The sequence below is a fragment of the Scleropages formosus genome, chromosome 20, assembly GCF_900964775.1.
Source record: "Scleropages formosus chromosome 20, fSclFor1.1, whole genome shotgun sequence".
NCBI classification, from domain to species: Eukaryota; Metazoa; Chordata; class Actinopteri; order Osteoglossiformes; family Osteoglossidae; genus Scleropages; species Scleropages formosus.
Window position 1 is genome coordinate 14,920,567 of NC_041825.1, and position 140,430 is coordinate 15,060,996.

At 43.2% G+C, this 140,430-nt stretch overlaps 4 protein-coding genes and 2 long non-coding RNA genes across 7 annotated transcripts; 3 read left to right on the forward strand and 3 right to left on the reverse strand.

Moving 5' to 3' along the window:
* Positions 1 to 38,280: 38,280 nt before the first annotated feature.
* On the reverse strand, positions 38,281 to 42,884 carry LOC108940068 (uncharacterized). Its single transcript, XR_001966546.2, has 3 exons — positions 42,825 to 42,884; positions 41,407 to 41,476; positions 38,281 to 38,499 (listed from the first exon to the last, which is right to left on the reverse strand). It is a non-coding gene; the product is annotated as an uncharacterized LOC108940068 (long non-coding RNA).
* On the forward strand, positions 42,614 to 45,256 carry LOC108940066 (transmembrane protein 238-like). Of its 2 annotated transcripts, none has more exons than XM_018761902.2 (2): positions 42,614 to 43,292; positions 44,967 to 45,256. In XM_018761902.2, exon 1 carries the CDS (start codon positions 42,723 to 42,725, stop codon positions 43,284 to 43,286), a length of 564 nt encoding a protein of 187 aa, XP_018617418.2. In that variant the 5' UTR covers positions 42,614 to 42,722; the 3' UTR covers positions 43,287 to 43,292; positions 44,967 to 45,256. The 2 variants fall into 2 exon arrangements, with proteins under 2 accessions (XP_018617418.2, XP_018617417.2); XM_018761901.2 differs by having other exon boundaries at positions 42,614 to 43,293; positions 44,970 to 45,172.
* A 4,455-nt stretch (positions 45,257 to 49,711) lies between these two features.
* LOC108940067 (uncharacterized) lies at positions 49,712 to 51,719 on the forward strand. The gene is made up of 3 exons (XR_001966545.2): positions 49,712 to 49,880; positions 50,727 to 50,874; positions 51,020 to 51,719. It is a non-coding gene; the product is annotated as an uncharacterized LOC108940067 (long non-coding RNA).
* A 10,704-nt stretch (positions 51,720 to 62,423) lies between these two features.
* foxk2b (forkhead box K2b) lies at positions 62,424 to 79,234 on the forward strand. Its single transcript, XM_018761900.2, has 9 exons — positions 62,424 to 62,994; positions 71,990 to 72,184; positions 74,688 to 74,835; positions 76,397 to 76,543; positions 76,767 to 76,960; positions 77,357 to 77,574; positions 77,719 to 78,015; positions 78,100 to 78,309; positions 78,574 to 79,234. Exons 1-9 carry the CDS (start codon positions 62,699 to 62,701, stop codon positions 78,774 to 78,776), a joined length of 1,908 nt encoding a protein of 635 aa, XP_018617416.2. The 5' UTR covers positions 62,424 to 62,698; the 3' UTR covers positions 78,777 to 79,234.
* Positions 79,235 to 81,533: 2,299 nt separating this feature from the next.
* On the reverse strand, positions 81,534 to 94,479 carry wdr45b (WD repeat domain 45B). The gene is made up of 10 exons (XM_018761377.2): positions 93,828 to 94,479; positions 88,771 to 88,845; positions 87,850 to 87,951; positions 86,808 to 86,895; positions 86,271 to 86,365; positions 85,657 to 85,847; positions 85,404 to 85,489; positions 85,212 to 85,313; positions 84,690 to 84,811; positions 81,534 to 83,733 (listed from the first exon to the last, which is right to left on the reverse strand). Exons 1-10 carry the CDS (start codon positions 93,892 to 93,894, stop codon positions 83,627 to 83,629), a joined length of 1,035 nt encoding a protein of 344 aa, XP_018616893.1. The 5' UTR covers positions 93,895 to 94,479; the 3' UTR covers positions 81,534 to 83,626.
* A 4,323-nt stretch (positions 94,480 to 98,802) lies between these two features.
* On the reverse strand, positions 98,803 to 132,491 carry rab40b (RAB40B, member RAS oncogene family). Its single transcript, XM_018761985.2, has 6 exons — positions 132,065 to 132,491; positions 112,316 to 112,376; positions 110,349 to 110,409; positions 103,893 to 103,970; positions 100,466 to 100,688; positions 98,803 to 99,509 (listed from the first exon to the last, which is right to left on the reverse strand). The coding sequence occupies exons 1-6, from the start codon at positions 132,204 to 132,206 to the stop codon at positions 99,238 to 99,240; spliced, it is 837 nt and encodes a 278-aa protein (XP_018617501.1). The 5' UTR covers positions 132,207 to 132,491; the 3' UTR covers positions 98,803 to 99,237.
* Between the last annotated feature and the right edge of the window lie 7,939 nt (positions 132,492 to 140,430).

The window sequence follows — 140,430 nt, forward strand, 5'->3', positions numbered from 1 at the left end:
ATTGCCTACTGATCTGAAACAAAGAGCATCTTTCTATGACGCTAATGCTAAACTGTTCATTTAGATTCAATTCACATATAGTGATTTCAATAGATTCCTGAAAGATTAAGTAATATAGTTCCAAAAATGAAGCACTGGCGCTCCATCGAGGGACACGAACACCAGTAGGAACAAATTCCATCAAAGTATTTTGATTTTAAGATAAAATCCTTCCTTAAATAAAATGTTCCTTTTCTTTCTTGTGGTTAATAGTGAGAAATTTGGTAATGCCAGAGTCACTGTGATGGACAGCATAAGTGAAATGCTGCAGGCATGTGTTAGCAGAGCAGTTTTCATTCAAGAGTGAGTCACTCCACCAGTTCAGTGAGTATCTACTGAGGACTCATTTCTCTCCACATTGACAAAAACTGCATTCCAGGTAGAGCTTTTAAAACACAGACGCTCATTCTTTCTCTTTCTGTCCTATTTGCAAGGATGTGCTAGTTAAGATATGAGATTTAAGAAAGTCTTTGTCCTAACTGTTAAGTAATTCAGATATTATTCTAATTATTATAATATTATTATCTCTGTCAGACTTTCTACTCTTAGAAAATAAATGTAATTTGAAAGTACATTTTTCCTTTTTTTTCCCAGTTATTCTACTTTTTAGTGCCACACACAAGTTAATCAGTCTTTCTCATCTTTGATTCTGGGAACAGGAAGTAACAGACCTATCTGTGAAAATATAAACAAATAAATAAATACTGAGATTCAGTGGAAAACTCATTTTTTCAGCTTTCATTTTGATTCTGATATCTGGGAGCATCAGGGTTCAGCTCAGAACAAAAATATATAATACATATTGATTTTATCCTTTCCTTTCTATGTATAGATGTGTTAGTTCTTCTACCACACTGGACTGTCTAACTGGCCACGCTAAGTACAAGATATAAGGCAACGGAGTTTTCTTCACTGAGTAATAAACTGGGGGAAAAAAGATTTATTAAAGGTTTATTAATAGATGGAAAGTCACAGCCTGGAAAGCAGGGTTATTCATTTGACTTACTGCACAGTGTACATGAACAAACAGGATGTGATGTCAATATGAAAACTATGGCTCATTTAGTCTAGACCATATTAATATTAAGCACCAATCAATGCAAATATAGTGTAAAATCATAACTTAAAAACAACACAAATTTCTTTTTGTACAATGATTATAGGCACCTGTCAAGGATTAAAAAAAAAAAAATATTCTAAGTTTACTTTGCTTCATTATTTATAGGGTAATTTGTATGGGTTCTCTGCAAGGTAGTGAGCGACAGATTATATTTTCAGGAAACAAAAAAAAACTCCTGACAACTGGATGCATGTAATTTACACACACATTTTCAGAACCGCTCATCCCATACGGGGTCACGGGGAACCGGAGCCTACCCGGCAACACAGGGCGTAAGGCCAGAGGGGGAGGGGACACACCCAGGACGGGACGCCAGTCCGTCGCAAGGCACCCCAAGCGAGACTCGAACCCCAGACCCACCGGACAGCAGGACCGTGGTCCAACCCACTGCGCCACCGCACCCCCTGCATGTAATTTAACTTTTTGAAATTCATTATGACAGTCTGATATGTTGGCTTTTATACAGTATCAGTAAGAGGAAGTTAAAAGATTGAGTTTAATTAAATTGTAACAAATGATTAGAACACACACACACATTTTTAGAACTGCTTGTCCCATATGGGGTCGCAGGGCTCACCCGGTAACACAGGGCATAGGGCCAGAGGGGACATACCCAGGACGGGACACCAGTCCATCGCAAGGCACCCCAAGCGGGATTCGAACCCCACACCCACCAGAAAGCAGAACTGTGGTCGAACCCACTGCGCCACTACGCTACTAAATTTTATTTAAAACACCTAGACCAATATACACTGTGACAGAATGGCATTTTGACCAGGGTGTACCCTAACTAGCCTCGAACTCTGTGCCTTCAGGACAGTCTTGGGACTGCATACAGGATGTTATTTTACCAAATTGATTGTCATGCAGGTGGTGCAGTGGCGCAGTGGCGCAGTGGGTTGGGCCACAGTCCTGCTCTCCGGTGGGTCTGGGGTTCTAGTCCTGCTTGGGGTACCTTGCGACGGACTGGCGTCCCGTCCTGGGTGCGTCCCCCCCCCCCCGCCTCCAGCTTTATGCCCTGTGTTGCCGGGTAGGCTCCGGTTCCCTGTGACCCTGTATGGGACAAGCGGTTCTGAAAGTGTGTGTGTGTGTGTGATTGTCATGCTCAAAATAAAAGGGTGAATTAAATGTCTGTAGAAATGGCCTAAAAAATGCATGTGAAAATGTGACAGAAAGTCTGAAATTGTCTGAAGTAAAAACATACTGCAGCATTTTATTGGAATATGATAAAGAAGGTTGGATTACACTTTTATGTGGTTCTTATTTCAGCATTAGCTAGTGATTTTAGATTTTAGATTAAAGAATGGTTAACAGCTGTTCAAAAAACCATTGAATGTTTTGTGTCATTTAAAATTTAATTGCTCAGTTTTATTTAATTTAATTTAATTTCTGTTTAATTCAGCTTTTGGTGTATGCCAGTTTTCGTCTCTGTAAGTACTATATCAGACAGTAATAAAACAATTGTCTTTGTTAATTGTATTTTGCATGATTTAATTAAATCAGCCAGTGCTTTCTAAAAATGCTTTATTCCTTATAATTGAACTTCAGTGTAAAGTATAACAATAAAGTGGTTTTAGGTACGAAACAAGTGGGTGCTAAAGAAAGTATTGTATTGTTTTGAATGTATTCCAACAATACTAAATGAGTATTTGTCTGCTGTAAATTAATAAATATATGAATACTTTAGAGTTTATGGGGTTCCCAACCTGACAAATCTTGGCTCTCGACTGGTCTAAATGGATTGTTTGCTAGGTGGGTTTCATTTTGGCCCTGTTTGTCTGCTACCTGTCTCATAAGATGAGTAGTGAGCTGTAAACATGCAGACCAAAAACTATTATTTCACCTTTGGATATAGACATACTTCATCGCCTTTGGATATAAATATATTGCCTCATATCACTGGTTTGAGCAGAGCTTAACAACAATTTTTGCCATGCCATCAGAATCAATGTGTCCTTAAAAGCAGTCTGCTGCAGAACTGTGCAACTAATATTCATGGTAATATGGCTTACAGCAGTAGACTGCATGCACAGTGTCACCACTGTAGATTACAGCTAGGTTAAAAGAAGCTTGACAATGATCAGTTTTAGCAGTTTAACAGTTGTCATTTGAAGAAAAAATGTCCTTGATCTGTGCCACACCGCAACTGGAAAATACTTAGAGTTGCGATAAATGCAGCTTCCTTATGCCAAGGTAGTGACCAAATATGTCTTTTAACAATTTAAACTTTCATTGTTCTTAAAGTTTCACAGAAGGCTTTCAAAGTCTTACACCTGCCTAATATTTGTGTTTTTTCTTCTAAATAACATAGCATCATTTATATACAACCACAGTCACCTAGCTTCAATATTCCATATTTACATCTAATAAAATGAGTAAAATATGTCACTTCAATGCTGTGTGTTCAATGAATGGAACTCGGTTCAACTCAGTTTATCGTCATGTTGCACAAGATGACACAAGGCACCGTACAAGAGCGCATAAGCCATTTGCACAAAGGTGACATACGCTTTGTAGAGCGGAAAATTCTCTTTATAACACACAAGTTATATGTGTGTGACGCAGACTCAAGAGTATAGATCATGGCTGTGTCAACTGAGTGGTGTGAGAAGGAAAACATGGTGGCTGGTGATTTCAGTGGAAAGAAGACGATTCAGTTTTGAATTTTATACAATTGAGTCAATTACTGGACCTTTTTGTGTTCGTATTTGTTGTTTTCTTGTGTATGTTGGCTGGCCGACTGAACAATTTATTTTTCAGATTATTAATGTCGGTGTTTTTTATTTATTCATTCAGTACTTCTACTAAAGAAACCCAAGTTGCGTAACTTTCTCAAGGGTACAGCAGGATAACCTTATTGTTAACATGCAACATTTTTAATCACAGGCCCGGGTCACTAACAGCCCTGCTATTTTTGATCAATGCCAAACCACAGTCTAGGATATTCAGATAAAACTCAACATTCTCTAACATATGCCAAGAGCTGCATGCATGCTGTCCTTGTAAAAAAAAAAATAAATAAAAAAAAATCAGCTTCAAACTCTTTGCTATACCATCCACAACCCCTCACACAAACACACACAGACTTACGCTGATAGTACACATACTTATGAGATATGGGGTACTGGATGTACAGCGTCTCATCTGCCAGCGTTAAAAACTCGGACTTTGTGCACTGTATTTCTCTTTTATAGAGCAATGATAAATAATTCAATTTAGCCTGGGAGTTAAGATCCAAGTTAGCTCAAAGTTCAGTTGTCCTGGGGGCATATGATTCTTTCACAAAGTGAATGCCGCATTTCTTTTTCTGTACAACTAAATGTTTCAAGGGACAAAATTGCTTTTCTATCTGAATAGAACTCAAATGAGTTTTGGGATTTCTCTTCAAATAATATCTTTTAATAATGCATTTTTCGGGCAATATACAATTTTCCCAATGTTTGCAGAAGATTAATTGGTCTATTTGACATACTTCCAAAACTTCCCAGTATTCTTTAATGTGTTATGTCTTCAGAAAAAAAAATGACTTCATTCCACATGCAATAATTTAATTTCAAATACCACTGGGTAATGAAATCCACTGCTGTTTATTTCTGAAGCATCCATGTTCATCCATTTGCAGAGAGTCAGTTATGAAATTGTTGGGTTGGTTCATTATGCTATACAGCAAAGCTTGCTGAAACATCATAAAACAAAACACACGACGAAGTCAACTTGATTTTGACTGTTTGTTATCTGAAAACAGAACCTGGTGCACATTTGCTCATTAGTTTACCTGAGTCATTGTGATCATGTTCTCAGAGAACAATACACAGTTTGTGGTTATGTGGCGGCCCACTAATGGAATCGTTAAACTGCTTCAAACAGTATCATCTCAGATCAGATTAAAATCCTGGATTCCAATCTTGTAATTTCATTCCTTTCAGCAAAAGTCAGTGGATCATATTCAGCAGTGATCTTGTTCAAGAAGCATTTAAGCTGAGTTATCAGCTTCCAGTATAACTTCTACTAGTGAGTTGTGGGACCAAAGATGGATGGGGGTCTATGAACTGGTCTGGATGATGTTTACTCTGTTTAATCTGCTGCCCACAGCCTCACCAAACTTGTGACCAGTTAAAAAATCAGAAACTACAGAAGACATGACACTGATATCGTTTACATAAAATAAACTTCTCCATTGCAGTGTCTAGACTTCATTCAGGCAGCGCAGGACCGCCGAAAGCCAGGAGGATTGAAAGGTTCACTGCAGCTGCCGCTGCTCTGTGTGCAACACAGAAATCCCGCGTAGAGGTGAGTTTGTCGTCTCAAAAGCAACCGACTGCTCGACTCCCTTGCGGCTCTCGATGCAGTCCCTTAACAAGGAGACCATCTGCATTTGTGATCAGTTGGGACGGCTGTGGTTTGATCTCTCCGGGGTGCCCCTGGAGCCGTCTGTGGCACTTCCAGATTTGTTTCCAATGTGGACCCGGTGTTATGTACAATACATTTTAATATAATCCGTGACAATAAGGTATTTGCCGACACATGGAATATTCAAAGGGGAAATTAACAATGGAAAGGAAATTAACAATTGAAATTAACTGCAGGGTATTGAATGGATAGCCCCGGCTGGGGACTGAAGAGGATTGCGACTCCAGCAGAGGACATGTTGGATGCCTTCAGCTCTTTGGGATGTTGCCTGGGTGGAAAGCATCATCTCTATCTCTTTGCATCCCCACTGATCGGGTAGAAGCCCTGGCTGAAGTGTACAGGCTCCTTCCCTCCAGCAGGCCATCTTTATGAGCGAGGAAGAGTAAGAGAGAGAGCACCGGCGCTCCTGACACTTGGAACAGTTGTTGGAGCAGATGGTTGGTGCAGTTGGGGGATACAATTACAAGACAGACTAAAAAAGCACATCAGGGTGCTATAGATGACGTGACTTCAACAAAAAACAATAAGATTAAAAAACACAAATTGTCTCTTGTATTTCACTGAAAAATACTGAAAATACAATCCTCACGTATCACATACTCAGATAGCAATTTCTTGCTTGGTTTTGATTAAAGTAATGCTTAAAAGGACAAAAAAGGATTAAAAACTTTGTCGCTGCATTTAAGCGGTTGCGGACTTGCAGAATGAACTTTTTTACTCTTGTAATTGCATAAAACAGTGTAAAGTAACTGCAATTACTCATAAGAAATTAATTTTTTTTACAACGTGTGGACAATTATTAAAGATAAATCTAGAATATTGGTTTCTACCCATAATTAGCAGCATTCATTTTCAGCATCACCCACCAGAAAAGGACCACAGTTGAAATTGTTTTGCTATCTTATTGAATTATATTATTATCATTATTCGTTTGCTCCACTGGGGTGTTGGTGCTGGTGGTTATTAGATGAGAGAAAAGTCTCAGTCCCCTGCTGGTGTGTGCCCCCGACAGGTCTGACTCGGAATATAGTACGTAGGCACCTCCCAGTAGCAGACTCAATTGCCAATGACAGTTACCATGGCAGCAGCATTTGAGTTGTCTCCACGACTACTGAACTGTGTGGTAATGTAATCCTAGTATCTTGGTAAGCACATATTTGATTTCCAGTGAAAAGAGAGGATGGATCTGCATCAGGATCTCAATTAGGAAGGAATAGCCAGATTCCCACATGACCCATGAAGTCTTTATACAACAGATATTACTTGACCAATCACTGACGATGTACATAATGTCTTAGCTGGCTGGGAGGTGCCTTTACTTTAAGTTTTTTCCCCAATTCTCACACAAAAAATCCTCTTAGCTATTTTTCAATTAGCAAGATAAGACGCTGAAATTTGTGTTTCTGTTTCCTATAAAAATATGGAAATGATTCTATTTATTCTGCTTCTTCACACGTTCTATAATTTTTATGCAAATGAAATAAAATACCAATTCGGAGACAGATTCCATTTACTAAGGATTTGATTTTGTTAGTATTTTCTGTAACCTGTTAAATGCAAGCAGAATAACCAATAAATGAGGGCAACACAGTGACAACATCATGTCAACATTCTTTAAGAGTTTTGAATGTAAAGAGTGAAGGAAGAGCAACTCCTAGTTGATGCAAATTCTTTTTTTTAAAAAAAGGCATGAAAAAAATTGAATTTGTGCAACATCTATTTCACTTCAGAAGGTCTTCTTACTGAAATAGAATATTTTTTTTCTATTATGAAAAAAGGGGGTGCAGTGGCGCAGTGGGTTGGACCTGGTCCTGCTCTTCAGTGGGTCTGGGGTTCGAGTCCCGCTTGGGGTGCCTTGCGACGGACTGGCGTCCCGTCCTGGGTGTGTCCCTTCCCCCTCCGGCCTTACGCCCTGTGTTACCGGGTTAGGCTCCGGTTCCCCGTGACCCCGTATGGGACAAGCGGTTCTGAAAATGTGTGTGTGTGTGTGTGTGTGTATTATGAAAAAAAGGTCATTTGCATGTCAGTTTATTATTTCTGTGTTGCTTAGGTGATGTATTTCTCAGAGCATCATACATTATTACTTGTTTATACAGCTAACAGTTTTAATGGGGCAAAGGTACTAGAGCTTCCGAACCTGGATCTTTAACCAGTAATCCTCAGATTACAAAGATTTAACTACCTACACAACATCTGTTGCCCTCATAAAATTCAGTTTACAGCAAAATTTAACAGAGTTACAAAGCTCTGAAAATGTAAGCAATGTGACTACAAAAGATTTCATTCAGAGCATCCTGTATGTCACCCCACCTCCTTGTTGTTGTACAAATCGTAACACTCAGGGGTCTAAGAGAATGGAAAACTGAATGTGCAGAATGCCAAGACTTCTGCTTTACTTAAATCAAAGGACAAACAACGAAAGAAGGGATTTCATTTGCGCAAATACATAAATACATGTATTGATGTACACACAAAAAATTAATGTAAATATGGTAATACATTTTTTTTAAATGGAAAATTCCTGTTGCCCTCCATATTTGCCTTCTGCATTTTTTATGGTTCAGGGCACTGCAGTTTTTATGTTTCAGTGTATTTTCTTCAATACAGTCTGGGTGAAGAGAGCATATTTTGTTGAGTAAAACGCTATAGTGGCTGTCATGAAAGAAAGAAAAAAGATTAAAATTGTGAGAAGTTGACAAGCATGATGGCTCTTTCATTATTCATTAGAAAATGCTTTTTTTATTTTTCATATTTGGTAAAACAAAGTAATCTGGGCCATTCTGATTCCAGTACGAAAGTGTGAAAGGTTATTAGCTATAGTGAAAATATGTGTGAGTAGACCACACGTTCTCATTTTGCATGAATGAAATAGCATGTTATCTGAGGGTAATACTACATATATCGTGTTGAAGTACCATCAGCATTAACGTCTCACACACACATACACACACACAATATTTTATATTACTTTTAATTAATTTTTGCATTGACACACACAAGACGTGGATAGAAGCTGCATTTATAAACACTACAGCCGTTTTATTCTTTTAATACCTCTTTTTCAGAATCTAATCTTTTTATCACTTTTGAAAATGACATATTTGTGACATAATAGAAGACGAATAAGGGTGATGAGTAGAACACCTTACTTGTGTAGACTTCAGCACAATGTTTTGAACCATTGCTGAGGATCTGACCAATCTGTTATTTTAGGTCATTTATATTCCAAACATTTTCCAAAAAATCTATTATACCTAAATATTTTCAACTGCCAATCAAAAGAACCGCCGCTTGCATCTTAAGTAGCTATTTCAACTTTAAAGGCTTTGGAAAGTGGTTCCTTCCTTGACAAACTTTGAAAAGTCACTGCACCATTTCAAGAAGGTGTGGCTCATTTGCAAATGGATATTTGAAAAACCACAGATTTGTGTAATAATAATAAAAATAATAATAATAATAAAAAAATAAAAACTTGCACAAAAAGTATGGGTTATTATAAGGGTTATCAGAAACATATTCCAGATCTTTCTAGAGGTTATTCTTGAGGTGTTTTAAACATCACGTTTTGCTCTTACACTTCAGCTGCCATGAGTATTTTTTTCTAGCGGTGTGGTGTCAGCATAATATTACTTATCAATATTCATTTCTAGCTAGATGTTTTTAAAGGTGACATCACATTTAACTTTTTTTAATAGTTCTGAGCCACTGCCATGCTGAAGTAAACAACACAGCAGTATGGCTGGTTGTTGTCACAATATTACCAAATGGAAATAGCAGGTACACACACACACACGCAAGTACACACACACACACACACACACACACATTTTCAGAACCGCTTGTCCCATACGGGTCACGGGGAACCGGAGCCTACCCGGTAACACAGGGCGTAAGGCCGGAGGGGGAGGGGACACACCCAGGACGGGACGCCAGTCCGTCGCAAGGCACCCCAAGCGGGACTCGAACCCCAGACCCACCGGAGAGCAGGACTGTGGTTCAACCCACTGCGCCACCGCACCCCCGCCACACGCAAGTAGTTTAAGGTAAATAAAATACAGAAATTACACATCTTGTCAAGAGACAACTTCTGCAGAAACTGACTGATGCTGATTAAAATTAAAATCATTCATATTGTGTAATACACAAATCAGCTCTTTAACCACGGCTTTAATTGACTTTTTCCACCTAAATTATGTCCAAAATATAAGCACTGCCTGTATTCAGGGCAGGGGGCGCTGCGGGTCTGGCCGGGTGCTACTCTCTGGCGAGTCTGGGGTTCGAGTCCCGCTTGGGATGCCTTGCAACAGACTGGTATCCTGTCCTGGGTGTGTCCCCTCCCCCTCCAGCCTTGCACCCTGTGTTGCCGGGTTTGGCTCCGGTTCGCCGCGATCAGGACAGGTGGTGTTAGAAAGTGTGTGTATTCAGGGCAGATTAAAGCATACGGCAGGAGAGGTTGTGTTTTGACTATAAAGTTTAAAATACCATACATCCAGCTATGTCGGTACCCTCAACTCTGCCCTTAATACCTTGTAAAATTTGCTGTACTCCGTATAAGGCAATACTGCTACTTAAACTACAAAATAAATGTGTTCATTTTTAGGAGGAGATTTTCAGTTTGCATGTTGGTAATTATTTAAGTAAAACGGCTATAAAGTTTTTGCGGTGCAAACATTCTTCTTTATTTTATGCTTGACGGTTCCAGGCATGTTCACAAAGGAAGATGCAAAAGACTTTGTTGTAATACAAAAACAAACTGTAAGTGCTCTCTCTAACAAGACCAGTAAAATTTACTGCCTTCCTTCACCTTCTACACTTTGTAGCCTGTCAGGGCCGACAGCCCACATTAAAAACCCTGATCAGCAACGTCTACAGCTCATCAAGTTCTGCTCGCCATGCAGTAACTCACACTCCGTGTATTTTCTGTAATAGAACAGTTCCAGTAAAAAGAAAAGAAATACACACACACACACACACACACACATTTTCAGAACCGCTTGTCCCTCACGGGGTCACGGGAAACCGGAGCCTACCCGGCAACACAGGGCGTAAGGCCGGAGGGGGAGGGGACACACCCAGGACGGGACGCCAGTCCATCGCAAGGCACCCCAAGCGGGACTCGAACCCCAGACCCACTGGACAGTAGGACTGCGGTCCAACCCACTGCGCCACCGCATCCCCCAGAAAAGAAATACTTCTCGTGAAAAAATATGTCTAGGGTAAATAATAAAATTTGCTAAATGAAAGAGACTGCTACAAAGTTGAACGCAATTACTGCTTAATGAAGTATTACATGCTTAAATACAATAGAGCAGGAAAGTCTGCAAATTACACATATTTTTTACCAACTTAGCTGTGGATAGAAGTGATTATCCCAAGGTTAATTTCTAGAACTTAAAATTATTTACGCATATAGTTGTTCTGATTAAGCAGGCACATTCTGTGCACATTTCTCAAATTAAGGCCCACTAGCCATCCCAGATGATGTTATTACTCACTTTTCCCCATGACAAAGTACTCTTGCAGTAAGGTCTTCTTACCTGTCATTTGACACAATGAACTAGTGTACAATGAACAGCAATGATGAATGTTTATATTCAATATAACTTACACCAGAAATCAATAAGACCATCTAAAATGCATGAAACATTATGGAATTGAAAATTATATAGAATGCTTGGAAGTCCAACTACCCATAAAATAGGTTTCTGCGATGACTACTGAAGCCTTGGGGAGATGGATTCATTCAGCTTAATGAATGTGTGTGAAAATGCAAGGCCGGTCCATTCGGCAGATGTGTTTGCATTAAACTCATCTGATATTTATATGCATATTCGTATTAATGATGCCTAATAAATTATTCAGTCTGTTTTTTGAGCCTCTCCTGGATTATACTGAAGTTCAATTTCATATACTTGTCATAATCTGCTGTAGAAATAATTATTTCAGGCTGAGAAGCGTACTGCTACTCAACTTTGTTGACTGATAATAATTTGGTTTTCTTGCAGATTTCAATTAAGCTGCCTCTGAAAAGCACTCATGTACCTGTCAATTAATATATTTTCTATTCTGCTTCATCTCTTATTAAACCTTTTTTGACATTGAGTTAGTCATGGTACAACCATCAATCATACAGACAAACTGTCCAGTCTAATATTCTAAGGAAAAAGGCCGTTTTTGTTTTGTAACAAGGACAGAAACCATTTTCACTGGTAATACCAAGTGTCCTACTGGTGTTCAATGGCTACACAAGAGAACTGTCCTAGGAAACAAAAGAACTTGTTAGCTAATGATGCCGTGTCAACTCAATTGTGAGCCAGCAAAGTGTGCATTCACTGGTACACTTAATATGAGTGAAACGCACAGTGTTGCTTGAATAGTTCAACACTAAACAAGACACTTTCCCCAGTCTTACCAAACTATTAGGTTTTCATACTTCAGTTAATTACATCCTGTAATTGTTACCATGAACACAACAGCAGCTCGAAGGTGGAACACACCCAATAACTGACCCAAATTAACAACTCAGACACGAGTAATAGCAGGGCTGATGAGTGTTTCTTGCAAAACCCAGGGGATGCGAAAGATGTGGAAGCAGGGCCTATCATACAGGCTAATGACCGGATGTGTGAATTTAAAAAACTTTGAATAATGATGAAATTATTTGATCTTTCTCATTAAAATGTCTAAATTAATTAGTAACTTACAGCATCGGTTTAGTGCTGGAGACAAGTTGGAGAAAACTTGACAAGGCTTTGTGGGTTTACAACTTCAACATAGAAGCAGGACAGGTCTTGAATGATAAAATGAAAATAATTGTAAAAATGTGTGATTATACCTTAATTCTAGACAGATGATGGTCTTTTTCTTCTTCCTCACATGGAGCACCAATTTTCATCAACTTGTACGTAGGTGACACATTTATTCAAGGCAACTAGCAATGAGGTACAATAGACTATGTGCTAAGACACTTACAGATTCACAAGCTCCAGCTTCTTATAGTTATCTACCCATCCACACAACAGAGCAACTACACACACACACACACACACACACACACACACACACACACACACACACACACCAGCTCGCCTGAGACAAATGTCTCTGGACTGTTGAAGGAAACCCACATGAACACAGGGAGAGCACACACACCGTACACAGATGGAGACGAATTTGAACCAGAATCTGCAGAAGCCACGGCCATTATGCAGGGGAAAGGTAAACCTTTGCTGTATTAAAAAAATACATTTCAAAAATCCTTCAGTCTCATAAACAATATTCAGAGTTTTAATTAACAGCCTAATTAACATTTTTATTCTTAAAATTACGAGTAGAGGTAATAATAATAATTTACACAAATGCCAAGGTTTGAGGATATGAACAGAGTTGTTTTGAGAATGGCTTCAGTCAATAATTTAATAACTGCAGTGAGCTTGTGTGTGTGTGTGTGCGTGTGTATGCGTGTGTGTGCCTGTGTGTGCGTGTGTACAGATGCACTACAGTATTGCACTACTGAAGACAAAGAACGAGAGGGAGTGTTTGTAAAAAATTCAATATCATATTATTTAAATCAGCGCGCTGATAAGCATATTACCTGCAGTTATGCAATACTACTTTGCACATGCAGTAAATATGCTCAAAATACAGGTGTATATTCAACAGACACAATTACTCAGTTTGAAGTCAGTCTACAATGCAATTGCCCTACGTGACTATGTCCAAATATGTGGCCTGTGAGCAGTACCGTCCAGTAGCAGCCATTCTGGGACAGACTGGGACAGCCAGTCGATGGTCTCTACGACCAGCGTCTTTGGAGATTAAGTGAGGCTGAAAGTTACAAATTGCCTAGCAGTGACGTTTAATCTGGCAAACCAAGCCAAGCTTACAAACTTGATCAGATGCTTATTAAAAAACAAGGGCTAGTGTATGAGGCATCCTCTTGAGATTTCCCTCTAAATTTTCTTGCAGCCTTTGTTTGCAGGAAAGCGAGCACGAAATGGTCAGTTCTATAGTTTCTATCATCTGCTATGGAATATGAAAGTTTCCAACACATTTTAGCAGCCATATGTATATACAGACACCCCTCGACATACGCAAATAGACCGTTTTTCAACTCCTTATGTAAGTCAAAAGTTACATATGTCAGATGCCCTATCCTCCCCCACCCTTCAACATAATAACATTAATAATTTTTCCATCTCAATTACTGCACCTTGACATTTCTTTGTTATTAGTGTTATTTTCATGCTAGCTGCTCCTTTCACTTGCTCTTTCATACATGCAGCATCCTTATACATACATATATATATATACACACACACACACTTTTTCAGAACCGCTTGTCCCATACGGGGCTGCGGAGAACCAGAGCCTACCCGGTAACACAGGGCAAAGGCCGGAGACACACCCAGGACGGGACGCCAGTCCACCGCAAGGCACCCCAAGTGGGACTTGAACCCCAGACCCACCGGAGAGCAGGACCATGGTCCAACCCATCGCACCACCTAAAAAACACGCTTGTCCCATACAAGGTAGCAGGGAACCGGAGCCTACCCGGTAACACAAGGTGTAAGGCCGGAGGGGGAGGGGACACGGAGGGGACACACCCAGGACAGGACGCCAGTCCGTCACAAGGCACCCCAAGCGGGACTTGAACCCCAGACCCACCAGAGAGCAGGCCATGGCCAAACCCGCTGTGCCACCACACCCCCCGAGAATAAATAGTTAATTTAAAAAAAATTAATCTATACATAATGAAATAAAGTAACAAAAAATGATAAAAACAACACTTACAAGTTAAAGGTACACTAGAGTTAAGGTAAGAATGATTAAGCCAGTACAACGACTCTTAGTGCACCCCCTGCATCACTTCACTGAGGAGTTAACAGGCACTTGACTGGAATTATGGAGGTGGACTTATTTACATATATTAGAACGCTATAAAAGACTGCCCCTTTATTTTCACAAGCCTTTCTTTTTCAGCCGTTCCTACTAAAACTAAAATACTACGTTTGACATGTTGTTGAGCAACTTTGACATTGATAAATAACATTGAGTGTTACTCATCATATCTTAAATGCTGTTAAACCATGTTATATTGTTTTGAGTGCACGGGGTGACATAAAGGTACTATATTCAGGTTCAGTATATACTCTATAGTGCCATGATCCTTCCTGACAACAGTGTGAATATCCTGGACTCTGTAGGTCTTGAACCAATATCCCTTAGAACCACCAAGTGCAAATCTCCTAACAATTAATACTGTGGCACACGGTGTTGGATTTAGATACGGCAAAAAGAAGGACGAACAAGCAATATTCATAAGGAATGTTTTATTAGAACACCGGCACACAAGGAAATAATGCTCTCAGTCCGAGGACCCATCCCAAGCCAGCCTTCTCAGCCTGCTTAGCACCCCTGGGCTTTTCCTTGACACACTGCCATACAGCCACCCCATTATATTCCCTGAATTCCCTCCAGTGGTTGAACAATTACAATTTACCCAGAATCCACACACACACACACACACACACACACACACACACACACACACACACACACATTTTCTGAACCACCTGTCCCATGCGGGGTTGCAGAGAGCCAGAGCCTAACCTGGCAACACAGGGCGTAAGGCTGGAGGGGGAGGGGACACACCCAGGACAGGATGCCAGTCCGTCGCAAGGCACCCCAAGCAGGACTCGAACCCCCTACCCACTGGAAAGCAGGACCCGGTCCAGCCCACTGCGCCACCGCGCCCCCCACACCCAGAATCCAACTATTTACAATAGACCCATTTCCCGCCCGAACTATCGGTCATTACAATACTATTAATCTGGCTCACTCAAAAATGAGTGAAGTACCTAGCAAAGTGAAATAATCACCCTTTTATCCTATATTCAGGAGGTGACATCACCATCCAGGGAATATTTGAACCACTAGAAGGACGTCTTCAGCCTTTGTGACCCACCACTATCTTTCCATTCACAAAAAAAATTTTGCCAGTTGAGCACTGTTAAGTAGCTAGCTGATTTACACTTGCTGTGTCGTGATCAAGAATATTTCAACAGTAAAAGAACACAAATCTTTTCAGCTTATGCTACTCCAGTGTGTCTTTCTAGCTGTCTTTTTTTCAGTGCATGTGTCACAGATGATTTTAGGAGTTTTGGGTTTTTCTAAAACCCATGAGGTTTGACAAATTTGTGCAGTCATCACAGCACAATTCCTTCTTCAGTGAATCTCCAGAATCCTGTTTTGTGGACCATGATTGGATTTAGACTGGTCATCAACAGCACAGGGCCATTTCTAGAATAACACCTTGACTTGTCTAGTCCAGCCTGTTTTAGCCTTTTGCTTTGGTTTCCTCTCATCTTTGTAGCCCTGTGGTTGCTCTGGGAACACTGCAGGCTCTCCCCTGAACACCTCTTCTCTCAGACTCACCCTGCCCTTTAAAAACAGAACCTGGAAAAAAACATTTTTAGCAGTACTCTGCAGAAAGTCTTAGAACAAGAATGTGCTGCAATATTTTCCATCTTGACTGCGATGTACAATATTGTCAATGCATCAATTATTGCAATAATTGCACTAATAATACATTGTCTATCGCAAACGTGACCTTGTTTTTTCCGGAAAAATCTAAACATGGATGGGAGGAGAATGTATACATGTTATGAAGAAAATAATGTAAAGGCAATTTTTAAGAATGGGAATAAACTGTAAGAGAAAGTGGTGGAGATACTCCATTAAATTCTAATTTTTTTTTTTCTTTTTTTTTGGTGCCATCATTGCTGGCTTGTACCTTAACAGAACTCCCAAGCAAATACACAGTGTGAAAACACACAGCTGATTGCTTATGTCTTTTGAAAAACAAAAATAAAGCACTACACTCGACTTGGGGGCTGTAGAAACTCAACTTCGCAGCGTACGCGCTTATACACTCGGCTGTGCGCGAGTAAACTGGCAGCAGACGGTACAAAAATCCTACAAGGCCTGGACCAAATGGCACTTTGAAACACATTAATATTCTTGTCTCACCATGCCCTTTCATGGAGGCTGAGATGGGACTACTTCGATAACTGGAGTACATGGCATTGGAAGCAATCCCCGAATTGCCTGGAACCTGACCTGCAAGCTAAGCCCCTTATAATCTCCTTTGTAAGCAAATCAATGCCTGTAATTGTTTTGCTTTGTTTTTTTCTGTTTTTTTTTTGCCCTCCTATGTTGTTGCTTCAACTACTAACCTAATTAATTGTTGCCTTATTTACTGTCCCTGTGCCTTAAAAAGAGAGTGAGAAGAAGGGTGCTTTGCATTCAATTCATCTCCATATTTGAGAGAATTGTATCAGGTGCAGGTAAGCTCCCTGAGATGCTCTCTCTGGCAGAATTAGACCTAATGAAAGAGAGCAAGAGACAGGTGTAGTGGAAGCAAAGCAGATAATGAGAAAGAAAATTTTCACTGCAGCGTTTTCAATCAATACGCTCAATATTAACTTCTGTTTATTTGCCTTGCTGCTTTGGCACGGGTTCTGATTATTCTTTTATAACTAATAAGGTTAATATAGCAGATGACTGGTGTAATGAAGCGATTCTTCCTGTTTCGCCGTTCCTGCACGTCTGGCAGCATTAGCCTCAGCTCTGTTCATCATCATGACGGCCTGCTTCATTTTTCATTACACCCTAATTCAATTTAGTGATACCCCGAAAAGGTGTGATGTCCTCTCTGCAAACAAAAGGGCCTTAAACATGTTAATACAGTATGTATAAATACTGTACGCACATGTATACATATACAGACAGCTGGAAATGCTGGAGTAAATCACTGTTTAGGCAAACAGGATTTGCAGTCCCCCCACTCGACGTTACTTCACAATTAACACTGGGGCCGCAAATCCATCCTGCACTCAGAATTAAATCTGCTTCCATGCAGCACACGTTACAAAAATTGCAGCGTGTCAGTCAAACAATGTGAGGCTGCTGCTGCTTCCAGTACCCAAAGGTGGATAAATCAGTGCTGGGAAATTAGTAAGTGGAATAGTCACTCAGTGAGACAGCACCTTCCTGCGATCGGTGATGTATCACTAAGCCTTCTCTTTTATTGTGATTTTATAACCGTAAAGGTGATGAGAACTAAACAAAGATGCTGGCAGATGACGGAAGCAGAGGAAGGCGAGATGGTGGTATCGTTTCTATCCCCACAGCCCGGAGATTTATTACCCGAAACGGCACGGCTCATAAATGCCCCAGATACGTTTATTGAGTGTTAAAAGTGAGCTCGAAAAACACGCCTTTGTGAATGAAACGGCACGCCGTGCGGCCTGGCCCTGCCGGAGCAGCCCGCTCCTCCCGAGGCTGATAGTTCGGACAGCGAAGTGAGGGAAGAAATCGATGCACGTTCACCCAGCATACCTATTCATCAGCCAAAGTGTGCGATACATAATATCTGTCAGATACAGAATGCACCTGGCCCGTTCTGTAATTAGGAAAGTCTACAAAGGCTGTGTGCAGGAAGGAACATATTTCTTATTCTGACCTTCATATCGATATCGTTCACGCTCCGGTGGGTCCAGCAAACAATGGTGTCAGACGCAGTATGTGTGGGTTTTATAGAGCCCTTCTGGAAGTCTTGTTGCACTAAACATTTGCTCTGTTTTGTTTTTTGTACCTTTTGCAATTTTGGTTGTGTGTTGTTTTGGGGCGGGGGGGGGGGGAATAGATGCATCGTAACTTAGGTGATGCAGCATTTGAAATTCAGAGCCAGCGGGAAGTGCTGTGGTGAATAAAGGGCATACATTTACCTTAGTCCATTTCTATTCATGGAGAGTGCTGACAGCCAATGCAGAACCGGTCCACCGTACCCGCAGTGACACATCTGTGCTTCCGCATGTGCGTACGCACACCCACATACAAAGAAGGTAAAGGAAAATATGCTAATGGGGAACAAAGTCAGTTGCATTTAATGCATGTGGTAATTTATCACAATCAAGAGAGGCATACGAAACCCCCAAATATGCTGACGACACAGCAGCCAGGCTCTATTGAAGCCCAGTGGCAGCTCATGCAATAATAACAGCGGGGGACCGTAGGCTGGAGCACAGGAAACCTTTGGTGTGGATCCTGTATCCTCCAGAGCTTTGATCTCCATCCCTCCTTCCCACAGCAGCAACGACGGGAAGCGGGCTGGCTGAAAGAGGCCGAGAGACGCGCCGCTGCTGCGGGCCGCGTCGACCGGGGAGCGGCCGTAAACAAACGGACTGCGGGACAGCAGCTCTGCCGCTTCCTTCGTGGACAGAACGGTGGATGTCGTAGCCGGCGGAGCTGAGCTATTGAGTAGAAATGCATTTTCAATAGAACCAAGAAAAAAAATCCTTGGAATAAAGCATGGGCTAAAGAGTGTAAATGAAGGGTTATCATCTGCGAAAGCTTTTGTGCTACCGACTTAAAGAAGTAGAATCGAACGCCTTATCCAAGGCGAGCAGAGTACTTTATGACTGAGGTAACTGCACCATGCTAACGCAACAGAATTCTGTTTAGAACTGATTAACTGCGCTCCCTCCTCCTAGGTGAGCGTGCGTCCGTGTGGTCGTCAGGTTGGGCTCCCTCAACTCCACGGATAATGAACAGTGCCCCCTAGTGGCGAGCACCTCCTACGCAAGGCGGCTTAATGAAAGCGCCGTGTAACATTTAGCGGGGCCGAGACACTAATTGCACTGAAAGCTAAATGTCAGGGCACGCGTCCCGCGCCGGGGCCAGCGAAACGATCCTGAAAAGACCGCTCTTTTTCCAAAGAGAGGAATTTCCGGGGCGCTCGCGGATTTTAACCCCGGTGCTTTCGGCCGCGTGTCAGAGCCGCGCCTCGGACCCGGGAGGGTCGGGTGTCAGCGCTCCCGTCCGCATTCGTATTCATATTCACAGACGCTCACTGTCCTTCAATTAGTGTTTTCACAGTTGCCGCTGTTTTAATTTCGACTGATTCAGCTCTATCAGTGTAAAATGCCAGGAAATGGACTCAGGCAATCAAGTGGACAATTAACATCCCATGGCGCTGAACTATTAAGCAAAAGTTAGGCAGAGTCACTCTTAAAATGATTAAATGCAGCAAACTGTGGATCCCAGCAGAGGCAGTGTTATTAATTGCTTCTCAAGGCCCTGTACTGAAGCCTTGCATGATTTGCTCTGAGATTTTTCCTTTATTCAGTCGAGTTGTTTGGGGGTAAAGCATTTTACCCCCCGCACCGTAGTTTTATTGTACTTTTTTAGCCCTTATTGCAAAATACTCCATATTCCAGTACATGTGCCATCGTGTGGCTCTCCGTCGTTGAAGACGTACCACCTTACTCACGTCATGTTCATCCGGACAGCCGTGCAAAGCGTTGAACGGTATTGCAGAGGATCTGTTTCTCCAAAACAATAATGTTCAGACTGAGGATCAAACAAAACTGTCACGAAAATATCCTTAAATTTAACAGAAAGAGTCCGAATAAATAAAAGGTCAAAGATTTAAATTCTTTGTGTTTGCTCAGTTCCAACTTCTTGATCTTGCAGCTCAATTTTTCAGCCAAGTTATTTAATGTCTCTGCCACCACTGTGTTTTTCTCTTCTTTTTTCTTTCCTCAGTCTGTGCCTCTCTAAGTAAGCAGCGCGATGTGACAGTTTGTTTTCCTGGAGGTATTCAGCGGAGTTGGCAGGGGGCAGCCGAGCAGAGGGAGAGTGGGTGGGGGATCGACCGAGGCCTGCTGTTTGCCAATAGAAGCCGCACAAGCAGATTACCAGGTGAATTTGACCGAACTCGTCCATATTTTACCCTGACAGCGGGACGCTTGCCTGTATTGCCAACAGCACTCGATGGGTCATCTTAATATTCAGGGAAGCTTTGGGTGGCGCACAAAAAAATGACTACCTCAGGGAAAAGCAATTTATTCGTGGGTTTACTATTTTGTCTCTTTTTTAAACTTTTTCCCTATTTATTTTTTTATTTATGTAAATTCCTTTTCCGGTCCTGGAGTACTAAGGATGTCAACGCGTCTGGAAGCCGTACGTCCTTACGAAGGAAATTAGAATCGTGAAGTTCCTGCACTTACTGTCCATTTAACAAAGGCCCAGAAATAAGAGGAAAGCCCTTCGCTGCAGTGTAGAGCAAACTATTTCATCTCCAGAATTTCACGTCTGAAAGCCCAGCATGATTTTCTGAGTCGCTTAGTTGTCGGTCCAAAGCCGGAAAGTCGCCAGCACAGCTCTCAGTCTGAGTGGGACTCCTGGACATTTTAAGGAAACAAGTCACATCAAGGAGACTTGTCAAAGGTAAAGGAAGAGGATCCTTCCCAGGACCTGATCTACCAAGAGTTTAATGTTCTCTCTTTCACTGCCTGGAGGATTTCTTCCCACACTTGCTTTTCACTGCATATCCCTGCTATTCCTAATGCTCCTTATTGCATTTCATTCTCTATTTTGCATTTTACAGCCTTATATGAAGAGCTCTGAGACAACATGTTGACAAGGGGGCTATAAAAATATTAATGAATTTAACTTGAACAGTCATTTCTGTCTCTTCAGTGTTTGGTGAGCACCTTGTCTTGTAGAGACGTAATGTCCTCATTACGCTAAATTATCTGTACACTACTTTTAACTACCTTGCTGTACGTAATGTATCAACAGGCCTATGTACATACTTTGCTAGGTTTTGCAAATAGGGTTTTTGTATGTTTAGCGATTTTTTTTTTAGTGATACCCACTCAGACCGCTTTTTCTCTGCTCTGCAGTTATATCGGTAGATTATTTTAATGCAAACATGATCGATTATTATATGGTCAAGTTAAAAGTAACCCTGTCCGCCATTATTTATCAGAAAAGAATTTCAAAGCCTTTCCAAGCATAATTATTAGGGCTCCCTCCTGAGTACCCCGACAAAGCATTAACACTCGGAAATTTACTGTGTGTGAAACTATAAATGAACTAGGAACAAAAAGCAGTAACTGCTGCTTAAGGTTTAAAATGTAAATGTCAGTGACATAGGTGTGTGTTTTTATTTTTGCTTGACATTAATAAATGTGCAAACTCTCAACAGAAGAAACGCACACTGTCTTTCTTGGAATCCTATAAGGCATGGAAATGAACTTTCCAGATGGCTGTCACCCAAGGGGACTGCACATGCTTGCATAATTCCCCTTCTGCTGAAATCCTAGGGGTCACGCCCGTCTCCCGTCTCCTCGTCCTTCTCTCTCCTTCCCCTGGCTCCTTATGTTCCTCCTTATGATATAATATTCATGGAAACGGCTCTGTTTTAATGAGATTCTAAACAGCCCCATCCAGGGTTTGATGACCACTCATCTTGATTACTAACATCACTTTTTTGTGGGCCTCCTCTCCGTGCATCACACCCTGGTTCCAGCGCTTCGGTCGTTCACCTTGTTTCTTCTCCCCTTCGCTCCTTCGCTTCCCTTTGCCCGTTTCACCCTGGTGCCACTTCCATTAACTTCAAAACCCTTGTTCCTGATTACGACTGAGGTAACCGTTCTATTCCTCTTTATCTTTAATCTATCATCTCTTCCCTCATTCGCCCTTGTCCCCCGAGATGATCTGCTGGCAGACAATTTCCTCCAGCTCTTCATTCTTACATTTAGGAATCTGCAAGTATCCCTTCCTCATCTCCTCCTGAATGGAATAAACTGCCCGTCACCATAAGAACTGCACGCTCTCATTACCTCTTGTCACCTTACACAGATATGCCTCTTTAGACACTGTCTCCTTCACTGTGTACAACATCTGTAAGTCTTACCTATCCCATACATTTATATCACTCAACTCCAGTCTCTACTGTATCCTGACTTCTGGAATGCTCGATGGCTATCATCCAATGCATACCTCACAACTTCAAAGCTCCTAATCATTCTTCTGTTATTTTTCAGCTGACTTAATAAATTGTATTATGGAGTTTTTTTCTCCCCCATTATATAAATGAGTGCTTACACTCAAATTATTTTCTACATCAACCGGTAGGAGTAGCCGCTCTGGGTCTTATATGGTGGTCGAGATTAAATGGTCCACTTATACATAATTCAAAGTATTTGACATTGTGTATAAATTATTTAGTTTTCATTCTTTGAATGTTATATAAAGAATGGCAGTGTACCTCAGTGTAAAAAATGTTAAATGTCAGCCCAACTCAGCTTTGCTATTAAGGTGTGTTAGAGACAATATTGCATGTTATTACTTACGAATGTGTGCTTTTCAGATCTTTTATGCCTTTTGCCTTTACATCAACTTCATTATAAGGTATTGTAAGCGGTATACAACCACCAAAGACTGAAACTAAAATATGCTTGTCCATGTCAAGTTCACAGCCGTGCAGAGCATATTCCGGAAACAGGGGGCACAGGGCCGAGTAGGGACACCATTCCATTTCAGAGTAACCACACCCACACACACACACACACACACACAATACAGGCAAATTAAAGTCACCAGTTCACCTAAAACACATATCCTTGGACTGCGGGAAGAAACCAGAGCACCCTGAGGAAAGCCACAAAGACATGGAGAAAACATATAAACTTCCACACAAACTGAGCGAATTCAAACCCAGGCTTGAGCAGCCCAGGCTCTGTGAAGCAGCAGCACTACCCGCTGTGCCACCCTTAATATATTATACAGGATATAATAAATGCATAATAGAAATAGGCTACATGGTAATTATTTGACATTTTGAGGTTTTATGGGGAGGTAATTTGGGATTTCAAAGCAAAGCTCAACCAAGGTATGCCATACAAGTTGCTGCCAGCCAAATGTGAATTAAACTAATGATGCTGAGTAAATTCAAAAAAATAATTTATCAAACAATTCATGGAATATTCAATGCAATTAAACAGACACACACACACACATTTTCAGAACCGCTTGTCCCATACGGGGGTCACAGGGAACCGGAGCCTAACCCGGCAACACAGGGCGTAAGGCCGGAGGGGGAGGGGACACACCCAGGACGGGACGCCAGTCCGTCACAAGGCACCCCAAGCGGGACTCGAACCCCAGACCCACCGGAGAGCAGGACTGTGGTTCAACCCACTGCGCCACTGCACCCCCCTACTGCAATTAAACAGTTCATGGAAAAGAAAAAACATATAACTGGTTGAAATGTTAACTATGGATCTGAAAAACTCCCAAAATACACATACACACTGTCTGAACCGCTTGTCCCATATGGGATCACGGGGAACCGGAGCCTACCTGGCAACAGAGGGCATAAGGCCGGAGAGGATACACCCAGGACGGGATGCCAGTCCGTCGCAAGGCACCCCAAGCGGGACTCGAACCCCAGACCCACTGGAGAGTAGGACCCGATCTAACCCACTGCCCCACCGCACCCCCAATACTCCCAAAACATTTACCCCATATTAATGTATGTAGTGAGTGATGACAGTTTTTGGATGAGATGCTCATCATTTCCATTGGAAGTGGAATTTTATGACTTAGAATGTTTTTAATTACTACACAGGGTTTAATTTTGTAAGTGGAGTTCCAGCTTTCTGAAGCAGAGTAACTGATCATGTTAAAGGCATGAGACTTTACTTTATTTTTATTGAATTTATTCTGTCAAGGAAGGATTAAACCTGTGAAATGTGAAATGCTCTCCCTTTGAAAATATTAATGACTCCCAATTTCTTTGATAATTACATGACTTATGATGGTTACTTTAGTCTTCTTATTTCCACACTGCACCTGAAGAAAAATCATGAGTGCTTGTCTAGGACTTCCAAAGCAAGAGGAATAATTTATGACTCCCATTTAAAAATGGTGCAAATGAAATTGGACTGTGCCTTGCAACCAGTTAATTATTTTTTCATTACCTAGGTGCATTTTTTTTCGGATTCTCTGAAAAATATTTAAGTAGTTTCTCAAATGCTCAAAGGATGAGTAATTCAGGGAGGTCTTCTGGTAAGTTCAGTCCTGTTCTTTCCCTAATGGTTAACACTAAGACCTCAATGTGAAGGAGATGTGTTTCTCTCAAGAGGCTATAAGAGGCAGTGAGTAATAGATCTGGGCCTTGGCTGTAAGTATCTGAATTTGTGTGTGTCTGTGTATGTTTTGTAATTTTTCATTTGCAGGACTCCTGATTTAACCTGCATTATGATCTGTCAGACAAATTTTTTTTTTTTTTTTTCACATATCAAAACAGAATATTTTTGGGCTCCACTAATTCTCAAAATGTCCTTCACCATCAACATGTTACTGTTGAAGTTCTGCTGTCAAAGGATTGAAAATGATCTGAAAGGTCACACAAGTCCTGATTGTTGAAGAATGAACATTTATGAGACTTAAGGAGGTGTTCCTACTGACACCTTGACACATGACACGGGCAGTTGCGTCACAAGCTTCCTTAACCACATTACACCTTTCCGATACTAACAGATTTGCAGTAATAATGGTATTGCTTGCTATGCAAATTGACTGACCAATTTTCTGTCTAAGCAACTGAAGGTAAGTACCTTCCTCTACAGTAGGGAGTGGGATTTAAAATAGTCTTGTGATTGCCAGCTGATAGCTACTGAGAATACATACTAGGAATGTACTTTGAATTCTCAAAATACAATGTTGTGTTTAATACCTTTTTAATACCAGTTCTTTAAGTTTTATTTTAAGTTTTATTTATATTCCCAACTGCCTGCAGAAGTCCCTCCAGCCTCCTCGCCCTGTCAGCTGCTTTCCACACTGCCTGCCTTGCAGTTTTAATTAGTTCAAGATTAAATTTACATTGGGTAATATGCTGCATTCCCCTATTTTTCCAGTCATCACAGTCTAACTACCTGCACAAAGCATCAACCAAGTACATTTTATACTTTTACTTTTGAGATATTACGCATTTTACATCTTATATACTGTAGAAATACACTGTATTTTACGCTGCCCTTTGCAATACAGTCATTTCTAATGCAAACTGGGTAACGTTTCAGAGTCTTACCCTTGTCTGTTGCATTATTAGAGATGTTAAAGTGTGCTGTGTTTCAAAGCAATTAAATACCTTGGTAAAAATGTTAAGAGGGCTGAAGAGGTGTGACCTAGTAAGATTTCTTGATAGTTTGGTCAAGAGCAGAAATTGGTTTGGTTCTAGATTGTTTCAACAGAACTGTAACCTTTACAATTAAGCCTCAAAAGTAGCAGGCTTACTGCACCTTCAATTTATGGACCAGCTCAAATGGTCAAAGGTTGATTTGTAATCCTACACGATCTCAGTGATGTTTCGTAAGCCATAAAACCAGCTTTTTATTGTCGCACAGAAGAGAGGATTGAAGCATTTGTTGTTTTCGCACCAATAAGAGAGCATGATAAAAGAAAGCCGCACAACTTATGACCATTAGTACTCTGAGAAAGAACAATGTTATCAAAATGCTTGGTTTATACTTTGGGAGATGGTGATCAATGAATAAAATCCAAAGGAAACACAAAATATAGTACATAGATATATAGGGCAGTACTGACGCCATTTGAATCTTCCATCAATTAAATGGAAAATGAAGGGGAAACTCATTGAAGCTGGACAGCAGTGCGGAAGGACAGTCCTCTCAAAAATATTCAGAACATGAATTTGTTTTTCAAAACAAATACATCAGCTCCACACACAAAGTGTACAAGGCCCAATGACAACTAGTTTTAAAAGGTAACCTTAAAACCCACTTTCATTTATGGAGGCTCATACAGTCTTAGATTTTGAATTGAGTTTTGCTTTTCATAGGCCTTTTTTCCACATTGTAAACGCAAAAATAAAAACTGCAAAATAAAAACTGTAAAACCTAATCCAAGCCCAGAAAAGCCCCCTACAACAAAACAACATGCTGAAGAACACAGAAAATTCCAGTAACGATGATAAAGCCAAGCGCTCGCAGTCCAGCTTCTTTCCAGTTGCTTGCACTGACTCCCTGCAGGGCTCGTTATCGCATGTGTTATGTGGAGATCGTTGAGTGTGTGCAAGTTAACACTGCGATATCACCCTCTGGAGTCAAGGTGAGAGCTGGAGTAGTTGCCAGGGCAGGGAACTCTGGATCTTTAGCTCAACAAGCTCATTGCCTCCTTCTTCAGGAAGCCTGTGCAGATGCTGGTTCATGCTTACAAGTGTTTCATTTTTTAATTTATCATTTCTTTTCTTTCATTTACTTTCATTATTGTTCCATTTGGCCTTATCTCTCTCTCTCTCTCTCTCTCTCTCTCTCTCTCTCTCTCTGCATTTTGTGAGATGCAAAGGGTGTGATGCATTTGCAAGCTATGTAAATATTACACCATACCCAACATATTTGAATAAGCCTTTATATTTGAATGAGGCACGGCCATTTCAGACCATGACAACCACCTGTAACAGCTTGACGTTTTCCATTGTTCGTCGCATCGTTGGTGTTAACCAGCTCTTTTTTCACAAGCAGCTAATGTGGAGCAGCTCAAGCTCCAGTCTCAATCCCTCTCATTTAACAGTGAGATAACAACATAAGTCAAAGCCAATTAAAATAGATAGACTGCATACAGGTACGCATAAAACATGCACACACACACACATCAAAGGCAGTGTGTGGCATGTATCTGAGAGTGGGAACGAGTAGGCTGAAAACTCCCATTAAGCCGAGTTCCACTCAGTTAAATCTTCTCATCCAGTAAATTGCATCAACTCACCCAACACGCCATGTCCGATTTTGTGGCGTTGACCTTGAGAATGATATATTGGATGTGAGACTTCTCTTTCTGCCTTGCCTTTGTCCAACCTTACTGAACCGGAAGAGAGTGGACAGCAGTAGGAGTGCAATTACAATTTCTCCAGTGCTCTTGACCTCTTTTCAGCAGTACGTGGTAAAGTACTGAGACATCAGTGGCATTTACTGAAAGTTAGTGACCTTGGGGTAAGACTTCTGACAAATGCTGGGGCTCTCTTTGGAAGAGTGGACATTAACCTTGTGCCCTTTTGGACACAGACCAAGAAGCCTGCTGGCTTGTTCACAGGCTGAGAATTTATTTCTCTCTTTGGAACCAACTAACACGTCATACCTAGACTGTTAACTGTCAGAAATACCTGACCGAGAAGCAGAGCGCTGGTGAAGTCATGCTACTGCATGTTGTGCCATTACTTAAATCTGAACTCGGAAATCCTTCCCGCAGAACACGGGTAGGAGGATGAAGTAGGGAAAGCAAAGTAAGTGTGTGATAACAGGGTAACGTGGTGCCTGCTGAAATGTTTGGAGAAGCTCATGCGTGTCAAGACTACAGACCCACTGGGAAATCAAGGCCGAGGAATCAGACAGCTGTAGTCGTAGGGCTGAGTTCTGTGCATCCAAGTCTGACGTCTCCAAGTGTGGCGTGTCGGACCACCTGCTGTAGTCCAGCTCCGTTTAGACAGGTATGAAGTACCTCCCAGGTTCCTGGTCAGAAGCTGCATGTCCAGCGCAGCAGTTCAGTCTTCTTGTTACTTGAAATGACTTGTAGGTATCGCTCATTAACATGACAAACTATTTTCTATGGACTAATACAAGAATTACTTCAGTTTTCCGGTAGTTAGTTGAAGACGTGATCACACTAGACGCAGAATGCTCTTGACAACGGCATCTTTAAAATCTTCTTTACCAGAACGTGCTTCAAACTCACCCGCAGACACACACTTCTCTCTCGTTGGCTGTGTGTCGCAGACTGTGTAAGGCACCCCGAGGCCCCGGATGAAAGGGACAGAACGTTTGGTACAGCGTGTGCAGAATTTCTGCACGGCCACCTAGGAGGGCAGCATTAACACCCCTTCATCTCGATACTTTTACAAAAGACGTAACAGTGCCATGCATTTTCTCCCTATTAATTTTCATCTTTAAGCCTGAAATACTGTACCTGCAGAGTGAAACTCAGGGGGGAGAGTAAGGTTCTGAGATCCTTTGCAAGAAGAAAATGCCCACATTCATTCTGTTTGAGAAATTTCAATGGAACAGCGGCGGAGATGGTTAGAGTTCAATCCACTTGCTGCTCCTTCAGACATGGCCCCAGAAAGCTATACTGTAAAGTCAGTTGTAAACAGATGATAGTTATGCAGATTTTCCCACAACAGGAAGGAATTATGTACATCATAAAATCACTCTGAAGCTTGCCTGAAAATATCTTTGCACTGAGCCCCACAGGGTGCTTGAGAATTATTTTCTTATCCATTTTGCACCACTCCAATATGACATTTATCCCGACATGGGTCTTTTTATTTGGATTCTTATTTTTACTCCAGAGAATTCTTTACAAAAGCCTCATCTCCATTAATACAAGGGCAGCTGAATCACAGTCAAAGAGAATTACCCTCTCTGTTTTACTTCTAAGAAGTCTTTTTTTCCCTCCCTACATCCTCTGCCTCCGGTTTTTTTCCGATGGATTATATGATTTTAGCACAGCATGTAATCCAAAAAGCAAAAATGAATTAAAAAAATTAAGCGGCTAAAAGGAAAATAATTTCAGGAAGGTCGTCCATTTACATTGAAAAATGTTCTTTTATTGCACCGTACAATTAAATATGTATAGCATGGTTTTAGATTCATGCGTAGCACAATGTTTTGCAAGAAAGCTTCACTGCATGCTAGGATGAGCAAAGGTCATGACAGGGCCTCATTGTAACCTTCTTCTCCTAGAAACTGAGATGTCAACGTACCCTCCAGAGTCCTTGCACACAATTTAAGGAAGGCAGAGAAACGGTGGACAAGAAAAAATACGCTTTCCTACCCAGCGCACATTGTGAAATTGCAGTGTTTGGTAGTGTTTTAAACGTCCAGTAGACGCTTATCCTCTGTGAACATCACGGTAGTCGTAGTTTCAGAGCCAGAGAGCATATTATAAACTTATTACATCCCAGTCTTATGCTTTCAAATCTAGACATAAATTTCAGTGGTAAGCTGATAAAAAATGGTTAAAAAAGTATATACTGTATGTGTTGATTCCAAATATTTACCAAACAAATGCATGGAGTCGCTATGGAAACGGGCCAGTTTTTGGACTTTTCTGACTGAAGGTGCACTCGTCCGATTTTAATAGACAAACAATAAACTAAGCGAACAAGTCAAACTGAAATTTTAAGCTAAGGTTCGGGAAAGTTCTTTCACAACTCCAATGCAATCATCTAAGCCAGATAAACTCCTGGCGTGCCGGTGGCTCTTGGCATTTCAGCCTGTGACGGTAATAAGGCTCCAAGATAAAGAAAATGCACTTACGTACCTATGTTTGCACCAGGCAGCCTTCAAGATCCATAGCATTGTCGGAAAACTTGCATCTACGGAATATTGTTTGCCAACAGACCCTGACGACCTTGGCACACCATTCCAGTGTCGCTGTTTGTGTGTGTGTTTGTTGAAACCACATTGAAGTTGCTTGAAAAAGCTTTAACTCATATTCATGGTGAACACGTTTTAACTGCATATTCTGTTTAGTCTGAAAGAACTGATGGTGCCCACATTAATTAAAGGCCTAAAAATAATCTGGCCATCTTACCTTGGTCCTTGGGTGTGAAAAACATGACAAGTTGAAATGCTACATGAAGTATCTGTGGATAGCTCCAGTTATTATAATCACAAATGCGAAAGCAAGCTCAGCAAGTTTGAGCACCTAATGAATAAAGAAGTGTGTGTGTTAAAAAAGGCTTAGCAAAATAGCTTAGAAAACATCCATTCATCGATACATTTTTCTGGCAAGAATTACTATTCAAATCAATTTCCTCAACATTTTGGAAGTAATTAAGCTGTATCATAATATAAGAAGAATTGTGTGAATATACTGTTGTTGTTTTTTTTTTCCTGCATTTATTGCACGTCAGATATAAAGCCCATTGTACCATAATAACACGTAATATGGTGTTCATTTAGTAAAAATCCGGACAGAATGTGCCCGACTTTACATGGACATCTGGCTGCAGTGAGGATCTGATCTTTCCCAGTGATTTACAGGGCAGCGCAGGATGTCGGCTGCTTGCCCTTCATGCTATAACATGATCTCTGAAAGGTTGTCTGTCTCCAGTGCATCTCTTGGGGACGGACATTGGCACAGCCTGCCCCAGAGGACATCTGTCCCGCAGGTTAAAAAAGCAATCGCTTTTAAACGTACATATGGAACACAGTGACAGCTCTCACTTGGCCACATTCCCCTCTTGAACTTCCATAGGGTTAAAATGTGTGCGCCGTGTATACGAACCCCAGCAGAATAACAATGTTGCTTTAGCCAAACACTGGCAACACACTGAGGTAATTTATACGTTTTAAACCATTAAATCCATCCTCTGCAAGATCCGACAAATTCTAATATTCAGAACACCAACACGCTCTGAGGAGACCAACAGCATCCCGTCACGCTTCCTGATGCAACAGTTTTTTTGTCATAAATTTTAATGTGTGGGGAGAAAGAAAAAAAAAAGACATTTTTCCAGCTCTTTGTTCACGCGGTGTTTTATGTGACGGTGTTCCACTATAGGTGGCTCGGCTGGGCACGGAAGCCCAACTACCACAGACCCGCAGTGATTCATGGATCCTCAGAGGCCCCTGCTGAGGACGGAGACGCCTGGGCCTCTCTTAAGATTCCAAACACACCAGTCGGTTCCAATTAAAAGCAGCACAACAGTCAATTTCTCTAATCCCAAGTAGGAAGTAGTTTATGCAAATCTGAAACCTTGTCGTACTAGCACATCAGAAATGCTTTTCCTTATCTCTTAATGGTGTGTCATGTGCGGTTTGCATTGAAGTTCGGGATGTTCTCGGCAAGAATAGCAACTTTGTTTATGCGCAGGGTGAAAGGAGCCGCTGTCCTGTTTCATTCTTACTGGATTTTCACCCAGAATATTAAGTCGCCACTGGGCAGCGGTCCCAGGGACAAGGGGCCGACTCCCACCCAAACCTTCTGCATACTAATACTCTGTGGGTCTGGCGCAACCGGTTTAACAGACGCCGTACTTTTTTTCTTCTTTTGCCTCTACATTACCGTAGAGTGTATGGACTCTAGCTCTCTATGGAACGAGTAAAATATTTATTGTCTTTCTTCTTTCTGAAGGCCTTAGGCTGTCCCTGATGCATAATGGGAAAGTTAAAGGCCTAATGTTGAACGACTTGTCGGCAGCTGACACGCAGAGCCGCTAAGAAGCCGCCAGGGATGAGCGCGTGTCAGCGGCTGGCGGCGTGTCCAGGTGAGCGGCTCCACGCTGTCATACATGGCAGTCTGCAAGTTCCCACCTTCCGACATCAATCAGCTGTCTGAACGCAGGTCCCCTGCTAATAAGACGCACTCTGATTCTCACTTAGACAAACTGGGCAAGGAAATGTTAAAATGACAGACGCACTAATGCCCAGCACTGCTGGTATTACAAGCAGCCTGTCTGATTTTAGTGCAAGGCAGACTCTGAGGCTGATAATATCTGGTGGAGAACAGACCAGTCTGACTCAGACAGAGGGTTCTGGATTCCTGAGTAAATGTGCGAGAAGAAAAAGTGGCAGCGTTTTTTTCTTGCCGCGAAAGTGGGAGGTCGCAAATGGAAACAGTAAGCGGGCATCCGTCTCGCTCCGGCATGCCTCGAGAGCCGATTTGCCACCCCTGCGCTTCCCACGGGCCAGGCAACCCCTGCTGACCTCGCGGCGTTATGTGACAACCCACGGATCACAATAACCTTACAGCTTATGCTTCGCCGTCTGTATGTCACTTCTCTGCACTTCACTGACGGGAAGTCACCGCACCAGCAAAGCAGAGTATTCCTCGCGCCCCTTCGTTTCCTCACTCAACCCCTCATTCGTTCATCCAATCACCTTCCCACCGCATCAGCCTGACTCTAAATGTACTTGACGGTTTGGGGAGCACGGATTTTGAATGTCGCACCATACCCTGGATACCTAAGACCAAATCCATGAGAAACAAATTAAGAATTAAAAAAGACAAACTGACCAACCACAAATGTCTTCTTTAAACTACTGATTGAGGCTGCTGTATGCGTGTCGAAATATGACTACGGTATCATTATATGCAGACTCTGTTTCTGGCCCCCCCTTTATGAATCGTAAGCCTAAAGAACTTTTAGGGGAGATCATTTTTAAGAGAGGGGCATTCAAGCGATGGCTTATCGGATTATAGCTGTTTGAAATTAGAATATTGGAGCTTTTTTTCAAGGACCCTGTAGGACTAAGTGGCAAAACTTAATGGATAACCATAAAAGGATATTCTTACTTTTAGGATGGAAGAGGACTTGATGCCTAATCAGTATTTCAAAATAGACACCATGCTAGCAGTCTGCCTCATGCCTGTGTCACTTGACATTGTGATACTGATACAATGATATTGTTTCATATTTACAGTTTGCTATAAAAAGTTTTGGATATGTTATTACATATTTCATTAAAGAAAGTAAACTTTTCTTTAAATTGACTATATTAATTAGCCACGATCTTCAGTCAGCAAAGTCCGGAACAGGGTGCTCATTTTTTGTCCAATGTGTTTAAATGAATATTCACAATGTATTAATACATTTGCTGAGATTTCTGAGTTTTGTACTGTTTCCATTCATGTGTTAATTTGTATTTGGGAAACACCTTCTACTATATGTGAGTAGTTACCAGAGTCTTTGAGAACATTGGTCCAGAAGGTATTAGGAACCAAACCTTCGAAATGTTTATAAAATGGAAAATTAGTCATGAGGAGTAAGCACTAGCTGTCTTCCCTGTGGTCCAGCTAAATCCCATTTCTTAAAGCATAATGCAGGCCGTCACATTGAGTAAGAAAGAAAAACATTGTTTGTCCTGAAACAATAGGGCAGAGTGTTATAATTACGTGTTCTGGTTATATAAACAACTTTTTTCAGATTCACTTATCATCATCATGCTAGTCATCTGCTGCTGAGTCTATCAGACATTATAGCTGCCCACAAGTATGAAAGGGCTTTGGTGAATTGTACCAAAGGAGCACGCATGTTTTCCTTAAAGGCTTTCATATTTGTGTGTGTGTGTCTTTTTTTTCTCTTCAAAAATAAAATGATGAAATGGATGCTATTTGTTATTCCTTTTCATCCCTCTGAAACAGTCAACGCTGATACAGCCTGCAGAGCTGCGTTGGGGGATATTCTTTACTTTATCGGACCGCACTGGTAAAGTGCCCCTCGAGGGCCTAACCCACATCCTCAAATAATTGCAGTGGAAGAAAGAAGAAAACAGGCGAGCTGGGGACAGAATGAATGTGCAAAAGCTTTAAATGGAAAGTGTTGTGTTAATAAAAGGTTTTGAAATCCTTGGGAGACAGCGTTTCTGTGAGTTTCAGACAAAGGTTCTCCTTTCCTCAAGAGCAAATGTCTCTGTATAAGGTGACCTCACACATCTCGTCTTGTCTCGTTTTTTGTAGCGACAAGCAGGCCTGAGGTTTGAATGGAAGTCAGTTGGGGACATTGTGGGGGGTTGGGGGGGTTGTTGCTGATACACCTCTGAGTACAATTAAAGAATGCTCAGGTTTGTACGGCATGGTCATCATCATTATAGCCTTGGTGAAAATAGAACCTGGCATAGTATAAAGTTTGCCTTCGCTTAAAGTTCCCTCGTCTTAATATGGGAGCCCACAAGGTTCCACCTATTTTATTCAAATAGGGAGTGGAGCAGCCGGCGTATTGTTTAGCGCTCGCACCTTCCACTCAGAAGACCCAGGTTTGAAGACCTTGCTCTTTTTGCATTAAGATTATTCTGATGTATAAATGGGTAAATCATGGTCGGGTAGGACATTGCAAACATCTTTGTAGAAACACGTTGGCTAAACAAATAACAACGGTTTTATTTCTCACAGTGGCATGGTTTCTGGAAGAAACAACTTTAATCTCCAAACAAATTTCTTGGTGATCTATGTCAGAGGTGCCATTGAGAACATTCGTCCAAAGTCATAACAGGCTAATAAAACATCAGCCATTTTACATTACAGGATGGGGGGTGTTGTTAATTGTGAGAAGAGCGTGTTTGTGCTCATTTGAGGGGAGAGATAATTACAGCGGTGAATGTCTGGGTTATTATCCCGCCCTCTGAGTCTCCCCATCTGTTTGCCCTAGAACAGCACATGAACGGTCTTCAACATCAACTATCGGTTACACGGGTCGGGTTGGAGGAGCACAACGGTCTAATGAAGGCCTTTTGAAAAGCCTGAGCTGGAGCAGAAATAGTTGGCATTATTACCAGTCCCTCAGGAAACAATTATGGTGGATAGATTCATAATGCAATATCGCATTTGCTTGGCCTGGTCACAATTTCTGCCTCTCGGGTCTTCATTCATCACCCTTCCGACATGAGCTCATTTTATAGCGTATGGCTCCCCGCTGTGGATGATTAGGAGCAATACTCTTCACCGGAATTCATGTGGTTTGGAGTTTAGAAAAACAAAAATAAAAGTGCAAAACACCGTCCTCTGCGAATATGTGACATTCGTTATTATTGACTGTTTTGAGAAAAGGACATTTATACGTGTAACCAGTATATAAAACACATTTCAAAGATTATTTTATCAGCTACTTCACAAGCATGACAAATTGACAAGATTTTCCTGCTTTTATTTTCTGTGAATCCAGTTAGGTGGACTTACACCAACAAGTGTAAGATGTGCGCTACAGTCTCGCTCACAGACTCACATTGAGCCCCCTAAACAGAAATAAGTTTAGTCTGGTGACATGGGGAATCGTCTTTGAGATGGTAAAACGCAGTAACATCTTAATTCCCGAGACCTCAATGAGAACATGTAGCCATACAGGTGTACGCCATACATCTAATCTAGTTTTGTGAAATTTATTGTATTCTACTGTCCATTAGTTTTATCTAGTTTCTATATACATCCAGTGTCGTGTCATGCAATGACGTTAGCTGTTTTTTAAAGATTTTTTTTAAAAAAGAGACAGAGTGAGAAGGACAAATCGAAACAAGGTCACCTCAGCAGGCCTTCATAGCCTCCGCTGTAAAGAGATGTTGTGGTACGGAGGGCTCTGCCAGCTGGCCGTAGCTGAGTTTATTGCAGAAGACTTGGCTCATCATGGGGCTGGTCAGACTGCGGGTTGCTATGGATTCAGACATTCCCACAAAGAAGCAAATACTTATTCGTACATGAGTGTTTTCCCCACTGAGATAACGGCTGCAATGCAACCTGACCCACTGCAGCCTACGGTTATTTATCTATTTATTGTTTGTTTGTTTGTTTGTTGGTTCTTTTCCAGTGCTACAATCAAAGATCCTACTTTAATATTATGTCTCCATCTATTTCTGTCAGTGCAAATAAAACATTTATTGCTGCTAAATAAACACAACCAAACGTTTTTGAACTTATTGCGGAAAACGTGGCGCGCCATCGGGCTGCTCAGACTGGGGGCTGATATGGACTCAAGCATTGCCACAGAAAAGGGACTTGCTCTTCCAGAAGTTTCGTTCACTGTGAAAACAAGAGTCGTGCAACATGCTTGTTTCGCTCGTTCGTTCATTCTTCCTTTATATATTTATCTTCAGAGCTGAACCTAAGGATTTTGGTGTTTTCGCATGACCAATTTCATTGCTAGAACTAAGATTAGCTAACTACGCGCACACACACACACACACACACCTTCACGACCACGGTAGAAGATCTCTCTCACACATTGGCCTTCGGATTAAACTGGCCATACTGTTTTTTTGGCATTCCAGATTCACAAAGCAGAAGCACGATAGCGAATAGCTCCAGCAGCCCTCGCATACTGCTCAGTGGAGCTGACGTGCAAGTTAATCATTTCGCGCAACCCCACTAAACCCCTCTCAGGCTCCTTCTCCTTTCGTACATTTCACAATGGACAAGAACACATCTTGCAATAACGTCTCCGTTTCCAAAGGGAAACTCGCCCACCTATATAAGAAACCTCTGGCTTGCTCCTGGGGGGGTAGACATTATTAAGTTCTTCTCACCTGCTCATATTGTCTGACTGACAGTATGTTGAGGAAAATTAAAACTTATATGTGAGGAATAAAATATATAAACGAGGAGATGAAATTAAACTTGAGGAATAAACACGCTTTTTGCTCACCTATGACACCTTAAGTAGCGTATAATTTTATAGCTCACGTACAGCCCTTTTGGCCTTTTTCTCGTTTATTACATGCACTCATTATTCAGTGATCGTTATTAACTGTGTAATACTGTAGAAGCTACAGAAGTTTTACCGGAATATGAACAGGCAATACCTGGGTGGGGCCTGCACAATGAAGAAAGTGCTTCTGCAGTCCAGTCCTGGAAGCCCACCTGTGTCCGTAGAGGGTCACAGCAGAGCGAGAGCCCAGGGAGCTGTCCACATAGTCGAGCCCGCAAAACACACAGCAAAGCCACGGGAAAGCCAGCCGCACTGTCGGAGCAGAACGCAACACCATCGATGTTATTCTAGGACTTCAAGCAGGCAGCTGGGGGGGTGTGTGAGGGCATGCAAGTGAGACAAAGCAGGCGCACCCTGGCTCTTCAGGGACAGTATGAAGGCAAGCACACACAACTGACTAACCAGCACATGTCCTTGGAGGGAGTACGTAGGGAGCAAAGAATCACTCTTCCCACGGACCAGCAACCATCCAAATGAGCGCGATCCATTCCGTTTTGGCCTGACTTATTTGTTCAGTGTCTGTGGTGGGAAAAGGGCCCTGTTGTGCAATTATTCGGTTTCCACTTCTTCAGCAGCGGCACAGTTATCGCTTACATAATTCTGGTGTTTAATTGTTTGACTTATGTCTGCTGTCATCTGATTAGTGCCTGCATTTGCTCTATACAAGGATTTTTTATGAAATGTAGCTCTGAGGCTATGAGGTTGGGGCTCTTTGTTTGCCCTGGTGTATGTTATTAGCTTGTGTGACGACATGAGGATGAGAAGACATGAAGATGATGCAGAAGTTGAACGTGGTGAGCGAAGTCCACAGACGGTAGGCTGAGATGGACAGTCTGTTTTAGTGGCTAAATCAGATGACTGCACAGAAGGCCGGCTTTGCCTGTGAAGATGTGGAGCAGTCAAGACAATTCCAGCAAATACAGGCTTCCCTCATGCAGGGGCAGTAGGTGGGGTAATGGTTACAGCTGGCTGCCTTTGGACTCGACAGACCCATGCTTTAATCCCACCTCCTTCTACGGTGCCTATGAGCAAGGTACTTACCCTGAACTGTTGCAGTTAAAATGACCCTGCTATATAAAGGGGTAAATAATTGTAAGAAGCTTAGCTTTCTAAGTAGCTTTGGAGGAAAGCATCAGCTAAAATGCGTAAATATATTACAAAGCCTCTTTTCGTGAAAATTCCATGTTACAAGCAAATAATTTGTAAGTGAAAATTTTCGTAACGTGGTATCAGTTCTGACGAGAAATACCTTATGAGAATAGACAAGTCAATTCAAAATATTTGTCTTGGTGACATGAAGCAACACGCAAGGCAAGCAGAACATCCTCTATACAGGACATACATGGCTTCTCCTGCACATGTCAATTGTCACATATCTTATCCCTATTAGCAAACATATTGCAAACCTGGTGACTGTACCATCTATGATAGTGAGCCGTAAAGCAAAAAAATTTTAAAGAAAGTGATAAAAGTCGAAATGGCAAACGGTATATCCCGGTACATGGGACACCAGTCCATCACAGTGCAATCGCACACATTCATTTGCTCACACATAAACACAAAGGGCAGTTTAAAAATCACTAATTCACCTGAAACATGTGTGTAAGAAAGAAGCGCCGGCACAGTCACAAGGGTCGCTAGAGAGGGGGGGGGTTTATTCAACATTCTGAGGGTCAGCAGACAAAAGGGAAGAGGGAAACGGGGCCACAGGGAACTGGTATCTCGTGGGGGTACTCGGGGGGTTGTGATCGGGGTTGTGCTCGCTCGCTCTCGCGCTCTCTCTCTCTCTCTCTCTCTCTCTCTCTGACATCTCGGGGTCGTCTCCGGCGTCAGCTCCTCAGAAGCTCTCTCTCCCTCACTGGTCAAGGCGGGGAAAGAAATAGAGGCATTGATTAAGTTCAGCTGCTGTCGTTCCATCCCCGGCTCCGCCCCCCCCCCTTCAGACCGCCCCGGCGTGCTACAATACGTTTTTGGACTGTGAGAGGAAACCAGAGCATCCAGCGGAAAGTCATACAGCCTCGTCACAAACCGAGCTGGATTTGAACCCATGTTCGGACCAACAACTGTGAGCAAGTCAGGCACCTGCTGTGCGAGAACAACAGAATAAAATACCAAAGTAAAAAGATCAACTAATAGTAAGGTAAAAGTTATGAGGGAACAGGGGAAAGGCGTTAGAAGAGGGATCTTGCAGTTGTGTTAACATTAAGCAATTCTAAATACAAGGCTGTAACCATGGAGTTAAAGATATCTAAAGCAGTTCTGGCAATTCTGGACTTAGTTTTGCTTTTAAAGTTTCTCCATGTTTAAAAGACAAGACAGGAAATTCTCATGTTGGCTGAAAAAATTGGCTAACCTTTTGTGACTCTGGAACACATTATCTATTTTTCTCCACTAAAATTAATGGTAATTCTTACACAAATTCGCTTAGGAGCAAACAGCACTCGGTGTGTGAGAGAAGCCTGTAAATGAACTACATGTGAACAATGTAATAACAGTGTACAGGCAGTAGAGGGAAACAGTGAAACTATGTTGACTGAAAAGGCTCAACACTGAGGACCCGAAGACAAAATTACCTCCCTTTAAACGGGAGAAACATCTGGAAAGTGCCGTCTCTCGGCTCTGAGACATCTGGCCAGAGATCAGCAGAGCAGACCACAGCTGTGCAATAAGGGTACTCGCCAACTTCCTTCGGAAGCTTCTAGAATGAGCGGAGGTTGCAACGGCCCTGCGTTTCAGCAGGAAAATCTTTCCACAATTCTCTACCGCGCATGGGTTTTGATTGTACAATGTCAGAAAACCAAAGCTGGTAACAGCTTGAGCTCTTATTCGGTTTCGTCATCTCTCTTCTTTAATTTGTGTTCTGTCACCTATGCCACGAATGAACCTTGCCCTATATGACCATAACATGTGCCCTATTTCATAATTTATTTACATGATACAGTCATTCATCATTGCTTAAGATATAATTGCCATATGCTTTGCCTGTGTATGAATATGCAAAATATACAACTGAATTACATACTACATTTTAAACATACCCTTACACTTGTAGAGACCTAACATTTTCAGGTGCTTTGGACCAAGGTATTACCCAAATTAAAAATAACAGTATTTGAGGGAAACTTAACTTGTATATTTATTTTGCTGAGCCTTTTCTCCAAAGTGACTTATAATGTTAAGCTAAGTCCAACTATGTATCCATTTATACAGGCAGGTCACTTTTACTGTACTAGTTCAGGGTAAGTATACCATGCTCAAGTGTAGTTTTTTCTGACATTAAGCATACTTACACAAAAGATAATACAAATTAAAATATTGTTCTTCTCCTTCTTAATCAGTGCCCTGACAGTTCATGTCTATATACCTTTGCATTTGCACAACTTAACTTGGAAGCTCTGTTTCTGCACAAATGAAGTGTACCGGAAGGTGACAGACAAGAAGAAAGGAAAAAAGTGAACATGTAACTTTTGAAATTTCCCTGGACCAGAAACACTGTGTACAAAAACTAAAAACTGAAAATGGTTACGCCCTTCAGAAACACAAGACGTAACCTTACGCAGAAACACGTTATTTGTACCTGCTTTTTTCACAACAAATTTCATGTTTTTAGTATTATTAACTTTCATTTTGCTCATGTTCTTGTGCAAGGTGACTCACAATGCTGGATAAACAGCATTATTGGTTTTTACCCATTTATACAGCAAAGTATTATTATTGGATGAATTCAAGGTAAGTACTCCTTGCTCAAGGGCGCTGCAGTGCCAGTAGAGATTTAAAATAATATATTTTGATTTCCTTTGAGAAGAGACCCAGTATTTTAGTATTATTTAACTATCATGAGGGGGTGCGCGGTGGCGCAGGGGATTGGCCGGGTCCTGCTCTCTGGTGGGTCTGGGGCTCGAGTCCCACTTGGGGTGCCCTGCAACGGACTGGCGCCCCGTCCTGGGTGTGTCCCCTCCCCCTCCAGCCTTGCACCCTGCGTTGCCGGGTTAAGCTCTGGTTTGCCGCGACCCTGCTTGAGACAAGCAGTTTCGGTCAATGTGTGCGTATTACTGTCATAATATTACATCAAGAAAAAAAAAATGAACAGCAAGAAACCCTATGAATGAATTATATATATTGTGTATCCCTATATGTACACGTTAGAAACTTTCAGAAATGCTACAGCATTTTTTCCAAGTTCCTGTGTGATGCACACTTATTTATATTACACAGAATATGAAATGGGCTTGAAGTGGATTATTGATCATCTGCTTATCATGAGCAATGGAATTAACAATGCACATGGTTCCTTGTACATGGCACAACAAATTTGCTTTGCGTTATACTCAAAAAAAAAAAAAAAACGTACAAATTACAGGACTGGTTAATTTCCACACAGCCAAAGAAAGATTTAAAACAGGCAAAAACCAGAAAGAGAAGCAGTATTCAAACAAGCATTCATATGAGCAAGTTTTTGCACAAAATGCAAAATGGGGTCATGTTCACCTTTAGAAACCCGGATTAAAGACTGCCTGCACAAGCCTTGTGTCAATACATACAGCCGAGAGGCAGGAACACACCATGACTGCTGTTTCGCAACGCGTTCCTGTATGAGCAACAATTCTGCTCTTACTAACAGCGTCCTCGGGAGCAGAGCATTACTGGTATCTGCGTATGGTGAAATTCAGAATAAAAGTAAGAATCTACCAGAGGAAAAAAGACATGATGGAAAACTCAGAAGAAGGTGTGTGGAGTTGAAAGACAGTGATAGATACACCTTTACCTTGTGTGGCTTGTAAACTCCTACGGTTTTGAGCTCAGCTGTTTCAGCAAATTTCCAGATGGTTGTTTATCTGTAAATGAACACAATAAAAAATTTTGGAAACATATCACATTAAGCAGATATTGTAAATGCATCAAAGCTGGATTCAAACCCTCTGTACCCAGTATCATACACAGAACCTATCCATCTGAACGCACTGTAGTGACAGAAATAATGAGACAATAATGCCATTATGAAATTATTCCCTATCTAGAGTAATGTAGACTTTGAATATATTTGTGTTGCTTTTAACAACAAACAAGTCATTTTGTATCATCTTTTGCGTTTTCTTTTTTGGAAACCACTGTATATTTTCCCATAAAACGGCAAGATTAGCCATTAATATTTAAAAAAAAAAAAAAAAAAAAAGAAATTCTTCCATTAATGCATCCATTTACAGTCGGATGACTTCAAATTCTTGATGGCATAAACTAAGTCATGACCTAGTATCATTGAAGAATTAACCTTTCGGTCCTCCAGCATTTAACTTTGTACAATGCAGCGACTGTATGTCCACACTGACAAACAGAAAGATTAGGGTAAAATATTAGAACTTGTTTCCTATTAGATTTGCATGCACGCAGTTGATGTTATGTAATAGAATTTACATTTCAAGAACGGGTTCTTCAGTTGTACCTCTGATCTACATTTACAACTCCGAGACAAGAAGGTACTTCTACAATACAGATGCACACAAAAGGTATGCGTTTCACAGCTTTTACTGCTCAAACTAAATTATGTCTGGGACGACATCTTAATGCTACTGAAGATATTACAAACCTTTATTATTCAGCTCACTCTTGTATCCCAGCCAGTGTGCTCTAAATATTCGTCAGTTTTTCCAGTTATGATCTACCCATCTTACAGTATCAATTCAGGGTAAGTACCTCGATCAAGGGCACTAGACTAGAGCAGGAATGGGATTCAAAGCGCAAACTACGAGATGGTCAGGCCAGGGCAAGGCCCTTACTAGCAGCACTGGTCAGTGTGAGAGCAGATGCCACACTAATCGTGCCGCTACAGAATGGCATGAGTGAGAGCCGAACCAGCCCCGCCGTGAAAACCTTCTCCTGAACGTCAATTGACCTGCCGCCAGGTGTGTACAGACCAGGTGGGGTTCTTTAAATATTTAAATACGCGCTGACGTCAGAGTAAGGTGCTTCCCGAGGGCAGGTGTGCGCTGTAGCTGTGAACAGACATGAGGACTCTCAGAAGCGGGGCGAACTTTCCACACACACTCCCGTTATTTCAAACGCTGAGCGTCTCCCAGCTGAACTATGGCCCTTAAGTGCGTGGGCAGGTGCGTGGTGCTGTTTTGTCTCGCGGTGTGCTTCGACGTCATCGGACTCGTGGTGCTTCTAATCGGTATCTTCGCCAACCTGCAGCTGGACGGCCGCTTCTACGGGGACTTTCTCATCTACACGGGCTCCATCGTCGTGTTCCTCAGTCTTATCTGGTGGATTCTGTGGTACGCGGGAAACGTGCAGCTGGTGCTCGAGGACCCGCACGCGCTCAAGGCGGACCGCTTCGCGCGCTGGGCGCGAGAGCTCTCCACGCGGCTCTCCAGAGGCGGGCTGAAGACGCTGGAAGTGAAGGAGAGGTACCTCGGCGGGAGGGAGCCCGCAGCAGGGACGCTGCCGGTTGCGGTTTCCGCGCACGCCCCCACGCGTCTCACGTGGGAGAGCAACGCCGGGTGCTCCGGGTTAGAAAATTGGGGCTACGACGCCGACCTGGACGAGCCGGCGCGAACGGAGAAAACGTTGGAGCTGGGGGTCCTGAAGAAGAACGCGGGGGTGATGCAACCGAGCATTGCGGTGAACAAGGTGGAGAGACTGCTCTGACACACAGGTAACTGTGTGTGTGTGTGTGTGTGTGTGTGTGTGTGTGTGTGTGTGTGTGTGTGTGTTTTTTTAAAAACCTCTATGGTGTCTCAACTCACTTTCATGAATCTGCTACATCAGCAGGGAAAACTATCCATGCGACTGGACACTCACTGTTAGCTAATGATCGAGTTCTGTTATAGTGAATCTCCCATGATTATTTTTCTTCCTACTGCAAGAAGTGAAACTGCTTCATTTAAGGTGCTGAATGGGACTTAGTCTTTACTAGCAGGGTTGACTTCTCATTCGTTTTCTTTACATGACATGATGATTTGCAAATGTTATATTATTGCGCGTTGAGCTATAACCCAGGCTTAGTTTTTCGGAGCTTGTTCTTCCAGTAAAGTAGTCACCGCAGCTGGAGTTGCATAAGAAGTTTGCTTATAGTGTAACATTTCCAAAAGGCAGCCCTTGGCTTGACCACACCTGTCCTTTCTTCTTATAGCCATTTGCTTTAGATGGACAGATAAAAACGTTTTTAGGTTTAATATGGTTACGGTTAGTATTTACGATTCAGTTTTAGTATGAGATTGTACTTATTCAAAGCTAAAAAAATAGTTGTATAAATCAAATACTTTCTATTCCAGAAACACATTACATACTGTACATTTTAAAACATGACATTATACTTAATACATATAAGTATGTGCAGAAATTTGGTTGAAAACAAGCAGTAGCTCAGTTCAGTTTTTAAATGGTAATCATTTAATTTAAAATTGTTCAGCTGCATCACTTTTTGGTGTTACAAAAACAATGCATCTTTGACAATGTAATGAAAGGTTTTCCCTACTACTGGTACATCTACAGATAACCAGGACCTGGGGTGGAGGCATATCAAGTATAAAGAATCCCTGAATACAGAAAGCCTGTGTTACGGGTTCTTTGTTCTTCCTTTAAGTGAAACTAAGACATCAGTCGCTGTGAGGGAATCCACTCCCCCTTAGAACCTGCATTTCTCCTGCTTTAGCTGCCCATGTTGTAACCTACACTAGTGGCCAGTTATCTTTTTAACATGCTAGTTTCCATCTCCTTTAGGGTTGCCTAATGTGTGGTAGGTGCTCCTTTTTTTTTAAAATGCAGCCAACTCTCAGGTTCTGGGGGGAAGATTAAATTAGCATCTGAATTACAACTGAAACCCTGGGTGAAGTTTAAAAACTATCCAAAGAATTACTTCAGTAGGGCAATTAAAAGCAAAACCAGCATGTCCAGCACCCCTGGAGGATCAGGCCAGGCTGAATTTAAACCAGATATCACTGACACACTGGTGTCTTTCAAAGTTGAATGGAATGAAATCTTCAAAATGCAAGATCATACATGGATTCACTGTTTTCATGAAGGGAATGAATATAAAATATATATATTATACACACACACATATGTACACGTCTCTGCTGAGATGTACGTCACTTTGGACAAAAGCATCTGCTAAATGAATAAATGTCAATGTGAATACTGACATCTTTTGTGTTTTGGAAGTAAATTAGTGCATGTCGTCTACTTTTGATTTGAATTATGAGCACATTACTTAATATTTCTTATGGAGAAGATGTCATAACTTGACCTTCCTCCCTGTCTTTGTACAAACTTTTGTAAAACAGTGATAGGTGCTATAGATGGCTAACTGATTATGTTCTTGTTTTCCAGCTTTTTGTTGTCAAGAAACTCCAGGAGCAACTCAGGTTGAGATTTCTGCTGCTGGGTATTAATCATTAACTATTTAAAGATGACTGAAGATGGCACAATACTTCGAAAAAGACTGTGCAAAGTCAGTACTTCTCGCTCAGGGACAGCAGTCACTGGAATTCAACATGAAGGAAGGGACAGGGTGATAGAATGTTTTTGGTTGTACATGCTGCATATCATGTAAACTGTACAGAAGTTTTAAATATTTAATCTATGTACAGAATGTATGTTTGAAATAAAGTCTTATTCTTACATCAGTTGTCACTGCTGTCATGGAAATGCCATAATATGTAAATATAATTGGCCTTTACCACTCTACAGTAGAAGTATGTGGTGTAGTTTCAGACTATCTTCAATAACCACCTTACAGGAGCAGGAAGATGTTCTGAATACCCTTAATTATTTATCATAGCTTGGCATGAGATATTGCCGTTGTTACTTTGTGTAACAATCTCAGGCTTGTGAAGTTCAACAAAATGGAAGAATGCGTTTAAAAAAAAAAAAAGTTTGTTGTGCAATGTTTAGCTGCTAGTTATGCGGATAAGGTGTTTAGCCTTATAATTAAAACATTATTTCACTTGGAGCATGTAACTCAATGTTTGACAGGACAATGGGCAAGATTATGTTGCTGAGAAGGATGTCTGTTGCTTGGTTAATCCCTATCTCTCCTGGAAACAGTGTTCATCTCCCAAATACCACCTCCCTTCAGTGAATAGTCAAGGTTTTATGTCAGTTGCAGGGGTTTAAATTGAATTTCCCCTCTCATTACCAGCCATGCGTATTTGCATTTGCCTCACCTCCCAGCAACTGTATCTAGTTGTGTCCACAGTGGCAATTTACAGCCATCCATCCATTTTTAGAATGCCTTATCTTGGTAAGGGTGGTGACCACAGTTTTAGAAAGGCAGACCACACCTGCTTTCCATGGCCAGTCTCCAGCACCTCAAGGGAAGATTCCCAGGCATTGTCTAGGTAAATGAGATGTTATCTGTTCAGCATGCACTGCATGTGCCATGGGGTCTCCTTCCAGTGGTCAGTGCTAGGGGAAATCCTAACTAGACTCCCAAACCACCTCAACTGCTTCTTCATTTAAAGGAGCAGCAGCTGATCTTGGAGGTCTTCTTGCCTTACCATGTCCCGGAGTGTGATCCTTTCAGGTAAATAAGTTAATTTCCACAATGAGCCCATAATCATCTTTATGCTACTACACTAAGCTTCAGACCCTAACTGATGAAATGTGGATGTAGACCAAGATTCTACTTGCCAATAAATTCCTGTACAGAATTCACAATACTGCAACTGCTGCACTGGTCAATCTCTCAGTCCTCTTGCATCACTGGTGAAATGGAATGCAAAGTGCTTTTAACTCATCACTTGATTTCCCCCCCCCACCAACTCCAGAAAACATCCTACCTTTTTCCTGGAAAGAATCATTACCTCAGATGTGGAGGTGCAGTGTCGTACTCCGCCCAAAAACTCTCGCACGTGTTTGAGATCGTAGTCAAATTATGCTAACAAGATCACGTGATCTGAAAATGATGGCAGTACAACACTGTTTGCACGAACTGGACAACCACCCAATCCCAACACGCACTTTGCTGAATCTGACTCACAAACTCTGTTTAACTTAGTGCTGAAATTACAGACAGACCTTGCTTCACACATACATGCACAACTGACATGCAGAAGTGGCCATAGCACCTACCACAAAATACCCCAAGGCAGACAACTGTAGGCCTTCCTGAGGTCCACAAAGCTAATGTAGGCTGAGACTGCACATTCCCCACCCCCCAACAGTGTCCCCGGCCAGATCGGAAATCAAATTGTTCGTCAGTCCTCGTTGGCAGCTTAGATTTCTCTGGGAAGGCTGGGGAGTATGATCTTGCCTGAGTAAGAATGCACCGCCTGGTTTGCCTTTTCTAAGGTAGGAACCTCCATCCCCTGTTACTTAAAGTAACCCCAGCCAAAGAGGTGGACACCGGCCCTCCAGAAGCTTACAGCTCTGCCTTACAGATTCAGCATTTGCTTGCCAGGTTCAGCGGTTCCTCAAAGTCCTTTTTTAGATGTCAAAATACTCCTTTCCCTTGCTCAGAACTGTCTGACTGATATTTCTTTGTTTCCAGCATTATCAAGGATGTTCAAAAGTTTGAAACTTATTAGGACTTGGTGCCTTTATTTCCTTTAGCTTTTTCAAGTTTTTAATTCAGCAGTAATACTTTGTACTTGTGGTCTATATCTAAATGCCAACAGTATGTGGATGGCTCAAGGGATTAATTTTCAAGCAGAAAAAGTACATCTCTATCATTATTTCTGTAGTACTGTGCAAAAGTCTTAGGCACTTAGATGTTTCACAAAAATATTTGTTTTAGACAGTTATTTAATGTCTTCTGCATTAGTGTCAATGGGAAAGAGCATATTTTAGATTTCCAAGCATTCCTTTTGCAAAAAGCTACAGTATTACAGTAAGGGTTTTGTATGTCATTAAAGAAAGTACACACACACAGTCTGAGACCGCTTGTCCCGAGCGGAGTCCAGGCAAACCAGAGCGTAACCTAGCAACACAGGGCGCAAGGCTGGAGGGGGAGGGGGCATACCCAGGACGGGACGCCAGTTCATCGCAACGCACCCCAAGTAGGATTTGAACCCCATACCTGCCGCAACCCCTCTCGGAACAAGTGGTTGTTGACGATGGATGGTTACTAAGCTTTGTAGGAAATGTATTAATTAAGAGCATTATTTTTAGAAACATTCTCACTTTACAGCTTTTTCCCCAACCAAGTGTCTAAAACTTTTGCAGAGTCCTGTACAAACGTGGAACTCCTCTTCGAATAGTGGTCTTTATAGACAATGTCTGCTGATCAGATCTTGCATTAAAAAATTACTTGAATCAGTCTGTCAAAATAATATTGCTGAGGATGTTTTTTCTCACTTACTTGACTGTGTTGCTATAGCTGTGTAGGGCAGGGGCCACTGAGGTGAATTCAGGAAACACTTGTTTGGTTTTAATGGTAAGGGAGGGTACAGAAGCGGTACCGTTGCCTCTTTGGGCTGCAGACACAGGGGAAAATATGCAACTAGTGTTCGAGAGGATTTAAACCTCACCTGAACCAGTAGCTCGAGCTGTGGGGCACCAACATTGCCCACTGTATCCCCATGCAGCTTCTATAGGCTGTGTACATGAAACATTATACCAGTGAGATAAGTTTAAAACTCTTACAATAACTAAGGCTGCAGTGTACTCAAAATAAAAAGGATTAAAAGATGAAGCTATAGACCTTATGAATGTGTTTCTGTCCTAAAAGTCTGTCAAAACACCTATTATATCATTAAAACGGCTGTATTTTGACTGGTCTAGTTGTCTTGGTATAATACAGACTGGTATTTAAATAATTTAAATGCTTAGTTTTCCTGTTGAGCCAAAGATTTCACACTCGACGGATCGCCGTGACCACTCTGACCCGACAGTGGTTTTTTCCATGCCGAATGCAATGCAGAACGTTGGCCAATGCCAGTGATGTTATAGGAGCCACAATCCGTCTGATATAAAGAAAGATAAACTTCATCATGCCTGATATTCCTACTATGTATTTAACTAGAAGGCCTGACAAGGTACACCTTTCAGGCATTCCACTATAGTTACCTTGCCTATGTGTGTTCTTTTTTTCCAAATATGGAAAACCATTAGGCAGGTTTTATTTTTAAAAATGAGTCAAACATGCAAAAACAATGTAATTCTTCATTCACTGTGTGCAGCATGGCAACAGTGTGCACTATAACTGTGTATTTTAACCATGGCACACAATAATTAAGCAAAAAGGCCAGTTTGCTATTAAACAAAAGTCTGTAGGAATTTCAGGGAAAAATCATTACAGCAACTTTCATAATGTTACATTTTGCTTTTTAGAAGTATTTTGCAATGCACTTACGTAACCAAATAAATATGGATTTACTTACACAGCTTTTTACATTAACAGCTTTTATTTTTGTAGTCAGGCAAGAGAATTTGAATAAAAACATTACTGGATGGTACACACACACACACACATTTTCAGAACCGCTTGTCCCATACGGGGTCACGGGGAACCGGAGCCTACCCGGTAACACAGGGCGTAAGGCCAGAGGGGGAAGGGACACACCCAGGACGGGACGCCAGTCCATCACAAGGCACCCCAAGCGGTATTCGAACCCCAGACCCACTGAAGAGCAGGACCGGGTCCAACCCACTGCGCCACTGCACCCCCCTCTACTGGATGGTACATTTTATGGAAATAGAAACCGAAATGAAGAAAAGTTTGCAATAAACTGGAAGCATTTTTTTTTGTCTGCGATGTATTCATAGCATCGCTATGATAAAAATGTAAGGTGTGTCAAGATTAGGAGAATGCGCTATTGGCTGCCTTTAGAAATTTCCAGATACCTGTTGCTGATTGTCATTCTTGCTCTGAACTGTCGGCAGCACCTGACACATCTCCATGACATGGATTGTTCCAAGTGTTCTGGACGGTGTTTTCACTTCTTCTTCCTGGCGGTGATATTCGATGTTGCTGGCCTGATCATCTTCTTCCTTGGGATTTTTGCTCACTTCAGCTTCTCTGACTTCTTTGTGCAATCCGGGCCAATAATCATCTTCCTCAGCCTTGTCTTCTGGATATTCTGGTACTTAGGGAACATCTCTGTGTCTGATGAGGAGCTCCTTCTGCCAAAATAGATGAAATGTCTATATTGAACTTACTGAACTCAAGATGGATTACTGTGAGAGAATCAAGTCATGGGTCACCTCCTATAGCTGATGGTATTACCATATTAAGCCAAATTTCTCCGTGGAAACAACAGGACAAACTGTCATAACAGACTGATGATGCCTTACAATCAGGTAATGACTCTTTTACTGCAATATTTGAAACAAGTAATCCACAGCCAGTGGAAGTCTCAGATTTGAGTTAAAAATCCTGTTTCCTGTGATATGACTATGAATTGCTCAAGCTTACTAAGCAAAACTGCTTCTAAGTCAGCTCTTGCAGCATTTAATTGTATGTAGGTCAACACAGACAGTATCTAGTTTACACATGATGAATCTACTTCTCCTTGGACTATCCACTTGTTCAGGATGAGCAAACACTTCCAACGTGCCACGCAACAGGGGTAGCAAAGAGCTGAGATGTTGTAGAAAAATTCAACTGAAACCAATCACCTTTTTTGTACTTTGGTTTTCACGGAGCAGAATGCTGGAATACATAAAACCAACTCTAAAGCAAAGTAGATTGGACCTAGAAACATGTGACACAATCTTAAACTTCAATCATAAAGCACATAGCAATAAAGTGTTATTTAAAAATGCGAAAGTTTACAATAGTTTTATTCTAATTCCAGTAATACTCTGGTGAAGTGATCATATTCTTATTCACAAGCATGCGTATGCAGCTCCGTTACCTTTTCCTACATAACTCTAGAATTGGTTTAACATTTTTGCTGTCATGGAAACATTGTTTTAAATCAAATTCATGAGAAAATTTAGAATTTATAAATAGTGTCCACAATGAAAATATTAAAAATACCAGTTGCTCCTTAATAAGAAATATATGTACGGTCAAAAGAAGAGAACATTTAGATTGTTTTACTCATTGGGTAAGCTGTATTTACACCCTGAGAATTAAAGGCATCAGCTACATAATAAATAATAAAATGCTTTACTGAAAATGCTATGCTTTTGTCTTTTTAGGAAAGAACATGCTTGAAATATTACTCCGAAAAGCAAACGCACCCGCTTCTTTGGACCTGTGTTCAGATGTTTGATCAAAGCACTCTGATTTTTACACTGAGCATTCTGGGACCATGTACCACATTGCAGCTATCAGGCTGAGAAATACGTAAGTGTACTTCACTTACTTTTTAAATGGTAATTACAAGTAAACTAAGAAGAACTGTGACAAAGCAATCTTCAAAACTGGTATTTTTCAGCATAAGAGGTCTTTTTTTTTTTTTTAATGTACATGTTATTTCTGCACCTCATAGAAAAGAAAACCAGCCGGTTTGACCTGGATGTTCCACACCTGAGGCTCTTGCGAAGTCTGACCTCCCACATCAACACCTTTGTGTTGCAGAAAGAAAAACATATTGAATTCACGGACATGCTTCAACGACTAGACATTTTTAGTCATTTAGTCACTTAGACATTTTTTCCAGTTCAGAACAGAAAATGTGCACTTAGATTTAGTATGAGAGAATTGTACTCCTTTGTTCAACCTCTTCTGTCTATCATTCCCATAAGCCTCTAATGAGAACTTGGTAAACATCGACAGGTAACCTGTAATACGACCACATTTTTTGTCACTCTTTAAGCTGACACACCCTGTTACTTTTGCAGTTGCAATTCACCTCTGCTTTTCAGTATTTCTGACGCAAAAAGAAAATCAGCAACAACTGACAAACCCTTCAGAACCCGCTCAGTGAATGTGGAAAGTAATTTGCTTTTCATTTTACATACTTTTTTGTTGCCCACCTTAAAGGTTCAGTGGGTTATTTTGTCACGAGTCTCATTTGTATTAAGAGTATCTGAAAAAGCATGACTCGGGTTAAGAGTTTCATCAAAGTACAAAAACAACAAGCGTGAAGGGCTTACACGGCTAGTATTTCTAACTAAATTATATATAACCTTTGTGTAATATTTTTGGTTCCCAAAATGTGAAAAAAAAACATATTTTACACACACACACACACACACACACACACACATTTTATATATATATATGTGTGTGTGTGTGTGTTTCCTTTCACTGAAGGTCAAATGGGCCTTAATATCTGCACTTTGATCCCTTGCTTTTCCCCAAGCCGGAACGCAATGAAAGAATAGACACTTGTTTATACATGATACTTCCGTGTGAACCAGCACAACAGCTGACTCACAATGACAAATAAGGCTTTTTTGTTGTGACAGAAGTGGAAAAACAGGAGGCCGTTGTGGTAGTTAGTCCCTCTTCCTGCTCTTAGCGCGAGTCTGTCTAACAGCTTCCAGCTCCCGACACACATGGAGCAGCGTCTGGGGTGTGAAAACGTATTAATGCCCTGGGCCTGCCTTTCTTTTTTAACTTTCTCGGTAGGCGGCCTTGGTGCAACGAGATGCGCAGTATACCCGGAACCCTGCTCACCTGAGGGTGATGAAGTCCCGTGTCTAAACAGAGATCAGCAGTATCTCCATGTCGCTCAGGCACTGAGTGCCAACACCTCACCAGGCCTCAAGACTGAATGTGGCCAAACATGACACCTCGCTGGTAACAGAACACCAGCATGCTGCTCCACCTTGTATGTTTTCTTACACTGTTTTTGACTCGCTCAGTTTTATGAAGGATCTATTCAATAAAATCTCCAGCCTTCCAGAACATCCATCGGTTTGACTCTTTCTGGAAATTACTCAGCTCACTCTTCATTCACTATGAAAGAGTTCATTTTAAGGTATAAATGCAAAGCCTGCAGCTTAAAATCTCCCATGATCATTTCAGACAAGCGATGTAAGAACAGATGAACAAAAGAACCGATGAACTGGGGGGGGTGGGGGGATGGGGGGCTCGTTTCTTGGGTTGGGACTAGATTGCAGTGTAGCAGCTATTGTTTGGCCTCCGAGACTGTATGGTGATTTGTAATTGATATATCCTACCTTTATGCATTGCTCTCCGGTGTCTTACGTAGCGATAATCCAAAACAAACAAATCTCACAGGTGGTGCCAGGTTAAGCATTCAATGTTTAATAAGCGGAACAAAACTGAGACTTTCCACTATAATGAAACTGCACGAAACTTATTCTAACCGGACAGTGACAGAGCTTAAACATTTGAACTTGTAACATGAAGGGTGCCGGCTCACAGCCAAGGAAAGGTCCTGCTGTACAGCCATTGAGAGAGGCGGTTAATCGCAATACCTCCCTGTATCACTGGGTAACGCTTTAAGTGTTTCTCTTTCCTTTGGGGAAAAAAGTGTTGGCAACGAACAATAATAATAACTTATGTTAAGAAAAGATGTTGAAAAGATTTTTTCCTTTGGTTTGTAGATAATTATCTCTAATATGTATATCTATTTCATAGGTATAAGGGTGGTTATGCAACATTCTTTATAGCCCAATTGGTCCACCTTAATATTTATGTAAAATTCCACCGAGTGCTATGGTTAATACTTTTTTGTTCCACTAATACCTCGTTATCTCACCGACTCCTCCTAGAGTAAATATGAGTACGTTTCACCTCCAAAATGTTAATATTATCTGAACACCTTCTCCCCTTTTGCTGGCGTAATGCATTTTTTTGTATGGTTCTCGGAGATGTGCGTCACTTTGGAGAAAAGAGTCTGCTAAATGAATAAATGTACATTTAAATGTAACACTGTAGATTTTCAACATGCTTACTTTGTCAAAGCCAGCTGTTCACCAGGTGTACAAAATATTATTGTGAAGAGCTGTATGCTGGTGTTTTGTTCTGACTCTTTAAGACTACAAAACTCCACAGTGCTGCTCCAGCCATCCCTCAGGACACCCACAACATGAAGGAGTATAAAGCTCTGCAGGCCTTGTTTCTACGCCCCTTGACCTTCCTTCCCACGCTCATGCACAGCTGACCTCTTCCTGTTGTACCAGCATGGAAATGGGAGCAAATGCTGATAATAGAAATTCTACCTTCTCTGAGAGCCTTGTGGTCTGGGGACTAGGGGCTCCGCAGCCTTTCAGAGTCTCAGCAGCATTCGTCTTGAAAATCCAACATCAGATTTCTCGAGCTGCCAGTCTTTCACATCTTGGTGGACCTTCAATGTGATTTCACGAAACCTCGGATAGTCTAATTCTAGGGACTGCTTGTAAATGCCAAATGTTACTGAATTTCATATTTGGTTTGAATTGCATTGCACTGATTTTTTTTTTTTTTTTACCGTTGCTGTGGATATGATAACATAAATCAATAATTCTTGAACTGCTTCCAAGTGCAACAGAAGTAATTTCTGAGTTTGCCCTGCAGTTTTTGACTTTGTTAGAAATTAATTCAAATTCATTCTATGAACTCATGTGCAAATTACTTCACAATATGAAAACTCGCAAAATACTGCATATAATGAACCATTTATATTAATGTACTTAATATTTAACTAATGATGACCAAGCCAAGACATTCAATCCATTTTGTACTATAAATTTGTACAAATGATAATTCACTGACTTGTGGCATCAGGAACACAACACAAAGTGGTTTCGAGAAAATATGAATAATGATTTATTTTTTTAAAAAATGTAAACACTGCTTAAGGAGAATAAATCTTTCAATTTTGTTCATAGGCAGGTAGAAGGTGTAGCTGCAATACCTGCCCAAAGTTTATTTTCAGAAAAGCTTCTGACTATGATAAAGCAACTGGAGTTGATTCACACACACACACACACATTTTCAGAACCGCTTGTCCCATACAGGGTCACGGGGAACCAGAGCCTACCCGGCAACACAGGGCGTAAGGCCAGAGGGGGAGGGGACACACCCAGGACGGGACGCCAGTCCATCGCAAGGTACCCCAAGCGGGACTCGAACCCCAGACCCACCGGAAAGCAGGACCGTGGTCCAACCCACTGCGCCACCGCACCCCCTTGCGGAGTTGATTCAATGGCTATTAATGTATCTCTGTCCAGAGAGAAAAGAGGACACATTATTTAGTCCACAAATTAGCCCAGAAATGACCAGTGAAAGAATGAGAGCACACGGAAGTGTTCACACTCTTGTGCTCTTTCTCACCCCCCGAAACCAGAGCAAGGAGTATTGCATTACAGTTTCACAGCAAAGCACTCTCTGGCCTGCTTCCTCTCATTTTACATTTTAATCTCAGTACGATGCGGCATTGATGTAAAAACCATAAGGTCTGTACAACGCATTGAATTCAGCTGGACCCGTTGGTAAAGTGTGAGAATTTGTGTTCACGTAGCATGATAGTTCCATCATTGAGTTCTGTGGAGAAGTATGCCAAAATATTTAAATCAGCGCTTTCTCATTACCCTGCCGGGAGATTGGTGTTAACTTACAGTTTTGTTTACGGGAAATTTGATTTTCACGTGACTTTACTAGGTGACGGCATATTTCTGTGCTGTACAGTGTGCTTTGTTTATTGAACACACTCAGAATTTTCAGTTTGGTAAAAAACCTACAGATATGTATTCAGGAATTGCAAAATAATAAATATTTGGCAGGTCCCTCAACAGAGAACAGTTCGGTGAATGCCAAATGGTGTCAAATTTGTGTTGAACACATACACCTTGTATTTTATTTTCTGTGAAAACTAAGACGAGAATAAGCTACATTTTACTGTTCAACCCTGAGTGTCTCCATGGAAAAAATAACTGAATGCATCTGTAACTAAGAAAACGTATTACAGGAAAACACCTCTCCTGCTTCGACTATGCCATTTGGAGTGCTCAAAAACTTTGTGATAAATATTTATTCATTTAGCAGATGCTTTTCTCCAAAGTAACTTCCAACAAACTCTGTGTAGTGTTACCAGCCCACACCTTATTCACCAAGGTGACTTACACTGCTACTACTGTACACTACTTATAATGGGTCACTCATCTACACATCAGTGAAACACACTCTCTGTCACTCATGCACTATGGATGACTTTCAGAGTTATCGATCTACCTCCATGGCATGTCTTTGGGCTGTGGAAGGAAACCAACGCTGACACTGGGAGAAGATGCAAACTCCACACAGACTGACCAGGGATTGAACCCATGTCCTCTTGAACCACCCAGGTGCTGTGAGACAGCAGCACTACTCACTGCACCACTGTGCTGATGTAAACAATGTCACATTCGTTATTTACAGCAGCAGATAGTGTCATGATTAGACTGTTGGACTGCTATTGTAATGTGAAGTGCCACAAGTTAAGCCCCAGTCCTGCTACAGTACCTTTATTTATTTTATTTACCGTACGATCAAAGACAGATCTTCAGCAACATAGGGCAAGCTTTAGGCTGTAAAATTGGCCTCGTAAGCAGAGTTTAACGTCTGTGTCATCGATGTTCGTCCAATCTACTGGCGTGGGTGTGTACGTGCGGCAGTAAGCCAGCAGATGTTCTGCAGTTTGTTGCTGCCGTCTGCATGGGCATCCAGGGCTGTCTGCTAGTCCCATTTTGTACATGTGTGCCCTGAATCGGCCGTGCCCGGTGCGTAGTCGGTTTAGGCGCTCCCAGCAGGGTCGGTGTAGCTGGCTTCCAGGTGGTTTAGAGGACAGGACTGGGATAAATCTGTGTAGCCAAGAGCCGCTGTCCTTTGTCCATTGGTTTTTGCCACTCAGCTTCCGCCCAGGCCTTCGGTGACATGCCACTGCTGCTGTCAAGCGGCTGCACCACACATCGATGGAATGGCCCTCAAGATTTCAGGCAGAGTTGCTTTTGTTGGCCAGAGGTAATAGCAGTTAGGTGATTGTAAAGCAATGAGCTTTTATCATTTAAGGAGTGTTTTGCCAGTGCTATGCACTGTGCATTTCTCTTGATATCAGGAGGAGGTATGCCGCTTACAACAGGTAGGTAGTTTGTTGGTGTGGAGCGGATGCAGCCAGATACAAACGGCACCTTTAATAAAAGGAAACACCCTAAAATTATAAAATATCCTTTGTATAAATAGAAAAAAATACTGTAAATAATAATGAATAGAGACTGCCATTACAAATATAACTATGGAAGGAGAAATGTCATTTTACTTATACATTAAACGGTGTTTGGATATTTGGTTCTTTTGCATAATGTCACAATTTTTTTTCCCCTCAGGCCATCATCGTCATGAACAGTTACACTCCCCTATAGGTCTCATATCAGTACAATATATCCCATCACTTTTGTAATTTACTTTGTATTTATTCTTTTTACTCTGCAAATATGCTATTTATTTATTCTGTCTGTGTCAGCCATCTGTCTTCTCTAGTGTCTGTAATACTGAAAGCACCAAGCACCCAAGCAAATGCGGCAAATAAAACCTCATTCTGATTCTGAAATTAACCAGTCATCACTTGAAATTATTAAGAAATTAATTTAGACCTCTATCGCCACCTACAGGTGAAACAGAAAGAAAACTGAGTTGCCATCTCATTGTGTTTGCATTTGGAATAAAACTATTATTATTATTGTTATTATTATTGCCCATTTAATTCCTTTTTTGGTTTTAAAGTTCATTTATTTTTCAAAAGGGATTTTTCCACTAGGTGGCGCTAAAAATATTGTTCACAAAATGATATGAAGAACCTGGGTTGTATTTAACATGTCATTTCCAACTACAGTACAGTACATTCAAGCATTGTTGTGAACTTGTCCTCCAAGCACCGCACCTATAAAAATCTGAGTAAGTGACACACTGAATCTTAAATGAGTGCATTTACAAATTATTTCATTGTATTTTATTTTGGTGTTGCCTCTCACTATGACTTATGTGACTGAAAAGTCTTTCTAGCATTTATGGTTAGTATATATTAATAAAATTGCAATTGTTCTTGCAGGCCACATGTAGGCCTCAGCTCCCATGCTGGACACCCAGTTTAGGCCAAACTGTGCATTTTTTCTGCATTATGTTAAGACAGTACAGTAAACCACACGCTTCGTTAACTGTTCACATTACATTTAATCGTTGATCAGACACTTTTCTTCACAGCAACACACATCTCCAAGAACAGTACACAAAAGCACATTAGACCAACAGAAGGAGTGATTTGCATGCAGGCACGTGATTCTGGAGTACAGTCAATTTTTCAAACAAGCATGAATTTTGAATCATGAAGTACTTCATTTACTGTTACACTGAGACTTTGCTATGAGGTCATATGAGTTATTGAAGCAATGAGCGAAATTATGCATTTGCTGCCTGTATGCTGTGATTCTGTGGACTGAGAAAGAATATTTATGTCGTCTGCGCACAAACATCTGTGGTACAAGGTACACTGCGAGCCAACGGAGACTGGGCTGCGGGGAGGATGAATGCTGAAGCTGTTCAACGGCTGCTGACTAATCGTCCTCTTTTCTCTGGCACAGGTGGCAGACATGAAGGGCACCACACAGCTTGAAATTAGCATTCGAAAGGGGTACAAGTCTGGCATCAAAGAGCCATCCCCAGGGCCTTCGTCCTGCCCCCTCTCCCTCTCTGTTCAACCACAGCAAGCACAAGTAGCCAGCATGATGAAAGCCTCTCCTCCCAGCAAAAGAAAGAGGCTTCTGTGTCGTTATTTTGGCATGTCAGACTAATACACAGACTCTTGTTATATGTTAAAAAAAGAACTTGTTTAATGCCATGTAAGATTCATTGTCAATTAAAGTATGCAGGAACAAATGCTCCACCATCAAGGTCATTGAAGTGCAGCTGAATTTCAGGCCTCCTAATATGAACTGATCTCAATATACATGACCTGGTGGTGCTGTTTTGTTGTAGAATAAACTCAAACAGACTTGAAGAGGTTTATTAAAGGGTAACTTTGATGTAAGAATATCTATAAACAGGTGAGCATCTGAGATAACAAATAATGAACACAACCCTTTTTATGATCATTAACACAGTTAAGTTCATCACTGCTCTTTAGTCAGTTTGCAGTATAATGATGTACAATAACTAACTTTATGCAAAACAATAGTCTTGTCCGGTCTAGAGGACATATGTTTTAACCGTATGTCACAAAGTGTGCAGGATGCGGAGGTGCAGTGGCGTAATGGGTTGGACCAGGTCCTGCTCTCCAGTGGGTCTGGGGTTCGAGTCCTGCTTGGGGTGCCTTGCGATGGACTGGCGTCCTGTCCTGGGTGTGTCCCCTCCCCCTCCGGCCTTACACCCTGTGTTGCCGGGTAGGCTCCGGTTCCCCGTGACCCCGTATGGGACAAGCGGTTCAGAGAGAGTGTGTGTGTGTGTATGCCCCAAACTCGGGGGGCGTGGAGGCGAAGTGGGTTGGACTGGGTCCTGCTCTCCAGTGGGTCTTGGGTTTGAGTCCCGCTTGGGGTGCCTTGTGACGGACTGGTGTCCTATCCTGGGTGTGCCCCCTCCAGCCGCATGCCCTGTGTTACCGGGTTAGGCTCTGGCACCCCGCGACCCCGTATGGGACTAGTGGTTCAGACGATGTGTCACAAACTGTATATGCTACAATACTGAGTCATAATTGAACTCAGAGAGGAAATTCTGTGCTTTTAAACAATACACTACATGTTTGGAGATGAGGCTTGGAGATTCCTAGAAATTGTACAAATACATCCAAAAACCTTCTTGCTGGGTCTTGGGGAGGATATTATTAGACACGTACAAAAACAATGAAAACCCAAAGCAACCAGCATACTGTTTATTTCAACAATTACCTAAATCAGAATGGTCATCTGCATTATTTGAAACAAGCTCACCACTGTGGTCAGCTGTTGGTACCAATATCTTAGACCCTCTACAACCTTACACCTATTTGTTGACAACCTCAGCACTAGTTTCAGTGCTGGGTTATAGCAATCAAGGCCCAAAACTAGCAGATGCCAAGTATTGGTTCTGTCTTGGGGGGTGCGGTGGCGCAGTGGGTTGAACCACAGTCCTGCTCTCCGGTGGGTCTGGGGTTCGAGTCCCGCTTGGGGTGCCTTGCGGCGGACTGGCGTCCCGTCCTGGGTGCGTCCCCTTCCCCCTCCGGCCTTACGCCCTGTGTTGCCGGGTTGGCTCCGGTTCCCCGTGACCCCGTAAGGGACAAGCGGTTCTGAAAATGTGTGTGTGTGTGTGTGTGGTTCTGTCTTCCTGTTGATGTAATGTCTCATTGTATTTTTACAGTTATTTAGCTGATGCTTTTCTCCAAAGCAATTTACACTGTTAAGGTTACAATTAATAGCTTCAAGCTTACAATTACTCATTTATACAGGTGGGTAATTTTACAGCACCAATTTAGGGTAAGTACCTTGTTTAAGGGTACTACAGCTGGAGGGGGATTGAACCTACAACCTTTGAAGCCAAAGGCAGTAACTTTAACCACCACACTACCAGCTCTCCCCAGAAAAATGTATGTAATTAACACAATGTGAATTGTGTCAATGTCAACTGTCCTACTCTGCACTACAGTGGCACTCCTGCTTATCCACAATATTGTTGCTGGGCTGGTTTTCAATAAAACCAATAATGTTTGCCAGGTCACCTGCACTTAAGATACTTTATTAATACAGCAGGTGGCACAGTGGCTGGAGCTTCCACCTCCCATTTTGTAAATGCAGAATTTTAATCTGCACTGTAGTAACCCTGATAAGCACTGATACATGAATTTGAGGGAGGCTGGTACCATAGTGGTTAGAACTGCTGCCTTTTGATCTAAAGGGTGCAGGTTTGAATCCCACCTCCAGAACAAGGTACTGTAAAAGATTTAATTTTTGGATGCGGCGACACTAGGAGACTGTTCAGTAGTGGTGCATATGCCTGTATGGCGAGTCTTTCCTCCCCTCGGGGCTTGCCATAGGCGGGACTTTTGTACATGCGCACTGGAGTTCATCAGCCAGTCTTCTGTAAGTTTCCCACATACTGTATCAAATAAAAGCTTTGAAGGTATTTGAAACCAACCTGGACGGGTATCGTTTGTTATTTTCTGGAGCCCTAAGTGTCTAGGCGAACCCTACAAGAACACTAGGTTACATTGGTGGCAGAGGTGGGATACTTCCAGAAGACTGGCTGATGCACTCCAGTGCGCATGTACAAAAGTCCCGCCAATGGCAAGCCCCGAGGGGAGAAAAGACTCGCCGTACTATGCACCACTACTGAACAGTCTCCTAGGGTCATCACATCCAAAAATTAAATCTTTCACAGCACTTAGCTTACCATAAATTGCCCCAGTAAAATGACCCAGCTGTATAAACGGGTAAATAATTGTAAGTACCTTAAGGTTGTAAGTGGATTTGGAGAAAAAGCATCAGCTAAACAAAAGAAATGTGACTGAATTAGTACAATGAATGAGAACACACTGCAGAGTATCACTGGGAAAGAGACAGCTAAATAGTTATTCTTCATCTAGCAAACAAATAAAAACAATCCATCCAGTTCCTTTGCGTTTCTGGAAATACCCAGTGGTAAAGAAAAGGAGGTGGTAACGCTGGTACACTGACTGAAAATACACGCAGCTCCCAACCCACGTGTGCACGGCGACAGCCATCGGTCGGAAGGACTGAGGAGAGCTCTTTCAAAACTCTTCCTAGTGCTTGGAGATAAATATATCAGAACGTACCCACCAAAAACACCGCTAACTGCTTTAAAAATGGAGATGAGGGCTGGCTGGGTTTGCTTCCATTTCCAATCAGCCCTGCCTGCTGCGAACAGCGAGCCCACCCATCCCTGGGCACTATAACATGGCACGCGTGCATGTCAGCACTATTCCGTCTCGAACCTGAGCTCGCGCTCGTCTCTTATCATGTCCATATTTGGCGTTCGCCGCGCGCCCCACCCTCAGCCGCTCAGAGCGCACTGTTTACAAACACTCCTTCCCCACTCAGGTCACTTCCACGCCTCGCCGGTGACGTCATCGCGAAAGAAGCACATGTCTGCACGCCACATGTACCCCTCTTTTACAAACGTGTTCAGTTTGCGACAAAATGCACTGCCAAACCACTTAAGCTGCTCTGACGGCAGCGTGAATTTATTTTTTAAAATAGATGCGTGTGCGCAAACGACGTTATGGCTTTATTTGGAGATATTTTAACATCTATTCCACCGACCATGACCTCCATAACAGAGAGAGTCGCCCAAAGCATTGTGGGTAGCACGGTTTATAAACGCTGGGCTGCCGCAGACGTGGGCTGTGCGCAAAACCTGGCACGGATCGCCTTATGGATGGATTTCACTCCAAACTGGGCGGATGTGAGAGGTTTCAAAAAACGTGCACTGCACTTCACCAGACATTGCCTTACAATAACTGTATTGTGTCTGTGTTTATATCTCTGTTTCGGTTTAACTCTTATAAAATATGGCATATGTTGTTCGTAGCTATCAAAGAAGCATCCTGTGTTGTTTTTTTTTTTCTGTTTTTGAACTACATACACTGTGCTCTGTCTGTGTATGTGTTACTAATGTGCGACTTTTGGGGGAAACTAATAGGTCAAAAATGTGTTTAACGTTGAAACCCCCGGGGATGGTGGAAAAAAAATAGCCTCATATAACAGACCCTTCGGGGAAGTACAAATATTCTTGTAGAATATATTATTGAGCGTAACACATGGTGCGCGGTGTACATGTGTACTCCGACAAAAAAATTAGATCACTGAATTATTGCAAGGCAACAAAACAGGCTTGTCCGCCACTGTCAAACATCCACGCAATCTTTTACTACCTACCGCTTAATTCGAGCATTTCGCTACAGTGCAACTAAGCTAGCGTCTAATAAACTGCTGTGCCGTTTCTCCCATTGGTGCTTTCCGCATACTTGTGCGCGATGTGGTCGTTTTCATTGGTTTCTCCACCTGCCAAGCATCCCGAAAACGCCCCTATGTCTGTTTGGTTGTCTCTTTCTCCTTCTCTTTCTCTCCGAGTCGCGGCGGTGGGTCGGAGCCGCTGTCCCCCCGATTAGGCACGTTCCCTCTTAAAAAAAATTCCACTTAAAATTCGGATTCCCTTTTTCCAAAACTCCCCTCCAAATTGCAACTTTCTTCAAACACCCACGTTCAATTCGGGCACCCCTTTACGTTAAATCTGTGAGCAGACCCCCCCCAAAAAGATGGCGGTGGTGAGCGGGGTGTCGGGGCCGGCGGTCGCCCGGCTCGAGGGCCGAGAATTCGAATACCTGATGAAGAAGCGCTCGGTGACCATCGGGCGGAACTCGTCGCAGGGCTCCGTGGACGTGAGCATGGGCCATTCGAGCTTCATCTCCCGCCGACACCTGGAGATTTTCACCGCCGGCGAGGACGGCGCCGGCGGCGGAGACTTTTATTTGCGGTGCCTGGGCAAAAACGGAGTGTTTGTGGACGGCGTGTTCCAGAGGCGGGGGGCTCCTCCTCTGCAGCTCCCGCGAGTGTAAGTGGACCGCGTGCCCGGCCGCAGCACGTGCTGCGAGGCTCCCGCTCCCTCCGTCCGTCCGTGTTTCCTTCGCCTCGGCGCGGCGCAGTTTGCGGGATCGTGGTAATAGTAATCCCACCGTGACCCTCCGTGGTGTCACCTTTGTGTCCATTTCTTATTCGTACCTCTCAAAATAAATGCGCCGCATGTAGGAAAACAAGACTTTTATATTTGTACCTCGTTGGCCGGCGCGGGACATGTTTTGCATCATGGCATGGTGGTTATGATCGCGGATATATCCGCGTTGTTTTTTTTTCCGTTGTTGCTTGTCGCCCTTCCACTTGAATTCCGTGTTGTAGTCTCCAGTGTTTATGGGAACTTTTGTTTTTTTTTTTTTTTTTTTTTAAAAATGTGTGCAACGTCTAACGTTGCAATTCGTGTGAGGTGGGGGGGGAAAACCGTTTTTCCACAGTCACTGACTAATGAGGAACGCGGGGCGCGTGTAAACAAAGACTATTTTAAGGAACAAGACTCACAACTTCTCGATTGGTGGCGCATTCTCTACCGGAAGGCTCTCTGTTTACGTCGTGGTGCGGAATATATGTGATTAAAAGCAAGGATTGCCGTTTTACATGTCATATTTCAAGTGACATTCTCCTCACTGACGTAAGCGGAGACGGAGGCAGAAATGACGTGATGTCGGTCAAACTGGAGTCCAGTCGCATCCAGGGGACCGCCGTCTTCCGCGCATGTCTCCCTCTCGCACAAACACGCACACACACGTGCCACCTGCGCGTGCATTGGTGTGCTCCGAGGCTCATCGCGTGCATCCTTGCCACGCGTGGCATGTGGGCTCTGATTTGCTTTGTGTGCAGGAGACGCGGGCACCGGCATCCACGGCTCAGGTGCCTGACAGTCTGAGCTCACCAGCCTTCGCTGGAAACTCAAACTGTCCAGCTGCAGGACGACTTACATGATTTGTTGTTAAATGTGTTCGTTCACTACGTCAGCACTTTCCAGCGTGAATGTAAAGATGCCTGCTGCTTGTGTTGACTTGATGAGAGAGAGGTACTTGCCATACCGCTGCCGGGAACGTAACTGACGGGTCGGTCCTATTAAAGGATGCCGTTACGAAGGTATCGTCTCCAGATTGTTCTCTCAAAATCCAAGTTACTTCGTGGAATGTGTGATGAGTTTTCGCACGTGACGTAGGCCGTGCGCATGCTCCTTTCTAACTTCCCCGCACTTCTGTGAAAAGCACTGTGATTATGCCCCGTTTATACGTGGGAACTGCACTGTTGTTGTGTACTACGTGTGTCGCCTCTCCATATTTACGGTGCCAAGTAGAAAACCCATTGGCAGAATTTGGCATCTGAACGTTTGAACGCAATGTATGTTCTTTTTTTTTTTTTTTTTGCCAGAGAAGCCCTGGCTGGTGTATGATGGCACTGAGCACAACTTGGTTGTTTTGTTACGTGGCAAAAAAAAGTTCAGCCTCCTTTATTTCCGTAAGCTACGGACAGGTGTAAACTGTCGCATGCTGAGCTCGGGAAATAGAAAATCGGTGTAAATAGGTAAAAGTAAAATTCATAAGTGGGTGTGACTTGGGGGGGAAAAAAATGCAGGAATCGAGCAGAGTCTCGGCTGCATGCAGTCAGAATAATAATCATGTGCGCTTGGCCTATTGCTTTCCAACGTGAAATGTTTTTGTGCAGTTCTTAACAGAACTTTGAGGTTTTTTTCTGAACTGATTTATACAGTTCCTCGAATGAGTTGCGTGTCAACGTGTGCGGTACGTTTTATTTATAAAGCACAGATATTACAAACGTTAGTGCAGTTAGACCATATCGCTCTGGTTGCTGGTACTATGTGGCGGTATGATTAGCATCATACAGCTAATTCCGCTACTACAGATGACATTATCGGCTAAAATTAGGGCGGCCTCGGCAGAGTTGGAAGGGCGTTAGAGATGTCGACAAGGATCTCGCTGGGGGAACGGTACAGGCCGAACCATTCATCATCGCGACCAAAAAAAAGTCAGCCTGGTTTTTGAAAACGCGCTCGAGGAGTAACGCAGCCAGAGGAAAGACCTCTGAAAGTGCTGCCGTGGTCAGGGTCACTTGAATGTGAAATATAGGTACTGTTAGAGCAGTCCAGGACGATCTTTGCGTTTCGTGCCTGTACGCTTTCCCTATTTCGTCGCATCACCGTGCGTGTACGTTCCGCTACGTTTCTTCCAGCTTTAACGTGACGCCGTAAACTCGGTGAAGGAACATAAGCACAGTATCTAAAACGTCATCCATCTTTCGCTGCCTCACAAGTGCTGTAATTTCCCCCCTTTTTTTTAGTGCTGAACTGGATCCGGTCCAAGAAGAAGTAGACATTTCAGTTAAAATTCAACTTCTATGTTTTTTTTTTGCTGGTTTACCTTGTGTTCTGTGCTAGGTTTTCATTACTTATTCATTAACTTTTCTTGCTTCGCAGTCTGTCGGCTTTGGCACATCAGGCAAACTAACAATGAACATTGAATACTCTGTATTCCATTTCTTCTCTTTTCCTCGCTTTTACTTAACCACTTGTCCTAATGAAAGATGCAGTGATCTAGAGTCTATCCTGGAAGTATAGGGTGTGGGGCACTGTACACCCTGGGTGGGATACCAGGCAGCAGGGAATTTGTCATCCGTGTTGCCTTAATTTAATCAGGAAATCGCCTCTGTCTTGTTAGCATATTGTTTTCATTGCTACATAGAATATTATCACGTCAGCCTTTGGCAAGGCCTCTCGGCTCCATGCGAAAGCCACCTTCTAAAAGGTATAAAAAATGCCCAGAGGAGAACGCAAAATAGCTCACTAAGGAAGAGCTCCTGCAGAGGGTTCAAAAATGATAGTAAAAAAAAAGCTTTATTTGCAAAATTTTTGTTTTCTTATTGTACCAGCCTTTGCTAGTGCCTTTTTTCTTTGTGACATTTCAGATTGAAGCACAGCATCCATCTTCTTTTGTTCTCTTTTAGTGTGACATTAGAACTCACGGGGCCGGAGTTCATCAACCTGTGTTCTTGGGTTGCTTGATGGATTCTCTATTCCCCTTTAAAATTCTGAACTTGTACTAAGCTTTCCTGTAGATTTTTAATGCGATAACAGAATTGATTTTACTTTTGTATCTGTGTAATGTATTTCCTACAGCTGTCAAACTAGTGACACAATACAATAATTGCAGGGTTGTGTTGCAGGAATGTACAGTTTCTTACAGCCACTTGCATGAGCAACTGAAGGTCACTTTTGAATATCTAACTTGAGCTAGGTAGCTACTGCACGAGTAAACGCTGTATAATGTCTTTATCCCTTTTTTTAACAGTGGTTCTTAGGCGTTGTTTCGTTTTCATATTAACTAGTTGGACTGTTAAATCTTCAAGCCCCGTTCAGAAGGAAATAATGCAGGTAATATCATCCTTTATTTAGTTGATCTTTCTCTGAAGTGAATTAATGTTAGGGTTCTGTTCTAACCAACATACAGTGACTTGCCCATTCATACAGTAGGGTGTTCTTACTATATTAAGTCAGGGTAAGTACCTTCAGTGGGGTGAAACTACTTGCAGTCCCCCATACAGTCGGTGTATGACTTAGGAACTTGTCAGGCTTTTATTCCTCATTACTCTTGTAGTTCATATTGATGAACTTTGTATGATATGTGGAGTAAAGGAAGAGGTGGCAGAGCTGATGTCGAGCACCGTCACCATTTCCTGGTTCTTTATTGAGCTCTCTTTATTTACACTGTGTCGTATATACTCCTGCCAACACAGTCGGAACACCGAGGCAAGTCCATGGGATGCCTTGGCTCACCAGATGGAATAACTTGTGTTCCCCCTTGCCGTCTGCAATCAGTGCTCAAGTCGGAGTACACAAAAGTGCATTTTAACCACAAAGAAAGAAATGCAGATGCAGACATGCAGTTCTTTAGTCACACACACACACACACACACACACATTTTCAGAACCGCTTGTCCCATACAGGGTCACGGGGAACCGGAGCCTAACCCGGTAACACAGGGCGTAAGGCCGGAGGGGGAGGGGACACACCCAGGACGGGACGCCAGTCCGTCGCAAGGCACCCCAAGCGAGACTCGAACCCCAGACCCACCGGAGAGCAGGACTGCGGTCCAACCCACTGCGCCACCGCACCCCCCGTTCTTTAGTCACTTAGTCCAATACCACCGTATTTGCAGCGCACATTACACAAGTAGTGATGATGATCTCACCAGCTCCGTGTTACTATGTGCTAAAAACTTGTCAAGTAGCGAACATACATACTGGCCCCAGTTAAGTTTATATGTCAGAGAGCCACTGATTTGATACGTTGGTTCACCTTTCATTTTAAGCAGGAGACACCTTGGAAACCTCGTCTGTTCAGTTTTAAATTTTGTAAGCACCCATCCTGAAAATATGCAGGGCAGGTTTGACTGGTTGTCTTGGCATCTTGTCAACATTTCGACTGTTTTCATTTTTGCCATTTCACCGTCTTTGGGGTGGGTATGGAAAAATTGTGCTCTTCATGCCTAAGAACATACATTGTACACCAATATAACATTTTAGAAATTCTTATAAATTCCCTTTTCCAGTTCAGAGGCAGAGCAGCTGAGACTATGGGGTTTCTCCTGACATGAAAAAATATAGGAAATTAAGAAGAACTGCAAGACTCCCTATATTGTCCAAGTATACGTACTGGAAAAAATAACTTTTCAGGCTGTGTGAGACTATAGAACATAAACAGCTAATTCCTCATTGTGCTTTAGTTTTTTTTTTAATGATCATATTAGATCTGTAGGCCTTATTTGTTCAGTTACTATCCTCAAAGTGACTTTCTTCAGAAATCAGAGTACAACAAATGGTAATTGTAAGAGTAATTGTTGGCACGTTTGAATCTAGAACTATGTTCTCTAGAAGCTACTGGAATTTAAATGATAAATTGCTAAAATTAGCCCTGTGGTTTGGACATGGTATATTGTCAAAGCATTCTTGTCTGGATTATGTCAAGTGAATCTTGCATAGTGAAGTAAGTGGCTGTGTTTATGTATGTGTTTGTCAGGCAGATGTATTGAAAAACATGTAAACACAAGTTGTAAGCATATGCATTTACACCAGAACCACCAAATAAGTAATAATCAATAAATAAACTGGATTAGATGTCAAATTTGTCTCAGGGTCAATAGTGATATCTCATTGTTGTTCCTGCATTTTGCCTGGATTTTGTGGGCTGCAACTGCATTGAAGGTAAAATAGTTATTTTTCAAATTCATAACAGTTGAAAAGCTGTTGTCTGCTGCACAGCTATTGTACAACATTGTTTAGTCAAATTCAAAGCAGTTGACAAACGATGGATCCCTCGTTGTGCTTTAAACCATAGTCATCGAAACGGGTAACGCAGGGTTCTCGGGACCTTCTGCAAGGCTTTGGAGACCTGAATGGGCTGAAGGTCATCTGTGTCCTTTGTAAAGGGAGGTGGAGGAACTAAGTCCTACGCGCGGTTTGCATTAATCCCAATTTACACCTGGGCAGCCCAGAGTCGTTCAGGCGGAACTTCCGTGTTGTGACGCGGGGCGAACGGCAGCGGACCCGCTGCACCCGGGACTGCTCTTACTCGCTCCCGTTTCTACCGACTGCGAGTCCTGCAGACTGAAAGAGGAACTAGAGAGCTGGAAGGCATTCAGCGAGGGGAGTGGGCCATGACGCCGAGCAGCATCTCCTTATGAATATCTGGTAAATTCACAGCCAGCTGCGTTTTGCATGTCGGCAAGTTCTCGAGTAAAAATATCAAAAGTTTCATATGAGGAATTTGCTTAATCACTTGTTTAGTCTATCCTTCAGTAATTTACATTAAATATTTCAGTTCTTTGATGCAGTGAATTTCCCAGTATAACGGAAGTGTGAAATGTGTATTTATATCATTCAATTTCCAGGCCATTTGCATATTCATGTTTCAGTTATGCAAATGAGATCATTAGTTTTCATTGTGTTGTAAGGGGGTATCTAAAAGTGGTTAGATGCGGAATTGCAGTGTGAACGTTTCCAGCTGAAGTCCCAGCAGGATCTCTGCCGTAACGCGTTTAAGCACGGCGCTGAAGCCGAGTTGCCGCACAGCAGTGCTCGCGACGAAAAGGAAAGTTCGCACGCTGTTCCCTTAAGGCGGCGTTTTCCGAGTCGTCCTCTTGCTCCTAAGGCTTTGTGACTTTGTCATCAGCGTTAGATGGGCCCACATTATTTGGCGGTTCGGTTTCTGTTGCTTTACGGGTATTAATCGCCAAGAAGCGCACTGTCGCTGTACCGCGGTGTACCCCTTAAGTGGTACACACTTAATATGCAGGCTCTCGGCACACTTCTGTTGGAGCTTTTTGTCACAGTTTTGTTTGCTCGTGTTTTGAATGCTGCTATTTTTGCTTTGCCTTTTTTTTTTCTTTTCTTTTTTGTTATGTGCCCTGAGGCAAAACCTCAGGAAGTTGTGGTTGCGAGTAGGAAGCTAGTTGTATCTGCGAAAAAATGAGGGAAATGTGCCATTTCTGAAGAGCAGCAAAAGAAGGCTGAACGGCTGCAGCCTCGTTTTTAGTTCTCCAGCTGCAGAAGTAGTTTGAAAGCTTATTGGTGCCAAATTTTTCTCTGCTATTGTAAAAGAACATTTACTCCTCCAGAAAGGAAGAAAGAGGGGGGAAAAAAAAAATCCCCCTGCTCCCAATGGCATGAATTCAGTGAAGCATATTTTCCCTCTCAGCGCTCTTTAATATGTGAAAGGGAAATATTCTCTCAAGAGTGTTGGGGTCATGCCCGGTTTTGGAGGGTGGGGCCTTATGCCAACAGTTTCCCTCAAAAGTTTCAGTACATTTGGTCATTTCAGAATGCCAAGTATGTCCAAGGTGTTTTATGCTTTCCAGAAGATCTGAAATGGTAATAGGCCCAGCACGTTTCGCTAGCGGACTTCTTGTACGTAGTCAAGTCGCGTCACTGCAGGGGCAGGTTTACCAGCGGGTGTCGGTCAGTGCGGCGACCAAGTGAACAAAATCTATAAATTATGGCTGATGCCATAACCATAGTTTTATCACCGATATGTGAGACTATGCAAAAGCCATCCATTTCAGTACCGTCTTTTATTACTGATGTTAATGATGAGCGTTAGCGGCTTGTACGCAGTAGGGCGCCAGTAACGAACCCCTCTCGTCTCTGGTTTTACAGCACCCTGTCAGACGCTAGCGGCAGGATGCTGACGTTGTCGGGCTTTAGGTAGAACCGCACGCGATGAGCTGATCGGGTTGGTACCGACCTGGACGCGGAACCCTCTCCGTTTCCGTGCGCTCGTCTGGGATCGTCAAAAAATGCTGCTCGGAGTTTCGATCGTTGTAAAGACTGAGGTAGAGTAATGTTTCACTTCAACAGTATCTAGACCGGTAACCTTCAGGCTAGAGATTTGTTAGAATATTTACATCGCAAGCGTACAACTGCAGAAGAGAAAATTGCACCTACAGCCAACCATCTTCTGCCATGACAGCGGTCAAAGCCGTTAACGACGGTAAACACCCTAAAACGATTGAAAAAAGAACAATTATATAGCAGTGACATTGTATAATAGCATCCTGTTTCTTTTCACTGTAACGGAATAAACAACCGTGCGACAAAAATGGTAATGCAGGAATTGTCCTGTCTGACACCTGGTGTTAGTACATTTCTCGAAACGGCCGGTTTGTTCACTTTGCTTTGCTTTCGGTTCGCTACTATAAAAACATTTTCTGCGTAGCCGATGGCTTTTTTTTTTTTTTTTAAGGAGCAGTCAAGGTTAATTACCGTGCTCAGTAGTGCTAGCGAAATGTGTGTTGAAGCAGTAACCTTTAGTTTACATGTCCATGTCCTTAACTGCTGTCCTACTTATTTTCCCACCGGTGAGATTGTACAGTATAGGTGTGTCAGTGATGCTGGAGTGCTCTATGTCTGAGGTAGCCAATGAACTTGGGTGTGACTATCCCAATATAATTTTTAGTAAAAAACTGAAAAATACAGTATATATATATATATATTATTCTAGTTGATATAGATTGAGAAGTACTAAAAGCTTTGTAGTACAGATTTTTAAAAAAGTATTAGCGTTATAATTCAGTTCATCATAGCTAAGCAGTATTTTCCCAGACAAAAAATTAACTAATTTTAACACTCCCCCCCCCCACAATCAATTAATTTCATGTCCAAGCCTGTTAAGTTCCACACGGTGATTGTAAGCTGATGTTCAAGGCTGTGATCGTCACAAACTTCTACTGTGGTATCTTGAGAAATGTTAAATTGTGCCATATCGCCCAAGCAAAGATCTTTGTAGCGATGTTGCCTGTTTTGACTACAACGCAGCGGAGTGCAGGTAAGACTCACTAACAAGATTGTGTGAATTAGCTGAACCTTGTTCTTCTGTCCAGGCTCTCTCCCTTACCAACACGGGACCGGAAGTGCGCTTGGAGTTTATTTTGTAACTCCAAAGTTGCATAACACTAAGTTAGTCTGTACAAGTTTAATAAGACGTCCCTTGTGAATATTAAAAATGTCTCCTTAAAGTCCTGTTCAATGCCGGTGGAAGGAGAACAGCATTCCTGATATTGATCACCAGCGCTAAAACTCCAGACACAAGCTGTAAACACTCTGGAAGTGACTTGAATTACAGCAGTCCAACGCTCGTACTCTGTTTTACTGTGCTTTACTGATAACTAATGGCAGCAGGCGGAAAAGTAGTTGGCATATGTTCGCATCAGCAACAAATTTTAGATAATGGCACCGTGACTCTGATTGATATAAAATGAAAGGATGGGTTCATAAGTGAAGAAAACTAAAGATAAATGGAAAATGTATATTGAGAATTCGTAACTCGGCCACTCGTTACACTAGAAGATTATTTTGAGTGTTAATTTTTGAAATCAGATTTTAATAGCGTTACAAGGCATTTGTGAAGAAGTGTGCGCTGGGATTTGAAATGCAAGTTGCTGTTTTGTTGCAGGTGCACATTTAGGTTTCCCAGCACAAACATCAAGATCACGTTCACGGCTCTATCGAGCGACAAGAAGGAGAGACGAGAAGCTCCCGAGTCGCCGGTGAAGCCGGTCCAGCCCCAGATATCGCCCCTAACCATAAACATTCCAGACAACATCGCCCACTTGATGAGCCCCCTTCCGTCTCCCACCGGAACCATCAGGTAAACCTCATCGAGCAGCTGGTCGATGTAGTTCAGCCATGTAGTTCGGCAGAGCCTTCTCGTGCTTCAGCGGCCTCGGTGCTTTTTTGTGGCATAGATGGGGCTCGGGCTCGGGCTCCGACCGCCTCCGGGACGTCATAAACGGGCTCTTTCAAACCGGAGTCTAGAGCAGAGCTGCAAAGTCGGCACAAAGAGGACTTTGCGGAGCGCGGCGCTAAAGTGAGACCACCTGAACTGCGTTCTGAATACGCAAACGTGCGAAGCGAGGTATTCTGACTTGGGCTAAAAACAGGAAGTTCTCCAAGTTCCACGTGGAAGCAGTTCCCCTGGACGTCGTACTCGGGTCCTGACCGACGCAGGGACTGCGGAATTGTTTAGAAGCGAAGTAACAGAAAACACTTGAGCACGGGTTACTCGACTTGACCGTTTGCCCCGCAGATCGTATAGAGCAGCGCTGCTCGGCCAATACTAGGGGACAGCCGTAAGTCATCCGTACAACGGCTCATCCCTCCGCCGAGCAACGCCACAGAAGACGCAGATTCACGTAGACTGGCTGCGTGCAGTTTTTCCAGCGGTACAACGTAACGACGCGTGCTGTGCTGCGTATCTGTGCGACGAACACTCGCCGGCACGAACGTGCCCTTCATACTAGCTTCTCTGTCCTGTTAGGAGAGAGATTTGAACGAAGGGGCTCTTGAAATGGGTCAAGCTTCTTTGAAAGCAAGAAAGGACAATGGGCGAAATTGTCCGCAGGCCTCTTTTGTCGGAATGAGGCGTGGGAGTTTTTAATAGATCCAACATCAACGGTTACGTTTATTCCTTTAGGAGGCGCTTCTCTGCAAAGCGGCGCACGTCTCGGGGAAACGATCCGGCAGCGCGCTGCACCCGCACGCGTGGAGGTGTAGACGGACGTGTTGGCGCGGAGTTTATACTGGAGAATTAAGAGGTTTCGAGATTTGATAGAAGTTACGTTATCAGCGTGTCTGGTGTGGCTTTACTGAATGTTTTCCTAAAGACCCTTGTATTTTATTTATCAAGTTAAGTAACAGGTAAGTGTGAATGGAAGTGTGTTGCGTCTCTCCTGTCTGTTATGTTTTTTTGCGGTACAATTACAGTCCATTTTACCTGGGGCTTTGCGTTGACGTCCACAATCATCGGTAACGGAAAGCGGTGTTTCTGGCCTCTCTGGAAACAGCGGAGTTCCCCAAAATCACCGACGTGCACATTTTTTCTGTGCCGATACGTTACAGGTGTTAAGTCCTGGTGTGTGCAGAGCAGAAGCTTTTAAAGTGTGTGTGTGTGTGTGTGTGTGTGTGTGTGTGTGTGTGTGTGTGTGTGTGTGTGTGTGTTGATTTTCTGCTCACTAAATGTCGCAATGGATTGAAGTTTCACATTTGTGTGTCTCTGGGAGTGTTTTTTTGTTTTCCCTCTTAAGCGAGCATTATATTGCTATTGCACACCGGCACGTATATCGTTCCTTCCAGTCGGGCCCTCGCCGACAGGGTGCGTTTATCGGGCCCGGTCCTTCAATCGTATTGCGAGTTATTACGGAACGCACTAGTTCGCCTTGTAATTTGTACCGTGTGCTCGATGCGGCCAAGAAGGACGTGTGGACTTGAAGCGCCGCTCGGTTGTCCCGTGTCCGTGTTGCGCTTCGTCTCGCCTTGTTTCGCTGACACCAGCCAACTTTTAGTGTATTCGTTTCCACAAAACGAAACGGAGCCCTGGAAAATCTGGTCATCAGCAATCGTCTGCTCGTTCGGACAACTTCTGTTTTTCGTATTGATGAAGGTGAAACTTTCCATAACACTTTTTCAGCACCAACTATCGTTTCGCTGCAGAAATGAAGGCTTTGCTCTAATTTGACACTAATAGTTTTGCCAAGTTTAATGTTTTGGTAACATTCTTGAAAACTGTAGTGCTTCAAGTTTAATTTGTACGTACGTGTCCTTTAACTGCTTCAGCCCCTTTGAACCAGTATTGTTTCCTGATGTCAAAAATGATTCTTTGACTTGTCTGCTGTAATGTTCGCTTATTAACAAGTTTAAATTTCTTCGCTTAACGACACGTTGCCGGACGTTTCTAAGTATGTGTGAGATGTTTGCTTTGATACTGTTACAGCAGTGCTGCAGTACCATTTTTAAGGAAATATGGCATGAAGAACCTGCAGAGAGAGACACTGATGCAGCAGTAACTTCGGTTCATACATGCTGTTCTTAACAGGGCCATTTGTAGCCCGGAAAGGACCGATGCTGTTCGTGCTGGGATCCTCCTTTCCATCGCTTCGGCCGTGTTTTTTGCGTTTTTTACAGGCATTCTTGCGAAAAATGTCCTGGCTCTTAATATAATTTACGAACCTTTGGAACATCTGTAAGAAAGATGCTGTGATTGGTTTTTCTGGGGGCGATTGTTATAATGGGTTGAAATCTCGAGATGCGGTTATGAAAATGAATCTCTGAGTCTGATCTACTCCAAAACGTCTCACGGTTCGAACTCTTCCCAGTGCTGCCAATTCCTGCCCATCCAGTCCTCGGGGAGCGGGGTCTTCCGGCTACAGGGTGGGCCGCGTGCTAAGCTCCGACCTGCCGCTCATTGGGGACAACTCCCAGTCGGAGAATGACAAGGAAGCATCGGGCGGGGACAGTCCCAAGGTGAGTGCCGTCGTCCGCCCCGCCTGCGTTCGTGTCTCGCGGCAGGGTTCGATATCGGCGCCGGTTCACCTCGGATGCAGAGAACACGTGTAGTTTCGTTAATCTACTCCAAATGCAGCTCTCTTTAGGAGAGATGTTGGACTGCTTGGTTTCCTGTGACGGGGATTGAAGTTGTGTGCTGAGAGCGCTGGGCCATCTGGCCGAGGTCCCGGCATTGTAAAGCCAACAATGAGTGGAACGGGTTTTGCTTTGAAGGAAAGGCAGTCGTTCGCTGTGTTGCGGAGCCGCAGCGCTTAGGGTCACAAGTTTTAAGCTCATCGGGGTCTTTAGATTGGACTGTCAGTACAGCAGATTCATGGCATTTATCCACTGGGGTGAATTGGAAAAAGGAGGAAGTAATAAATCACTGCTCTGGCATTTATTCATTTAGTAGACACTTTCCTCCAAAGCAACGTGCATCTCGGAGAACGATACAAGAAGTGCGTTACATCAACAGAGAGAAAGGTTTGGATGCAGACACATGATTCTTGAGTACAGTTTGTCACACACCACAGCATACAGAAACCAGTATACATTCCCCAGGTAGCTCTGTGTGTGTGTGTATATATATATTATATATATTTTTTTTAATAAACAGGTAAGTTTATTGAGCACGTAGCAGATGAGAGGAGGAGTGAGTCCAAAAAAGGGGACTTTTAAAACCCTTCCTAACTATAGAAAAAGATTCAGCAGTTCTGAGTAAGAGGGGGAAGTCATTCCACCACAGCGGAGCCACAACTGGAAACCTTTGTGCTTTCGATTTTGGACTTTTTGTGCATGGGACCAGCAAGGTGGGCGGAGTTGGAGGAGCGTAGCAGTCTGCTGGGGGTGTCGCAGATGATCGGGTCTTGTAGATATCAGGGAGCAGATCCACTGATGGTTTTGTAGGCTGTACCCGGAGTCGTGGCTGCAGGCATCTATAGGAGCCAGTGGAGAGAGGTGGATGTGGGGTGAAGTGGGTTCTGTTTATCTGATGACCATATATTCCTGACACCAGGTCAGATAATGTGTCCAACTTCCTGCAGAGGCCTCTCTGTACCGCACAGTGTATGGTTGGCAACCACGTGATTTACTTGATGTGGGCCTTTTCATATTCATGTTTCCATTGTCAAAATCCTTGATTTTAGCTAATTTAGTTTCCAGATCAGAAGGTTATCGTGGTCTCTTGGTCAGGCATGTTCTCAAAGGAAGGTCGCGTGCTGTTGATGGTGCCCATTCTGCCTGATGCCGCTCACGCGTTTGTGTGATATGTTTGTAACTCTTGGAATTTTTCGACCATCCTTTAGAAGAGTAAGTCTCATGGATATTTTGTTGCTCTGTTACTTTTAATTTGGTTTTATTATATTTTGTAATTTTTGTTGTCTCATTCTTTTTTTTGATGTGGGGAGGGCTGCCCAGTACCAAAGAGGACAACTCCATACAAATGACATGAGCCTGAAGGGTTGGATGTGTGAGTGCTGTTGTCGGTGACGTGCTGATGAGGTGTTCTTCCATCTTCTTCCCCCGTGTTTGTCTGGAACAGGATGACTCCAAACCACCGTACTCGTACGCACAGTTAATAGTACAAGCTATAACCATGGCCCAAGACAAACAGCTCACACTGAATGGAATATACACCCACATCACCAAAAACTACCCCTACTATAGGACAGCGGACAAGGGCTGGCAGGTGGGTGGCACGTTCAGTGTGCTTCCGTGTCGCTTGTTGACCTTTCACTGGAACCTGGGACAGTTTGTGTGTGTGTGTGTGTGTGTGTTGTAATGATGAGGCTGAATTGAATAAGTAACCTTTAGGAGCTGGGACGGTTTGAGTTTACACTCTAAGGAGGTGTAGCTGTTTACCGTGTGTTCGGGCTGTTCGTGTCATCGCTGACGCTTGCTTTCTGTTTCAGAACTCGATCCGCCACAATCTGTCACTGAACCGCTACTTTATTAAAGTGCCCCGATCCCAGGAGGAACCGGGCAAGGGCTCCTTTTGGAGGATAGACCCGGCCTCGGAGAGCAAGCTCATAGAGCAAGCCTTCCGCAAGCGCAGGCCCCGGGGCGTCCCCTGTTTCCGAACCCCCCTCGGGCCGCTGTCCTCCAGGTAACCCCGCCAGCCGCTGACGCAGTCGTCCGGGGAGCTGACGAGCGCAGGCGCACGGATGCGCTGGCCGCTGCATTTCCTGTACTTTTGTTTGGCTTTGTTTGCCGCTCTGTGTTGTTTCTCCCCACGAGGGAGACGCAGGTGCTTCCACCTGGTGGTGGTGATGGTGATGGTGGTGGCGATGATTCGAACGTGCTGTTAGAGCGGAGAGCGCAGCAGCACCGCCTCCATCTATCTACCGCCCACCTTTCGTCGGCTTAACTGCAAGTGCCGTGGGCCTCAGGGAAATGAAATGGAGGAAAACGTTTAATTTGTACGTCCGTAGCCGCAGAAGTGTCCCTGATAGACCGAAGTGTGAATGATGGATATTGGAATATGTGGATGTTTTCCCCCCAGGAGTGCTCCAGCCTCCCCCAACCACTCCGGGGTGCTCTCTGCACACTCCAGTGGGGTGCAGACCCCGGACAGTCTGTCTCGGGAGGGCTCCCCTGTCCCTGTAGAGGCAGAGACTCCCCCCGCCCCCGCCCCAACCCCCACCACCACAGCCACCAGCACAGCTGTCCAGCCCAAGCTGGCTGTGATACAGGAGGCCCGCTTTGCCCAGAGTGCGCCTGGTAAGGCCCAGAAGTGTTACCAGCGTCACCGCGAGCCGCCGGTCGAATTTAAACTGTTCCCAAGCGTTTGTCCATTAATGGGCTCCTCTTCAGCTTGTAGCAACAGGGTCATTTGTGCTTGTTCTTTTTTCTCTTTACATCCAGGTTCACCGCTGAACAGCCAGCCAGTTCTTATTACAGTCCAGCGGCAGTTACCCCAGACCATCAAGCCAGTGACCTACGCGGTGGCCGCACCCGTGACCACCTCGACCTCCCAGCAGCCCGTCATGCAGACGGTTCATGTTGTCCACCAGATCCCGGCCGTGTCGGTCACCACCGTGGCGGAGCTCACAGCTGCCAGCACCTACACCGTCGCCGGCCAGGCCATTGTCACCCAGGCCGCCGTGGTGAGCCCACCCAAAGCGGAACCGGAAGAAAATGGCGAGCATAAAGAAGTGAAAGGTACCGTTAAAGCGCTAGTTGTGCGTAGCGGTCGGCGTGAGAAGCGCGCTTGTCCGACTCCTCTTGTGCCTCCTGTGTTCGCAGTGAAAGTAGAACCTGTTCCCGCAATCAGCCACGCTTCGATAGGGGCGGCCGGCCGCATCATCCAGAGCTCGCAGGCCGCCCCTCTACAGACTGTTACCATTGTGCAGCAGGCCCCCCTGGGTCAGCACCAGCTGCCCGTGAAGACCATCACACAGAACGGCACTCACGTAGTGCCCATCACCACTGCCATCCAAGGACAGGTCAACGCAGGTGGGTTCCTGCCGGAGCGGCGCGGCACCCTTTCGAACGTGACGCCGGGCCGTTTTCGTGTTAGTTTGAACCGCACGTTTCCTGCCCGGAATGAACTTCCCCCCACATTCGGGAGGATACGTATCGGTGTGTGTACGCGTGTGTGTATGCGCGAAACGCCCGTAGTGCAGTTCGCATGTTGAAACGCTCCTTCGGATCTCGGCAGAGACGGTGAGCTGAAGGTGCCGAAGAAGTGCGGCGCTAACCCGTTCTCCTCTCCCGCAGCTGTTGCGAGTCCGCTGCACATGCTGGCCACCCACGCATCCGCCTCCGCCTCGCTTCCCACGAAGAGGCAGAACGGCGACCAGGCCGAGCAGCCGGAGCTGAAGCGGCTCAAGAGCGAGGAGGGAGAAAGCATAGTGATCGCGGTGAACACAGACAGGCCAGCGGCTGCAGCGACGGTTAGCGAACAGGCCAGTCAGAACTAGAGCCCCGTCCTGCCCTTACTTTTACTTTTTTCCCTTTTTTTTTTTCTTTTTTTTCCCCACCCCTTCCTTTTTCTTTTTTCCTTTTTTTTTTTTTCTCTCTTCCATGTACTCCAAGGTGCCAAAAGGAGAAGAATGCAAGTTAACCCATCTCTGAACTTTGGAATGTGTTACTGCCCAAGGGGTTTAAAAGAAGAAAAAAATCCACACATATATAAATTGAAGAAAAGAAATCATTTGGCCCTGGGGGGGGGGAGACTACAACTAAAAATAGAACATGGCAGGAAGCCTTTTCTTTAAAAGGAAGGAAAAAAAAAAAAAAAAACAAAATCCATCTCGACTCCAGAAGAAACCAGGTGTGCGGACTGAGGCCCACGTCTCCAGGCTGTGCTGCAGCTCTGCTACATCTACCTCGGTGCAGGCTGGGACCGGGGGCAGCGGGAGGGGCAGCGGGAGGGGCAGCAGGGGCGAAAAAAACGCTCGGTGAGAATGCGGATTGGACACACCGGTGTACTCCACTCCACTCCACGTAAGGGAACTGACGCATGGAGCCATTTCCTGTATCTCGGCAGCTAGCCTTCATGTCGACCTACCTAATGCAGTTGTAGATATGCAGTATTTTGTTGTTCATGTGGAACTTTTTTGGGTGTACCTTCATTTCCCTAGGCACAAAATGACAAATCCAGCAAAAAAGAGAAAAGAAAAAACACATAGTGGGGTCTTACATTTCAAATCACTCCACCCGTACTTTGGAATCACAAACCTTTTTTTGTATTTGGACTTTTCATGTTCAGTGAAAATGAATGTAGCTTTTCTTTTCCTCTTTTTTTTTTTTTTTCCTCTTTCTTTCTTTTAAATTGCTCAATGGAGTGGTTTGGTTTTTGTCCATTCTGTCAAATTGAAATGAGTTTATTACATCTACAAATATTCATATTTTAACAGATAAATAAGATATACAAATATTTCCATATGTAGTTAATCCAATGTTTCAAGCTTGCATGTAACTAATTAGAGAAGATGTACCTGAGCCGTTAACTGAAAATGGAACTGAAGAAAAAAAGACCTACTTAAGAATCTGACCAGAGCTGCACTTAATGTTTCTTAAATATTGTCTTTTTCCTTTTCTTCCTCCTTGTTTTCCTCACGTTCTTTGCCAGTGTTTACGTTGTTGGAGTTGGCAGTCTCTTGCTTCGTTATTTTATTGTTTTTTGGCAACCGAAAAAGTCTCTTCAGATTGTATTTGTTCAAAGAGGAAAAAAGTGATGTTTGTTCTTGCTTCAGTGGGTAAAATGCTTTTTTCCTTTTTTTTTTTTTTTTTTTTTTATAAATTAATTTAAAAACCTTACATAGTGTATCTATCCTCCATGTTTTCACACTGACTCCAAAGCATGACGAGAACATCTGTGAAGACTGATCATTGCCAGCAGGTTAGGAATTGGAAAAATGAAAAGGACCAAATTTACCAAGTTACTTGCCTATACATTCTGAAATAAAAAAAAACTACCCACATTAAGGAACTACAGGACCAGTTAATTTTTATTCCCCCCCCCCCCCCCCCACTGCAGCTGCACGAAGATCACTTTTCCATGCAGACCTGTTTCCTGGCATTTATGTAATTATGACGTGACAGACTTTACAATAACCCTTAATGAAAATTAGTCCCATTAGGCAGACGATGGTACGTGAGCTGGCGACTTACCTGTTGTGTAGTAAACATACGTTTACCTAGGTATCGGGGCCCATCAATGCGTTTGGTTGGTGCAAACCATACTTGTTAACCGTGAGAGGTTCAGAACCCTGCTCGCAGCAGCTGGCAAAGTAACAGGAATGCCAAATAAAAGGTTTTCTGATTTTGAACTAGAGTACAACTGGAAATGTATAAATGTTTTACAAAGGGCCACAGTGGTCAGAGACAGATGTTTCAGCACCAGGCTTCATCAGCGGCACACGTGGGCCGGTTGAGTTGAACGTGTACTGTATGAGGACCAGCGGTCGATAATAGTTGGCACTGGTTACATGTCACTCTGGAAAACCTGCACGCAAGGTGGAGCAGGGACATGCTGTCAAACATGAGCGCATGCAAAGGGGGGAAATATTGTAGATGGATTGACACCAACATAGGCGTAAAAGACACATGGGCCTCCGGCTGTCAGTAAAAGGTGTTGTGAAGCTGGTGGCCATCGGCAACGTGCCTCTATCCAAAGGCAGCCTGTGGAGCTGCAGTGGGTGTAGGCTCCTGCTGGGAGTCCCTGGCTCTACCGGCCAAGAGTATGAGCACTTTAGGTGAGTAGGTTCCCCGTCCCATGGTGTAAACACTCCTTCCTCACAGTGTTCCCAGGCTGCTTGACCGAAGACTCGTTTGAGGAACAGTAGGGTGCAAGTCCTGAAAAACATCCTCCGCCGTCTCCCTACTCACCAGACCCAAATGTCCCAGGAACTTCGAGAGCTCCAGTTTCATTCCTCAGTGACCTAGAGGCTCTCTTTAAAGAACCCAATGTGCACTAGAAAGCAGCAGGAACCTCCAAGAAGGACTGAAGGCAAACGGTGACCTTGCGCTGTATTACATGCTTAGTTCATAAAATTTTTGTTTCGGGTATCTTGTCAAATATTATGCTTACCTGGCTGATGACCCAGTCCAAGGAGATAAAGGTGGCAAATTTAAAATTATTATAAAGTAAGGGTTTCAAGGAGATTCACTCTGTCACCCATAGACATATTTGTGGAAACTCTGTACCCTTGAAAATTACTTAGCTGACAATGAACCAACAAAAATTCAAATTTTATTGAAACAATTAAACTTTGTTACCTTACTGAGGTCACTCCTGGGCCACAAACCATCTTACAAGAAATGCAAATCTTATCAATTGAGGAAAAACCTTGACTGCGCATCAAGTGAGGTCAAAATAATGGACATTGTACAGATGTACCGATGACAACGTAAACTAGACTGCAGACTGAACTGGTCTGAAAGTTACTCTTAAACAGCTGGCCCTCATTCAAAGTTTAGATGATAATGGCACGAGTGAAAAATACAATTTGTCAAACAGAACACTGCCTCCAGCAAGCCAGATAACATGGATATAAAAACTGGATTAACAAACAGATTTTAATTTTAACAAAGCATCAAAATTGTACAATGTCACAGCAACATTCCTAATTTTGCCCTCGTTTGCAGAATTCACGACTGATGTGAACCTACTGGAAGCTGACTGTTCCTCAACATTTACAACTGGCCCTGTATCTCAGAAGGTCACACTGATTTACTATGAAAACATTAAATATGCAACAAAAAGGGTTAAACAGGCAGACATACCATATACACACACACAGCTGAACAATGTGAGTGTTACAAGATGATGGAATTATTTTGATGCATACTGTAATCAAGATGTATGAAAAAGGTATAATTATTCTCCAAGCTTAGCGCTGATCTACAGGTATTTCAGGAGGTCGCCAGCTGATTACATGGCACAGAACCGTAAACAATAGAAAAACAACTGTCATACATGACCAGTCTCAGGTCAAACCCCACTGCTTCACTGCCAGGATGAATATGAAGTCCAAGAAGGTTCGTGACCAAAACCGGTAAGTACACCTCGACCCAGCGGCACCGTGCGGACCGTGGAGCTGCACTGCTGGAGGCACGGCCAAACCCAGATTCACACGGCGAAGTGGAAACGGCGGAGCTGGCCTGCTGAGAGCCTGTTATTATAGACAAAAATAGCCGAGCGCATTCTAGAGACCCTACCGCTGCACAGTTTGCTGCTTTAAAGCTGCGTAAAATCCAAAGGTCGCCACTCTGTTTACCTTCCATTTTTTTAATCTGCAAGAATCACAGTAAGTCTGCAATAGAAATAAAACAAGTGTCCTGTTTCTCGCTGTACAGTTAGAGTATTAACAAGGTATGCTCTCATTATGGTAAACCTATGGAATTAATGCTTTTGGTGACAAAATTAGTGCCTTTTTTTCTCTCCTCACAGTCAGGTGAGGAAACTTCAGATTAATTTGTTACCAGTGGCATGCTGTAGACAAGGTGGCTCTTTATGCTGCACTGAAAGTTGGCAGCATAACACTGCTGAAAAAGGAATGCAAAAAATATATGAGCATTGCACATACAGGCGAGTAACACGAAATGAAGAACCACATTCTTCAACATAAAATGTTTTCTCTTCTATACATGTCTACAATTACAGAGGTTCCATATGGCATATTATTTTATACAGTGAGTAAAATCAATTCTAGTGCTAACAGGTTTTTTGTATATATGTGTAACTCTTCTTCAAATAAGCATAGAGGCACTCCCTACACTTGGTTAGGTGGTGTTACTCAACAAAGTTTATACCTACTGATCTAGGAGAATGGATTCTATCTTTTACAAATCAGACCAAATACTATAGAATACATTCTTTAGTGTGATACCACAACAGGACCTCTTCAAAGTATGTGGCTAGTGTAGATCACTCTGAAAAGCCATAAAAAATTGTCCATCAAGGGAAAAATGTCTGAGGACACCTGATTCAACGCTGCTCTGCCATTGGTCAGGATAGTCTTTCGGCCACCAGCTGACCACCAACGTGAACGTTTTCAGTTCTGACCAAGGAAGTAAAAATTCCACAGAGCACATGGTAAAGTGTACTAATGCCCCCTCCGCCAACGTCTCGTTTGACTACTGTGCTGTGACAGTACCCACCCCCACCTCTCACTGACTGATGTGCTGTTAGTGTCCGTCTTCAGCAGAAAGGTGTGAAATGAGGCAGCTGCCCCTTAAAAAAAAATAAAAAAAATAAAAAAAAAAAACAGAAAAGAAAAAAGCACACACACAAAAAACAAAACAGGGGTGGTGTCAGTGGGGCTCAGATCTTCTCATCTGTCATTTCCAGAAACTGTGCATAGACATCCCTGGAGCACTCCCCTTTTTGGTTGAACAGGAACTTGTAGTAGCTGCCGTCAGCACATATGGCTGGGTGGGAGAAACAGAAAAGAAGCTATTAAGCGATGTTTTTGTTTACTCAGAAAACACTAGTCCTTATTATATATATATATATATATACTTGGTTTGAAGGTTCTCTGTAAATTTGTTAAATAATTTCATATACAAGATACGTCCACTGGGTGGCAGTGTAGCCACTTGTGCGTAAGGGACTCGTACACACACACACACACACACACACACACACAGATCCAGTTGTTCTTTTTCCAAGTGCCTCTTGTTCCATGGCCAGCCATTCCAAAAAATGATTCACCCAGATTTAGTGTGTGCGCCTTGCAAAACCTGCACTTTAGAACTGATGAAAGAAGAAGCAGATCCTGTGGAAGTGTTTTAACAAAACTCAATCGGTATGATGTAAAATGCGCAAACAAGACTAGAATTTGCAAAAGGTTTTCAATGACTTTATCTTGTTTTTTTGCAAAACTCACAGAAACTTCCCTGTTCACGTCACGACGGTAAAACCAGGGTTGAGGCTGCAGCATAAGAGAGCTGACAGAGCGCAGCACAGGAGGCGATTTCTCACCGACATGTGGCTTAAGGTCAGCACGCCCTTGTCCAGTCCCACCCTCAGCTATTACAAATTCGGTAATCTAGGACGCTAAGGGATGCTTTGGCTGAGTGTTGTCCTTAACCTCGTGTTACACAAAGTACCTTCTGCCCAACTACAGGCGGCCCCAACCCCCACACCCCAAAAGTTCTGCTGCATTAGCTCATCGGCAGGCTGTAACCCAAGCTTCGCCGAGAAAACAGCCCATAGGAAAACGCTGACATCCCTGCCGAGCAGCAGCCAAGTGATCCGAGTCCCCTTCCTGCTTGGTTTCCGCCCAATCCCGTATTTGCTCATTCGGAATTCAGCCGTGAAAAGAGGGTGCAAAGCGACTCTGGTCGCTGCCCTGCTACCCAGTCGCCCCACACCCACCGCATACCTATGACCGCGTTGGGCTCCGTTCCAAAGGCACAGACACAGGGGGAGCCGGATGGGACCTGGAACTTGGAAAAGCTCCACTTGGAACTGAAGTATTTGGGAAGGAAGCTTGCAGAAGCCAAACTGAAAAACAAAAACCGATCAATGAAGCAGCTATATCTTAAAGGCATCGTTTAACATTCAGGGTGCAAAAGTACAGATGGCCACGGTCTTACGCCGGGGTACGGCCAGCATTGCGCTGGCGACTTGTGAGGAGACACCTGTCACAGTGGCGATCGTTCACAAAAGGCAACAACAGGTCCAATAAAGTCAGCAGGTAACAAAAGGAACCACAAAGCAGCAGGTTTAAGGTCTAGAAGTGAGCCCAGTTTTGTACCCTTGAACGACATACTTAAACTTCATTAAGAAACAGCCCATCTGTACAAATGGATCAAGTGTTCAATTTGAAGGTGGAGAAAAGCTCCTCGAAACTATTATATTAGTTAATATCTCAGCTGCTCACACTGTACAGACACACACACACCTGGACTGTTTGTTCCTTTTAGGATCCTCGGCAGCAAATATGTGTACGGTGCCGTGGTCACTGGACACACAGATGAGTGAGGCATCCTGGTTGAAGTTAATGCTGGAAAAGAACAGGCGGGGTGAGACGTCTGCTATCAAGGCGGTGGCTGCGTGACTTGTTCGGCATCTCGGAAGCGCGGCATCGCCTCACCAGTAAATGTTGGCTGCTTGCGAACCTCTCCTCAGCTCCTGGATCAGGTGTCCAGAAGAGGTGTCGAATATCCTGATCAGGGTCCCCTGCGATAAGAAAAGGATATAAATGAAGCGATAAATGCACATCGGCGTGTACGCCCTTTGCGCCTTGTACTCGGCGATTCGCCATCGAAGAGCGGAAAGCACGTCACCGGAAGGACCCGGACAACGCCGATAACCATCGTCCCAGGACCCACAAGGCCCCGGCATACTTTTTCTGAGGCTGTGGCTATCCGTGTTCCCTGCAGATTGAGAGCGATGCAGCAGAGCGCCCCCTCATGAGCAGGGATGTCCACTGGTGGTTTCTCCGTGTTGGCGAGATCCACTATCTGCACGTGGCCAGAATGTGTGCCGGGGAAGGCCAACAGCGAGTTGTTACTGTTGGGGCACAAGACGCAGAGGCCTGCAGAGGAAGACCGCAGCACGGCCCGATTCAAGTCAAACTGCAACATGTTCAAACAGAGGAGCTTCCTGTAATATGAGACATGAGAGCAGGTAACCATAAAAGCGCTAAGAACTCCTGGCTTTGCCCCTGCACAACCCCCGTGCAGTTTATTACACTTAGAAGAGGCGAAGTAAATCTGAGCAATACAGATATCTAAAGGGTCCAGCTGTCTCATGTTACCAAAAGATGGTTACACTCCTCGGGAGGGGAAGTTCAGGCCCAAACTTGGACATACCGATCCATAAATGGCTTATCCCAAGAGACTTACCGAGCTATATTAAACAAAGCGTTAAAAACTCGTTTTACCATCTTTTACAGTAACTGACTGAAATCAGTACAACCGCCCAATTCCGAGAAAGGCGGGGCAGTAGAAGCACTTACCTTTGGGGTTGTAGCAGGTTTCAAACACATGCAGTTGGTGGGGGTTGTGGGTAAAGGTGAACACTTTGATCATGGAGTCCAGAACTACGACGATCCTGAAAGCAGACGGACGTTATCCGAGCGGAGCGAAGGACGCTGCCGAATTAATGCATTATGGCACGGAACACCTGGCAGCAAAGCGCAGGGAACCACTTAACATTCGGCTAATCTGTGGATGCCGCAGACAGGCGGAGGGAGCAGCTCCAAGCTAAACCACCGGTGGCTAAATATGTCTAAGCCCGAGAGCTGACGGCATATTCAACATCAGTCCTCTTTCCCCATGCAGAAGCGGAGCGGAACGGAGAGCGCTGCAGCTCATCTTAAAAATCCCCTTCCGAGCTTCAGACAACGCCTCCGAAGGTTTTAGAAATGGATCCGCAGGAGGGTTCCGGCCGCTTACAAGTTCAGTAAGCGCAAAGTGTGCCGTCTGAATGTTACAAACACTTCAAGGGCAAAGGAATGAAGAGCTTAGAAACGTGGACATTTAACTGTAACTACCTGTCCCTCCGAAGCTTCACTGCTTTCACTTCTGTGGAGAACTCGATTTCTATCACCGTTTTCTTCTTCAGGTCATCCCAGATCATGACTAGGAAGGGCACATTAATGAGCACATATGATGTAGTTCTTCACAATGATCGTAAATAAAACTTGAATATATTTACGTACACTTGTCAGAAAATGTCTCTTCTGATCCATTTTAGAAGGCTTTTGCCAGCCCTCGGTCAATATGGTCATCTGTTATGGTCGCAATACGCCAATACTCCATACGCTCATAATACAGACGTTCGCTTATTAAATTTGTGTTTTGATACTTTTCAATCTCACTGGAAAAGTGTCACAAAAATTGCACATGAAATATCAATGGCACACTAATACACACAATAACAGTAACACCTTATAAAACATGACAGTTTGATAAGGACTATTTTAAATTATCATTATTATTGTGTTACTAATGGTTATTTAGTATGATTATTTGTTTTGGGTGATTTCTAAGGAAACTTCTGCAAGTCCAGGAACAATTTAGAATTTTGCCTATTAGAAATACTGGGAATATGTAATTTAGTATTTTCATACCTGGCTTATAAAACCAGTTAGGTTCAAACCTCTGGACACAGACATACACAGTCTGAAACCGCTTGTCCCCAAGTGGTGTCGTGGCGAACCAGAGCCCGACCCGGCAACACAGGGCGTAAGGCTGGAGGGAGAGGGGACGCACCCAGGACGGGACGCCAGTCCATCGCAAGGCACCCCAAGCGGGACTCAAAGCCCTGACCCACCAGAGAGAGGGAATCTAGCCAAGCCCGCTGTGCCACCGCACCCCCTCTGGACAGGTTTATTTAATTTCCCCAAAACATTAACCAAAACACCAAAAAAATCTATTTTAGGTGAGGAGAGGTAATACAATCATACACTGCCATTGCCAAAGTCAGTGAGCCAGCCAATTTGCTTCCACTTCCTTCCGCAGTGCATTGCTAAAATTTCTGGAACAATCCTTCTACTGACATGACTTACTGTATAGACAAAGATGCAGATGTACCTTTATTTGGCGGATATTTAGGTTTCTTTCCTCCTCCGACAAGTGCAAGGTAATTACATCGGAACAGCATCTCCACATGACCCACACCACCCTCAAGGAATTCTGAAAAATATACAGAAGCATCCAGCGTGCCCTTTAGCCTTCACTCGGGGAAGTGTGCGAACAAGAGGCAGACACACATTACAAGTTGGAATTGCATTTTGCAAACATACATAAGCAAGAATCCCAGGAGCTTTGGCACAATCATTTTATATTTAAACAGAAAGTGCTTCCACGTTAATGACGCTTTATTGAAGAGTCGAGTCTTGGAACGTATGACGGAACTTCATTTACTGTGAATTTATGCCATGACAGCGAGGAGACACACATGAAATAACAGGTCACAAGAGAGAAATCCCACCTCCCTTTGTGCCCAACAGTAAAACAAGAACGTCACTTAAATTCTGAACTGGTCTTGTGATACGAGTCAAATGTGCAACGCGTTTTATTTTTAAAAAAAATTTGAAAGAAAAAAAAAAAAAGATATTAACTTACAACATTTAGAACTAAAATATTTGTTTGATTCAAGCTACATTCATGTCAGAGATACATCAATAACACTGACAGAAATGTATCCTTCCACTCCAAAACGATGTAGAATAAAGTCAGACATCAATCTCAGGCTTTGAGGTCTCATTATTAATGAATAATGAAACAAATGCATCATGACTGCATCTATTTCATTTAATCAATGCAGACCCAGACCTCTTCAGGTAAAATCTGAGCAGAAATGTTTTTAGCAGAAGCACAGCAGTCACAGGAAAGTGAAATGGTATGTTTCGTTCATTGTTGCCATCCATCACAGCCAGTTCACTTTTTCTAAAACTATAAAGGATCTGCAATATTTTCTACTTCAGCTAGATATCAACTAGGCGTCCATACCTTGCTTTTCTTTTTCTTTCAGTGGATCTGTGTTGTATACTCGGAATCCATTCTCCATTCCACATGCAAAGCAACCTAGAAGAGATGAAAAAACTGTTTAAACAGTTCAACATTACTAAACGTCTCCCTTTCGTCCCAAAAATGTTCCCAATTCAGTTATTTTGTCTTTGACCAACACTTTTACACACAAAGACTTGCCCATTTATACCCATTTAGTTTTGCCCATTATATAGCTTGAAATTATGAAACTGGAACAACTGGGATTCAATATTTTGCAAGAAGATATTCCAGCAGGGCTCCTACTGGAATTTGAACGAGTAACCTTCAGGACACAGGTTTGGGGACTATGTTACTTGTATTTTGAGCAGTTTTGTATTTCTAGGTTTGAATAAAAGCCTATATATATATATATATATATATATATATATATATATATAACTCTAATGTACATTACTCCAAATTCATCAGAAACTCAGGCATAAATACCTCACCAGTCAAGACAATCTGTCCATTTGGCTTCAAATGACTGCCAAAGGAAGAGCTGGACAAGTACAAGTGTCCGATACCAACGTTCACATGTAAGGTACTGTTAATTACTGAAAACATGAGCTGTAAAAGAAAGTCACATACATTCAGTTGAAGTAAAAAACCATGACAAAGTAAAAACTAACAAAACTACACTTTGTAATGTACACACAACTCAGGTCCAGATTGACAGGAGAAGAAAGAGGGGAAAAAAAAAAAATCTACCACAGATTTTCTTCATCTCTGGTTATTATTCAGCAACGTTGAGATTGACAATACATTTGTACACATTCATAAATATGCACATTAACGGAATATAAATAAATTAAACGGATAATATGAACACAATTACAATCATTCACAGCCTGTGTGCTTGATCACCACACATCTAGACAATGAACGATGGTTTAAGGCAGCATTAAAATTTAGTTACGCTGTTCTGACATCAGAAGACAAGAGAAATTAACGCACACGGCACGGATTTCGAAATACAAATCCCGAGGAAAAAAGAAGATCAGGTCACGCTGGACAGAGATTCTTTTAGTAAAAGACTACAACTGCTCATCTTTCTTCGAAATGACATTCAGTTTAATAAGTACTAAAAAAACCAAAGAGACACAGTACATAGAAAATGAGAAGACAACTGCCCCTATTCAGTGAATGTTCAGAGAAACTGATGGAATGCCTGGACGGTTATCTCGCACTATTAATTACCGGACCACTGGTTTTCAGCACAATTTCGGCACAATTTTATCCAGCTAGTTAGCGGCAAGTAGGCCCATCGCCCATAGCACTTCCTGTCTCGAATGGAGGAGTACGAACTTCTCTGTTGCAGCGAAATGACTCAGACACCGGCAACCTTGTGCCAGTCACATGTTTTCCTACAGTTTACCACGGAATCAAGGTATCGCCATGCAGCTGTCACATTAAAAAAACCTTCAAAACTGGCAAAAAAAGCAAAGGGCTTCAGAAGTAATCACTGTTTTATTGTGCACATTCAGCTGAGAACAAAAGAAAATGGGAAATGGTTCGGTACCATATGATGGAACTGTCACTAAAATAAATACCAGAACTTTATAGAAACAATACAACGGCGCAGCACTATTCTTACAAAACCAACGATAATTACTACTCCTATGATACTTCTTGACAATGATAATAATTACACGCTGAAGGAAACTTTGATGTGCATCACTCAAGGAACAGCACTTTTTCACTTCTACTGTCTCTCTTCATTCTTCATCACTTTATTCCATTATTTCACAGATGCTTCTACCAAACAACCTTTTTGCCACTTTACCTCTCCATACACCTCTATACAGTTATATTAATATATACTCATTTAGCTGATGCTTTTTTTTTTCCAAAGCGATGTACAATGTTAAGCTACTTATAATCATTTACCCATTTACAGAGCTGGGTAACTTTACTGGAGCAAGGGTATTACAGCTGGAGGTGGGATTCAAACCTGCGACATTTGGGTCCAAAGGCAGCAGCTCTAACCACTACGCTACCAGCTGTACTAGACCCAACTTTAGGATTACATTACACATAAGGAGGGTTACATTCACATTAGGATGCAGCCACGGGGGCCAATATGTCACAAAGCCTGATGCCAACGTCTTTCAGCTGAGACTGCACCCCAGCATGCTAAGTCGGTATACAATTTAACTTCTCTTGCAGTGATGCAGATTAACAAAAGCCACAGGCTGCACTGTACATCAAAATCTGAATATGTTTTGAGTCGTTAAGTAGAAAACGCATGAGCACAATAAGCAGGCATGTGCAACAGTTAATCATCTAGGATATTATGGATGCATAATTGCAACTAATTACAACTGACAGCAATTCTTGCCATTACTTCAGCAGTAATTAGAGCTGCACAGGCCATCAGAAATACAAATGAGACCCCTCACAAGGTGCTCAGCAATGACCACACAATGACTGAAAAGACCCACAATGACAATGACATAAGGATGGCCACAGATGGAAAAGATGCTAATCACTGCCAATACAGCCCTCATTTTGCATGAAATCTCACGACAGTTAGACTAGGAGAAACAAGGCAAAAGCAAAAAGTAACTTTAAGCGAGGAAAGCTGCAGTATAGAACGTGGTTTTCTTTCTTGGTCTTCAACACCTCACAGATTACAATACATTTTTTACCCATCTATTTTCAATAACCTCTGTTCGATGTAGGGTAACCAGACGCACAGGGTGAAAAACTGGGAGCGCTGTGGACGGGAAACCTATGCTACAAAGTATAATCCACATAAAGAGATAAGACTTGTTAGACGTGAACAATGGAAAATAATGCCAAAGAAAGCACTAGAAAAAGTCCACGTTAGTACATTTGTCAACTTTATTTGAAAAGGTATAACACAGAAACATTCCTTACAAGAAAAAGGAAAATTGATACCAACTGTCACATACTTTTGGTAAATACACTGAAGTACATAATAAAGGCTTTACATGAAGAAGGGTGCAGTGCAAAATCCAGAGTGAACAAATAATTTAATGACCGAACATTTCTGAATACCCGCAGCGAAACAAAATGCTTTCAGCTTGGGTTGCATTTTTAATGACCCATTTCATTTTTGACTCACTAAGGTTTTAAAGCCAACCATTCCTAAGCAGTTTTTGGAAGCATTTTAACCACAAACGAGCGCAAAGTTACTTAGGACCTCACACTCACTTCTGCTTGAAAGGTTGTCATCTTTCAATGAGCTTATGACTTTGTCAACTTAAAATGTCAGTCAAACGTTCAACAGCTCACCCATTTATACAGCAGGGTATTCTTATTGTTATTAATTTAGCCCGTACCTCGATCGAGGATGCTACAGCAGGAGCGGAATTCGAACCAACAACCTTCAGATCCCATGGAGAGAGCTCTAGACACAGCTCCGAAACACTGTGGGGACAGCACTATATTCCGAATTGCTCGGCCATCTAATATTTCAATCAAGTTCGGAAAAAACATACAAATAAAGCTGGAAGCGCACAGAGTAAAGGCACCAAAGTGAAACAGGATGGAGCCTTGGGAACTTCCTCCTGCGTCAAAGCTCAGGGCAATGATTGGAAAAAAACTCATTCACTTTTTAATCAAAAGCTAATCAAATTAATGGGGACCCCCCCCACCAACCCACGTGACTAGTGTACAGAGGTGCATTTATTCAGTAATAAGATAAATCAAATCAATTTTAATAATATTAATCAGCCACACTGTGCAAAAAAAAAAAAAAAAGCTAATTACACTAAGAAGAAAACAGAGGGTTACTTTATTTTTTTTTTTTTTGAGGATGTTAAATGGAAGTGTCCCTTTGTAGATAATTCAATTCCATCATGTCTTTCCCAGAACGCTTAAAACGCGAAGTTTAAAAAAAAAAAGCAGAGAAGGGAAGAGTCTCCCAGTTGCCAGTCAGTCACCTTCAAACGTGCTGCATCTGCCTTAAGCCTAGGATAATGATGCGTCCGATTTAACACGTTCTCTACATGTTAATGATGGAAAGGGTGATGGTTTGCATCTACACTGTTTTTATAATAGTAAATACACACACATTATATATATATGCACGTGAAAAGTGGCGGATGTTGTTGAGCACACAAGCAAATTTGCGTTATAAATATATAATATAGCTCCTTGTCGTTCACTGCACTCAGTCTATGACGAAGGAAAGGAGCACAGTTGAAAAACTGAGAAGAGCGGCAGTTATTTTCACTTCTATACGCGGTTTAAGAGACGGGGCTCGAGACGGGGCTCGTGACAGACGTGAGGCCGCGTTCGGAGGAGCCCGGGCCGGTCGGGGGGCGACTGACTCTCTGCTGAGCCCCGCACGACACACCGAAATGCGCCCCCTTCTCCGAGCAAAACTCAAAAAAACACCACTATTCCCCCACGAACATCCTTTCCTTTGTTTTCTGACAATGTAGTCCCGACCACAGTAACATTTTCACTCTTGTTAGCCGAGTGCTCTGCAGCGGTCCTGTTAGCCAGACAAGCTAACATGCTAGAGTCAAGTCAAGTGCGGAGTGGAAAACCTCCTACGTGGCTCTCATTCGCTTCACATCTGCACGTTTATAGCGGAAAAGTGCAGAAAATCACAGCACCTATTTCCATTATGAAGAAAAATGTTAAAAGCCCGTGTGTAACTTAGGACATACTGACTCCTGCACCAGATGATAGCAGCAGCAGGGAGTTCCGCCAGTCCAGCTTAATCATCATCATCATCATGTCTCCACTGAGAACGGAACCGAGAATGTAACGAAACCCGGTCGGAAAGAATTCTATAACATACATATATATATTTAATTATGTTTGTTAAAAAACTGCGTTAAACGCGGAAAAAGCCGCGGGTGTGAGAGCTCAGCGGCCCCCGCCGTTGAGCCGAGCGGCTGCGCTCCTGCGCTGCCCTGCTGTGGACGGGCCTCGGCGGTCGGTCAGTCAGTGAGTGAGTGAGTGAGCGAGCGAGCGAGCGACAACGGCTAGAAAATAACGAGGACAAAGAGGCGGAATGAAGTTTAAAAGGTGCTCACCGTGGTCCTGGTTGAACCCGGCGTACAGGAGGCCGTTCCCGTGCGGGTTGGACGGTAAAAGGTTCATGGCGCCGGCCGACAGTTCAGCTGGTGAGGAACGAAGTGCGCGAGTTTCAGCCGAGCGACGCCATTCCTGCTCCGGCGGCCGGCGGGCGGGTGAGCGAGCGAGCGGACTCGGGGACTCGGAGGCGCAGCGGCTGCGGCTGCGGCGGCGGCGGCGCTTTCCGGCCTCGCCGGGGACTGTGGCAGCGAGACGCTCCACCGAGCGGCCGCCTCGTGCAGCGGACACGTCCCTCCCCCCCGCGCTTCAGCGGCTCCCTGGCAGCGACACGAGGTCCCGAGGCTCCGCCGGCCGTGTCCAGGCTTAGAGCGCATCGGGGGCGAAAAAGAGAAATCGCGCTTCGCTTTTCAGAAGCGCAGCCGCACCGATAGGAACACACTTGAATATAATGCAGCGAAAGCCCGCTGTCCGGCAGCAGGTGGCGTGATGGGTAGAGCCGTCGCCTTGCACAGGCTGAAGGTTGTTGGTTCGAATCCCACTCCCGCTGTACTGCCCGCCCCGGACGAATGTATTGACCCTGAATGGACAGAGTGCAGTAAGAATGCTCATTTCTACCCTGTATGAATGGGTAAATGAGTGTAAAGCTGACTTATTTTCATTGGAATCCCTCTACCTACCATCTATACCTCACAAAAACCGCTGCATCCGGCATTGCGGACGACCCCTCTCACCCTCATGGACTCTTCGCCCTTTTGCCATCTGGCAGAAGGTACAGGAGCATCCGTGGCACCGCAGCAGACTCCGCAACAGTTTCTTCCCTGCGGCGGTCAGAGATTGCTCAACACCCTGCTGCCTCCCAACGGCAACGCTCACCTGGCACAGTGAAAGAGCTAACCCGGCATGACTCCATACGCTGCAAACTGCCTACAGTTCACAGCCCCATGTCCGTGTCCACGTCCTGTGTATTTATTTAATGTCTTGCACTCCTGTCTTGCACCGTGCTCGGCGGGGAAACGACATTTCGTTCCATTGTATACAAGCTATATAGAGGAATGACAATAAAAACAACTTGAACTATTACAAGAGCATTTCGAGCAGCTTTGGACAAAGCCAAATGAAGGCCAGTGTTACTGGGTCATGGGTTTGTATCTGCTGTCTAATGGAAGAGGCCCATGTGAAACAACAAAGACACAGAGAATGAGTGTATTTGCGCACAGCCCAAGGTTCTGTGCATCGCTGGCAGGAAAATGATGGAGAAAAATCCTGATGAGTGACCCCACTCTGGCTGTGTGTGAGACCTTCACAGGAGGACATAGCAAAGGAGACCCCTGTGTGCCAGTCCAGCCTATGGCTGAGAGAAGACTGAGCAGCCTGGAGCTTGCTCACTCACTGACACCAACAGTTTCCCAGCAGCACCTTTAACTTTGTCTGAAATGTGAGTCCCACACAGTAGTATCAGAATGACAAAGCAGCACACACCTCTTCACTTACACTGACTCATTTAACAGACAAGTTTTCTCCAAAGCAACTTCCAATGAACATCACGTTGTAGTAACGTTAGCAGAAACCGCTTGTCCCGAGAAGGGTCGCGGCAAGCCGGAGCCTAGCCCGGCAGCGCGGGGCGTAGGGGGGACACACCCAAGATGGGACGCCAGTCCGTCAGAGGGCACCCCAAGCGGGACTCGAACCCCAGACCTGCCAGACGGCGGGACCCAGCCAAGCCCACTGCACCACCATGCCCCCCCTCGTAAGAACACTCTACCATATAAATAAGTAAATCATTGTAAAGATGACTAACATCTAACTAACAGTCAGAAACTGGGTTAGAAACTTGACATTCTTAACACAGCTGGTAAGAAGGTGGTGAAGCTTTATCTGAAAACCAGCTCCGTAATCTGATATACTGTGTTTAAACAAAATTTCACCCACTGAAGACACAAAGCATTACATGAACACTGGCCCTTTTAAGACATTTATCACCCGTGCATCCTCCCGGGTCTTCCGAAGAGAGATTCACAAGTAAAAACAATCCGAGTCCGACAGGCTGGGGCATGTCTGTTTGCGAACCGCACTGGGTGTGGGACGTACTGGGGCCATTTTCAAACTGTCGTAACCCTAAACATTTTTCTTAAACCCCAAATGTTCCGACCGAAGGCTAGGGAGCAGTAATGAACAACAATGACCAAAACACATTGTCAGAACAGAATTTAGTTTCATTCTGCAACAAATATTATTAACATAAACCCACAGCATCAGTACACTTCACCTTCTCCCACAGCTTCCTCCTCCTTCACATAGTCACCTGCAGTGCAACAGTGTGACTCATAGTACAAAGCCTGGTCTGTGGGTTGTTTCTGATTCTCTAGTCCAGTGAAAGATGAGTGGGAGTTTGCAGAAACCCATTGTTGTACTCTTTTCCCAGTGTCAAAATGTCAAATGAAGGGACCTCTCCATTGCCCGATTAGTAAATTAACAGGGGCCCTGTGGCAGCACCTGGTTCCTGGGTTCAAGCACCCACCACACCACACAAGGCCAAGACAGCATAGATCGAACTTCATTGTTACCTTGGGTGGGTCGAGTGGATTCTGTTCCACCCTTATTGCCCCAAAGTAGGCATTACGGTTACTGCTGTTGCGTTACAAGTTGAGCAGTGCTGGTTTGAATCCCACTGCTGCTGCAGTATCCTTCATCTAAGTATTTTCCAAGTTAAAACTTTCCAACTGAATACTTAAAGCTGGTAAAGGAAGAATACTGTACCATATAAAAGAGTAAATCATTGTGCAGATGATTAACATTGTAAATCACCTTGGTTGAAGAACTCAGCTGCATAAAGGTTCTTTACTGAAGATGCTATAGCTTTACTTTTCGTTTTAGTGGAATGAATTAAGCTGTCACTCGTAATTATATCATTATTATTATAGTCCTGAAGTGCTGCATAAATAGGGTAATGTACTGTAATAAAACAATCTGCAATCACAGCTAAGTAGTCAGATGTATAGCCTTGTAAAATATAATACTGCTGTCTGTATTTCTTAAAATGAGTTCACAAGTAAATTACATACAACATACAAACGTAGCAGTTGGCTGTAGAGCTCTACAGTTCATAGGAGCATTTTAGGAGGTTTAGCAACCAGGACAGTTTGCATCACTCAGTCAAGCAGAAAGGACTCCCAGGGTAAAAGCTGCATTTTTTAAAATATGTCCCTACTTCCTGCACTGCATGAAATATTTTTTAAGTAATTTCAGGATGCTGACTCATCGTGGTCCCAGGACAAGGTTACATAATAAAAATGTGTGATTTATTATTTGGAACCTGAATTCTTCAAGGTGAAGAAAAGTGGACTGTGGACCTTCTATGAACACAACACTCAAAGGAAACAATAGCAGTAAAACGAGAACATGATTACATAGTCTGTGCATTCTTCTAAAGAGAAGGATAAGGTTAAAATTAAAATTGTACTTGTGGATGAAAATGCTTAATTTTCTGCAGGATATGAAGACATTCAATTCCCATTTGCAGTGCACGGGCAAGAACACTACACTGGTTTGTACTGTCGCAATAATATAATGGCGCTGTTGTACTGATATACAAAAATAATGGTCTAAATGGCCTTTAAATAACTTTTTCAAAACAGTCGTTGTTCAAAGGCTTTGTACATTTCTATGCACTTCTGAATATCAAATTATTCAGAGTATATTTGACCGCAATGTCATTACATCAAGAATGCACGCACACACTTTCTGAACCGCTTGTCCCATATGGGGTTGCGGGGAGCCAGAGCCCAACCTGGCAACACAGGGCGTAAGGCTGGAGGGGGAGGGGACACACCCAGGACGGGACGCCAGTCCGCTGCAAGGCACCCAAAGCAGGACTTGAACCCCAGATCCACCGGAGAGCGGGACCCAGTTCAACCCACTGCGCCACCACACCCCCTTCCATGAAGAATGTCATTTCTTATTTTCTCTTGATTACATTCAAATCCATCTAACAATTGTTTGATAAGCAAAGAACTCCAAAAGACAACCCATCAGGAACAGCTCCTGTGAGCAAGGTTTATTGGAAATCATAGTGCTCTAAATTACAAAACATTTTTTTTTTTTTTTTTTTTAACACAGAGACACCAGCTCACCACCCCCTCCAATGTCTTTGGTATCTTCCAGTTGGAAGGACCGCTGTTTTTGTCCCTGTACATGGTTATAGAAGGAAATCATGATACAAACCAAACAATAAAGCACAATAGTATCAAACAACATTGTACATATGAAATACATGTTTAAATAGCTGCAATTTCTACCTGCAGTTTCCATCTATGTAGACTTATCTTCTGTCATTCATTCATTCTGAGAAATATTTGCCAGGCTACAATCAGACATTACACCTGAGTGACACGTAAGAATCGTAACTCGTTCTCAGGGAATATCTTGGTATGAAAGCCAACTCATTTCATCCGAAAGCATATATTTCTGTTCCCTTCCTTATCTGGAGTCCCTGATCTGCAGTCTTCATCATATCCAGCCCAAAGTGTCACATATTTCAAATATATATATACAGTATTGTGCAAAAGTTTTAGGCACTTGGGGGGGGGGCTGTAAAGCGAGAATGCTTCCAAAAATAATTCTCTTAATTAATAAACTTCCTACAAAGCTTAGTAACCATCCACTGTCAACATCCACTTGGTGCGGCAGGCTTGGCTGGGTCCTGCTCTCTGGCGGGTCTGGGATTTGAGTCCTGCTTGGGGTGCCTTGCAACGGACTGGCGTCCCGTCCTGGGTGTGTCCCTTGCGCCCTGTGTTGCTGGGTTAGGCTCCGGTTCACCGTGACCTCGCTTGGGATAAGTGGTTTCAGACTGTGTGGGTGTGTGTACTTTCTTTCTTTAACGACATACAAAACCCTTACTGTAATACTGTAACTTTTTGCAAAAGGAATGCTTGGAAATCTTAAATATGCTCTTTCCAACTGACACTAATGCAGAGGACATTAAATAACTGTCTAAAACAAATATTTTGGTGAAACATCTAAATGCCCAAGACTTTTGCACAGTACTGTATATATTTATATACGTTTCCTTACGCCACACAGAATGGCAACAGTGCCTCAGACTGAGTTCAGAAGTCAAACTCTCATGATCTCAGAATTTTGGCAAATAAAGAGTCACCTCTTGGCACTGTCCAACAGCAGACTCCCAGCTAGAACTCTTTCAACAACCCTGAACCCAGAGTCTTGAGAGGAGGAGATAATCAGGTTGGTAATCCAGGCCTGCTCTCTCCATCTGTTAGCTGTTGAGCAAAGCAGGAGGGTGGGGGGGAAAAAAAAAAAAAAAAAAAGAGTGTGGAGAGCACAGTTGGTGCCTCTGCCTTGATCTGACCCAGAAGGACACAGAGTGCAGGTGAAGGCGGTGCAGCCTCAGTACTATGAAATCTTGCAGCTGTTCCTTGTGCAGCTCTGAGATGGGCTTTGAGGAGGACGGATCAGCTTGGATTTCTTCAGGCTGTTCCTCTTACCGGCGCCGTTGGCAGTGACAGAGTAGGAGCGGCCATGCATCATCCTGGCATTGAGCCCATTGGCCATGGAGAAGGACTTCAGGTGGCTTTTTAAGGCAACTGGAAGGGGGAGCTTGTCCACAAGGTGCACCGGTGTGCAGGACACAATGGAGCGGCAACACAGATCTTGTAGACTCAACACTGCAGAGGGAGTGACAAACCATCACAAGGAGCATCAGCTTCCATCACAAGTGTCCTCAAGTGTCTGTTAAAATGGCTAGAAAACATTATATAACCCCTGTCCCGAGTAAGTTCAGACTGGAGATCAGACATATTCAGAACAGACTACTCAACTCCATCCAACACTGGAAGAAAGTCAAATATATACAACTTTCTATATATTTATGGTAGCTGTATAGAAAATGATTGTATAAAAATATTAGTCATGTGTATTAGTATTCATAAGGTTACTGCAAGCATGTATAAACACAAAGATCACTAAAACAGCTTTAGGACCTTTATAGGGCTGTGAAGACTTTGATGAACACCATAATAACTAACATACAATACTTCTTAATCTATGCCAAGTACACACTGTACAGCTACAGCCTTTACCACTGTGGGGTGCTATTTGTAAAGTAGTGTGTCATTCTTCATTCCTTGTGCCAGGTTAAAGAAGCACGCAGGCCATGGTGCAGTATTTTTGTGTTATTTTTGAATATATGGTAAATTTGGTTCACATTATACGAAATGTTAAGACTACTACAGCACCAGTCAGAACTTTGAGTACAGCTGTGCAATTTGAGACAAATTGTACAGAAGAATCAAAGCAAAGCAACACGTGTCCGGCATTTCTGGAAGTTGCTTCACAACAGCTGGGAAGACATGTCTGCTCATTTCCTACTCAAGCTTGACTTCCTTGTGAAAGAAACTTTTTCAGAAAGTGTGCTTTTGACTCGTATTATATTACTATGTCCTTTATTTACGATGTACAATCATCTGAGAGATACATGTGATGATGGTTCTCATGGTCCCTCCCTGAACAGGAATGTGAAAGTATGACCAGGGGTACATTGGCTGCAGTGCTGAAACAGCCTCTCTTCCTGGTCCCAACTGCTGAAAGAGCGGCGAGAGTAAGCTAGCTTCTGACGGGCTACCTTTATTGGGCCTCCAAAGACGCTCCATGCCGTGGCGCATGAGCACAATGCGGGCCAGCTCCGTGAAGGACTCTGTGATGTTGAAGTTGCACAGTGGGCTGACCTCGAAGAAGGTGATGCCCAGGCGCTCCGCGTACACTTGGGCCTGTTCTGTGGTTACCTGGCGCTTGTAGGCCAGGTGCAGGCGGTTTCCCACCAAGATCTTGGGCACACCAGGGGCATGCTGGGAGAACCAGACAGAGCACACATACAGGAAAGGCAAACATCTGAGAAACAGCTTCTTTGAACAGGCTGTAAACTGAGCAATTATTGTCTTTGACCCAACCCATGTTTAGAGTGGAGTTGGGAAATCCAAGCATAGCGGCACAGCTAAGACAGCATCTAATATTTATTATTTGTTTAGCAGATGCTGTTACCCAAAGAAATCTGCATAGCTTTCAATTTTATCCATTTATGCTGTTGGATATACTGTCGAAGCAGTTCTAGTTCAGGAGACAGTGTCAGTAAGGCCCATCCTGAAACTCAAACCTGCGCTTTTGTGGTAACAGCCCCAGCTTCTCACATCACTGAGAGCAGCACTTCTGGATACAAATCACTATAGTACTGTGTGGCCTTGCATGACTTCGGTCATTCTGGCTGGTACGGGTCAGTTGGTTAATGATGCTCTGTCTAAGGTGTCTGGCTATGTCTAGATTCCCTTTGTGTGACCAAACTGAAATTTTTAGGGCGATAACTATAAATTTGTAGAAAGTCAAATAGTACAGATGTCTAAAGACCAAAAAAAAAAAACAGATTTGGTTCCAGATGTTTGTAATTTATAGATTTTAATTTCAATTTAGAGACATACAGCATGTAGCTCGAAGCCTGTGAGGAGATGTTCAACTGTGCTTGGTTCAGGCAGACAGACATCAGTAGCTCACATGATGTTGGTACGTGTTTATATTGGAGGAGCACATCCCCTTCCTCCTGGCTGCAGTGTATTCTGCCTTTTTCATCTTAGAATCAGCTAGGCTTTATAAAGCTCACAACTGTTATTCACCAAATCTGAAAAAGCAAACTCTTAACAGTAAACAAAATTTAAAATCCTGCAAATACTTCACATCCTTAGGAGACACAGCAATGCCTTCATGTTTACTGAAGGATGTCTTGTTTCTGCAAAAGAGGTTATTTTGGAGTGAAACTGGCTGATTAGTATCTAAACATGCATGACATCAGCTGAAAATCATGCAAGGATGCGCTGTACCCCCAAGAAAGGCTGTGGACTCTAAGACCCTAAACTGGACTGGACAAGTTGCTGATAATGGACGACTGAATGAATGAAGTTAATGTCTAGGCTGTTCATTTGTTTCTGTGTGTCCTTTCTGAGCAATATTACTGACATAAAAATCAGTACTGGCAATAAGAGCAGATCTTCTTTTATTCCTTTTGTTCAAAAGTAGCCTTACCCATCATCCACAGTAAAAATCCAATAAAATCATGAGCCTAAACTTCATGAGATTTTTTTTTAAACATTGTTCAAACACATTTATTTCCTTGCCATTGTGGTTGAATGTTAAAATAACATTAGGACAAAAAAGTGCTTTTATTTTCACAGAATATTGTCATGATTCAAGCACTTCTGTCATGTCTCTAACACTCCTCAGCATCATCATATTCCAAGGGTCATAACAGTTCCTCTAAGGAAGGGGAAAAAGAAAATGCCGTGAAGAGAAATAATAATAAAAGGAACATTCAAGGGGAAAAAAAGAATTTTACTGTGACAGAGAAATGACATGCTCTCATGTTTGAGGCAACAGTGGCATTTGCTTTCAAAATGTTCGCGTTTTGCTCGGCTGGATAACAACCTTTTCCCGATGAAGTGAGCACACTCACAGGAGCTCCGTCTGTCACATCTGAGGACTTGTCTGATTGATGCTACGTCATACTGCGAATGTGCCTCGGGACGCCACACTGCACACACAACTCAGGCAAGCAAATTGTCAACTCTGGACTGAAACGCACAGATTTGTACCAGCACGTGTGTGGCGACTGCAGCCTAATGAAAAACTAATCCCTTATTATTCTTTCCACGTTCCCATTTTCCCATTGTGACTCCAGAGTTCACACTGCGATATTGCAATGGGAAGCAGAGAATCAGGACGGGGCATCTGTCTGCAAAACATTCACTTTTTTCTTCTAACCACAAAGTCATCTTTGATTTAATCATCTCTTTGAAATCAGTAACATGTACATACAAACGAATGGAAATGTTTTTAAAATTGCAAACTGCTGATTTAGTTTCCACAGGATTTAAATATCATCCAGGAAAATGCAAGCCTGCCTAACAAGTAATCAAATAAGGAGTAAGGAATGTGCCACCTTATTTATAGTTGATCTTTATTTAAATCACTCTCTCAGCAGTGGCCCAACTGCAGATGCTTTTATTAATCATCAAGGAGTACAGGAGAGTTAACATTCTCAGCATTCACTTTGTAAATCCTTGCATGAAAAATTATAACTATCCGAAGCACCTTTCATCTGTGTGCTTCTCACCAAATCAGAGTGTTGCTACATCAGACTGCTGCTTGTGTTCCTTCTGAACCCTTGTCTGCTCAGCAGGCTCCTATGTACACTAAGGTCTTCTCATCTCTCACTGACCTTCATTTCGATCTTAACTTCTGGACCATGAAAACAGCAGTGCTTGTCTTTTTTTCCCCCTTCTTTTCCCCTGATGTAACGGTTAAGAAACAGCCTTCTATTCTGAAGTTTGCTAGTTCTAGTCCCAGGATGAGACCTGTTATACTACAAATAAAATGATTTGCAAGCTGTCTAAATGAGTAAAATGGGTTATCTTGCGGAAAGCACTGATGAAGGAACAAAATAACGGGGACAAAATGAAGGGCGGCAGTGGCACAGAGAGTACAGTTGCTGTCTCACAGCACCTGGGTGGTGCGAGAGAACATGGATTCGATCCCCATTCAGCCTGTGTGGAGTTTGCATGTTCTCCCCATGTCTGCGTGGGTTTCCTCCGGGTGCTCTGGTTTCCTCCCACAGTCCAAACACATGCTGTTCAGGTTCCCCCATAGCGTGTGAGTGACAGAGAGTGTGTTCCACTGATGTATGGATGAGTGACCCATTGTAAGAAGTGTATCTAGCAGTGTAAGTCACCTTGGTGAATAAGGTGTGTTGGCTGGTAACACTATACAGAGTTCATTGGAAGTCACTTTGGAGAACAGCATCTACTAGATAAATAAATGTAATGTAAAATAAAAATAATAGTACCATAAAAAATTAATATAAAAATCAATACACACAGCCTAACTGTTGAAGGCATCTATAAAATAAATAATGACCAAAGAAAAAACATAACTGGATTTCATCAGTGATCATTTCATTTTCAGCGTGAGTGGAATCTTCTGAGGGAAAATATTGCGCAACGTACTGTTACCTCATCAATCTCCTTGATCCATCTGTCGATACCATCGAAGGACCAGCGATTTGTGATGTCATACACCAGGATTACACCCTGAGAGAAAACCAGAAAGAGAAGAACAGGAGAAAAAGCATGAAGAACAAGACAAAAAGTCCCCCATTACATCACAAGAATACCACTAGACAAAAGTACACTTTTTAGTGTAGTTGGTGAAGTTGTGTTTACTTCCAGTTGCATTATTCATTGCATTCCAAGATACTTTTTTGTAATGGTACATAACAGTTTTTACAATAAAAGGTGAAAATACGGCACAAATAATAAAATAAAATAAGAAAAACTATTCTAAAAGTAAATGTATGTCTCATCTGGAGGAATCTCCTTTTTCACACCGATATAACCAGTCATTCCTTTCACACCTGTATATTTTCACCCTTCTGTCACGTATTTTTCATTATATTTGCGCACAGGGGTGCGACGGTATATTCAGGACATTTATCACCCCTTCAGCACACACCTGAGACTCACCATCCTCCCGGCTGGACAGGCCCATTCACATTACTGCACTGTCCCGCTCAAAGGTAGAGGAGCTGTCGGGAGCCTCTCCTTATCACAGTGCCTCTCATCCACAGCACAGACCAAAATTTCACAAGAGGAATTCAAACACGCCATTTCTAACAAAACAGATCTTCATAAAAGTGGCAGCGCAAACATAATATCACGTACACTTGTCTACTGGCGCTGATTTAAATGGCTAGTAATGGAAATAATTAAATAAATGTGAGTGGCAACAATCAAAAGCCTACTGACGATTGATTAGTAGTTGCCAGGTTTATTTATAGGCAGCAGAGGACACAGTGTACTGCAGCCTGCTCCTTTGCTAGTCGGGGGCGTCATTTCCATGGTAACCCTCAGCCTCTCCAGTAAGGCTGGCTTCAGGGTGTCTGGCAGGTGAAGGCACAGTATCCATTTATGCAGCCGGTAAAGCCCCTCTGGGTCACCTAAGCCCATCAATCGAAGCTCCTTCCACTGCTGTTCTGGCTGTCTATCCACAGGCTGATTGATGAAAGCCTTCCCAAGTCTACGCCTGACCCCCCACTCCTTCACGAGTGAGACTCCTTCCCCCTTCCTCTGCTCATACTTCAAAATGTGCCTCCTAGTCATATCATCTGAATCACACACCGGGTCACACAGGATGCTGTGCTGAGCTACAACGTGTGAGGTCCTGAGCAGGGAAGGACTTAAAGCAGAGTGCCACAGCACACCTCATACACTACACAGTAAACAGGTTCACACCTGTAACCCTTTTCCACAACACTGCTAGTGGTCTGGCACAATGTGAGATTTACACCGATCAGCCAAAACATTAAAACCACCGACAAAAGTGAGTAACATTGAAAATCTTATTACAATGGCACCTCTCAAGAGGTGGGATATATTAGGCAGCAAGTGAACAGTCAGTTCTTGAATTTGATGTGTTGGAGGCAGCGTAAAGATCTGAGTGACTTTGATAAGGGCCAAACGGTGATGGCTAGATGACTGGGTCAGAGCATCTCCAAAACAGCAGGTCTTGTGGGGTGTTCCCAGTACGCAGCGGTTAGTACCTAGCAAAAGTGGTCCGAGAAGGACAACCGGTGAACCTACGACAGGGTCACGGGTTCCCAAGGCTCATTGATGTGCGTGGGGAGCGAAGGCTAGCCCGTCTGGTCCGATCCCACAGAAGAGCTACTGTAGAACAAATTGCTGAAAACCCTAATGCTGGCCATGGTAGAAAGGTGTCAGAACACACAGTGCACCGCAGCTTGCTGTGTATGGGGCTGCGTAGCCATAGTCCAGTCAGAGTGCACTCATGCTGACCCCTGTCCGCTGCCGAATGCGCCTACAATGGGTACGTGACCGTCAGAACTGGACCATGGAGCAACGGAAGGAGGCCTGGTCTGATGAATCACGTTTCCTTTCAGATTATGTGGACGGCCGGGTGTGTGTGCGTTGTTTACCTGGGGAAGAGATGGCAGCAGGATGCACTATAGGAAGAGGGCAAGCCGGCAGAGGCAGTGTGATGCTCTGGGCAATATTCTGTTGGAAAACTTGGGGTCCTGGCATTCATGTGGATATTACTTTGACACTTACCACCTACTTAACGATTGTTGCAGACCACATACACCCCTTCAAGGAAGTGGTATTTCCTGATGGCAGTGGCTTTTTCAGCAGGATAATGCACCCTGCCACACTGCAAAAATTATGAAAAAGTTCAAGGTGTTGACTTAGCCTCCAAATTCCCCAGATCTCAATCCAACCGAGCATCTGTGGGATGTGTTGCAAAAAGAAGTCCAACCCATGGGGGCCCCACCTCTGAACTTAAAGGACTTAAAGACTGCTGCTAAAGTCTTAGTGTCAGATACCGCAGTACACCTTCAAAGGTCTTGCGGAGTCCATGCCTCGATGGGTCAGAGCTGTTTTGGCGACACAAGGGGGACCCACAGAATATTAGGCAGGTGGGTTTAATGTTTTGGCTGATTGGTGTATATTTTTATCATATTTACTAATTTGGCTGAAGTTTTACTGAAGAGAGACTAATGCTAGCTGTTGAAGAAGTTTTGACTAATGTAATTTCAGAAGGACTGCACTTACACTAATCTGTATGGCTGGATAACAACTGTCCTGTCAAGGGTGTGGCCTCATCATCATGACACCAAGTGGATAAGAGACAATGTATGGATGGGTGTTTGGATACCTTGAAGCTTCCTGGCACCATCCAGGGTCAGTACCTTTTTCAAGACTACAACAGTAATTTCCCTTCTAAAACAGAACTTCAGATCGCCCGCCTCTCTCAAAATCATTGTGGTGCATATAAAGAAAACAAGATCTCAAGTTAGCTTGACTGTTGTGGCTTTAGTTAAGCTAACGTGCAGCAGAAAGACCCAATAAATCAGTGACTTGTTTCCGCATTAATTATCCTGTGCACACAATAGCGTGCTTACACAAGAGGCCTTGCCTGTCACAGAACATCCAGTAGAGAGAGTTATTTCTAGAACTTCTTTACCTCAAGACTGCATCAAACACCAAACTTTTGAGGAAGACAGCTCTGTGGGTTTGATCTTACTAAGACCTTTTCTGGGAATTTAAATGTTGTATATAATTCAACCAACCAACCAAATTGATAACGCAACTTTCATTGCTGTGGCGCAGCAGGTTTGGCTGGTGCCCGCTGTGTGGCCGGTCCAGGGTTCGAGTCCTGCTTGGGGTGCCTTGCAATGGACTGGTGTCCTTTCCAGGGTGTTTCCCCTCACCCTTCAGCCCTGCGCCCTGTGTTTCTGGGAAGGCTCCAGCTTGTCACGACCCCCCATGGGACAAGCGGTTGCTGATATTGGTTGGTTGGTTGTTTATGACTGCTAATCTCATGTTCTACATACTTCTGAGACAGGCTCCGGACCAGTATGGCCCCACACTGGACAAACAGTAAGTGAAAACAGGTGCTCCCTCGATAATCTCACGTCCATCATTAGAACTGCTGTCCTGTCTATCGTGTATCCAGCATAGCCTAATGCCCTATGCTTCCCAGATATACTGGACAAGTGGTTACAGATGATGAATAAATCATCCATCCATCCATCCATCTTCCTCCGCTTTTATCCGGGGCCGGGTCGCGGGGGCAGCAGTCCGAGCAGAGTACTCCAGACCTCCCTCTCCCCGCACACCTCCTCCAGTTCCTCTGGGGGAACCCCAAGGCGTTCCCAGGCCAGCCGGGAGACATAGTCTCTCCAACGTGTCCTGGGTCTGCCCCGAGGCCTCCTCCCAGTGGGACAAGCCCGGAACACCTCCCCAGGGAGGCGTCCAGGAGGCATCCGGAACAGATGCCCGAGCCACCTCAACTGGCTCCTCTCGATGCGGAGGAGCAGCGGCTCTACTCCGAGCTCCTCCCGGGTGACTGAGCTCCTCACCCTATCCCTAAGGGTGCGCCCAGCCACTCTGCGGAGGAAACTCATTTCTGCCGCTTGTATCCGCGATCTCATTCTTTCGGTCATGATCCAGAGTTCATGACCATAGGTGAGGGTAGGAACGTAGATCGACCGGTAAATTGAGAGCTTCGCCTTACGACTCAGCTCCCTCTTCACCACAACAGACCGGTACAATGACCGCATTACTGCAGACGCCGCACCGATCCGCCTGTCGACCTGCCGCTCCATTTTTCCCTCACTCGTGAACAAGACCCCAAGATACTTAAACTCCTCCACTTGAGGGAGCAACTCCCCCCTAACCCGGAGGGAGCAATCCACCTTTTTCCGACTGAGAACCATGGCCTCGGATTTGGAGGTGCTGATTCTCATCCCCGCCGCTTCGCACACGGCTGCAAACCTCCCCAGTGCACGCTGCAAGTCTTGACTTGATGAAGCCAACAGGACCACATCGTCCGCAAAAAGCAGAGACGAGATCTCGCGGCCACCAAAACAGATACCCTCCGTTCCCTGACTGCGCCTAGAAATTCTGTCCATAAAAATAATGAACAGAATCGGTGACAAAGGGCAGCCCTGGCGGAGTCCAACATGCACCGGGAACAGGTCTGACTTACTGCCGGCAATGCGAACCAAGCTCCTGCTCCGGTCATACAGGGAACGAACAGCCCGTAGCAACGAGCCCCGAACCCCATAATCCCGAAGCACCCCCCACAGGATGCCACGAGGGACACGGTCGAATGCCTTCTCCAGGTCCACAAAACACATATGGACTGGTTGGGCAAACTCCCACGAACCCTCCAACACCCTAGTGAGGGTATAGAGCTGGTCCAGTGTTCCACGGCCAGGGCGAAAACCGCATTGCTCCTCCTGAATCCGAGGTTCGACTATCGGTCGGATTCTCCTTTACAGTACCCTGGCATAGACTTTCCCAGGGAGGCTAAGGAGTGTGATCCCCCTGTAGTTGGAACACAATCTCCGGTCCCCCTTCTTAAAAAGAGGGACCACCACCCCGGTCTGCCAGTCCAGAGGCACCGTTCCTGAACTCCACGCGATGCTGCAGAGGCGTGTCAGCCAAGACAGCCCCACAACATCCAGAGACTTGAGAAACTCGGGGCGGATCTCATCCACCCCCGGAGCCTTGCCACCAAGGAGTTTTTTGACTACCTCAGCAACTTCAGCCAGGGTAATGGACGAGTCCCCCTCCAAGTCCCCAGCCTCAGCTTCCTCTACGGAAGGCGTGTCGGAGGGATTGAGGAGATCCTCAAAGTACTCCTTCCACCGCCCGAGAACATCCTCAGCTGAGGTCAGCAGCGCACCACTTCCACTGTAAACAGTGTTCGTGGAACACCGCTTCCCCCCTCTGAGTCGCCGGACGGTTTGCCAGAATCTCTTTGAGGCCGACCGAAAGTCTTCCTCCATGGCCTCACCGAACTCCTCCCAAGCCCGAGTTTTTGCCGCGGCGACTGCCAGAGCCGCGCTCCGTTTGGCCCGTCGGTACCTGTCAGCTGCTTCAGGAGTCCCATGAGCCAGCCGGGCCCGATAGAACTCCTTCTTCAGCTTGACGGCATCCCTTACTTCCGGTGTCCACCACCGTGTTCGGGGATTGCCGCCGCGACAGGCACCGGAGACCTTATGGCCGCAGCTCCGAACCGCCGCACCGACAATGGAGGAGCGGAACATAGTCCATTCGGACTCAATGTCCCCCACCTCCCTCGGGACCTGGTTGAAACTCTGTCGGAGGTGGGAGTTGAAGAATGAATAAATCAATGAATGGATAAATGTATTACACTGAAGGTAATCAAAAGAAAAAAAAAAAAAAAACTGAAGATTCACTACATGGAGTGACATTTGAACGAGTACTGGCGGATCCACTGTGGAAATCCATATGCAGATGATGTGCCATCAGTATTGTCTCAGTCTGTACTTAGTGTATATTGTATGTCTTCTTTAAAGTAGACCAGTAATTATTTAAAGTATGGTTTTAACCGGCACACAAAACTGTTTACACATCAAACAATGGCACTCCCTGATATTCCCCTTCTCCGGCTAAATCAGCAACACTAAAGTGCTAAGGGGTCATTGCTACGGTTAGGACAGACACCCAGCACCGGTGCTCTTTGGCGCCTTGTTTCAAAGCAGCAGGGAAGCCGCAGAATGACACTCATGACCCCGTTTTGTCACATACCAGTGCTTTTCCACAGGAAGCTGAGGGTGTTCTCTTCAGTAGTGCTTTCAATATAAATACGAGACCCCTAGGAATTTGAAAGCACGCAATTGCACGTAGATGACCTTGAATACCTCAAAACACCCACTAAATTAGATTATTGAAAAAAATAAAATACCTATTTGAGTTTGAGTTCTATTTGAACAGTGATGTTTTCACATTTTCTTTTGACAAGGTAAATATTTTCAGTTCGAGTGAAATACAGTAAAATTTGAAATGAAAACCTCAGCAAAAGTTTTTAAAAAGTACTGTATTTACTTGGTATATTACTGTGGCAGATCAATCACACAATACCTGCGCTCCTCTGGAGTAGGACCGGAATATGGTGCAGAATCTCCCTTGACCAGATGTGTCCCTGAAAGAGAGGATTGTGTGACTTTACACTGGACCCTTAACTCAAACCAGGTACACAGCAGAGTGTTCAACCTGAGCGGTTGCCATATTCCTGTGTTTGTGGTTAGTTCTTATACACACTGGTCCGCAACTCTCCTCCCACAACAAACGGTCCTTTTACACATTTTCACTGAACATTCTCACTAACAAGAATGTTTTGTACAATATAAGTGTATGTGATTGCTATTGTTAAATGCCATCAAGTAGACGCTGGCTCTCAGTGACCACAGAATCTTTTCAAAAAATTCTATAAGAATCGCTTCTGACCGGACAGGATGGGATTGTACTCTGTCCCTGCAAGGGAATTCACACATACATTTCACAATATTCTGTACTTATGTCCTTAAACTTGAAAGTGGTGTGTCCATTGCCATTGTGACTAAATCCATCCACCTCTGTGCTGGTCCTCGTCTTTTCCCCCGACTTTCTTTCCCAGCATTACTGTTTTTTTTCAACAGGAGCTTCTCTTCTCGTGATGTGTCCAAAGTATGATATAACCTTAGCCTCATTCCAGTTTACTATGAGTGTTCTGGCTTAATTTTAACCAAGATCCATCTGTTTTCTCTGCCTTTTCATCCATGGTTTTCCAGCACCACGATTCAAAGCAGTCGAACTGTCATAGCAATGTCAGCATTCACCAGATCCACTTGTGTTTTACCAGTATGCAAGTGGCCTTTTCATGTGAGACACACCATTAGGACCAGTGCTGTCTTCCTCGATTAACAGCAGGATGTCACGTTCTCAACCAGCTCCTGACGGATTCAAGTCAAAACGGCTTTATTGTCATTTCAAACATAGACAGCTGGTACAGCATACAGTGAAACGAAACAATGTTCTTTCAGGACCATGGTGTTACAAAAAACAACACAAAGCTCCTTACACAGGACTACATAAAGCACACGTGTGCAAGATGTGTGTAAACAGCGCAAGACAGTACAGTAATTACTATTCAAAACCATAAGCACAATTAAAAAACATATTACAATATAATAATACTATAGATATAAACATACTAATTAACAGCAAAAAATACAGTTGCCTTCAATAAGGTTTCTCTTATTCCTAAGGGCAGAGCTTCCAGTTGCTCTGGATCATCATTCATAGGATTGTTTGACGATTTCAGCGCTATAATTTGAGTACGATTTTCCAAGGCATTTGCTTTCCCTCCCTTCGCTTTCTCTTACAGAACAGAAGACTGCACTGGGGAGCCATGTATTAAATCATTTACTGAGACGCGTGATGGAGATGAGATTACCAAGCAGGTTGGGAAAAATGATAGAAAATTAAAGAGAGCATTTGCTGAAGCACTGGCTCCCTCAGGACCGAGTTCCTCTCATGTGAAATATTTCAAATCAATAATTCAATATTTACATAACTAAGAGAACAAGCTGCTAAAAATACAACAACGCGGTACAGCGATGACATTGACGGTGCTCGTATGACCCCAGCCGCGTTCAAACTGGACACCTCTGGCTGTTGGAAGCAAGTTCAGACAGATTCCAGACGACTCGCACGTTACTGGCAACGGTGGCATTCTTTTGAACTGCCCTCCCTTGCAGATGCGTCAGATCACATCACAGTCTCTAGCCTTCAAACACCTTGCACGTCAAGTGTTAAATGTGTAGTTTCAGCACTGAATGGACACGGGTCTACAGGTATTCCACTGCCATGTCAGAAAAGGAAAGTGAGGGCTACATCATCTCCTTTAGGAAGGAAGACACTGCCAAAGAGAAATTAATGCTTTCAAATACAAAATACAGAAGAAGGACTTTGAGTATGTGTAATGTTTTTAGCAAAAACCCACAAAAGTGAATTAATAACTAATGATTTGGGATGTAGCATATCTTGGCAGCTTCAGGAACACTTACCAAAGCTGTAATTTAACCCTCCTTCCATCCAAGAGTATAGTGGTCGTCTTGTAGTCGATTCCTGTGAACAGAAAATTATAAATAAAGCACTGCCTGTCCCAGTCATGGACTTCAGGCTATACTTGTAAAAGGCTGCCTGTCATCAAAAAAACAACTGTTTGACAAGCTGAAGCTCATCTGGCCACTGACTGAAAGCAACAGTGACATTTGACAAAAATTTTTCGCTAGGGCATCTCCATTTGAGGAAAATGAGGAGCACAGAAAGAGTATTACTATTTTAAAAGGAGTTGCTGTGGCACTCGAGCATCAGGTCAACTGTCTCACATGCCACGGACGATGTGTTGACCTTATGTGGAGTGATCCATGGCGGCATACAGTATATGCGGTATGATGACTCTATGTAGTATAAGCTCTACTCTATATCTCCAAGGCACTCTTTGCCTCCAAACATTCCTCCATCTTTTGGGTCCTCATCAACATGGTACAGTGCAGGTATTTCCCTCTCCTTGCAGCTTACGAACAGCATGGAGCTGTGCCCTGAAACTGCAAGATACCTTGGTGCTGTCAAAGAGTTAAAGCTTCTCTCTCTGTGGCACAGCCCTGTGACATTTGGCATGATGCTGCAGTTTACTGGCCTCTCCAGCAACTTCAAATCCTGAGGTCCTGCGTGCCTCCCCCTAGCCACGGAGTTCCAAGACATGCCTTTTCTGAAGGAAGGGCTGACAGGAGCCCCGGTGTGCCCAGGAAGGCAGCACTTCCAACTCTGCAGGCTGTGTTTTGAGAGCTTTATTAGGAAGCTCTGCTGTAACTGACGCCCCCTGTGGTGGACCAGCAAAGCAAAAGGCAGGACCACCACAACGGGTGAGCATTGCTCTACTGTGTGATGACAATAAAACACATTAACACAGAATCTAACTGCAGGCATTGCACACTAACGTCACCCTCCCTTGTAATAACAGTGGAATGTATAATAAGGCCATGATGAGATATTGGAATGAACACAGAAACCGCTTTGAGGAAAATAACCATAGGAAGTGGATATTAAAGCGCCACTCTTGGCAATGTGATTACAGAGGCAGCCACACACTAAGGGAACTGTAATATTCTGGATTTCATATTCATCCTCTTTGTGTACTGCTCATTATGACAGTGGCTTCTAACAACTCTGTTATATCAGGATGTTGTTTACAAAACAGGGCTTGTTCCTTAAGCCTCTGCAATGGGCTGTGTGCATACAAACTGTGTTCCACAGCCTGAGATGAGTGACCGAAGATACATCCCCCCACGCAGATGGCTTTCAGGAACCTTGTGAGCTTTCACACTGTGTGATGGCAAATTAGTACTGTGAAAATTACCACAAAAAAAAAAAAAAAAAACCCTGCAATTGCTGCTTATTTCAATTGTTTCCCCATTACAAAAACAAAATGTATTTTGAAAAAATGAATTCTCAACATAAAGATTTTTTGTCAACATTTAATTTTATAACGAGGGGGCGCAGTGGGTTTGGCCAGGTCCCGCTCTCTGGCAGGTCTGGGGTTTGAGTCCTGCTTGGGGTGCCTTGTGACGGATATTAACTTTTTGATAAATACTGAAAAGTATGTGTCATAATGGCACATTTCATATACTATTACGTATTTAAATATCCTGTCCAACACTCAGATCACTGAGTTTCCAATGGTTTCAGTGACAAAAGTATGGCAAGCAGGACAAGAAAGGCAGGAACAGGTCTGAGGAATCAAGTCATTTGTACTAAATTACAGATTTTTATACCTCGTTACAGTCTAGAAATGAGACGACACAGCAGTTTCTTGATCGCAGACATATCAGCAAACATACCAATCGACAAAGAGTTAGACAGATGTGCTCTTTGGCATCTGGGAGGATAGATACCACATTTCCCTATACATTATGGAATACTTTTCCCCCCACTGGTTGCCTCAGTCAAAGTATGAAGACATGACATGATCAATGAGGACTGGTCCTTGAGAAAAATGCTAGTTACTAGGAGGATCCTCCTGAAATGGTCCAGATACAGCACTCTGTGGAATGGCTGACAGCCTGTCATTTCATGGTCCAACTTTCAGCCCCATCAGATCTTCTCCACCTTACAATTCAATCAGCAAGCTCCATTTTGCTCCATTTTATTATCCGCATTAATAAAAATTCGTTCCATACAGCAAACCGCCTCCTGGATGAACCCACTGGGAAGAGAACGTACGGAAGGCCCACTCCAGCGACTCTCAATCTGGCCTCCTCGGATAAAAGGATGAGGCACCGTTCAGCGGCGCGTGTTCTCCAGAAAACGCTCTACTGCAAGACATCACTGACCTGAAAGGCTCAAATTTCAGATGCTCACAGCCCACCTAGAGCTGAGGAAGCTCTACTCATGGAAGATTCATGCAGCAACTCCAGGTACACTTCCAAACTACAATGTTCGCCCTCAGCAAAACATAAAGACAATCCCATCCACACACTCCAGATTTCATGGATGATCTGGACATGAGTGGACCCGACTGGAGATGTGAAAGCCCGCTGCTTGTTTGCATTCTTTAGGAAGAACACACACATTCCTGTTTTTGCATACAGCAGCTAAACCTGGTGTATCCAGTTCTCCGGACTGGCTCCACATGCCCACATCTCATGCCACCCACAAAGCCTGTTCAACCAGGTCCCCCCTCAGGTGCACCAGAAGCTTTGAAGACATGCTTGGCTGTGACACTACAGTTTCCAGCACAGCAGTTTATAGAGCTTTTCACCTCACAACAGCGCCACTTTATATGTACTTCAAAACTCTGGTGACCTTTACATTCATGAGAAGAAACTGGCGTATTTTCATAGATAATCATTGTATTTCATTACATCTTACGTCTATCCTGTGATGGACTGGCATCCCTTCCAGGGGATACTGCCCTAAACCTTGCACCCAGTAATTATGGGATATGCTCCAGGCACTTACAACCCTGAACAGGATAAGCAGTTAATGAAAATGGATGGATGGATGGATAGATATTTATTATTAACATAAGCTACATAGTACCTTCAGGTGTCATGGTTAAATTACACACTCAAGATCTAAAAAATGTAAATATGAGGATCAGAGACTGAAGAGACTACATATATACTTCACTTCACTTCTTAAAACAATTGTTACATAAATAACAGGGGGCATGGTGCCGCATCAGGTTTGGCCAGGGCCTGCTCTCCAGTGGGTCTGGGGTTAGAGTCCTGCTTGGGGTGCCTTGTGACGGACTGGCATCCCATCCTGGGTATGTCCCTTCCCCCTTAAGCCTTGCGCCCTGTGTTGCTCCAAGGGACAAGCTCCAAGGCTCCAAGGGGCAAGCGGCTTCAGACACTATGTGTGTGTGTGTGTGCGTGTGTGTTACATGAATAAGTGTTACACAAATATGTTATGTAGAAAAAGATGTTTGGTCTGATTAACAGAAAAAGATACAAAAAAAAAAAAAAAAAAAAATTGTTTTACTGTTTTTGGGGGCTTCTAAAAAGTAGGATCGTCTTACCTCCTGTAAATTCTAACAGGCACTCTGTAGCGGTTAATCCTGACTCCCAACTTTGGCAGGATGTTGCAGTAATAACTTGTACCGATTCAAGTTCTACAGTCTCTGAATAATGTTGTGTGTATGCACGTGTGTTTCAGATAAGTCTTCTTTCTTACTCAACTAGTTTGTTTGCGTTTCAAAAAACACCGGCATAAATTACTCTACATTTCAGATGTTAACTTAAGGACAGAAATACATCAGAGCAGTGTGAGTGGACCCTACCCAGAAAGCATGAGTCACACTGTAAATGTAGGAGGAAAATGGTATTGCAAAGGCAGCCTTGCTGCTGGGAGTACAGGACCAGCAGGAGAGTGAAGAGATGTTCTTACTTTCAGACATTTTAGCAGCCGTTAAAGAATTTATATAGAAAAAAAGTGACTGGCCTCATCTTTAATTACAATGAATGTGGAGATCTGAGAGACTTCAAAGGAATCATTTTCGTTACCTACGCAAGTTATATTTGAGTACTTATACACATATCATCTAAGGACATGAAAATCGGTGTGGGTCTCGTAAGGTTTACTGAAAATAGATAGAACTTACCGAAATCTTTCTCTGTAAAGGTTTTGTAAAAACACTGCTGCCAGCTGTCAACATGCAAGTCAGCATTTCTACAGAAACAGGAATATTCAAAGAAACAAAATATTCCAACAAAAGATTAATTCATTAACATACAACACAAACCTTCTAACATTTTAACAGGAGACCAAGGAGGATTCAAAAGTTTTCAAAATGTTTGCTTTAAGGGCTCCTACATTATCTCCCTATTCCACAAGAATTACTGTTCAGCAGAGACCATGCATGTTTACCCTGTGGCACTTGGATCTAAGCTAGTTTAGACTCACTCTTCCAGGTGGTTAGGTACCGCAACAATGCTGATGTGTCTGGTTTTTGTTTTCTATTAAATACACACTAAGCAGGTAGAAAGCTTCCTGCGCCTATGTCCTTAGCGAAGACCTCAAGGGACAGATAACATGTTGTTCAACACAAACGCCAAGGCAACACAACACAACTAACTGATTGAGTAGGGGACAGAGGAACAGGAGCTGAGCATAGGTCTCTGCAGGCCTGGCTCCCACAGGGTGGCTAAGGAGTCATAAGATAAAGTTACTAAACTGCTGATCTACCTGAGCCCTCCCTACCAGCAAAACTCCATCCAACCCATCTGCGGAATGGCCAGAGAAGGCCTCAAAAACACAAAGGTTTCCGGCACTGTCAAACTGGTGTGCATTGGTGGACTCCCTACTAGGATTCTATGCAAACCCTTTCAGATACTTCCTGACTCCATGCCACATTCAGTTAATGCCAAGTGACATTTCATGAGTGCGATCCAGAAAAACACTGTCCTACAATGACAAACAGTGACTTGCACAATCAGTTCGAATTCTGGCAGAAAACCAGCGTTTGCTAACAAAATGTGAGAAAATATCATTCAATCCCCTGCAATGATAATCTACCTTTACATGAGAGGGATTATCATACAGATGACTTTGCAGTTCTTTTTATGGTAATAGATAGAGGTCTGCAGTTGTGTGCTGGTCTAAATTCAGGGTTCTTTTCTTCACGCTCACATCTGACCTTGTTTACATTCCCGTAGATAAAGCACTATAAGGTGGTTTTTACACCCCTGAAGGGTTCTGTTGCAACTCTGCTGATGAATTACGAAAGACAAACAACAGCGCTCCAAGAGAGCTGCTCAAAGGCGCGGAGATCAACGGGAGGGAGTGGGAATGCAGCGCTTGACGCTCAGCCCCCAGCCCCTCACATGCTCAGACACATGTCTGCAGATACAGGAGACACACTGTTAAAAATGCAGCCTTTTGCTTCCCTTCTGACAGTTGGGGCAAAAACAGATGTGCAGAGAAAAGTGTGTCATCCTTTACAACATTTTTGCACACATTAGTTTCTCTTTTCTTTGCTTTTTTCTAAAGAGAGTCTCTCTGATGAGAACAAAATGTTGTACTGTTAGATAATCTGCCCAGAAAAAACAGCTTTGCAGTCCATGAATGCTGAATTGCATCAGCATGGTTTAATCTTCAGGGGACTTTGCTGAATCTAATATCCAACTATGGAGTGAACAGAAATTCACATACATAAAATATATACATGCATAAATATTGTATGTGGGAGAGTAAACTGATCAACTGTGCTAACTGGGAAGTTATGCTAGAATATTTGTTTTTTTTTTTTTTTTTGTGTTGCCGGGTAGGCTCCGGTTCCACCGTGACCCTGTATGGGACAAGCGGTTCTGAAAATGTGTGTGTGTGTGTATTTTTTAGAGATACCCAGTATATGCAATCTTTCTGTTTTTATTTGTATCAAACAGAGAATTTAAAAGTTTAGTACATGCAGATATACACAAAATCATTTTTCCTTAATTATTTTCAAATTAAGTTTTTTCTGCCATTACCACTAACTTTTACCTTAGGGGACTGGAACTGCTTTGAAGGCAGAAAAACAAGCCACTTGGAGGCAAGATAGCCGCAATGAATTATTTCATATGTTTTGAGGAGTCCCCAGTGAAACTAAAGCAATCTGCTGTTGACTACAGACTCCCTAGTGTTCCCCATGCCTCTACAGGCCAACAAGACAACACAAACACAAGACCCTCAATAAACATCTGCTCTTTAAAATGAACTCTCCCTCCAGCTGTTGTTTTTCGCCTGCTTTTTCATGAGCAGCATTTGGATCCCTGGCACAGCTGAGCAGTGTGTTTCGGCAGGGACACCAAACCTGTATAGGTTCCAGTCACGTGCTCCTGCTACAGCAGCATAGTACATCACAGTACAGCCTTGCAGAACTCTTGTGTTGGGCAACTGCCATTAGCATTAACATTGACCAGCGGAGCCTGTATGGCAGCACTGGAATGGGCTGGACAATAACAAGCACACCGTTGGCTGAACAGATATTAGGTCTGACATTTTCATTCCATGTCACTGCAGACAAAACCTGAAAACTACACCTTTTGACATGTGGCTCCGCTTCCATTTGTTCTCATAGTCCACTGTCTTTTCAAATAACCAGTGTGACCCTACAAAAAGGCCATTTATTTAGAAGATGCAGTTTTCCTTTGAAAAGTCCAAAAACCAGTTACTGTTTATCAACCTGGTACTTGTGAGAATGTTTATCTGGGGGGGGGGGGGGGGGGGGGGGAGGTAGCAGGCAGGATTATGAAGCACCAGGAACCCAAAACCTCCCGCAGGTGCCACCCACGTTCACTCACCGCAACATCTTGAGCCCAACCCAGGTCCAGAGAGAGGCAGTGTTATGCAAGCGATTGTGACTAATTATAATCTTCTCTGACACATATCACAACAGGGCCTTCTGCTGGCTGGCTGGCTGGCAGCACTGTGTGGCTGCTTCTCCGTGGGAACACTGCTCTGCTGAGAGCTCAGCGGCAGCACCACTGGGGAGAATCTGTGCGTTGCACTCTCAGTCGCGGCAGCCAAACCAAACGGTGTATTCAAGGACAATGCGACTGATTCACTGCTATGGAGAGCTTTTATTGCCAATACAATATGCAGAAAATGTCAACAAGTGCTGATGTAAAGCACGTTTACTCACTGGTCTCAGTTCTGATTCTGTTAATGTTATTGGGGAAAAAACTGCAGTATTTAATAATGCATATTCAATAAAATTAGCCCCCATTATAAAGTTCCCAGAGGTCTGGGATAGTCCCCTCTATATGCATATTTCTGTGAAAAACAGCATGATGTTCATGAAACCAAAAAGAAGATTAAAAATATGATATAAGAGTACCCAAAGATAAGTATATGAAAGGTTTATAATCCTTCCACATTTCTAGCAGTCAAAATTCTGAGGAGACTCACAATAGATGACAACAACAACCATCAACCAGCATGACCTTTTTGGATCACAAATCATGTGCAAATCAACAGTGACCGACAGGAAACAGAGGTAAGACACTGGGCACAACTTCATAAAGCAGACAAGGAATCAGCATAGACGTAAATGCTACATAATGACGGAAGTAAATGCTGAGTAATGAGAGCCAGATGGGATGCTTTACCTAAATTGTGTATGTTATATTGTACTGAGTTTGTTTTCAAGTGGAATACATTTAAACAACAAACCAACACATCTGCATTAACTTTCATTGCATAATTGACAGCCGTGCTAGTGAGGTACGTCACACTTCCTGTGAACTCTTGTCCACTTTTTATTTATTTTTCAGCTGAAATGAGCCACGTGAGCAGACTGCAAAAAAGAAAACTGTTTTGCAGCATGAAATTAGAGTTGTGGGGTGTACTGCAAACCTACCCCCTGAATGCTTGTGCAGAAACTAGAAGAGAGCAGCTGGAAAAGAGCTCGGTCACTGGGATGACTGATTCACTGTCAGAAGTCATATATCAAACGGGCTGAGTCACAGCGCTCTGAAGCACAGACTTTTCCGGAAACCAAAAAAACTAGAAGTGGCAACAAAATTTTTACTAGAAGGTTCATAACGGAAGTAGCCTTTGTACACTTTACATTCCCATCCATCCATCCATCGTCAACAGCTGCTTGTCCCGAGCGGGATCACAGCGAGCCGGAGCCTATCCCAGCAACACATGGCACAAGGCCAAAGGGGGAGGGGAAACACCCAGGATGGGATGCCCGTCCGTCGCTAGGCACCCCAAGCAGGGCTCAAACCCCAGACCTACCACACAGTGGGCACTGGCCAAACTTTACACTCACTGGGATGGGAAAAATTGGTAACATCACAACTTATGCCAAACATCCAGAGGTGTATGAGATATAAACTAAATTATTTTGAATGATAGCTTTGAACATGTATTAAACTATTTATGAATTTGTAACCTTTTTGCCACAAATCTCAGATGGGGCCAGCTTTACTACCCCGAGGAATAATAAACACACACAACAACCGCTCCAGAAAATATGCAGCTGTGTAAATGGGTAAAACTAGGTCACTTTGGAAAAAAAGGCTACCCAAACCAGAACAGCAGCAGTAATACTGAAAAATTACCTTCATGGTAGCCATTCTGTCATTAACTGACAGAAGGAGAAGAAACACATGGGCAATAGTGGGACATTGTTCAAAGCAGGCAAAATATGTAAGGAAAATAATGAAAAATGTAATAGCCCATGGTCCAGCTGTTAATTTCGCAACGCGACCACTAACCTAAACAATAAGTTTTGCCAGCTTGTCAAAGGTCTGATACCTGGTTTAGAAGTAAATGGTGACAGAAAACCTTGGGGAAGGCAGCATGCATGGCTAAAGTGCACTATTCTTTTGTTTTCTATGCACTACTGTTGCTCACAGAATCATTACAGTTTTTTTTTTCCCCAAAGCGAAATCCGTAAGGACAAAACACGGTGAGCACATGCAAGACATAGCACCCATTAAGGAGCGAGAGCTGGCAGGTTGAATTGGTGAAAGAGTAAAACATGGTGCATACGAATGCCCACACTACATTCAGCACTATCTCAGACTGACATCTGCCAATCAAAAGTCAAGTCATCCTACACTACAATATACAAACATGTTTTTTAAGATCCCTGAAAAGTGACGGTATTCAAAACCGATTCAGGCCAGACATCATCACAATCAGATGGCAATACGGCATTGCGAACTTGTTCTGTAGGACAAAAGTTGACATTATTCCAACGGTTCAGTTCTTAAATGCTCCTGAAAAAGAGGTACAAATACTGCTGAGATGTGACAAGATGGCGCTGGCTTATTTCAAGTAACGTAACCTGTTCATTCTCACATGTTAAGCCTGTTCAACTCCTTTTATTAAAACACCAGTTCAGCCAGTCGATGACTAACTGTCAGAGGCTTCTACCTGCAATATATTTTGGTGGAAAAACTCCTGCCACGCCGCAGCGGGCTTGGCCGGGTCCTGCTCTCTGGAGGGTCTGGGGTTCGAGTCCCGCTTGGGGTGCCCTACAATGGACCGGCATCCCGCCCTGGATGTGTCTCCCTCCAGCCTTGCGCCCTGTGTTGCCGGGTTAGGCTCCGGCTCGCTGCGACCCCATTTGGGACAAGCGGTTTCAGACAGCGTGTGTGTGTGTGCGCAAGTTCCTGCCACAAAGACTGACAGCCATTATACTTCTGAATTGCCCAGACAGGTGAAGTCAGAACTACTGAAGAGTTAAAACCTTGGTCTTGCCCCCTGGGTGGAAAGTCTTCATTTCAACAGCAGACTTGGGGGAGGGAATTTCTACCCCGTGGCAAATCAGAACGAGGTATAATGATGACAAAGACACCCCTCAACCTACGAAAATAGACCGCTCTTCAACTCCTTAACAAGTCAAAAGTTACTTATGTCAGATTCCCCCTCCTCCCTCACCATTCAACATAGGCTAGCCAAGCCTAGGCATTTGTTGCAAATACAGATATAAAAAAAATTACATTGCTATAAACGATAATCTTTGTCCGCCTTCATACTTCCTTCTTATTTTCAATTTCATCTCCAAATCGATTGCTGTACGCTTGCGAGACGATTCTCGTTTTCCTTCAAGTGCACGTTTACCACCAGGTATTGTGAATAATGAAGAGTAAAAATATACAAAAAAAAAAAGCACTACACTAACACGAGGAGATGCAATCATGGCTCAAAACATGCCAGAACTGAGAAGATGCAGCTTCCTGTCTTGTCTGTCTACACCATCTTGTGCTTAACGTATTTCAGATGTTTTGCATAAAATAAAAGCACTATCTGTAAATAACGTGTATGCCGGGAATTTTTTTTAACGTAAATCCGGATTTACGCAAGTCAAATGTAAGTAGAGGGGTGTCCGTATAATGAAGATTTTAAAAATATACAACAGCAAAAATAAGCCTTGCCTTACACAATTGATCCAAAAGGTTTTAATTTGTATATCTGTAGGTCAACTTAATGTGTCTACAGAAAGAAGCATCTTTAAAAGTTTGTGATTTTTTTGTTCCATTAAAACACTGATTACTTATTCCGAATTTAGGTACAATTAAGAGTACTGCATTCAATCAATATACTAATATGAGGATGTAACATTGACTCTAAAATACAAACCTGCTACTAAATGCAGGTATAATAAGGTATTATAACAACAACAATAATATAATAATAATAAATAACAATGGTGTAATAATAATTCCCAGTATTTACTCTAATACTATCTTTTAAAAATATTGATTGTAAGTTTTTGGGTTTTCTGTGAGTCTGTTTCTGTCCCAAAATGACAGAGGAAGAAAGCAAAAGGCATTGTACACTCCCATAACTATGACCGGGGAATCGTGCAACATAGAGTTACAGTTAGTTGTGATTTAAACTCACAACATGCAAAATGTTTTGACTATTTGTAATAATCTTTACCATTCCCTTCGCCACCAAATTTTCTTTTAACAAAAGATACCAATACAATACTACAAATTTTTACATTTCAAGTCAAACCCAGCTGGCACAACAAGAAAATAAATCAATGTTTGAAACAAATAGGAGTAAAAATACTCAATCAGTATCATTTTCTAGTTTAATAGGAAACATACATGTCCATATGTTCTGAATTAAATCACACTCAGTGGACTGTGCTTGGGAAAAATCTGGCACCACTAAACCCATTAAATGCGGTTTGTGTGCATATCCCCAACAAGACAGAAAAGTTTTTGGGACTTCCAGAGTATGAGGTCATTGGTGATGCAAATTCTGCCACTTGGCAGATTGGCCAAGTGCTGCAAAAACATTCTGAGAGCCGGACAAATTGCATGCACACTCGTACCTTGGTCCTGAATCACAGTGCAGCTCAAACCACTCCACGGGAGTGTGGACACTGGGCTTAGATCCCATGATAACACACATCTCGTGGTGGACAAAAATACAGCATTGTCCAACCAGCTGAAGGGGAAAAATGTTCCATTTAAATCCTGATCACGATTCTGTCAGGGGTTCCACTGCACTGTCCAGATCTGATTAATTCTAAGTGCACCCCACTGGGACAAATTAAAAAGCTAGTGGCATTTGTTATAGTTAATTTAGAAATTCAACAAAGTCAGCGCAACCTGAAAGTACAATTATATGTTAATTTAACTTGCTGCACAATGCAGTAAGACACAGGAAACTTCTAAGTCAGCTTTTTGACTGGGTAGTTACTGGTTAGTAAACAACAACAACCAAAAAAAAAAAAAAAAAAAAAAGTTTTTTTCTTGGAAAAATTCCAGTGTCATCATTGCATCACATTTTGTGTGTCACATATCACAGTACCCCTTACTTTTATTTGGGTAAAAACTGTCCGCTATCTAGCAATGGACACGTTAAAAATAAAATTTTCAACAAATTTTCTGGGCCTCATTTTAAAAATTCAGTAAAAACAATTATGTGCAGCAAGACATTGTTTGACATACTTAAATTTGCAAATGAGAATCAAAAAAAGGTTGTTCAATGTAGCATGAAATAAAAGCAATTTATTACACCACACTGTCCAATTACTTTTATCTGATGGTCCATCATAAGCATTTAATGTGGCGTTCCACCAAATCATGGGTAGAATAAACAATGATCTAACTAGGCCATCTTTCTAAAGGACAGCTAAAACAGACAGGGAACACACACTGATATTAGACAGTCGATGTCATCCTTTCTAGTGTTACACTCAAATAGGACACAGGTTTACTTTCTATATACTACAAACTGCACATGTACCATGTCCTTAATCTGGACATTCCCCTTCCTGTTCTTGTTCCAGTTGTTCCCAAGGCCTCCAATGTGGGAGACACTAACCATATAACCGATATGTATAAATAAACTTTCCCCCATATTATCTTGTGATGATAAAGGACATGGGTAGAATGCCTATCCTGGTAACCTGCTTTCCAATAAACAGGCAGCTGTCATGGCTTATAAATACCTCCATTTCCCAAACTAACATGTTACCAAATATGCTTGGCTCCACTGAGAACCAAATGGGAGGCTCCCACCTCGCAACCCCCTTCGTAGGGGTTTGCCTGTAGATGCCGACCCACGTGCTGCTCTACAGCGACCTTGTGACATGGTTCAGAGAGATCCTCTGGACACTGGCTGCAGCAGAGGATTTTTCCAGCCAGGCCTCCAACCCCAGGGAATCCTGTGTGTGTGTGTGTGTGTGTGTGTGTGTGTGTGTGTGTGTGTGTGTGTGTGTGTGTGTGTGTGAGAGAGAGAGAGAGAGAGAGAGAGAGCGAGAGATATTTAGATTCAGCCTCAAAATGGAAAAACATTATACTGTACAGCACAAACTACAGGAGTGCATTAAGGCGTTCCAGGTGGTACAATTCACAGTGTTTTACGTTCTGCTTCTCTGACTGCTTTCGGCTGAGTGAAAAATCACAGACAACATTGTGGAACCAAAAACACAGCGTGGTTCTCTCTCCTGCTAAGAAATACCATCTGTTTGAACAGTGCACACAAAAAAATTACCCTCAGCAGCAACGCTGCATATGATGTTAGACATAACATTTACAAAAGCCAGCACATTAGCCCAGGTTTCTTTAGCCACTGTTGCTATGTATTGGTACGTTTTGGCGCAAAAGACAACTTGTAACTGTGCAACTATTTAAAATTACTTGCAGCTAAAGAAAAAGGTCTTATTTCAAATTCTTGTGGTTTGTTAGTAAAAGGCGAGGTAGGAAATCTACATGTCCCTCAAAGTGCTGTTTCTACCTGGCATAGCAGCGAGCTGCAGTCATGGTACACAACTTTACAGGCGTTATAAAAGTATGAAAACAATTAACAACAAATTCAGATTTAGCCCTCAAGCAGAAAGTAGTTAGTTAGTGGTTAGTGTTTCACAAAAACGAACTCTCTTTCGGACATAAAGAAGCTATTCTAATGCAAAACACATCTGGGATTTAAAGCACATTCGGAATTAAGAGTTTTCTGAAACAATTGCACTACAAGTTTCAAGAACGTGTTTTCAATTACACAGCCCAGAGGAACTTCTTCCAGTGATCCTGCTAAAGAAATCAATGAAAATGTAATGTTCCTGTTCCCCTCCATGACACAATGCAGAAAAACCATGCCTCTCAGAAGCATTCTAAATCATCTTGTTGATTTTGTTTTATCCACACTGACTGAACAATTCGGGACTGGAGAGAAAACATACTGCTTTAAAGCCGTCCTGGTGCCTTTCAGCTTTAAATAGCATCTTTAAGGTTTAAGGAACAGAACTTGAACTGTCATACAAGTCAGCCACAAGTATAAAGGCATTTCTCTCTAATTGTACTGCCTCAAGAAATTCATTTAAAAGAAGTCACTATGCCTGCATGAATATTTTCAATGTTTTGGTCTCTAGTTCTCAAAGTTTAATCCTGTGCAACATGCATTTGTAACAATTTTTCCACTTTTACCAACTTATATAGTTTGTTACTGAATAAGTCTGCATTATGTACAGTGAAACGACTGAATACAACTGCTGAAAACTATTCCCCCTGCCCCCTCCCGTAGAAGGCATTGTGTCAAATTTGAGTAGGAATCAGCCAACATGTCCTCAAAGTTCTTCTGCAGAAGTTCTCACAGATGAAGGAAACTTGTGGCTTGCTTAGCTTTCCTTTCCAGTTCATCCCATAAAATTTCCCTGGGTCGCCCAGGTGGATTCACTTTTGACTGGTAGTATACGTTTGTTAAGAGCACAAGAGCAGTTTATACCAGCTTATCTATACTCACATTTTCACAATACGAGAAAATCGTGCAGAGCACCAACAGGCAAACCCACATCTGATCACACTTCAGCACCTACAGAGACAATGAGTGTGAGACCATATTCCTGCTGATCTAATACTCCATTGTTTTTCACACCCTGCAAACCATCTCTCGTTTCCTTATACACAGGTGCAATTGGAACAGAAGTCAAGTGAGGATTTTCACTTAAAGAATCTTACGCTGCATCGTTTAAAAGCCTGTGCTTAATCACTGGCGGAGATGCCTGTGCCTAACAGTGTTTTGCTGATGTCCAAGACATATTTCTCACGGTGGAGGCAACAGGTTTCAACGTGCCCCACAAATACAGCACTGCAAGTTTCACTTATCTGACACATTGCCAATTATCAAAAGGTGCTATGCTACACACAGTCATGCTAAAATTTCCTTATTGTGTTACATGTGCCCCACCATCTGTGTGCTCAAGTCTATTCTTGCCACCTTTGCTACCACCTGCCTCACCACTGTGTCCTATTATGGTTGTTATACTAGAAGTGTCACTTGAGCCTGGACCAATCAACATGAAAGCATCCTCCATTAGAAATACCCAGATTGGACCCTGACATTATTAGAAACAGGTGGAATACCAGCCCTAATTTACCCATTAATGTACTTTAGTGGAAAGAGCATTAAGTACAAACAGTATTTCACGATAAGCTGTATTTATAGCTTATCTTTTACTGTAATATTTTCATTCATTTGTTCATTACGAATAACTACTTGTCCAGTGCAGGGACACAAAAGGTCTGGAGTCTATCCCAGAAGCACAGGATACGAGGTAGGGCACATGCTGGATCGAGAGACTGCGATAATTTGGCTCATGGATGTTTATGACATAAAGAAACAAATTTCACAAGATCACACCGTATGTCTTTCACTCTGCAAACAAGCAAACACTATGCTACTGAAGGTGCTGCGTAGCATTACTAACAAATGTGTGATCTGCACTCCTGCTGTATTACCTTGGAGAAAGGTACTTGTCATGTTGTAAATAATTTTGTAGCTTAATATTGTAAGATGCTTTGGAGAAAAACATCACCTAAATTAATATTAGTGAATAAGGTGTGTGGGCTGATAACACTACATAGAGCTCCTTGGAAGTCGCTTTGGAGAAAAAAAGTGTCCACTAAATAAATAAATGTAAATTAGTTCTGCATCTACTATTTCAGTTACGATATTAGATTTACCATAACCGATGCTTGTGATTGCCAATCGGGAATGAAGTGGAGAGTAAAGCATATATACAACAGTTGGTTTTGGTATGGAATAAGTACAGCGTTAACAGGGCTTTTCAGAGCAAAAGACATAGTAGGCAGTTAATAAAATACCTGCCATAGAAGTAAAATGACTGCAGAAGTAAAATGTTGTACTGAATAATTGCAGAGAAATAAATGCATGTAATTCATAAACCGTTGTGGGAGTTTTGTTGTATGGAGCCCCACTATATGAGGGTAAGAGTATGCAGCTTTATGGAATCCACATTCCTGAGATTAAGCAAGGAATTTAGATTAAGATATGATATGAGATATCAGCTGAGGGCACCTCCACAATACATCAGCTCATTATATAATTTAAAATTTCCACTTTTAGGTAGCTAGTCATAAGTGGGCTTACCAAACCTTTTAAGTCCTTTCAAGGAACCCAAAACTGGAAGTAAATCATACATTTGCAACATTTTAAGTCTACATTTCTAAAAATTTTCCGTATGTATACAAGTCCTCAATTTCTGCCATGTATAAATAACATCCATCCTGGCATTCATTATTAACAACCACTTGGCCAACATAGGGTCCAGAGTCTATCCCAAAAGCAGAGGCGGTGAGGCAAGGTACATCCTGGGCACGATGGCACTAGCATTACCAAAAAATAAAAAAAAATAAAAAACCAGAAAAACTCAGTTCAGTTGAATCAACAAAACAGCGCTGAGCTAGTTTGTTGTGGAGACCCAAGCAAAAGTTCGTATTTTATCGCAGTGGAATGTGCCGAAGTCACTGGTTGTAAACGTCAATATTTAGAAATACTGCACACAGCTCATGCAAACAACTGTATATTTCATAATGCAGGTTGTGGTTTTAATATTTTTTTTTTTTTTAATCCTTGGTATGTTTCAGCTTTACTCTTTTTGTTATTGCCAATTACCAATAAGATTTTCCCCTCCCATTTCCTGTAATCATTGGTTAGAATCCAAAAGAAAAAAAATTATTGCCCATCATTGTTTTTGAGGTCTCAAACAGGTCAGAGTTCTGTCAGCATGATCTAAATGGAACACAAACACCATGTTAAAAAATAAGTAGAGACAAAGAGGAAAATGAAAGCTACCTTAAAACTAATACTGACATCCTTGTTTATAGCAGAACACTGTCTGGGGCTGTAATAAACAGAGTAATTCTTTTCTCAGTGTCCATCATCTCCTTGAAGTTTCAGCTAACAATTCTAAACAAAAAGTTCCAGAATATATTTATGACATACATGTCTAACAAAGTTCATGTGATTTTAAGACCATTCACACCTAAAGGCAAAACGACTATTACATACATATTTCGCATATGCTTTTATTTAATGGTGTGACCTTGTATACCAAAGTATTTTGCTTTGTCAGTGTATAGACACAAACAAGTGAACATATTTGCTTTTTGCAAGAGCAACCATTATCACTTCTCTTGAACAGAAATCAGAAACGGGAAGTAAAGCATGACTCATTGATATTTGGTTTTAGATTTTTAAAGTCACTTGAAGCTGTCCAGTTTTCACCTGTGTGCTGTGGGAATCCAGAGTCACATTGCTCAGCCTCCGCAAACATATTCATCTCATTGTTCTTTCACACAATTAGCAGCACACAACCCAGTGACACCCACGTCCTGAGTTACTTCTCTCAGCCCCAGGATGCAACACTGCTCTCAAATATCTCAAATATTGAGAATCCTAAACTAGGAACTGGGGGTTCACACCTCCACAGAGCTGATGCTCTCAGACATACTTGAGCTCTCCTTCTGAATGGATGTATGGGACTGCAGGGAATTTGGGGGTTAAAGGACTTCGCCTTATGACCACAAGGCTGCTACTTCAAGTCCCACAAGATGCCATACTGAGGCATAACTCAGCAATATAAATACTAGTCCCAACAATTCTCCAGTAAAATACACAGCAGTATAGAATGGGCAACAATATAAGCCCACAGGTTAATTTTTTTAGATAAGCGCATCAGGTAAGAGCATCTTTGCCACAATACATTCTTCCCAAAAAGAAATACAGCTTAAAACCAACCAAAAAAGTTAAATAGTGATATATAAAAAAAAAAAAAAAAAAAAAAAAAAAAAAAAATCAATGGCATAAGTATCAACACACACAAATGTCTGGAAAAGGTGGTAAATGCAGAAAAGAGCAGCTATGTAATCGCTCAAGTTTGGAAGATTCCAGATGGTTCATCTACGACTAAAGAAAGACAAGGCTGTCCTATGTGGCATATGTGTAATGACCGTGTTTTCTGGCGTGGCTCATTCACACAGTAAACTCCTTTGTGAGGTTCTCACAGCCCGTGTGACACCAATTAGAATTGTAGAGTGTGTGCAGTTCAGACTCCTCAGGGTTCTGGGGACCTTCTTCTCACAGTTACACTCCTCCTACAGCTTTGCTTTCCTGATTCCAACTTCAAATGAACCATCATACTTTGAACGGAAGAAGGAGAAAAAAAAAAAAAAAAAAAAAAAAAAAACAAACTTTAGGATGATAACACACTCCCAGGAAGTACAGAAGCAAAGCTCCATTAGAACACTGCTGTGCAACTTCATGGCATCACAGCTCAGGTGCGGCATGTAATAACTGCACAGCAAGCCCATATGCCTTCACACCAGCAGTCAGCAGCTGACCACTCATCTCCAGCCTACTCTAAGCATCAGGGTACCAAGAGGTCCCAAATGTCACTCTCTGTGAAGTTCATAAGCCTGCCAAAGTCACCCTTTCATCATTCTTGACAATCTTCACACCATCCATTGGTCTGAAATGTATCTGAAGAGAAAAAAGTAGCTGTCGCTTTCTTTGAGGCCTGCAATGGACTGGCATCCCCTGCAGGGTGTACGCTGCCTCGTGCCCTGTGTTTCTATGATTGGCTCCAGACCACTTCAGCCCTGCACTGAACAAGCAGGTATTGACAGCAGATGGATGGATGGAACGATGGATGGATGGAACAATGGATCCTTTCTTTGTAATATACATTTTTTCTATGCATAGACTAATACAAAGAGTGCAAAAACTTCTCAGATACTTGGAGGAAATTATAGTGCCAAAGGTATTCAGTGGAGCTATAAACAAGTGGTAGAGGGGAACATTATGTCTGCTTGAACATTAGGGAGAACATGCCCCCCCTTTGTTAACACCGGTGGTGCTATACTAAAATTCATCACATGGGAGAATAGTTCATCCAACAAACTGACGACATCGTGAAATATAATTTATCATACTATAAACAGTTTTTAAATGTTTCCATGTAAACTTTTCCATGTAATGAAAATGTGCATGTCAGGATTTCAAATTTAACAAAAATCTTTGTATACTGCCAGTCAGAGATAAGCAGTCATGTGAAAAATTAAACCACACTGTAATAGTTCTTCAATTACAATTTAAACTCTTTATAGTGAGACAGATTGCAGCTGGTTTTCTCAGATTTCTTTGAGTTATGCCATTTGATTTTTTGACCGAAAATCTTCAGTTTTTGTTCATGCACAAAATGATTGTGCAAAACTGTGAGGTTTGTTGATTTTGTGTGATCCGACTATTGCCAATAACCTTAACAGATAAAAACAGAAACTAAAGTACAGCTACACTCACAACTGCAAAAGTTTCAAACACACACACACACACACACACACACACACACACACACACACTATTTGAAAACATTTGACCGTTTCCTTTTCTGGACCCCTCCGGCAGGGACCATGCGGACACCCTTAGTTTCAGCATGTCACGATGGACGTTTCATATGTGTGACACATGCACAGCTGTCCACTTTCTCCTCACTTTTCCAAAGTGGAAGTCGACCCTTCTTCTAGCTCCAGTGGGACTCAACGAGCTCCAGGCTGCATCTAAACCCATTTTTGCCCCAAAAAACAATTATGATGCGTACAGATCTTCCCGGACTTCCACTTAACTGCACCTGAAACTAAAGTACAGCTACACTCACAACTGCAAACCGTGTCACTGAAGGCACCCGCAGGCAGCAGCTAGTGCCCCGCTTGGGGTCGGGGCTGTCCTCCGGTAACCTCGAGGCATCTGGTTCGAAAACCACTCCTGACGTACAGCCGTACCCTTGAGTAAAGGTACTTACAGCCTGCTGTGAGTGAACAAATGAGTGAATCATGGTAAAGTGGAATATCCGACACTGCAAGAGTCCCTGGACAAAGCAAAGGTGTCTGCTCAACAAGATGTTAGAATAGATGGAGCGCGTGCACAGAGTGTCTGGACATCGCAGTGTGGCTCGCACTGGCACTGGCCCTGGCCCTCCCTCTCCCCCCTCCACTCACCCATGTTGTAGCCGTACGGGGACTCGCTGGCGCCGTCCTGCAGGCTGGACAGGATCTCCCCCTTGCCCACATCGCTGTCCCCTACCAGCAGGAACTTGAGCAGGAAGTCGTACGCCTTGGCGGGGCTGCTTCTGTGGCTCATCCTCACGGCGCGCGCCCGCAACCTCCCATAATGGGCCCCCGTGCCGTGCGCCCCCCCCTCCCCTCCTGGCCCCCAGCGCGCGCTTCTCGGACTCGAACACCCACCGAGCCACGAGCCACCGCAGGAGGAGGAGGAAAAAAAGAACGTGCAAATCACTGCGGCTCTTGTCCCATAAACTCTTGGTGCGCAAAAAGCGCCCACGCCACGGGCTGCTCTTAGGACCGTGCGAGGAGAAATTAAGAGCGGGAGAGAGAGAGAGAGAGAGAGGGACTCGGAGTCAGAGTCGGAGTCTCCACGAGTTCAGCAGCGCGCGGGGACCAGGTTCTGAGGTAAAACACGGGACCCGAAGCCAGCACGTCATTTCAGGAAAAGTACGCGTCTCGCCTTATCCTCTTCCGTCTTCTCTCAATACCCCACGTATTATAATTTAATATAACAGTTTACATGACTGTCGAGTCGTACTGACGCAGCGGTCCATTCTCACACACACAGCATTCCTTTTGGAAATTATTGTAGAAATAACTGTCACTAATTTTTAGCTCACAAATCTTACAGCTCGTCTGCTTCTTGCTCCCGAAGTTTGATACATCGGTATAATAAATGACTGGGCTGTTAAAACCCTCGCAGCCCTTCACGCGTTCATGTTTTATTTGCGCGCAGTCCACGCTGCTCTGCTGCTCGCTCCTCTACCACACTGATCTCCAGCGGTTGGGCGAGAGCCCCGCCTACCCGAATTCTGATTGGCCTCTACTCTGAGTTGCTAGGGCTGCTCTCTTTTATTACTGGACGCAAAGCAAGCCCGTCAAAACTAATAAAAGCCTATTCCATACAAGGGGATGGGGCTAAAGTCGAAGCGATAATATGTCGCAATGAGCACTGATCCGAGATCTGTGTGCAGTGTTTTCTGCTAATGGTGTTGGTGGTAGAAAGACGACTGTACACCTGATTCTCGGTCGGTGCGGTGAAACAACCACAGAGAGCGGCTCATTGACGGGGGGCGGGTTTATGTTTGTTGTTGTTTGTCAGGACACAAGAGTCTTGGCGTGCTGCGCGGTGCTCTGCGTGATTGCGCGCGAGGCGCACGCTGTCCCTAGATAGTAAAGTCTAAAAAGAGCCACACAGCTGCCATTTCGTTTTTTAAAGACACATTTTAAAATATTTATTGAGTAACTTCAGGTCGGTACCTTTTCTCAGGGGTGCAGCATACTATTAATGCTGGGAGCGTAGAAATTAGAGCTACTGCCTTTGGACCAAAAAGGTTGCTGGTTTGAACCTCACCTCTGGCTGTAGTATCTTTGAACAAGGTATTTATGCTAAATTGCTCCAGTAAAATAACCCAGCTGTATAAATGAGTAAATAATTGTAACCTCAACACTGTAAGTTGCTCTAGAGAAAATGTCAGCTAAATGAATAAATATAATCATCCATTATAATAATGGATGCGTACACACACACATTTTCAGAACGGAGGGGGAGGGGACACACCCAGGACAGGATGGCACTCCATCGCAAGGCACCCCAAGCGGGACTCGAACCCCAGACCCACCGGAGAGTAGGACCTGGTCCAACCCACTGCGCCACCGCACCCGCTGTTGGAGGTGTACAGGTGACTCAAAAAGGACATGGTGTTGTGGTGGCCTAAGCTGCCTGATGGGCATGAGGTTTGAGTCCAGCTCAGGATGCGTGGAGTTTGCATCCCCCAGCCCTGCACGAACGAAGGCACTTGAAAACCGTGCAAGTGGTTACTATTATGTAGGAGGGGGACTTGAGGGCATGTCCTTCTGTCCATCTTTCCGTGTTTGGGGAGCGCACCGAGCAGCACTCCTCTGTTTTAAAGCAATCTGAGGGAACAGGTACTTCTTTCCCCTGAGAATATTTCAGGAAAGTAATTACACCTTTTCCTGAGAGCTTGCTGCGGTAGTGCTGTGTAACACTGTGGAGGAAAGGGGTACAAGTTCTTTAGGGTCAGTAACAATGACCTGAAAGTACGACGGTATGTGGAGATCATCCTGTGATTTACTGTTATTGACCTGAATAGGAGTAGTAAACTTAACACCTTTTCCCCAGGCGGCTTATGATGCATGATGGACGACACTAAGCTATATGTAATTGTCTATCCATGCAGAGAAAGGACCGATTTAGCCCACACACTCACACATACACACAACAGGGGTAATTCATAGTCGTGATATGATCACGTTTTTGTGGCGACGCAGCAGGTTTGGCCCGTGCCTGCTCTTGGGTGGGTCTGGGGCTCAAGTCCCAGTTGGGGTGCCTTGTGATGGACTGGCATCCTGTCCTGGGTGTGTCCCCTCCCCCTCCAGCCTTGCACCCTGCACCTTCTAAAGACCAAGGGATACAGTCCATTACAGCACACAAGAAAAGAGTACAGCATGGTAAGAGAAAAAAATAGTAGAAACTGCAGAATACAATATAATACAGTGGATCGTAGCAAATGTGTAATCAGGTAAATATTGCAAGTATTCCACAGTTTGTGAAGATGCAGTGTCAGTTAAAGTGGTGAAAACGCATCATTTGCTTTCATTAAAGAGGCCAATTTTAATTTATAGTTTGAGTATGTATGTTTATCCAAATCAGGAAAGGCACAAAACTGCATAGGTCTACCTTTAAATAGCCTGCTCACTGCTGAACAATCCATTTGCTCTCATACTAAAATTACTATGATTTATAAGTAAATAATTTTTTCATTTATTCTACCTGCTGGTTAAATCTCACAGTTCCTAGGCCTCCTGTCACCAGAGCGATGACATTTCAAATAAAACTATGCAAAGTATTGCACTATATGGAAATGAAAGAGTAAAAACATATCTATTAACATTAGTATACATATAATTTTGTTGCCAAATAATTAATGTTTGACTAGTGCGTCCTACATTGGTTAATCCATGGTAACATACAAGGTCTTCTGTTCCACCCCTTAGTTTTTGTTCCGGTACTTGAACTCCTGGCCAGCGATGAGTTCAGGAGGTTACTGACCTCAGAGCGAGCATCGCTTTGTGTGCCATTCAAAGTCCACAATTTGGTTGCAATCAGTCCATTCAGGTCTGTAATACTTCCTAAATTATGTCTGAAATAGCGCAAAAAGAAAATCTTCAACAACTTCTTGTAGATGCTTTTTTTTTTCTGCTCTTACACAGCAAGCTGATTTTTAAAGACAAAGAAAAAACCATTAAGATTTGCAGAACAAAATCACTCATTAATGTGGCTGGATATTTTACATTTACTCACTTGGCAGACAAGTTTCTCCAAAGTGACTTACACTGGATACTATGTGGTGTGACTAGCCCACACACCTTACTCACCACAGTGACTTACACTGCTAGATACACTTCCTACAATGGGTCACTCATCCATACATCAGTGGAACACACACACACACACACACACACACACACACACACACACACACACACACACAATGGGGGAACCTGAACAGCACATCTTTGGACCGTAGGAGGGAACCAGAGCACCGGGAGGAAACCTACGCAAACACAGGTAGGAGATGCAAACTCCACACAGACTGAGCAGGGATCGAGCCCATGCTCTCTCGCACCACCCAGGTGCTGTGAGACAGCAGCACTACTTGCTGTGCCGCTGTGCCACTGTGCCCCCCTGTTTTAATTGAGCAGGTGATAGAGTGCTGCTGGCTGCAGATTGTGCCTCGCAGCTCCAGGGCTGTGAGTTCAAGTGTGGGGATGAATCCAGCTCAGTCTCTGTGAACTTTACATGTTCTCCCCATGTTTGTGTGGCTTTCCTCCAGGCGCTCTTGTTCCCTCCCACAGTTAAAATCAACATGTTTCAAGTCAACAGCTGACTCTAAATTGCATGTAATGAGTGAGTGACTGTATGTGATTGCTTTGCAATGGGCTGGAATCCCACCCAGGGTGTACCCTGCCTCACATCCTGTGCTTCAGGGATGGGCTCTGGATCACTGCCATCCTGCACTGGACAAGAGGTTAATGACAAGGGGTGGATGGATTTTGGTGCAGTAATTTAGTATGTCTCCACAAGGGAATGGAGCAGAACTGCTCCCGACACTTGTACAAATAGCATTAATATTATCAGAAAGTCACTTAGAGAAATAGCCTCTGACATGTATGGGTCACAACTTTTCAACTTGCGGTGCAAAACCTCCGTAACTGACATTCCCTTTCACACAATTCTCATACATCACCTTGTGCCCTGAGCAAGTATTGCAGTTTACCCTGTCCAATACCTGTACTAATACAATTACACGACGTTGTTCTTGTCATTCAGTGAAACTGGTCTTCAGAACAGATCTGACCATCCCTTAGCAGCAGATGTGACGAAGAAACAGAATCCACAAATGCACAGATGCAGGGAAAATTACCTCCCCAGTACCTGGGACTCTCAAAGCATACATCTGGGAAGGACTGCTAGATCTCGCTGCTGTTTCGTTCAGCACGTTTCCCAGCTGAACACGAACCATGATGGGTCACGGAGGCTTCAGCAACAACATCCAGCGGTGGAATGAAAATTTAGTTATATCCCACAATCGATAACTTCATAGTCATGGCCAATTTGATCTTTGCAGTGGAGTACAGACACCTTACTGGCTCTTCAAGGGACTCTTTGCTTTCATGTGGTTCTGAAACACTTGCTTGACGGTGGATTACAGTTTTTGAAGCCTGGGTAGATGAGATGATATTTATATTATTCATTTAGCTGCACTTTTGTCCAAAGCAGCTTACAATTATTTGTAATCTCAGATGGTGGGATTCAAACCTGCAACCTTTGGGTCCAAAGGCAGCTACTCTAGTACTGTGTTACCAGCTGGCATGAAGTGGCATAGTGGCTCCTGATCATACGGTTTTTGCATTTCAAAGAATAGCACTGTTTCGGCTTCAGACAGTTATTTGAATATGCCGTGCTCTTTCATGCCCTTAACACTTGACTGTGGTTCTCCAGTGCTGCTGCTTAGTGCTGGGTGGCACAGCAAGTAGTACTGCTGTCTCACAGTGCTTGGGTGGTGTGAAAAGATGTGGGTTTGATCCCTGCTCAGTCTCTGTGGAGTTTGCATCTTCTCCCTGTGTCTGTGTGGGTTTCCTCTGGGTACTCTGGTTTCCTCCCACAGTCCAAAAGCATGCTGTTCAGATTCCCCCATAGTGTGAGTGTCACAGAGAGAGTGTGTTCCACTGATGTATGGATGAGTGGCCCAGTGTAAGTAGTGTATCTAGCAGTGTAAGTCACCTTGGTGATAAGGTGTGTGGGCTGATGACACTACACAGAGTTCATTGTAAGTCCCTTTGGAGAAAAGTGTCTGTTAAGCAAATAAATGTAAACGCTGAAGGAGGAGGGTAAAAGAGCAACACAGTCGCCCCCTCTTGTGGCCGCTGTAAGCAAGTGCAACTGTTGACGTGTCAAGTGGCTGACAAATGTTGATCATGAAATATAATGCTTGCATAGCCTATTATGAAAAGAAATTGTGACAATAGTATCAGCAGTGTTTACACCTAATGAACTTACTAATGTCTTTGAAAGGAGACAAATATTCCCCTGACATCTGTCACAGGAAAATCACAATCTGCCTCTGCAATATTCCTCATTTTCACAGGTTCATCTTTGATTACCCTTCTGCCCCTGTATTTTCTCACTTTTTCCTAGTATTATTGTTGTAACCAATCATGCAGCAACTAAATCAAATTATTTTTCATTCTGATTTCTGAGGCCTGTTGACAAAATCGCATTTTGGACATGCTGACGGAATAACTACTGATTGGACTAATTAAACTTTCTAAGATATGTATATTATATGAGGTTACTTTGTGAACTGAATTACATCTCTTATTCTTAAATAGGTATATCGCTTGTTTCCGATCATGCCTTTTGTTTGTGTCAATAATTCAGAGAGCACAGTTATGGCTAAAGTCCTTTAGTCGCTCCGAAACCTCTTAGCAAAACAGATAATTAAAACTTGGGTTGTTACAGTTGACAGCTTAGGAACATTAAACCTCACAACCTCTCAGCCACACAACACTGAATCTTCCAGAAAGAGATGTCCAGAAAGCAGTGTAAAGTAGCAATTTCCATCCATCCATCCATCCATCCATTGTGGTGGCTGTAAAATGAAAGAATTACAGCAGAGGGACAGCGTAACACTCAGGCAGCTGTATTTCAGGAGCCCGGCGTCTCGGTCTGCACACACTCACAGGAGCCTACAGAGAGATCAGACTTACAGTCCTTTCTCTCGTGCTTATATAAAAAAAAATGTTGATTTGCATTACACCACTTATTTGCCAGGCTATCCCCCAATAGCACTCCTAAACATTGTGTCCAGTCCATGAGAAGGAAAAAACCTTTGTCTCACCCACATATGACCCGATGTAGAACCCCTTAACCTCCTCTGTTATACTTCTTATCCTAAAGCAAAGGAACTTATCCACAATACAGGGCATCCTTGCTCAGCAGTTTTATACATTCCAAACAGTCAGGGTCAACCCTAACCCTATCCCTAACACTAACCCTAACCATAAGTCTAATGCTAACCCTAACCCTAACGCTAACCCTAATGCTAACCCTGACCCTAACATTAACCCTAATGCTAACCCTAACCCTGACCCTCATGCTAACCCTAACCCTAACCCATACATTCCTATTTACTAGGCAGGATGCCCTTGAATCTTGGCAGTCCTTTAAACTAGAGAAAAAGTTACAACGTTGATTTTTCTCTCACACCATCCATCTATCCATCTTTGGGCTGTGGAAGGAAGCCCATGTGTATGTAGGGAGAACATAAATGCTCCATACAGCTGATGTGGGTCAGATGCCCATTTAAACCAACAGCCCAGGAAGTGTGAGGGAGCAGTTCTAATGTTTCCTTAAAATGCTCCTGAAATAAAAATTAACTAGTTAATGAAATGGTAAACTTGTCAAGTGTCACTACAGTATTAACAGATTAACAGCCACTAGTCCCCTTGACCTCTCAACCCAAAGTCCCCAGAGAAACCCAATGAAAGCTTTGCCTGGTGATCCACGCGAATGAGAAAACACGGTTACCTCATTTATACTTTCTTAATTACTGTCATGTCTCAGAGCCCACGTCTCTATCTGAGCATTTCTGTGTTTACACTTTTAGTTACTGTTTTTTTTTTTTTCTTTCCAGATATTGCAGCCCACTGTAACGGCTTCCAAGTGCTAATGAACTAAAGAGAACAACGATATGTCATTCTACAAATATTTTTTACGGGATGATTTTGTTGACTCCACTGAGGAACCAAAATTTATTACAGCCCTATTTTAAATATATGAAGCCTTTTAAAATTTAACTTGATTCAGATGTGCCACAGACTCTACGACCAACGGGAGATTTATGTATCTCACAAATGATTTGGATGACTTTTCTTACTGGTGCAATTTGGGTGAAATACCTTGCCCTGAGGTTTAGTGGCAGGGCCCCTTTTTGAGTATGAACAGGGACTCTTTCTGATGCAAATCAAAGATGATTCACTCACTGCCCATTAAACGTTCGCTAAACATACCAGCACTTCTCACTCCTTCTCTTTGCTATGTTTGACAAATATGGATTTGGGCTGCATTCCCCCAACTGTCTGACTCAGTCAAAAAATAAAATAAAAAAAATGGTTTCTCTACATCATTCTGCTGGTTTGGGATTTCTGCATTAATATACCATGTGCCTGGCTAATTAAAACAAATAATGATATCACTAAAGAATTTGAAAAAGAGCAGCTTGGAAGGCTTGAAAGTACAATACTATTCATACATTATACTCCCATGGGGAAAAATTCACTCAGCCTGCCATCGTACCAAAGACATGTTTTGGGACCGTGGGAGGAAACCAGAGCTCCCAGAGGAAGCCCAGGTGAACAGAGAGAGAATGTGCAAACTGCATACAGGCTGAGTAGGCACTGGTAGCTGTTGTGCCATCATGTCCACTGGGAACAAACCAGATGTCATCTTTTGCTCTGTTTTGTGTTGGGGGACATGTCTGTTGGAGACCCCTGTCGACTCAACAATCCGCCAGGTGCTCTCATGGGCGTGACCCCTCCACTCAGTGCAGGCAGTGGCAGAGCCCAGGCTGGGGTGGAAGTTACAGTACATTATGGACAATGGCTCCCCAGAGTGATCGCCTTCAGCTCCTTTAGCCACTGAGCTGATCCGGTATGGTGCACAAAGAGGTGTTTTTGGGGTGTTATCAGAATTTTCTTACCAAGAGCCTTGCGCC

Coding starts and splice junctions, on each gene's coding strand:
- LOC108940066 (XM_018761902.2), top strand. CDS start 42,723: ATGGCCCTTAAGTGCGTGGGCAGGTGCGTGGTGCTGTTTTGTCTCGCG.
- foxk2b (XM_018761900.2), top strand. CDS start 62,699: ATGGCGGTGGTGAGCGGGGTGTCGGGGCCGGCGGTCGCCCGGCTCGAG. Junction 62,995..71,989: donor CCTCTGCAGCTCCCGCGAGT/GTAAGTGGACCG, acceptor GTTTTGTTGCAG/GTGCACATTTAGGTTTCCCA. Junction 78,310..78,573: donor CCAAGGACAGGTCAACGCAG/GTGGGTTCCTGC, acceptor CCTCTCCCGCAG/CTGTTGCGAGTCCGCTGCAC.
- wdr45b (XM_018761377.2), bottom strand. CDS start 93,894: ATGAACCTTTTACCGTCCAACCCGCACGGGAACGGCCTCCTGTACGCC. Junction 88,846..93,827: donor CGGGTTCAACCAGGACCACG/GTGAGCACCTTT, acceptor CATCTCTTCTAG/GTTGCTTTGCATGTGGAATG. Junction 85,490..85,656: donor TAGCCACAGCCTCAGAAAAA/GTATGCCGGGGC, acceptor TTCTTATCGCAG/GGGACCCTGATCAGGATATT.
- rab40b (XM_018761985.2), bottom strand. CDS start 132,206: ATGAGCCACAGAAGCAGCCCCGCCAAGGCGTACGACTTCCTGCTCAAG. Junction 112,377..132,064: donor CCCGTACGGCTACAACATGG/GTGAGTGGAGGG, acceptor TTCTGTTCACAG/GAATCGACTACAAGACGACC. Junction 99,510..100,465: donor TCTTTGGAGGCCCAATAAAG/GTAGCCCGTCAG, acceptor CTCCCTCTGCAG/TGTTGAGTCTACAAGATCTG.